The 144179-nt window shown below is 40.6% G+C and overlaps 1 protein-coding gene across 3 annotated transcripts; it reads right to left on the reverse strand.

The window, feature by feature from the left end:
- Nucleotides 1-8448: 8448 nt before the first annotated feature.
- On the reverse strand, nucleotides 8449-120919 carry LOC136881210 (solute carrier family 22 member 6). Of its 3 annotated transcripts, none has more exons than XM_068229294.1 (10): nucleotides 120876-120919; nucleotides 103729-103880; nucleotides 60835-60966; nucleotides 57874-58005; nucleotides 55647-55877; nucleotides 43862-44058; nucleotides 36491-36826; nucleotides 24819-25060; nucleotides 11351-11526; nucleotides 8449-8745 (listed from the first exon to the last, which is right to left on the reverse strand). In XM_068229294.1, the coding sequence occupies exons 2-10, from the start codon at nucleotides 103732-103734 to the stop codon at nucleotides 8575-8577; spliced, it is 1623 nt and encodes a 540-aa protein (XP_068085395.1). In that variant the 5' UTR covers nucleotides 103735-103880; nucleotides 120876-120919; the 3' UTR covers nucleotides 8449-8574. The 3 variants fall into 3 exon arrangements, with proteins under 3 accessions (XP_068085395.1, XP_067010035.2, XP_067010036.2); XM_067153934.2 differs by lacking the exon at nucleotides 120876-120919 and adding an exon at nucleotides 105923-106038; XM_067153935.2 differs by lacking the exons at nucleotides 103729-103880; nucleotides 120876-120919 and adding an exon at nucleotides 94006-94145.
- Between the last annotated feature and the right edge of the window lie 23260 nt (nucleotides 120920-144179).

Genomic DNA, 144179 nt, shown 5'->3' on the forward strand with positions numbered 1-144179 from the left:
AAGGTCAAAGGTTAGCTCATGAGCCCGAGAAACAATATTAGAAAAGCCTACAACAACTAGACAACAATTCATTCATTACACAGATAGTATAAAACTCAATATTTAAATGTTTATTGTTCTTCAATCTTGTTGTCGTGAGATGAAAAACTTGTTTGAACAAAATGGGTACATGTTACAAAGAAAAATAGATTAACAGGAAGTGTTTCCTGCAGCGCAAAAGACCACGCTTCAATCTACATTATTACGGCCTATGTCATGCAGTGTGACATCACCTCATGAGCGTCGAAACCTATCTGGAAACAGTTGACTGCTTAACTCACCCTCAATCGCATCATAAAGCTGCAGCTCCTAAAAGTTCAGTAGAACTTCACCGTAATTTCCGTGATTTGCTTGAAGAATCGTCGCAAACGTTTTCATAAACATTTCAGTAAAAGTAAACTGACAAATACAATGTGGGAATTACAAAGGAGAGGTATGAGGAAGGCTGATGGAGAATGCAAAGTGTAGCACCGGTCCCCTTCAACAGCTAAGCAGATGGGCAGGTGCAGGGAGAAGGGAAATGTGTGGTGGGAACCAGAAGGAGGGGTGAGGGGAAGAGGTGCAAAGGTGTGGCACGAGGCAGGCTTAGCATTGGGCAGCAGGTATTCATCACTGTTCATGCAGAACTTGAAATGTCGCAACTTTTAGGCCCCTTAGTTAACGGCCTAATGAATGTTGGCACCCAAAATTGATGCTGACAACTTTTTTAACTGTACCTCAACGTGTTTTCAAAGTTTGATCGCAATCGGAGACTTAACCATTGGAAGTCGTAGATGTTATAGTAAATATAATATTTCCTAATGGTATGTTGGCCTGGTAATTCACATAATACAGCGACGGGATTTCTAATGAAGGGTGAATTTCCTTCTGTGTGTGGATGTGTTAATGGTACTCTCGTTAACATTGATGTGTGTCATAATTTGAGAGGTTATCTTTAAAGTTGTCAAAAAGGATGTCACATTCCTCATTGACAACTTCCAGCACAGACAGCTTCTTGTAATACTAAGCTTTCTTTCCCATGATAAAAACTTTAACGGTACGACAATTATACCGCCAAGTTTGCCGTGAAAAGTAAAACATTAAAATCATAGAATACTAGGCCTATACAGTTTGGTCATGGAATAAACTCGATCAGATCACTCATTTGCAAAGACTTTTCACTTTGCGAAGAAATTGAAAAGTACAACTTAGATCATGGTGGAACAGAAAGACTTTGTACTTTGCAAAGATTGAAAAGTGAAAAGTGCAAAGTTGAAAAGTTGCAAAGTTTATTCATGGAACAGGCCCCTCAGGTTTCGTCTTCTTCTAGCACTATTCTTTATTGAACTGATCCATTTTGTTCTAGATCTCTCTCGCTCTTTTTCCCTCAAACTTCATCCCATCGTCTGTTTCAGTATTCTTTTTTCCTCCATCCTCTTTACATGTCCAAACCATCTTAGTTTACTCCTATGAATTCTCTCAATTAGGTTTTCCATTCCAACCTCCTTTCTCACATCTTTGTTTCTCAGTCTTGTTTTTCCTTGCCTTTCTCCTCTTGATATCACTGTTTTGCTTCTCTCTACGCTGATTTTCATATCATACTTTTAACTTTTCTCATTCAGAGCATCAAGTTGTTCTTATACTTCTTGTACTCACCAGTGAAATATGAGAGTAATCCCAAAAATTAGGTCTCCTATTTTTTTATAAATACAGAACTCTGTTCGTGTGGCTGTTGGTCACAATATTGTGAAGTGTGTTTCGCACGCTCGTATATAAACATACGCACGCCACACTGAGGCACTCAGTTTGGCTTGGCAGCCATTGAGATGGAGCGCCCCTTGGATGTTGCTGCCAAGTGCAAAGTCTGTGCAGTTATTTGTTTTTTTTAAATGCAAAAGGTACTGAACCGATTGAAATCCATTGCCAATTGATGGAAGTGTATGGTGAGTCATGCATGGATGTCAAAAATGTTCGTAAGTGGTGTAGAGAGTTTGCAGCCGGTCGGACTGAAATTCATGATGAATGAACAAAGGAGCGGGACACCATCAATTTCCGTCGAGACAGTAGTGAAGGTTGAGCAAATCATGCATGAAGATCAACGGATCACCCTGGATGTGATCTCGGCATTTTGGTTCCTGAGATTTCCCAAAGCGCCACTCACAACTTCCTGAAGAGCTTGGTGACGAGTTGGTATGACATGGGCATACAAAAACTGTCACAGCATCCAAAAAAATGCATTGACCGAAATGGTGATTATGTAGAAAAATAGCTAAATGTTCGAGCTGTAAAATGATGTAAACCATTGTAGAAAGAAACTGGTCTATGTATTTATAAAAAAATAGGAGACCTTATTTTTGGGATTACCTTCATAGCATTCAAGTATTGAATAGTAGATATTAACCCTTTGGCACTCAGCCTATATGCAGGTGTTTGTTCGAAGACACTCAGACTAATTTTTGTGATTTTCCAAAGCAAATTACAAAAATTCAATACGTAAAGAGTTTAACACACATTAAAATAAAATTAATCACACTAATACAGGAAACTATGAGCATTTCAGAAATGAATATACCTTGGACATATTGTTATTGGTTAAGCCCAAAACAATTATTAAATTTTGAAAATAAATTTAAAAAAATAAATTATTGTTTTCAATGACAAAAAAATTAGACATTGTTGCATCTCCCTTCTTTACTCTTAGACGTGAATGAAAGAACATTTAATTCTGAATAATTTGATATCAATATGATGTGTGTGATGCAATTCACTCATGAAGCATTGCATAAAGTTCTTCAGTGTACATGTAACGGTCATCGATGTCAGGGCCTCGCGGTCCGATGCACGGTGAGCAGTTACGACCATGTCACTTCCCACATAACGGGAATCACTTTCGGCAAAAGAAAGTCATTATTACTGTCTAAATCATCTGAAAATTCAAGGATATCGGCCTCATTCGGCCTTGAATATGGCCTAGCCATTACTATAAAAAGATGACGCAAGCAGTGCAACAACGTAGTTATGAAAAGGAGTAAAATTGTAGTTTACAAAGTACATCGAACACACGATATACCAAAGAAACGAAATAAACTATAAACAAAACTCATAGAAAGATCAACTTGTTGTATTCATAAGCCAATCAAAACAGATCCACGCAATAACAACTTCAAATAACCACAACATAAACATTCACGGTCAACAGATTTCATTTGTCGAAAATAAAAATATTTTGTAGGGCTGGTGGATATATCTGTTGGGTTAAATGCAAATTCAACGCTTTAATGTACCGCCACGATCAACTGTAATGATTTAACAGCTACGCAAATGACCAAAATCTGTAAATTAGACAGAGCCGATGTATCGGCGCCGTGAGCGTTTTCGCCATAACCTCTCACGCCGATAGATCGGCGCGCTGAGTGCAAAAGGGTTAAGTATTGAATAGGTGGAACCTTCATTATAAATTCTGTTTTAAGAATTAATTTTTGAATATTGTTAATATCAATACAGAACCAACAATGAAATTTATACGTTGCAATCAAAGTTTTATATTATTCTGATATTGTCTACCTCTATGTTGTCCGACTCATTGGCTGAATGGTCAGCATTGAGGTCTTCGGTTCAGAGGGCCTGGGTTCGACTCCCGGCCGGCTCAGGGATTTTAATCGCATGTGATTAATTCTTCTGGCTCAGGGACTGGGTGTTTGTATTTGTCCCAACACTTTCATCTTGATATTCAGACAACATACCACACTACCAACCACCACAGAAACACGTAATAGTGATTACATCCCTCCATGTAGGGTTGGCGTTGGGAAGGGCATCCGGCCGTAAAACAGGGTCAAATGTGCGTGAGTGCGTGCGTGCGTGCGTGCGTGCCTGCGTGCGCGCGCGCGCGCGCGCGTGTGTGTGTGTGTGTGACACAGTTCACACCCACGACCCCACAGATGTGGGAAAAGCGGTAGAATAATAAGAAGAATTGTCTAACTTTATGTTGTAATGGTTAGAACTATTATATGATATGGCCTGGCTTTGATTACCTGACCTGTCAGAGTTTTAAGATCAACAGAAAGTATGTGCAGCTAACCTCCATTGGAAATGCATCTGTGAAAGAGCCATCCCCCACCTCGAGGATTGCAAGAACATCAGTCGGCAGATGCAGAGTGGGTCTCAGCCAATAAGTGAACACGGCTGGTCCATGGTCCAACAGCTCTGCACTCTGACCAGCCAACTGAGCAGAGAAGAGGTGGCCACGGCTCTACGCCTCTGCATTCAGGAGACGGGACAGGGCTATACCTCATGGCTCAGCTGTCCTGAGAATGGTTTTCCATGGTTTTCCATTCTCCTGCACTAAGGCGAATGCTGGGACAGTTCTTAGTATAGGCCACAGCCACCAACCCCCTCGACCTTCTCCGAGCACCTCCTTCACCGTAACAAATCTCCCTGCCTGAGAGACGGCGTCACCATCTAAGAGGCCCGCCTCCGCCTATAGCGGAGGAATGAAAATGTTGTTAGTAGTAGTAGTGCAAGGATATAAATTTATTTTATTCTTATGTTGAACCTCTTTGAAGCTAACAATGAAGAGGAGCCTGTATGGACTTATTTTATTCACAAGTCAAAGACAAGATATGTATGTAGAAAGCATGATCAAGTGTGATTAATGGCAAAAGGATATCTAAGGGTATAATGAGGAAGCCTGGTTTTGTATGACCATATTGAATGAAGCAATAAATTTACTTAGACAGTGAGTTTATGATTATGGGAGTAAACAATATCTAAGAGACAATCATTGAACTTATTATTCAATAACTTTATCAGGAACATAAAAGCAGAAGCAGCTGCAAACAAAGGAACATACAGGCACTTCATTCTTTCACACGCTGAATGCTGAAATCATACCAAACTGTCTCTTCATCAGACCCAATCAATGTGACATGAGTACAGTGTAGAGTAGATTACAGACACTTGATGCACTGGTAAGATCTTGCTCAGAATGTGTCTGAAAGCCATCTTTGTCCCCTTCAACTGTTCAACTCAGTATTCTTGTAGAGTCACTCATTGCATCACACAGTCATCATTCTACAGGATGTATCAGAACTATACCGACAAAAAAATCAGGGATGCACTACGTGTGCTGTTAAGAATGATGGTGCAATCCTTGCTTTGTTACTTTCAGGCGCACAATTCAAATTGATGAACTTGCTGTATTTGCTATGCCAGAGAGCCAGCCCTTGTCTGTTGCTATGCATCAGAGGAGGGTACGGAAGTGAAGGGAGGGGAAGTGTGGAGTGGAAGACAGAGGTAATGCTCGGTGCGAATGCAGAAATTTCTCGCTCGTTTCGCAGAGTCGCTTCCCAGCCCCAGTGGGTAGCGTACAGTTTGTTCTGCACAAATTGACTAGTATAATTAGAATAATAACAATAAGTTAATTTATTAATTTGACCACCTAATCAATACAATAAGTCTTGTCTTTGTTGATTTACGTTGACATGTTAACTAAAATGGTACATGTTTCGCCTTGTATATAGGCATCATCAACCATTGCCTAAACCTTGAAATACAATCAGGCACCTGATTTATATTCAAATAAAATAAAACTAATTTTTAAAAAGCCTTGGAGAGACTTGAACTAAAATTAACACATGGTAAAAGACTAGTACAATGTTGGTTTTAAAGATATTGTAATGAGTGAGGAGTTTACAATTGGTGAAAGTATTTGCAATATTGACATTAGAAGGCTACTATTATAATTAAAATGAACAAAGCAACAGTCTCTTATAAACACGTGGTAAGATTGCTATAAAATTATGTTGACCAACCAGTGGTTACAATTAGACAATAACGAGAATGACGATTAAAATCGTATTTATTAAAAAAAAAATGTTGAATAAAATAATGTCGAAGGATGGTCAAGTGACCTGTAATTATTTGTTTACATGAGATAAAAGTCGAAACTCAATGGCATATGGTGAAGTTGTGGTTCACTTTGATGAAAAAATACGAAGTTGTAGTTGAAGGTTGATGAACGATGTTTAAATTGGACCTCTATAGACAATCTCAATTTGATGTGATGCTAAAACGTTGTTAGGAATATGGGTTCATTGACATTCTAGTCGAAAAGGCAATGTGACAGTTGAATCATTTGACGATGGTGAGAGTAACTCGTTACGTTATGAGCTAAAAGCTCAACTTGTAGGATTCCAGCGAGATACAGTAGATATCCTGGATTCAGGAGGTCAATTGGACTGTACTGCAATTGACCTGACTAAGGCAATAAATTAACTTATTGTTATTATTCCAATCAAATATCATCAATACGGATCAAAAATGATATTTATCACATGTAATTGACTAGTACGTGGAACTTCATAGGAAGAGCAGATTAACTTGTACCAAGAATACAGGCAGCTTTCCAGATTGTTTGCGACAGACCACACATCCTTAACAGAGTCCAAAGGTCACTACTACACTGTCGTGAACTGTGCATCGAAGTAGGAGAGGGGGTGTGCATTTTTAACACCTGCTTTAATCAAACCTTTGGGCGTACTGTTTCTTTCCTTCAGTATTTCATTCCATTTGCAGTGTTGTGAGTGAAGGAATAAACAATCATGAGAGAGGCAGCATTGCATCTTCGAGCATGTTCAATAATAAAGAATGCTACTGCGACTAATAGAACAGAGGAGAAACAATATTGCTTGTAAGCTTTGGGAAAGCATTCTGATTATATCAGACATGTCTGAAAAATTTATAACTGGTTCAATAGAAGGCAGTTTGGGTTTATGAAAGATTATTCCACTGAAGCTCAGCTTGTAGGAGTTCAGCAAGATATAGCAGATATCCTGGATTCAGGAGGTCAATTGGACTGTATCGTGATTGACCCCTCTAAGGCATTTGATAGGGTGGATCATGGGAGACTACTGGCAAAAATGAGTGCTATTGGACTTGACAAAAGAGTGACTGAATGGCTGGCTACGTTTCTAGAAAACAGAACTCAGAGTATTAGAGTAGGTGAAGCTTTATTTGTCCCTGCAATAATTAAGAGGGGAATTCCTCAAGGCAGTATTATTGGACCTTTATGTTTTCTTATATATATATATCAATGATATGTGTAAAGAAGTGGAATCAGAGATAAGGCTTTTTTGCAGATTATGTTATTCTGTACAGAGTAATAAATAAGTTACAAGATTGTGAGCAACTGCAAAATGACCTTGATAATGTTGTGAGATGGACAGTAGGCAATGGTATGATGATAAATGGGGTTAAAAATCAGGTTGTGAGTTTCACAAATAGGAAAAGACTTCTCATTTTTAATTACTGCGATGATGGGGTGTAAGTTCCCTTTGGGGATCATTGTATATACCTAGGTCCTAATATAAGTAAAGATCTTCATTGGGGTAATCACATAAATATGATTGTAAAAAAAAGGGTACAGAGCTCTGCACATGGTTATGAGAGTATTTAGGGGTTGTAGTAAGGATGTAAAGGAGAGGGCATATAAGTCTCTGGTAAGACCCCAACTAGAGTATGGTTCCAGTCAATGGGATTCTCACCAGGATTACTTGATTCAAGAACTGGAAAAAATCCAAAGAAAAGCAGCTCGATTTGTTCTGGGTGAATCCCGACAAAAGAGTAGCGTTACAAAAATGTTTCAAAGTTTGAGCTGAGAAGACTAGGGAGAAAGGAGACGAGCTGCTCGACTAAGTGGTATGTTCGAGCTGTCAGTGGAGAGATGGCATGGAATTATATCAGTAGACGAATAAGTTTGAGTGGTGTCTTTAAAAGTAGGAAAGATCACAATATGAAGATAAAGTTGGAATTCAAGAGGACAAACTGGGGCAAATATTTGTTTATAGGAAGAGGAGTTAGGGATTGGAATAACTTACCAAGGGAGACATTCAATAAATTTCCAATTTCTTTGAAATCATTTAAGAAAAGGCTAGGAAAACAACAGACAGGGAATCTGCCACCTGGGCAACTGCCCTAAATGCAGATCAGGATTGATTGATCGATTGATTGATTGATTGATTGATTGATTGATTGATTGATTGATTGATTGATTGATTGATTGATTGATTGATTGATTGATTGATTGATTGATTGATTGATTGATTGATTGATTGATTGATTGATTGATTGATTGATTGATTCCCCTTCTGGTGCATTCTTTGACTGACAAGTATGTCTTAATTACATTGTGTTCAGTTATGATTGTTTAATAAACAAACTGTGGATGTTACCTTTAAGAGCTGAACGAGGAAACTTGTGCATATGTGCGGAGCATTATCTCTGTCTCCATCATACACCCCAACTCCCCTCCGTCCCTTTCTCTTCCCTGAAGCATGGCAGCGGCTTGTGCTCTGGTAAAGTAAATATGGCAAGTTCATCCATTTGAACCAAAGTATCCTCATTTTCTCAAAAAAGAAAAATGTTTTCTTACTATAACACGAAGAGCATTCCTGATTTTTTTTTTTTCTTTTTTTTCAGTATAGTTGTGATACACCATGTAAACAGCCCAGCCAATGTTGAGTGATATTAGTTACTGATCTCGGTCCTCAACCACCGCTACGATGGCTCTCTCTTCTTGTCGTTCTTGCGAGACAATTTCTGTGCCTCTTCAATAGTGTCTGGAAGAGGAAGTCCCAGGGTCTCTGGAAGACTTAGAGTCGCAAAGCCTGCAGCCAAACATAGCACCCCCATACATGCCATGGGCACAGCAGGATAGGTATACTCACCCTGAAAAACAAAAGCCACTTGTTTGCAAAAGTATTTTTACACAACAGCTTCTTAATACTATCCACTTTCTTTTAAGTATAGTTTTACAACAAAGGGGTTTCCTTTTTTTTTTTTTTAACTCCCTATTGCACCTGTCTCTATATAACCCAGGGCCAAAAGCAGCAATCATGTCACATAAAAGGCAGTTGTTAGCAAGCAGTGATACTTCTAAACAAATAAGTGAAAGTGAGTCAGAAATGTCAGAATGTGAGGAACTGTTTAGTGGTAGTGATAATGGTGACAGCAGCAGATCCAAGTAAAGAGACAGCAAATCAAAAAATAACAAATGAAATATTGCATGCTTAAGTTTAAGAAAAGAACAAAAAATGAACAGTGAAAATTTGAGGGGGAGGAAGAGGTGGCAAATCACAAGAATGTTCATTTTTTGGGACAGGTGGTTTACTTCCAGTATTAAGCAGGCAACACTGTGGTCAATAACAGCTCACTATTAGTCAATATGAAATCAATAACTACCCTGTAGCTTTACACATCCCTGACCTGATGCAGAATTTTCACATCATGAAAATCTACTGAAAAAAGAAAAAAAAAGATTTGTGACTCTTTCATTAAACAAGTAATAAACTTCATTCCGGTTCCGTATTGACTTCAAATGTCTATGATGAAATTCTAAAATAATTCAATTATATTAGGTCCAATTATTCAATACACTTCTGCCATTTATTAAATGGTGTGTTTAAAGGTTACATAGTTGTTGAAAATACCTTGGACATGTTTCAACCTAGCTTAGAGGTCATCATCAGCAAAATAACAAAGAAGAAAGACATACAACAAAAACAGTGATACATGAAAAATCCGAGATAACATATAGTTAACAAATGCAACGGGAGTTTATGTTAATATGTAAATAGCTTCAGTATTACAACTATTTTCAACAAGTAAAATGGAAACTGTTAAAAATGTATGTGGATTCAAACTTGGATAAAATATGTTGTGAGTGTGGGTCCAATTTAGTACAATATTGGTTGGCTGGAGGAAGTACTTAAGGAATAGAGAGGACAGATGTTGTTCTAATCTCTCATGTTTCTGGAAAACGGAGTGAAGTTTTTAAAAAATCCGTTGTATTGCATCACAGAGAACACAAGTATAGCCAGGATTTGAAAGTGGAAATACAAAGCCGAGTATGAGGATGAAAAATGAGGTAGAGGTTAAAGATAGTATGAGGAGTTGCAAAATATTAATCACGTCCTCTTTCCACCAGCCCTATGCTTGTGTGGATCAGGTTGGATCGGTGTTCACCTCCACACTGACTGGCAACCATTCCAATGTTGCGTTGGTTGGGAGAAACGGCGGGTGAGGGGAGGGAGAGTGAGTGGAATTATTGGAGGACGGACCAGTAATGTGTGTTGTAACAGATTTAATTGAGCTTTGCTTAATATCTTTCTTGATTATTGTGTCAACAAGGATGTTCATTTTTTTCTTGAATTTCATTAAGGTTATAGATGAGATTTGATTTTTTATCAAAGTTTATGTAAATGTTTTCCAAAATGTTTAATAAAGCTCCCTTTTTGGTTATATGTATGATCTTTATCCATGGTGGAAAATGAGTGATTGTGATCTTTCATGTGTTCTCATGGCAGAAATCTTTTGTATTTAACAGCATTAACATGTCCTTTGTAGCGGATATGAAAGTTTCTCCCAGTCTGTCTGATATAGCTGGCATTGCACTGGTTACACATCAATTTGTAGAGCGCTGATTTGCAAATTTTTGTCAGATTTGTTAAGTGTGTTTGTGTTATAAAAAAGTTTAGTAGTAGTGTTGTTGGTTCTAAAGGCAACATTGAGGTTCTGTTTTTTTTTTTTTGTTGTTGTTTTTTTTTTTTTTATGTTTGAGATGGTACGCATTATTACTGTTGAAAGTGAAGGTGACAAAATCAGTACCGGTATTCTTTTTTTTTTTTTTAGTGTGGTGGTGGGTTTATTTTTTATTGAGAATTCTGTCAACAAAGTTGCTGTTAAACCCATTAAGGTGTGCTAAAGTGTGGACGGTGTTAATTTTTTCTTATAAGCTTACTTGGACATGGGAATCTTCAAGGCTCTATATACCATGCTATAAAAAGAGGCCTTTTTGTGGGAGCCAGGGCACAGTGAATCTTGTCTGATGTTGTTGACTCTCTGGGTGGGTTTTCTGAAGATTTCAAATTTTAGATCTAAAATGAGGTAGAGGTTAAAGATAGTATGAGTAGTCGCAAAATATTACTCACGTCCTCTTTCCACCAGCCCTATGCTTGTGTAGATCAGGCTGGATTGGTGCTGACCTCCGCAATGACTTGAATTCTTTTAAGGAACTTGTCTTGGCTGCTTGAATTCTGCTTTCATCATGTTACTTGACTGAACAATATATATAAAAGGATAGTTAACCTGCCGTGTGAACAATGTGAATAAATGTGATCAAGATAGCAGAAATAGGATGTGTCCCGTCTAGTGGGCACGACCAGCTGACACAGAAACCCGTCCCTGAAACCACACATCCACTCTCACTTTGCCGGAGTAAAAAGGTTAAGGATATGTCTTTTTTTTTTCATCAGTTACCATGTGTAGTACTTACCACAAGAAGCAGCTGTGGGGAAATGAGGCTTCCCACTCTGCCCCAGAAGCCACAGAGTCCCATTGCTGCTGCTCTCAGCACAGTAGGGAATAGCTCTGAGGTGTACAGGAAGATGGAGCAGAAGGCACTCACCACTGATGCCTTACCCATCAATGTAAAAACAGTCCTCATAGTCTCTGGAATAAGAAAAGCAATGTTATTACCACACAGAAAGAGATAGAACCAGAAAACAAGAGCAATACTGAAGACTGAATATGCCTGGAATGCCAGACCTACTTACAGCACTTGGCAGGTTCCTGTTTAAGACTAGAACCACGGCGATCTGTATACCCCCTAGAACCGCGGCTGGATCACTTATGACCCATCTCTTTTTTGTGTGATTATTAATGTATGGATGAGGATTTGGTAACTAAAGAATATACCGGTACATGCGCTAGATAATTTATTGAAATTTAGAATATTAAGAATGCAAATAAGGAAAATTTAGACAATTGTGTTAAAACTGGCAAAATATCAGTGATGTACAGTATGCTGCAAATAGTCTTTTTGCAGGAATGGCACTTCACAAACAATTTGTTTCCTTTGCAATTGGACTTTACCTAACAATTCATACGCTTCTCCTGTCTCTCAGGAATCTCACCTGGAATAATGGTGCGGGCATTTGCAGTCCTAGTTGCTACATATTTCTCAGTGAGCTCTTCACCCAGCTGCAGAATGAAGTCCTTGCAATTCAGTTTCTTTTCATTTAGTGCATTGTACACCACCCAGGCATTTATTCCTGCCAAATCCACCAAGTTGTAGAACGTATGAACTGGCCAGCGCCTGGATGGTGCCTTGGTTGAGTACTTGCGAGCCATTTGATCAACCGCATCTACTCCATATCTTGTGCCATTATAAAATATGACTGTGTTTGGCTTCTTCCTTTTTCTTACCACGCTCTACTTTCACACCAGGGTGCATAGTGCTGAGAACGAGAACATTTTTGTTGCCCTTTCCCTGATAGATTGTCAACGATGAATCATGATTTTTCAGCAGCACTGTGCTGTGAAGCATTTGATTTCAATGTTTTGGAGAGAGATAAGTTGGTGAAGAAATTGTCACATGTGGCATTTCTTCAAGTCTTCATGTAAGGTTCCACCAAATTCTTTACTACAAGATCACTAAAGCACTTGTTTTTGGCCTATCATCATCTTTTCCAAGATATAGGAAAGTGTTTATAACATATTTGGAGTCTTTGTCTACAGCCATCCAATACTTCTGCCCATATTTGTCTTGTTTTGAGACCATAAACTGCGTAAATTTACAGCAGGATTTAGAAGTGAAGAGCTGCTCGTCAACAGTTATACATGCTCCAGGTATTTGGGTATTTGCAATGAAGGCGTACCACATTTATGATACCAATGCAAATTTTTCTTATTTTAGTCTTTCTGACCTTGTAGATTTAACGTCAAATCTCAAGAAATGCATTAATTCTCTGAATCTATCATGAGCCATTGTTGATTTTACAATAGGATTGCTCCACTTTTCTGACAACAATGAGTCCAGTTCTAAGCCTTTAAGTCCTATGGCATTGCAAATGTACAGTATAGCAAGAAAGGCTTCCATTTCCTCAATCCTTAGACACCAATCATCTGACATCAGTACATGATGTACCTATGTCTCAGTACATGTCACAATATGTTTCAAAGTCTTGTCCGTGGTCATAAGTCGCCAAAGCATTTACGCAAGTCTCATTCACATTACATTTAACATGTGCAGTAGGTCCAGCGCAATCTCTTAACACATTTTGAGCTCCACGTCTACCAGCTGTAACATCACTAATTACCCCAACTTTCCAGGTCGTGCCATCTGGAGATACAATTACTGTACTTGCTGGAAGCTAAATCAGGCTCTCAACACAAAACCACCCTCCCTTCATTGATGGTGCATCCTTTCTGTCATCGTCAAATTGTACAATTCCTTGACTGTTAGTGATGGCCTCCTCTCCCGATGAAGGAACAAAACAGCGTTCCTGGCCACATCCCTTTCGACGACCTCAAGAAGTTCCTGGCATTGCAAGACGTGATTAGATACAAAGATACATTTTGTCTTAGTTTTTCCACCCAAAAACAATATTTACAGCAAGTAAAAATGCACCGGGCTATACAAACCTAATAGCCTGACCATAAATATCACAGTGATGAAGAAACTGTAAAATAAATACTTTTAGGCCTGAAATTTGCAAAGGATCTAAATTATAGTCCATAAATCATGAAATGAAAGTTTAGAAATGCATACCTACTCTATCAGGATTTGCTACAGCTTCAAATGGCATTACATCATCCTCATCTGATGACGAATCTGAAGGTACGAGCTGTGACCCTTCATCAGATGAAAAATCCAAGGGTTCCCCTTCAGATTCCTCATCAGAAATTTAATTTATGGCACCAATAATATCTTCTTCAGTAGTACGTCATTGATGTGCAGGCATTGTCGACTATTCTCAAACTATTTCCACACAGACACTGCAAAACTAACAACCTATTGCACAATAAAGTGTGAGTAGTGTCCTTACTGCACAATTGTTTAGATGTGACCAAGCGGTTTCGTACCTCTCCCTTCCTCCGCATCCAATGTGATGTTGCCAGCTTGGGAACAGTATATATGTTTGGAGAATCCCGGTGACACAAGGACTAAAAGTATAAGAAGCTACGTGGAAGAACAGATCTTAACACACTATTATCAATGATGGGTCAAATCTGAGCCAGCTGCAGTTTTAAGTAAATCCAGATTTTTTAAACAGGGGATTGCCTCCTGAAAACTAAAATCATGTGTGGTTGTTAAAGACCCTTATTTATGAAAAGTCATAAAAATCTAGCACACCAGGTAGAAACACAAAGAAGATAGGGAAGAAAGTGACCTAGCTGCAGTTCTAGTGTGAAGAGGTTATATAAAGTTTTTTTTAAGTTCCTTTAAGTCATACCGACACAGATAGGTCTTATAGTGACAATGGAATAGAAAAGGGCTAGGAGACTCTTTTATCTCTTATCTCAATTACAGCTGTTTAGGTAAATCTTGATGTGATAAATCTAGAGAGCAAGCATAAAATATACTTAGAAATGAGGCGGTCCGTTCCAAAACTCGTCTTATCCATTTTTTTTTTTTTTAATGAGTTAGAGGTAGCATTGCCTTCTTGGTGATGTTTGTGATAGTTCTAACACTAAAATTAAGCACCAAAACTCGCCTTATCCCATAGAAATCTGTCACCAAACTTAAGCTATTGTTCCATAACTCGCCTTATCCATGGCGCTTGTTGTTCCAAAACTCGCCATATACAATCAACCAATAGGAATGGATAATTTCAGCACTTGACTCACGCTACAATTTACCCACATTTTATGCCAGTCTTTCCACTCTTTGAATTGTTCTTGAACTGTGTTAGTCTTTCATGCAGTTTTGTGCTGTGAATAGAGTGTATTAAGATGACTGAAAATATTGCTCTTGTTGTGGAAGGTATATAAAACTTGCTAATACAGAACAGTTTCACATTCAGGTCTGCCAAAAGACATTCTTGAATGTATTGCATGTCAGCAAAGATTGGGTTCAGAGGATTGCCAGAAATCACTTCACGATAGGGAAACTTCCAACAGAAAAGAGGGGAGGAGCTAGGATCAAACCAGAGTACACTGAAAAGAGGCACTCCGTGAAACATTTCATTGAAAGTTTGCAGTGTTGTGAAAGTCACTATTGCCACGGAAAGTCACCGGTCAGACAGTATCTACCCGGAAATTTAAGCATCGCTAAGGTTTACAAAATGTATAACAAGAAATCACCTGAAGAAGTGAGGGTGAAGCGGTGGTTCTTCCGTGAAATTTTTACGCGTTGCTACAACATAGGATTCGGAACACCAGTTACTGACACTTGCTCAAAGTGCATGGAGCTCAAGGAGAAAATTAAACTTGAAAGTTTGAACGTATCACTGAAGAATGATTTAATCTTGGAACTTAGAGTACACAAACTAAGGGCTGCAGCTTTTTTCAAAAAGCTCCAAGAAGAAAGGGACAGCAGGGCAATATTTTCATTTGACTGCCAAAAGAATCTTGTGAATCCAAAAGTTCCAGATCAAATTGCCTATTACAGTCGCCAATTGTACACCTATATTTTTACCATTGTGAGGGGTACCTCACATGCCAAGTTGACAAAGGAGAATGTTTTTACATACACATGGATGGAGCATGAATTCAACAAGGGGTCTAATGAAACGTCATCTGCAGTTTACCATCGATTATCACAAACTGATTTGTCAAACTTCACTACTATACGAATTCACGTGGATGGTTGCGGAGGACAGAACCGCAAATCTATAATGATTGCAATGTCCTAATATTTCTTGACACACACAGCTCCGCCTAATATAGAAAGTGTTGAATTGGTCTTTCCTATGACAGGCCACTCATTTCTGCCCACTGACAGGGTATTTGCTCAAGTCGAGAGAGAGAGAGATATACGGAAATGCCCTATAATCTGTAATCCAGCAGAATATGAAGACATCTTTATCAAACATGCTGAAGTCTTCAAGTTTGGCAGAGACTGCTCAGTGAACAATTGGAAAATGGTTTCTGAAAATATGATGAAAATGCCTGCATCTTGGCACTTTGAATTTTCTTCAGTGAAACGATTTGTTATTAGCAAAGACTCACTGGGAAATGTCATCCTTATGGGGAGAACCTCATTACAACTCAGACATCGGTTTAGGAAAATCCGTAATGAAAAAGGGAAAACGCCTGCGAGATATGCTAATGCCACCTGAATTATTGCCAGGAGTAAACTTTAATTCCGCCAAAGTAAAGGACGTACAAAGTTTGCTTGAAAAGCATTTTGGAATGGATTGGGATAGGAATGAGTTGCTTTCTTTTTATAAGAATCTGTTCACCTCAATTTCTGTAGACGAAAACAATCTTGTTGAAGAAACAGAAGTTCTTTTTGATGGATCTCAAGAGGAGGGAAGAGATTTGAGAGTTTGATTAACGACAAAGTGATTTTTTATTGTTCAAGTTACTTCTATTGTGAGTGCAGTGTAGCCTATAAAGGAAGAATTCTCTCCAAATACTATGGATAGGATGTAAATATGATAAATCACACTGCTGTGTTTAATTTATTTGTGAATATCATTATACTGATAGCAAAAAGGTGCATGAGTGTACTGGTGAGTTTTATAACAACATTATATTCTCAATCCTTTCATTTTGCTTGTTTAAAAATAAGTTGTGTGAGGTAATATATTTTGAATTTTTTGGGTGCTCCAAAACTCGTCTTATCCAAAACACAAATGTAATTTATTGACGTTCTACTAATTATATTTATAATTCTTCAGTAAGACGACCCTATGACATTGGACTTGAACGTGTCATAATACATTTAAACAAGTGAGACTTATATTACAAAAATTACAGGTTTTTCGCTTTTCCTGAAAAATCACTTATGATGGATAAGACGAGTTTTGGAACGGACCGCCTCAAATAAAGGTCTGGCTTTCAATAACTGCATTTATCCAAAGAAAGCTTCCAATCACTATGTATTACCTATGCTAGTTATCAGCTGGTGGGTTGACACGCTTTTTACAGCACGGCTTTATTCAGAAGGGGTGGCTTCTGCTACACGTACACCAAATGGGAATAACAGAGACCATCTCCAGAAACTATTTGCAAATACATTCTCACTGTTTGGACTCTATAGTCGGAAACAAAACTATATTTTAAGTTGCAAAAAGACGGGATCTCAAATACTCGTGATTGCTGTGAAGATGACATCATTTGGAATGACGACACGCCAGTAGCAAGAAGTTAGTGGCACAAGATGACAATAATTCAAATGAAAGCAATGATCAGGTTTACTATGTGGTAGGCCTATTGCTTAACTGACAGACACAAATAACTACCATTACATTCTTTTGTATTAATACTGCATAATACGATACCCTCATCCCTTATATCTATGGGGTCAAGAATGAATTGAGATGAATTTTCGTAGCGAGTTTTTATGACCGCACCCTCTTCCTGACGTCAACCCCATCAGAGGAATTAATGAGATGAAATGAATGACATGATATAAGAGTAACTAAAGCTGACTATATTTACTGTATATGTAAGCCTAAAAGTCATGTGTTCATCATTTATTCTGCCTTCCGACAAAAAAAGCCAGTAAAACTCACAATACCGTACATTCGTAAGCTTGTTAAAAAATAGTGTCGAATGTTAACACGTACAATTTATAGCTCTTTATGGCCAAGAAGTCATGTGTTCACTGCACAAAATTTGAGGTTATTGCATATTGGATCCCTCCCCACCCCCACCCCCCACCCCAACTTACTTTTCTTGGCTGTAAATGTGGTGGGGAAAAGGGGGTCTAATACGCGTGTAAATACGGTATACTCATCAACAAGCATTCTTCCAGTTAGGTTATCTAATGCATACTCTTTGGCAACACTTACCTTCAAAATTAAACACAGTTTGGCTCGGGCAAAAATAAAACTCAAATTCCTCAATAATTCATCTTTTCATGATCATGCAACATGGCTATCTGGAAACTTTCATCTCCCTAGTACGAATACAGTGAAGTATGGAACAAATGGTGTATTATATAGGGCTACAACAGCATTTAATTCCATTCCAGATTTGATGAAAGCTTGTCAGAATTTCAATAAATTCAAAGCAAATATTAAGAAACATTTACGGACAAAATTTAATGCTCTTGATTTAGTCTAAGTGAATTTATTATCAAGTTTCATTTTGAACTATATAGTTCTGTGTATATAAAATTTTAAACACACAATTTTATCCTTGAAAAGTATTGTATTTTAGATTTGAATTATTATACATTTTTATCTGCTCTGTATTTTTTTTTTTTTTTTTTTTTTTTTTTTTTTAACAAGCAAATAGACCACTAAGGATCACACTACAACTTAATTTATTTCTCTTTGTGCAGAGTTTTCTCTGTGTTCAATACTCCTTCATGCATTCGCTGGCCTGCTTTCAGTCCAGGCTCTTCCGGTTTTCTTAGTTCTTCCTTCAGCTTGAATCCCTTCCAAATTCTTCACTGTGTTCCTAAATGAATTCCTTTCTAACAGCTGGACTTCCAAAATGCTTAACCTTTCCATATCCTTCTTCATTTCCTTAATTCATGCTGTAGTGGTCTTTTTTCTCTAGAAGAAATCAAATATCTGTTAGGTAGGTCTGTTTGCGGTCATTCTGTACAGATGTCCGAGAAACGTCAGTCTCCTTTTCTTCACGGTCACTGAGATTTTTTGCACCTTCTGGTAAACTTCATTGTTGCTCCGAAGTTTCCATCTGCTTTCAGTTTGGACAGCTCCCATAATTTTTCTGAGGATTCTTCTTTCCAGAACCTCTAATTTCTCCAGCTTGTAGTTCATGGACAGGCATTCACTGGCATACAGGCATTCTGTTTTGGCCACAGTGTTGTAATGTTTTAATTTGGAATTCTTACTGTAGATATTTTTTGTCAAGCCGTATGTTCTCTCCATTTTTGAGATCCGATCTTCCACTGCACCTTTTTCTAGTCCATTCTCCTGTATCGTCTCACCAAGGTACTTGAACTTCTTGACCCTTCCTATCCATCCTATTTCTGTTTCTATGAATTTTGGTCCATCTTTGATGTTCGTCATGAATTTGCTCTTTGTTGCTGAGATCCTCAGTCATGTTTGGCTGGTGATTCTTTCCAAGAGGTTAATCTGGATGTTGCGACCTCTGGACTTCCTGATAGTATAGCAAAGTTGTGAGCGAAAGCCAAGCAGTTGACTTTAATCCCTCCTGATTTTCTCCCTAGACAGATCGGAACTATCCCTTGATGTTTGAGTTCTGAGTTCCATATTCTCACTATCTTTTCTAGGACACAGTTGAATAGGAGGAGGGATAGTCCATCGCCTTGTCTCATGCCTGGCTGATCTGCTGTGTATTATTAATAATTCAATTTTTCTTTAATATTGTAACTGTACCAGCTCTTTGATTTACTGTTTCACTATGAGCATTAGTTCATGGGATCTTTGAAACAATAAAATAAATAAATAAATATGAATGTACCCAAATCAACTGAAACAGTAAAGCAGAAACATGAAAGTACAACCAAAGCATAACCATGATCTGTTCAGTCACATATACTGATATCAAGGGACTAATGAACTTTAAAGACGGTAGCGCAAGAAAAAAATCGTCAGTTCCCTGTACAAAGAATTACCAGGGAATTTCAAGGTGTTAAGCAAAGTACAGCCAGTCTCTTGGCTGTGCGTTGGGGAATTAAAAGTAATTGGGCTTCATGGTCGAGCAACTGCTCATAAATCACTTACCACCTACACTCATACGAGCAAGTTTCATATAATGTTTGCTTAGAGCCAGGCACAAGCTGCTACTGGTTGAAATTCATCCTTCTAGAATTCACTTTCTGGTCAACGATGGCCACCATTTATTGAAAACTACTGAACAAGTTTTGATAAATTCCCAGTGTACCTACACTGATTCTATAAACGGGTACAACAACAAATTCCATATGCACTAATCCACAAGTAAAGGCTAGTTTTTTAATATATATTGATGTAACCACAATGACGCACACAAAATGCTGTCAACTTGCGTACATGGATTTATTTACACTTATTTACAAATTAAATGCACATAACCTTAATCACTGTATCACAAACAAAACACTTCACTCCGAGAACATCAACAAGCCACGATCTTAACAATTGCCTATCACAATACCTGGAAGATGTAATCTAAAAACACAGTTGAAACAGTTGACTACCAACTGCCTACATTGGCATATCAGCCTAACCACAACACATGTTCACCAGTGAAACTCCTACTAAGCAATAACTCGTCTCTAGCATCAAGACCACTTCTTTATATAGGTGCTTGGCCAGGCTTCTAGGAAGATACGTTACAAATATATCTTCTCGTAAATATTCGGCTGCCTAACAACAAGATTATAATGTACAGAATATTCTACCATCGGGGTGTAAGGGGTAGGTTGTCCTACTCAAATGTCAACCTCACCTGCACGTGGTGCACCCTGCTTTTGACTGACGAGGCTCTGGTGACTGAGTGACTCCCGGGATAAGGAGTCCTTCTCTGTTATGCCAACGGCTCCTTATGAAGGCGGATGAGCTGGTAGAGGCTGGGGCACTCTCTTGCCCTTGAGGTGAAAAACCACCTCTAAAGGCAGAAGAACCATATATGGTCAACAGCATAGAAAGTCCTCAATGGCGGACCAGGCGTAGGGACAACTAAAACTTCCCTGGCGGCTGGGAAGGTGAACGAAGGCTGCAGCAGTCTTGGAGCCTCCAGTCGTCGTAACTCTTATGCCACTGGGGACAGGTTCCAAGTCTGTCAAGATATGTGTGATTGTTGATGTGCAGCAGCATTCCCACACTAAAAGATGTCACGCGCAGGCATCTTCTGAAGAACTCAGCACATACACTACAAGCCCTGCGGCGATCGGGGAGTTGTGACAGGAGCAGGATTGTGTAGTCTGGGAGCTCCTAGTGACGAACCAGCATGTAGGCGACGAATGTGTGATCGCCGTTTTGCTTTAGGAAAGGCTGTAAAGCAACTCGTGTGCTGCATTCATGACTGAGCAGGCCTATTCAGGAACCACTCTGCTCACCCTGAATGGGGAGGGGGCTATAAAAGGTGCCCTAAACATAGTCAGCCTCAACACATCCCGACTGGGAAACCATGCCCAGAGGGTACAGCATAAGCAGTCAAAAGAAAATAAAGATGAATTTTGCAACCTGGAACATCTGTACTCTAATGGATAATGATACAGCTAATCGGCCAGAAAGGAGAGCAGCTATCGTGGCTCGTGAACTAAAAAGATTTAACATCGATGTTGCAGCACTGAGTGAAACCAGAAGGCCCAATGAAGGACAAATTAAAGAACAAGGAGGCGGATACACTTTCTTCCGGAAAGGCAAAAGCATTCATGAGCCCCGCATTCATGGTGTTGGTTTTGCCATTGCAAATGAACTTGTTCCTCACCTTGATGAACTTCCTTCTGGATTGAATGAAGGACTCATGAGCTTACGCCTCAAACTCACCAACAATCAACGAGTTACAGTAATTAGTGCCTATGCTCCGACCCTCACTTGTGAAGAAGATGAAAAAGAAGCATTCTATTGCCAACTTGACACACTTCTAACAAGAATACCCCAAGCTGACAAAATCATTCTCTTGGTAGACTTCAATGCACGAGTTGGTACAGACTCAACACTATGGCCCAAAGTAATTGGAAAAGAGGGAGTAGGGAACTGCAACTCTAATGGAACCCTTCTTCTCATGAAGTGCTCAGAGTACAATCTAGTGATCACCAATACCCTCTTCAGACAAAAGGACAAATTTAAAACATCATGGCAACATCCACGGTCAAAACACTGGCATCTAATTGATTACATAATTGTACACGCCCGAGACCAATGCGATGTTTTAATCACAAAGGCTTTAACAAGTGCTGACGACTGCTGGACGGACCACTGACTTATACGGTCCACGATGACCCTTCACATCCACGAGCAGCGAAGGAAACAGAGGAAACTTACGAGACCTAAAATGAACACAGAACGTCTCAAAGATCATAGCACTAAAGTAAAATTTCAACAACTCCTAGGTGACAAACTGCCAGATGAATATCCTGAAAGCACTGAAGAACACTGGGCAACACTGAAGACCGCAATACTATCAGCTGGTGAAGAATCGGTAGGACACCTTAGGGTCAAACACCAAGACTGGTTTGATGAAAATGACCAAGAAATACAGACTCTAATAGACAAAAAGAGAGCAGCACACCAAGCTTGGCAGATCAATCCTAGTTCACTCTCTAAGAAACGAGAATATCAAGAAGCGAAAGCAGATGTTCAGAGGAAAACCCGTTTTCTGAAAAACAGTGGTGGACGATGAAGTCTCAAGAAATGCAACATCTAGCCGAAACGAACAACACTAGAGCTTTTTTCAGCATGATAAAAACCGTATATGGCCCAACAGCTCAAGGATTAAACCCTCTTAAATCTAGGGTTGGTTCTACTCTTCTAAAAGACAGCAATTCCATTAATGCACAATAGAAAGAACATTTCCATGAACTGCTGAACAAGGATCCAGAGATCAACATAGTAGAAATCCTGAAAATTCCACAAAAACCTACAAAATCTCACCTTGGCGAAGTACCCTCCTTACAAGAAGTTGAAAATGCTATTAAACAGCTCAAAAATAATAAAGCTGCTGGATCAGATGGAATTCCTGCTGAATTTTTCAAGGAAGGTGGACGAATTCTTGCTGAACATACACTAATGCTCATAATCAAAATATGGAACACTGAAACAATACCTCCTAATCTCAGAGATGCTCTGATAGTTACAATCTTCAAAAAAGGAGACAGAACTGACTGTGGTAACTACCATGGAATTACCCTTCTGTCTATTGCTGGGAAAATACTCGCTCAAATTCTATCCAACTGCCTGATACCTCTCACTGAAGACTGCTTACCTGAAACTCAGTGTGGATTTCGACGCAATCACAGCTCAACAGATATGATTTTCTGTGCTAGACAAATGCAGGAGAAATGCAAAGAACAACATCTACCTCTGTACATGGCATTCATAGATCTTGCCAAAGCCTTTGATTCGGTTAAAAGAGATGCCCTGTGGAGGATCCTAGCAAGAATAGGCTGTCCTCAGAAGTACATAAATATTCTTAGATTGCTGCATGATAATATGAAGGGCATGGTTCTTGTCAACAATAACCCTGGAGAAAATTTTGAAATCACTGCAGGCGTGAAGCAAGGTTGTATGATAGCTCCCACTCTGTTCTCAACATTTGCTGGGACTATACTTCATCTTGTTGATGGGAAACTACCAAAAGGCATAGAAATTGAATACAGGACTGATGGAGTTTTATTCAATCTCAGTAGACTACGAGCCAAGACCAAACTTTCCACTACATCCATCACTGAACTTCAGTATGCTGATGACAATGTTGTTCTTGCAAACTCTGAACATGATTTACAAGCAATCTTAAATGCATTTGATGAAGCTTATACAAGTATTGGCCTAAGCCTGAACATCCAAAAGTCTCAGATCCTTTACAAGCCTGCACCCAACTCCATCTCCGTATGTCCTAAAATCACAGTCCAAGGCAAACTTCTGAAGAACATAGAACATTTCTCATACCTTGGCAGCCATCTCTCAGCAAATGCAAATCTTGATGATGAGATTCAACACCGTCTCAAATGTGCTAGTATGGCTTTTGGTCGTCTTCGGGTAAGGGTCTTTGATAATCATAATATCAGCATTCAGACCAAGCTTTATGTGTACAAAGCTACCGTTATACCATCTCTTACATATGGATGTGAAACGTGGACTACCTACAGGAGGCACATACGATGCCTGGAAAAATACCATCAACGTTGCCTGAGAAGGATCCTGAGGGTGAAATGGCAAGATCGACGCACTAACATCAGTGTTCTGGAAGAAGCTAACTCCACTAGCATTGAGCCCATGATTATCAAGCACCAACTTTGCTGGACAGGCCACATCGTTTGCATGCCTGAATTCCGTCTCCCAAAACAAATTATGTACTCTCAGCTAAAGGATGGTCATAGAAAACTTGGAAGACCACAAAGGCGTTACAAAGATGCACTAAAAACCAACATGGAAAAGTGTCAAATTAAAACTAACAACGGGGAAGCTATGGCACATAACCGCACACTCTGGCGTCGCAATGTCTGTGAAGGAACTCAGCGTTTCGAGCAAGAAAGGCGGAGAACAGAAATTGACAAGTGCAATGCAAGAAGACAACGTCAGCTCATGAAGAAAAACCAAACTACACAGCCAGTACCTAACGGAACAAATGTGTGTCAAAAATGTGGAAAAACCTGCGGTTCTAGGATTGGCCTCTACAATCACTTAAGATCTCACAAAAACTAAGTTCTTCAGGAAGACAATCATACTCATTTACGAGGGATCATCATTCTACCATCATCTCGTCTGATCTAGAGCCATTCTGGATGTTACAGTGTGTTTCACAATTCTGTAGCAGATTACACATCATATACAAGTAATAATAAATTATATAATATTAATTTACAGGTATTTACATCAACTGAACTGATATAAATTTCTATATACCGTGCATATTTCAAGACATAACCCCACAAACACTGTGATCATTCGACTACATAAATAATAATAATAATAATAATAATAATAATAATAATAATAATAATAATAATAATAATAATAATAATAATAATAATAATACTAAATGGATGTAAACACTTCATAGCCATATATTACAAGTGATAATAATCATCATAATCATAAAATAATAATTCGAGCTCGATATTTGCATTCTTTACCCATGGGTGAGAGAATATTGTTTGCAAGTTATATCTGTTTATTACACTTGCATCAATATATATATTTGCTTACCACTCCATGTAGTTGTTCCTGGGGGAACCATACTAATGCCTGCAACAGCGATACACACAGCTCCACTGACAAGGAGGTAGAGACACAGGGGAAGACGTCGACCAAATTTCACTAATATACAGAATGCTAAAATGAAGGCTGCCATTTCAAGGATGGATCCCCACAAGAAATTAATGTGTCTGTCTCCACTGAGGGCTGGCAAGTAGAATGTTATCCCATAATAGGACAGAGAAACACTGAACCTGCAAGGAAATAAGTATTTAAATGGCAAAACATAAGAGACGAGCAGGAGAGTCAGTGAATCATCATCTTCCACTTTTACCACAACCTGGTAGTAACAAAAAGCAATATAAATTGCAAAAGGTCCAACTTTTCAATACAAAATAATTATGTGGTTCAGTAGCTGCCTCTGTGGATCCGTGGTAGAGTGTCGGCCTCCGAATCCCAAGATAGCGGGTTCAAATCCGGCAGAGGTAGTCGGATTTCTGAAGGGCGGAAAAAAATCCATTCGACACTCCATGTCGTACGATGTCGGCATGTAAAAGATCTCTGGTGATACATTTGGTATTTACCCGACAAAATTAATTAAATCTCAGCCATAGACGCCCAAGAGAGATCCGGTTTACTTTGTCTGCCATCTAGCGGACCTAGAGTAAAACGGAACGTCGTAATTGATGAGCAGACAGCCAGATGGCATCAAATCGAAATATCTGCAGATGGTAGCTGAGGCCATACGATTATTATTATTATTATTATTATTATTATTATTATTATTATTATTATTATTATTATTATTATTATTATTATTATTATTATTATTATCAATTTAGGAAGGCTCGGCTTGTGCCGGTAAAATAATGGGCTGACTCGGCCTAAGCAAGGAGTCACACTCTTGATTATGAAACTACAGGTACATATATGTACAAATATTTACAACAGAAATAATTACAACATATACATTTATACAATACAAACAACTTCAGACTTCTTATGTCCCCGTTTTGGGAATCTGTTCTTCAGTATTACTGGAATTGCGGCCTGGAACTTCATGCTGTTTGGCGTGAGTCAGAGGAAAAGTCGTTCCTAGGAACTTTCTCACAATGTGGCAAGTGCTCAGGAGGGTGGCTTTCTGTAGTTCTACGTATGTGTGATGATGCAGGTTTAATGCGGCCAGAGAGCTGTGCAAGCATTTTGGCATAACACCGGTACATGATATTACTATTGGAACTGTGGTGACTGATTCTAGTTTCCACATTACAAGTTGTCCATTTCATGACCGTATCGATGTTTAATCAAGAAGTAAGTATAAATAACCACCTAATCGATACTTTATTAATGCCTCAGGCAAATTGAATAAAATTAAAACTTACAGGACATGTTTCGACCACTTAGTGGTCCTCTTCAGCTGTATAAATAAAGAACTGGAAAGAAAAACATTATGACAATCGTTGAGATTCTCTTCACCGCTTTCCAATTTATCAAGAACGATGTGGATGTTTTCTAGGTTGCTCATAAGATTACCTTTATTAATCATACAGATAATTTGAAGGTCCTGTTTTATATTGGTGAATTTGTGGTTGGACTCTTTCATATGGGATCCCATGGCAGAGAATCTTTTGTATCTTTCAGCATTGACGTGTTCTTGATATCTAATTGAGAAGTTCCTTCCAGATTGTCCCACGTAAGTTTTTTTACATTGAGCACAAGTCAGCTTATAAATACCCGATTCCTGGAATTCGTCATCTTTAAGTTTATTAGCTTTATTATGACTAAAGAATCTATGTTTCGTGTTGTTGTTTGTAGAGAAGGCTACCTTGGTATTGTGTTTCTTGAATAAGTTGGTGATTTTGTAAATCTTCGGGTTATTAAAGGTGAATTTTACATATCCTTTTTCTTTTTCTGAATGCTGTTTAAGTTTAATTTGTTGTTGGTATTTGCATTTAGTGATGATTTTATTGATGAATTTCAAACTGAAACCATTATGTAGAGCCTGTTGATGAATGAAAGAAAGTTCCTTTTTTCTGTCTGTTTCTGTTAGCGGAATTTCAAAGGCTCTGTTGACGAAACTATAATAAGCTGATTTCTTTTGCGAGATAGGATGTAAAGAATCACTTTTGATTGTAGTCGGGGTAAAAGTGGGTTTCCTGTATATTTTAAATTGGAAATGGTTGTCTTTACGAATTGTTTGGATATCCAGAAAATTGAGTATGCCTTTCTCTTCTTCTTCAGCTGTAAATTTTATGTTTGGGTCTAAATTATTCAAAGTATTAATGATACTGTGACTATCATTTATTTCCTTGTTAATTATGGCATAGGTATCATCAACATATCGAAACCAGAGATCGAGTCCTTTAATGTGACCTACTATCTGAGTGTGTTCCAAAAAGTCGAGGTAAATGTTAGCTAAAATTCCAGAAGCCGGCGCTCCCATTGGAAGTCCATCTTGCTGATATATTTTATTATTAAAAGAGAAGAAATTGTGGTTCAAAACGAATTCCAAGATAGTAATGAAGTTTTCTATTTCAGGTATACTGATACGTTTGTGAATTAATAAATTCGTTTTTATAATCTCAATGATGTTCTTAACAGGAATGTTCGTGTACATGTCCTTGATGTCGAAGGAACTTGTTACATGAGATGAAGTTAACTTGAAATCTTTAATAGCAGTGCAGAACTCTTTGGAGTTTTTTATCGAAGATTTGGTATAAGATACGTAGTTATGAGTTAAGAACCTATGAATAAATTGGGATATTTTGTATGTGGGGCTTCTCCGAAAATTAATTATAGGTCTCATAGGTGCATCCTTTTTATGTAATTTAGGCATAGCTCTTGCTTTAGGAAGTCCTGGATTCATATTAATGAGTTTTTGAATAACTTGGTCGTTAAAAAGGAAGGAGCTTTGCTTCAGTAAACCTTTCAAATTCTTTTGAATTTTTAGGGTGGGGTCTTTCTCAATTACCTTAAATTTGTTGTTAGTGAAAAAAGTTTCTGTTTTATTGATGTATTCGGTTTCATTTAATATTACTACTGTTCCACCTTTATCAGCTTTCGTTATCACTACATCACTTTGTCTAATTTTACGCTGAAGATCCTTCTCGATTTTAGTGTTTGTGGAATTGGTTAGTAACCCTCTAATTATGGAGGGAATTTTTTTCTTTGCTTCGTACCGTAAGTCATTCTGAATGTCGACTGGAAGGGTTTGTATGGCTGTCTCTGTTTCTGCTAAAGTTTGTATTAATACTTGTCTGTTATCGAAACTATGCCAATTGTGATTAGGCCCTTTGCTTAATAATTGTAATTCTTGTTCTGTAAACGTCGTGTTCGACAAGTTCATGACGGGGAGTGGGAATTCTTCACAATTAAAAGAAGATTTAGGTTGATGCTTATTTAGATTTGTTGGGGGATTGTTTTTTAGGTTTTCTAACTTCTTATTCAAAGTTGTACGTTTCTTGTTTATTAGAATTTCAACTTTATCTCTGCCGTATTTTTGTACAGAATCCCATTCTAGCAGAACTAAGTTACTAGAAGCAGAAAGGTGCGCTAGGTAAAGCTCCCGCTTGAGGAAGGATTTCTTCCTATACATAAATTTAATTTCTCGTTTAAGCCATATGCGGTTAACTGTTCTTTGTGTAGAAATTTGGAAAACTGAGCGTATGTTGTTTCTTTGTGCCCCTTTTAAGAATTTAGGAATTAGATTATTATTTAGACATTCTTTAAGGGAATATATATATCTGTGCTTACTTTTGCAAGTACTTTTCGGAACACACTCAGATAGTAGGTCACATTAAAGGACTCGATCTCTGGCTTCGATATGTTGATGATACCTATGCCATAATTAACAAGGAAATAAATGATAGTCACAGTATCATTAATACTTTGAATAATTTAGACCCAAACATAAAATTTACAGCTGAAGAAGAAGAGAAAGGCATACTCAATTTTCTGGATATCCAAACAATTCATAAAGACAACCATTTCCAATTTAAAATATACAGGAAACCCACTTTTACCCCGACTAAAATCAAAAGTGATTCTTTACATCCCATCTTGCAAAAGAAATCAGCTTATTATAGTTTCGTCAACAGAGCCATAGTACCATATCTGAAGTACTTATTTGATTATTGTTTGGTCGAAGGAGCTATACCAGATGAATGGAGAGTTGCTATAGTAGCCCCTGTGTATAAAGGAAAGGGTGATAGACATAAAGCTGAAAATTACAGGCCAGTAAGTTTGACATGCATTGTATGTAAGCTTTGGGAAGGCATTCTTTCCGATTACATTAGACATGTTTGTGAAATTAATAACTGGTTTGATAGAAGGCAATTCGGTTTTAGGAAAGGTTATTCCACTGAAGCTCAACTTGTAGGATTCCAGCAAGATATAGCAGATATCTTGGATTCTGGAGGTCAAATGGACTGTATCGCGATTGACCTGTCTAAAGCATTTGATAGGGTAGATCATGGGAGACTACTGGCAAAAATGAGTGCAATTGGACTAGACAAAAGAGTGACTGAATGGGTTGCTATATTTCTAGAAAACAGATCTCAGAGAGTTAGAGTAGGTGAAGCTTTGTCTGACCCTGTAATAGTTGAGAGGGGAGTTCCTCAGGGCAGTGTTATCGGACCTTTATGTTTTCTTATATATATAAATGATATGAGTAAAGGAGTGGAATCGGAGGTAAGGCTTTTTGCGGATGATGTTATTCTCTGTAGAGTGATAAATAAGTTACAAGATTGTGAGCAACTGCAACGTGACCTCGAAAATGTTGTGAGATGGACAGCAGGCAATGGTATGTTGATAAACGGGCCTAAAAGTCAGGTTGTGAGTTTCACAAATAGGAAAAGTCCTCTCAGTTTTAATTACTGCGTTGATGGGGTGAAAGTTCCTTTTGGGGATCATTGTAAGTATGTAGGTGTTAATATAAGGAAAGATCTTCACTGGGGTAATCACATAAATGGGATTGTAAATAAAGGGTACCGATCTCTGCACATGGTTATGAGGGTGTTTAGAGGTTGTAGTAAGGATGTAAAGGAGAGTGCATATAAGTCTCTGGTAAGACCCCAATTAGAGTATGGTTCCAGTGTATGGGACCCTCACCAGGATTACCTGATTCAAGAACTGGAAAAAATCCAAAGAAAAGCAGCTCGATTTGTTCTGGGTGATTTCCGACAAAAGAGTAGCGTTACAAAAATGTTGCAATGTTTGGGTTGAGAAGAATTGAGAGAAAGAAGAAGAGCTGCTCGACTAAGTGGTATGTTCAACAATGATAAAGGTGTTTTAATTTATTCCACCTATTCAATACTTATATTTTCACGTATAGTTGTTACATAATTAAATTCTTAGTTACATGGGACATGTTTCACCCTCAATTAAGGGCATCTTCAGCCTAAATACAATAATCAAAAATACAACTAAATTAAAAGTGGAAGTTAAATACAATCATCAAAATACAACTAAAATAAAAAGTGGAAGTTAAAAGTTTAGTCTGTTATTAAAATTAGGAACAATAAAATTGTGAAAAATGATAAAATAAAAAGATGCTAATGGAAAACTGTCTTATGATTAAACTATAATCTTGTCGGAGACTAAAACTTCTATTAAAGTTCTAATTAAAACAGTTCATATAAAATATTGGAAAATCAAAGTGGTAGTAATAAAAAGCCAACGACATGAGGGCGTGTACACAAGCATAAACTTGATTGTCATGAATACAATCTTTTCAAGGCCGCTGATGAAATTCGTAGTAAGTAAGGCAGAAGCGTCTATTGAAACATTGTAAGAGGCCGTTAGCACCGGTAGGTAATAAAATGGCTGAATCCTTGCCAGAAAATGTCAACAGATGCAGAAATAAGTTTTATGTAAGTGGAAGTTGTTATTTGTTAACTACTGTTGAGTTGGTTGCTGCCCGTCTGTTGGCTCTAAGTCTGGTGTTTCATCAGCGGCCTTGAAAAGATTGTATTCATGACAATCAAGTTTATGCTTGTGTACACGCCCTCATGTCGTTGGCTTTTTATTACTACCACTTTGATTTTCCAATATTTTATATGAACTGTTTTAATTAGAACTTTAATAGAAGTTTTAGTCTCCGACAAGATTATAGTTTAATCATAAGACAGTTTTCCATTAGCATCTTTTTATTTTATCATTTTTCACAATTTTATTGTTCCTAATTTTAATAACAGACTAAACTTTTAACTTCCACTTTTTATTTTAGTTGTATTTTGATGATTGTATTTAACTTCCACTTTTAATTTAGTTGTATTTTTGATTACTGTATTTAGGCTGAAGATGCCCTTAATTGAGGGTGAAACATGTCCCATGTAACTAAGAATTTAATTATGTAACAACTATACGTGAAAATATAAGTATTGAATAGGTGGAATAAATTAAAACACCTTTATCATTGTTGAACTGTTAAATTTTCAATACGGACCTAAAATGAGGTTTATAACATGTAAGTGGTATGTTCCGAGCTGTCAGCGGAGAGGTGGCGTGGAATGACATTAGTAGACGAATAAGTTTGAATGGCGTTTATAAAAGTAGGAAAGATCACAATATGAAGATAAAGTTGGAATTCAAGAGGACAAACTGGGGCAAATATTCATTTATAGGAAGGGGAGTTAGGGATTGGCATAACTTACCAAGGGAGATGTTCAATAAATTTCCAATTTCTTTGAAATCATTTCGGAAAAGGCTAGGAAAGCAACAGATAGGGAATCTGCCACCTGGGCAACTGCCCTAAATGCAGATCAGTATTGATTGATTGATTGAGAGCCTTTGAAATTCCGCTAACAGAAACAGACAGAAAAAAGGAACTTTCTTTCATTCGTCAACAGGCTCTACATAATGGTTTCAGTTTGAAATTCATCAATAAAATCATCACTAAATGCAAATACCAACAACAAATTAAACTTAAACAGCATTCAGAAAAAGAAAACGGATATGTAAAATTCACCTTTAATAACCCGAAGATTTACGAAATCACCAACTTATTCAAGAAACACAATACCAAGGTAGCCTTCTCTACAAACAACAACACGAAACATAGATTCTTTAGTCATAATAAAGCTAATAAACTTAAAGATGACGAATTCCAGGAATCGGGTATTTATAAGCTGACTTGTGCTCAATGTAAAAAAACTTACGTGGGACAATCTGGAGGAACTTCTCAATTAGATATCAAGAACACGTCAATGCTGAAAGATACAAAAGATTCTCTGCCATGGGATCCCATATGAAAGAGTCCAACCACAAATTCACCAATACAAAACAGGACCTTCAAATTATCTGTATGATTAATAAAGGTAATCTTATGAACAACCTAGAAAACATCCACATCGTTCTTGATAAATTGGAAAACGGTGAAGAGAATCTCAACGATTGTCATAATGTTTTTCTTTCCAGTTCTTTATTTATACAGCTGAAGAGGACCACTAAGTGGTCGAAACATGTCCTGTAAGTTTTAATTTTATTCAATTTGCCTGAGGCATTAATAAAGTATTGATTAGGTGGTTATTTATACTTACTTCTAGTTTCCACAGGCGTTGTATTTCTATTGCCAGTTCTGTGTATTTTGATATCTTTGTGGCTATTGTTGTTTAGAGATTGGAGGTGTTTGGACAAGCAATTTCTATAAGGAATGCGGATCTTTTTGATTTATCGATTAGAATATTATCTGGCCTATTGTTGCTGAGCGTGACATCGGTTATGACTTTTCGGTCCCATAGTAGTTTATATGAAGAATTTTCGAGAGTGGGTGGAGGTGTATATTTCCAATATGCAGTTGATGACTGAAGAAATCCACATTTTACAGAAAGTTTCAGGTGAATGATTTTTGCTACCTGATCATGTCGGTGCTTATAATCGGTGTTGGCCAAGTGTGAGCAACCAGAGATGACGTGCTGTATGCTTTCTGTAGTTCTGGAACAGCAGCGGCAGTTATTATTATTATTATTATTATTATTATTATTATTATTATTATTATTATTATTATTATTATTATTATTATTATTATTATTATTATTATTATTATTATTATTATTATTATTATTATGTGGTTCAGTTTGAATTACTCAGTACCAGTTTTGACGTTGTTAGACGTCATCATCAGCCGATCTTAGAATAGGGCAAATATACAAGAAATTTTCACAATATAAAACACAATACATAACCCTTTACACTTAAAAGATCAATAACTAGATAAAATACAAGAAATGATTGTGCTTGAAGGTAAAGGCCCTCTATTTATGATAAGATGAGATCTTGATAGCCAATGTAGAACAGTGAAAATGAAAGCACTTAAATGTTGATTTTTCATTAAGTCTCTGTCATGTTTTAGAACTTGAGGTCATGTGCAACATTACTCGTCATGATATCAATTGACCTCTGTATAAAGGTTTTAGTTTAAAGCTTGAATACACGTTTTTTTTGTTTTTTGGGGTTTTTTTTGTTTTGTTTTTAAAGTCCCTCCGTGAAAATATTAGTTAATTGTGGAAAAACACATCCATGAGTAGCAACCTGTTGAATCGAATCTTCTAGATATTTAATGTATCATAACTGACCAGGTGGAGCATGTTACAAGCAGGGTCATTAAAGATATTGTATGATCAGAGTTTCACATGCGGGACCTGAAGCATGAAAAGAGATAAGGAACCCATTAAAAAAGGAGAATATTAAAGGAAGAAAATAAGAACGAGAAAATTGTTGTTAAGTAAGAGACTCACCTCGTGCGGCTTGCTGTAAGGTACGGAGTGTGGAAGAGGAACTGAGGGCCGGGACATACATCAAGGGCAAGGTGTAAGCTTAGGCAGGAGAAGGAGGGAGGGGAGATGGGTCTGAGAGAGGGGAATGAGGAGCAAAAGTGTGAGTGGAGTTGGGAGGGCATTGCAGTTGGGGAGCATACCATGAAAAGGTGTTGCGTACGACAATAAAGACCGAAGTATTACGTGGAAGTTTGATGTTTGTAAAAACTGTAATGAGAACATCAAAAAGAACTTTAGGTTTTTCAGAAATGTCATTCAAATTTAGGTTGGAATTGAAATATTGATCCAGACATATGTAGCAATTTTCAGTGGTGTCGAGTAAAGGGCCTTTACTTAACATTTCCAATATCTCTATGTCTTGATCTATACTAATCAATTTGTGTTTTAAATCGTGTACGTGTTCACCCACTGCAGAAAACCTGTAGTATTTAATTGCATTAACATGCTTTGCAAACCTGATTTTGATGCTCCATCCAATTTGACCGATACATGAACAATTACATTCATTACAACAAAACCTGTAGACTCCTGACTTTAAAAAAGGGTTGATTTTGTTTATTGAAGTGAAATTATGCAAAACCTCCATATTTCTGTTGTTTGTGCAAAAGGAGATGTTGATTCAAACTGAACAACATAATTATTTTGTATTGAAAAGGTGGACCTTTTGCAATTTATATTGCTTTTTGTCATTCTCAGTTCAATACGGACCCAGGATGAAGTGTTTGACTTTAAACAACCTGGTAGGGTTGTGAGTGCAAACTGTTGATAAATTTGACCTGCATTGACTTGTATAAACTCATTAAAATCTATTTAAAATAATAATCTGGTTAAATCCGCCTTGACAGTACACATTCTGTGTTTAACCAGAACACCAATTTCAATATGACAGTTTTTAATGAGTGCAAACTGCGTTGCACATGTGCGCTTGATTCTGTTTTACAGGTGCATGCTCTTCCTGATGTCAGCAGTATGTGGAAAGACAATTTACAACCCCTCATTAACTCTTTTCGGTCTGACTGCGAGCAGAGCTGTGGCCAAAATTACCTTCAGGCCGTGCTGTGACGGTAGGATTGACAATTCACTAAAAGTCGAGAACGAGCTATGCATGCATTTTAGTGGATACATTCTATTTCTTCATGTATTAGTTATGAGAGTATTTCAACAAATGGCAGTATTATCTATCAAGTCAGAGATTTTACGATAACTGTGCATTAGTAGATGTTGTCACACAATGTGCTATAAAACATGACTTCTCGCAACAAACAAGTGCTTGATGAAGGTGATATTTTCAATATGTTAAATAATTGTCATCCCTCATATCTAGAAAAAGGAGAAAACTTTACTAATATACAGATATTCTTACATATTCACGCAAATATGAAACACACGGGATCATGCAGTAGGCTTTGAAACGAATTCCAATCATAATGAAATTTAAGAGATTGTGTCAAATTCATATTCACAATGATTATTTTAACCACGATGGTTCAATTTCAATTTTTTCCGTGCTGACTCACATTCAACTTATAAAAACTCTTTTCTGCCTTTTCAATACTTCACATTTTATTATATTACCTCGCATACATGTTTCATATTCATATTCATATCTCAATAATATTTCCATTTCTGCATAAAATTATAACTACATAACTTCAATATCATCTTCATTCTGAGAATCTTCGGTAACATCGTCTTCCGAGCCACTATCGTCACATAAATAAAATTTCATAAGAGCTCCCATTTTTGTTATTGTTATTACTATTATTGTTGAACAATTATTATTTTTATATTATTTTTCATTATTGTTGTTGTTTTGTAAATGAGCACAATTACTCATTTAATTATACTGAATTGCGTTGTATATTTCTATATATACGTACTTAACTTCCCACAACCGAGGCAAATACTGGATCTTCAGGATATTCTCCATTCTACTTTGGCGTTCGAGACCACAGCGCATGACCTTGAAAGTGCCGCGCTGATCACCGGGAGCTGGCAGTTTGCTTCTATAAATCTATTCATCTGCGACTTCAACATATTTATGGATCTTCATATGTTGTTCGATAATGTTGTGACTTTGTACCTGACAGAGTGTAAAAACTGACCCATTTGACCATTCTCCACTATTCATAAACATTGTGAGACTTTACCTATCATTGTGTGTGCCGTACTGCCATTCATAATATTACGTACTGTTTTTCTTTTAAGTGACTCACAATTTCTACCCCCATCATCAATTTATATTTCATCTTATACCGATCCAGAGTTCACTTAATCTTTTTCTTTTTCATATGCATTGTTTTTCATGATTTTTATGTTTTGAACGGCTGACGATGACCTGGACTAGGGTCGAAACCGGTCCCATTTCTAATTACTATTAAATAAGAATGTAATCACTACATTTCTTTCTCTTATGTATTGAATAGGTTGAACCTCTTTTTCAATTATTTAATTTTTAACGTTAATACTTTCAATACGGAGCAATGAAATTTTTATCTTTTAATGGTATTTCAGAAAACTGCACTTACTTAGTGGACTGTCAGATTTTAGTTAATTTGCAAAACACGGTATAATATATAAACAAATTTAAAATCTCAAGTGCTAGCTGACATGAAACAAACAACACGTTTCATTCCTTTCATTACTAGATGCTCAAACAAACACAAAGAAAATGGAATCATGCAAATATCTCCTATTGTACAGAGATATAATATTTTTTCAAACTCCTAAAAATGCCCAGTCCAGAATGTTTGTTAAGAATATTCAAGCCCAGACCGGAATGGGTTAAAATGTATTAATGGCACACACACAAAAAAAAAAGGAGATTTTCTGAAAGATTTGTAGGTATTTTTTTTTTTTTTTTTTTTTTTTTATGGTTCAGTTAAATATTAAAAAATATGATCCACTTACCATATGTAAGTCATGATGAAGGTGTGTTTACGCACAACTCTCTTCTGCAGCAGTTCTAGAATGTTGCTCTTCTTGGCTTTCACTTTGACATCCAAATCTCTTTGATCACAATTCTTCTCTGCAGCACCCAACACCAAACCATCTGTGCTGATAGCATCATCTTCAGCTTTCCCAGGTACATGTTGCATTTCTATGGGTCCATTCTTGGGACCATTCTCAATATGCTTTTCATCTGCAAGTTGCTGCATGGGCCCAGGAGCAATTTTCATCCAAACTTTCTGAGCTTCCTCATGCCTGCCTTGTGAGGACAGCCACCGGGGGGACTCTGGAATTAAACTGGAAAGGAAAATATACTAGATGAGGTCTTACAAATGATAAACTGAGTAGTGTTTCCTACAAAATAGTAATAATCACCACACACATTTGTTTTAAAGTACTAGTTACAATTTGGTTTATGTCACACTGACACAGAGGCGATGGTAAGGTACATCGCCAGAATTTGCCTGGTGTGAAAATGGGAACTCATGAAAAACCATCTTCAGGGCTGTCGACAATGGAATTCAAACCCACTGTTTCCCAAATGCAACATGATAGCTATGTGACCCAAACCACACAGCCACTTGCTCAGTCAAGGTACTAGTACTTGAGTAACAGCTGACGCAGCATGTTCAGTAATTCCTGATGCAACAAGCACAACTGTCCTCAACATTAAAAAAAAAATAATCATGACAACACACATATGTGAATTTTGGTATATTTTTAAACATTTTAATTTTGACTAGGTCCACTGAAAATGGAACATTGTTTCTGAAAGCCGGTTCTGGATTAAATGGTAATGTTATTGTTTTTATGTCCCACTAACTAATTTTACGGTTTTCAGAGATGGATTATATGACTTTTACAAATTGTGCTGATACAGTCTGTGTTTTAATTAAATAAATTGTATCAAGCCATCAGCACTGTTAAGAAATATCTTCAATTTTTTATGATGATCATGATCCCCTTATGTGTCGACTGTCATAGCAAAATCAGTTAATACAGCTGAATGATTCAATTTTGAGAAGATAATGAATAATTTCCACCACATTTAGCTCCGAGTCTTCAAGCAGTCGAGTTTTAAACTTTATTTTTTGTCTTAGGTATCTTCTAGTTTTCCTTAATAATTTCTAACATCAAAAAGGAATGTGGGCTCAAATCGACAACTGGAAAAAATCCAAAGAAAAGCAACTTGATTTGTTCTGGGTTATTTCTGACAAAGGAGTAGTGTTATGAAAATGTTGCCAAGTTTGGGTTGGGAAAACTTGGGAGTAAGGAGACGAGCTGCTCGACTAAGTGGTATGTTACACATTATGAATCTCATTCTTTGGTCTGCGGTAAATGTTTAGTATATTAAATAAAAAATTATGCCACCTTTCTACCACAACAAATAATCCTTTGATTATTTTATTTCTATATTCTAGTGAATATTGCAGGACAGGTTTCTTTCTATGTGGACATCATCAGCCGCATTCCCTTTGTACAGATTAAAAGTAACACAAAGAATAAGTCATAAAAAAAGTACACAATTAACATACACATAATTAAAATATGTTACCCTTGTTAAAGTTAAAGTATAATAAGTCTTGTAATTTGATATCTTTCTTCAGATGTGCAGCCCATAGCTATTGGTTCTCCCTTAGTCTGTCAGGTTTGATAATGGCTGCCCAACCCTCAGCTAGACAGTCGCAGGTAGTACCATATACTGTCGCATACGGTAGCAGGACGTACCTGACCTGACCTATGAAAAATACTGAGACAAGAATAGAAAGGTTATAGTTGTATTTTTGGATATTGAGAAGGCATATGATCATGTACCATGTAATCACACATGGGAATGTCTCAGATGTAAAGAAGTGCCAGATGAAATTATAACTCAAGTAAAACAACTATATCGAGAGACAAAGAGCTGTGTGCAGATACAAGGAGGCAGGTCAAACTGTTTTGAAACGAAGAGCGGAGTCTAACGAGCAAGTTGTCTACCACCATATCTCTTCATTACTATAATGGATGAGGTTATAAAAGCAGTGAAAATGAAGGATCAGACAACAAATGCACTTGTATTTGCTGATGATGTTATGCTATGGGGTGAGACAGAAGCAGAAGTTCAAGCTAAACTAGATCTTTGGCAAGAAGAATTTGAAAGCTCATACAGCCAAACTAAAACCGTTGGTTTAGTGATGAGTCGAAATCCTGAAGCAGTCCACCTGCAAGTGCAAAATTAAGAAGTAAACAATATCAATAACTTAGGGAGCTTTGTTTCTTCTGACCATACCATAAACCAAGAAATAAGCAATAGAATACAAGCTGTATCAAATTTCTACCACTCCGTTCATCAATTACTTTAGGATAACTCATTTCCCCAAGCTTGTAAGCTCACGCTGTACAAAACATATCTTGTACCAATTCTAACATATGGACTGGAAGCAGCAACATTGACTAGATCTGCACAAAGTTGCCTACAGGCCATTGAAATTAAATTCCTTCAGTCATGTCTCCAAAAGAGAAGGAAAGACAAAATAAGGAATGAAAGCATTCGACAACAACTTGGATTGGACAGGAGCCTGTTGGAAAGCTTAGAATTAAGCAGATTATGATGATATGGACATATGAGAAGGATGGCTCCAATTAGGATCCCAGGAGCATACTATGCAAGGAATATTGTTGGCAAGAGGCCCAGAGAGAGGCCTCATGATAGTTGGGAAAGCAAATTTTCAAAGACCTTGCCGTACATGATGTAAATTGGCAGCAAAAGGTAGAACATCAGCTGTGGATGGACAGGATGAACTGGAAGAGGCTCGTAAACACCTGCACCCGGCTTACTAGGACGGAAAATAGATGATGATGATGATGATGATGATGAGGTGTGTAGCACCCGTTGTTTTTTGAGTAACACGTTGCTAATAAATTTGCATTTATACACATTGCTTTGTATTCTTCATACCAGTCTTGAACCTTAAAATATCTTTTTTTTAAACAACTTGAATTTAGAACTTATGTAAGAACTGTTAAAAATTTGGGAATGTATCAACTGTCTACTTGCTGTGAAGCGAATGGAATTTTTTATATTGTCATTAGACAAAATGAACCATATATTTCTTGAAAGAGGTTAAAAATTCTGTACACTGCTGTAATGTCTGAAATATAGAAGAAGAAGAGGAAGAAGAAGAAAATAACCTTGCAAAATGCTACTAATTAGCCTGGCATTCTAGAGATGTTCTCAGCATGAGAGCATGGAACTGGAGGGTTAATCACTAACCCATTAATCCTGCAACTCACAAAATAACCACTTACATCACTGTCATATACTGATGGCTACCAGCCATGTGATTGTTTATGGCTCGTATTGTAGCTTGATGGCTCGCAGCCGTGGAGTCAAGCATGAGTATATTTAAGTGTGTATTTCAGACGTTTATCAAGTGATGTCACTAACATGTTGTATACCGAGGAAGAGTCACCCTTTCTCACAGTCATAATTGCATTTGATTATCTCGAACAGTTAGCACTATAATCGATCTTGAAAAGTTACTTCCCATTGTGTCTGTCCCTACCCAAGGTGAGTAGAAGAGTAGCATGGCGAGTAGAAGGCGGTTACCAGCTAGCGGTGATATATCAAATATTCTGAACAGAAGTGATAATGAAATGAAATGGCGTATGGCTTTTTTAGTGCCGGGAGTGTCCGAGGACAAGTTCGGCTCGCCAGATGCAGGTCTTCTGATTTGACACCCGTAGGTGACCTGCGCGTCGTGATGAGGATGAAATGATGATGAAGACGACACATACACCCAGCCCCCGTAATTATGGTTAAAATTCCCGACCCTGCCGGGAATCGAACCCGGGACCCCTGTGGCCAAAGGCCAGCACGCTAACCATTTAGCCATGGAGCCGGACAGTGATAATGAAATTGATTTAGAAACTTCCGATTCTGAAGAATTTTTAGTGTGAGTGGTGATAGTAACACTAGCAGATCTGAGAAAAGTGACAATGAATCAGAACATTCTGATGGTGATATTAATGTTTCTGATGTTGAAGTGCTGAGTGCTAGAAGCGCTAAAGAGATTAAAAATGAAAACTACTGAAATGTCAAAATATCCAGATATAAGATTTATGATTTTTTTAAATTTTGTAAATTTAAGTTTGCGTGTCTCCATGTCTCAAGCAGTAGCCACCGGCCTCTCACCGCTGGGTTCCGTGGTTCAAATCCCGATCACTCCATGTGAGATTTGGGCTGGACAGGTTTTTCTCTGGGTTCTCTGGTTTTTCCTGTCCTCTTTAATTCTAGCAACACTCTCCAGTATCATTTCATCTGTAGTCATTAATCATTGCCCCAGAGGAGTGCGATAGGCTTCAGTAGCCGGCACAATTCCTATCCTCACCGCTAGATGGGGATTCATTTGTTCCATTCCTGACTCAGTTGATTGACTGGAAACAGGGTGTGAATTCTCTCATTTTACCAAATTAAAGTTTGCATAAGAAAACTGTATTAACTAATATTTTCTCATGAACTGTGATTTACATAAATTAAATACTAATTGTGGGCATATGAAGGGCTAGAAAAACAATATGCTAATGAGTTAATATCACATAAAATGCAGCTATCATACACAGAAGGTTACCGAATCTCCGAATCTCAATACTGTATATAAGTAATGAAAAAAAAAAAAAAAACAAGTACAATCAAGTCATACATGAAAAGACAAGAACATTGAAAGGAGCATATAATAGGACAAATATCTTTATCTCTTCCCCTTTCCTATGCTTATCCAGCCTTCTTCTCATCCTGTACTTCCCATATTAAGACTGTCCTCCTGATGAATTTACAAAGCAGACTTGAGTTTATCAGGGGCTGACAAGAAAATGATGTAGAAATACTGGGATTGATAAGGAGAGAGCCAATCTACATTGAGTGGCCAAGACACTGAACGTGATGTTAATAACGAGTTATTCCTGCGCGAGCCCTCAAAACGGCAGCAATACGGCAAGGCATTGACTCTACAAGGTGTTGGAATTATTCCGGAGGGATTTGGACCCATGCATCTTGCACTGCTACCCACAATTGGTCTTGTGTAGTTGGTTCATGGTTCATGGAGCATATACCACCATCGACAGCATCCCATAAATGCTCCGTTGGAATAAGATCACCAGATCTGGAGGGCCAATCCATGCTCGTAACTTCACTGGAGTGCTCCTCCAACCACCTGTGGGACACCACAGAGAGGTGACATGGCACATTGTCCTGTTGAAAGATGGCATCTCCATCGGGGTACTCTACGACCAGAAAGGGATGCAGATGGTCTGAAAGAATATCCACATAAAGTGCACCTGTCAGTGCTCCCTACAGCCGGACAATGGGGCCATGTGACCATGAGAATGCTGCCCAGACCAGAAATGAGCCTCCTCCCACCTGGACACAACCTTGCTGACACGCAGGATCCATAGCTTCATAGGGCATATGCCACACTCTTACACACCCATCAACTGGATACAACTGGAACAGGAAGTCCTCGGACCATACCACATGCCGCCACTGTTCCATGGTCCATTGTCAATGTTCACGGGTCCATGCATAGTGTTGACCTCTGTGTCGAGGTGTCAGCAAAGGGACACGAGTTGGTCTTCAGCTGGTGAAGCCTATGCAGTGCAGTTGTCTTACAGTCCTGGCAGAAATGGGTTCCTGACTCCAAACATTCAACTGGGCAGTGATCTGACTCACAGTAGCCCGTCGAGAGCCCAGTATGGTTCTGGTGGAGGCGAAGCAGTCCATTTATTAAACACCTATGCTCTTCCCACACGGCGGTTTATGCAGGTGGTAACATTCTCTCTGCGATACTGAAGATCCACCCTCGGCGCTGTTGATCTCAGAAACCCAAATTCATGTCTAATCTCCGCAATGCTATGACCCATGCACCATCTGGTGTCTGTGACAGACTGCTCATCTATGCTGCAGCTAGCCATAACTCTGCGGGGTCACACAAAGCACATTTTCTAATGGGCACCCCTTCCGGTGACTTAAAGCCACTCAGTGTATATTCTTTCTAGTAGTAGTACAACTTGATGCACTGAACAAGGAAATGGAAAAGTATGGTATGAAAATCATTGCAGAAAAAAGCAAGTCCTTGGTGGAATTGTGAAAATTGGTGGTCAAAGACTTGAAATTGTGGACAGCTTCAAGAGGAGTGAATTAATGCAGAATAGAAGGAAGAATTTGGAGATTAGCAAGAGGGTGCAATAGAGCAATGCATTCTACCAAAGTGTAGGAAATCTTGTCTGGAGCAAGGAACTACGAAGGAAGAGTAAAGAGAAAATGTACAAAATGTATTACACGCCCATACTGACCTGGACAAAAACAGGTAGGGAGAAGAGTAGAATTCAAACTATGAAAATGAAATACCTAGGAAGTATGATAGAAAAGACAAGGAATGACAAGGAAAAAGAGAGTGAGAAACGAAGATGTTAGAAAGTAAGTCAGAAAAGGAAACCTAAAGGAGAAAATTGATAACAGTAAACTAAGATTGTTTGGACATGTAAAGAGGATGGAAGGGGAAAAAAATACCAATCCAGATGATGGAGATGAAAGTTCAAGGGAAAGAGAGTGAGAGGGAGATGTAGAGCAAGGTGGACCGATTCAATAAAGAGGAGTGTGAGAAGAAGAAACATGGACTGGAACAAAATGATGGATAAGGAATGGTGGAAGGAGAGAGGAAGGTGGAGAAGTGCCATAAATGCCCGAACATGGCAGGAGCTGGATAAGGGGAAGCAGAGCAAAGCCATCTCCGTATAGGCCATGAAGGCCCTTGGAAGGGTGAAAGGCAAAGGCTTCCACTATCCATAACCTAGGCACTTCATGGGGTAGAGTGGTTAGCTCTATACCCAGCTGCCTTTGCCTCCAGGAATTAATCTGGCACTCATTTTTGGTGTAGGCTGAGTGAACCTCAGGGCCATGGCACCTCCGGAAGTGGAAATCTTGTTTCTTAAATTCTTCGACTTTCCTGACGGCGAAGCAAACCCACAACCTTCCGGGTGAACCAAGCACGCCTTTACCACCTCGACCAGGCAGCCTGGATAAGGGGGGAGGAATAATAATAATAATAATAATAATAATAATAATAATAATAATAATAATAATAATAATAATAATAATAATAATAATAATAATAATAAAGTTAATGGTATTCTAAAGGAATAAGTTCAGAATGGGTGTTTCAGAAAATGATCATTTTGACAGACTCAACATACCTTCAAAGAGACTAACAATAAAATCTTATTCCTATGCTATTCGTCAGTCATGTAAAATCCAAACATGACACACCAAACAGATGACATGGAAGTACTCACCAAACATAGAACAGTGTGAGTAGTGTAGGAGCCGCTATAGTGAGCTGCAAGTATCTCCAGTCTGGTACAATGTAGTCAAATCCTGCTAATGCAGCAAGACCTAAAGCCCAGTAGATCTCCAGGATGACTCCAACAGCTGTTCGTATGCGCGGAGGAAACAATTCCACAAGTAGAGTATAGGTGGCACCTTGCATACCCTGAAAGTACAACAAATAAGAAGTTCTTAGGAACTTAAATGTATTTCTGTAAAATATTTGTAATTTCATTTGACTGGAATTTCTGTGAGGTACTTAACAAAGCAGATTAATTACTACTAGCAGTAAACACATGTAGAACACAACTGTTCAGCTCAATGCCAGTCTGGAGCAGGTGTTCCCAAAGCCCATCACTCCACCTGGAGGTCTTTTTCATTGAGGATTGAAATCCATCATTATAACATGAACATGAAAACATGGTAGTTAGGAGCAAGGATGAATACTTACGTACCACCAAAACACTGGAACAATAGGTGACAAGAGTGGGCGAGTTGACCATGCGGTTAGAGGCGCAGGGCTGTGAGCTTGCATCCGGGAGATAGTGGGTTCAAATCCCACTGTCGACAGCCCTGAAGATGGTTTTCCGTGGTTTTCCATTTTTGCACCAGGCTCAATTAAGTAATACCAATATAAATGGTCCGTTATTGGACATTATAAATTATAATTATACATTATACATTATAATTATAATGTCCAATAACGGACCATTTATATTGGTGTTATAAATTTACTCATTCGGAACAAATATTTCAGATTCCCTATGGGAATCAACATCTAATCATCAGGCTCAATTAAGGCCATGGCCACTTCCTTCCAACTCCTAGGCCTTTCCTATCCCATTGTCGCCATAAGACCTATCTGTGTCGGTGCGACATAAAGCCACTAACAAAAAAATATAGGTGACAGCACGAACAACAAAGCAAACTGAGGCCCATGAGATACAAACAATAATGCAGAGGGAGTAAAATCTTTATGCAGGATGCAACACAGTGCCTTTTCTGGCATTTTCTGTTGTTTTTCTATCACTTTTGCCATTTCTTGGTGGGGCTGTAACTATGTTCTATGTTTCACATAAGGCCCTCGCCTGGTTTATGGTTGAATGCCTTTTCTGATGCCAAAACTTTGCTTATTATTATTAGGGTATGGAACAGTACACAAAATAACATACATAAACAGTAAACACTAACATACATAGACAGTAAACACTAATGTACATAAACAGTAAGCACTAATATACATAAACAGTAAGCACTAACATACATAAACAGTAAACACTAACACACATAAACAGTAAACACTAATATACATAACAGTAAACACTAACATACATAACTTAAACAGTAAACACTAATATACATAAACAGCAAACACTAACATACATAAACAGTAAGCACTAACATACATAAACAGTATAAAGACTAATATACATAAACAGTAAACACTAATGTACATAAACAGTAAACACTAGCATACATAAACAGTAAACATCAACATACATAAACAATAAACACTAACATACATAAACACTAACATACATACACAGTAAACACTAGTATACATATATACATTATAAGTACAAAATATACACATTATAACAGCTAAAACAATCATGCAAGCAAAAGGGTATTCTAAGATTTAGATCTAAGTTTTCTAGCCTCAGTAGAAGCCATCACAAAGTCCTGTGTTGATGCAACAAATGCCCTGCCAACACATTCGGTAACAATTTGGTTTGATAGTCTGCTTAAATGCACCACAGTCACAGGCTGGGTAAGATCTCATACACCACTTAAACATCATTGACCCCCATCTTCCATCTTTAGTACGGACTCTGTTGAGGGTTACCCATGACTTGAGGGGCAAATGAAAAGCCAGATGGAAGTTTGTTAAAGTTGAACAATGTCTACCATTGAGTCAGAGCTACACTGTTCCACTCTTGTTATCAATCAGTTTTTGGATATTAACCCTCTTGGAGCCAAGAGCCGATCTGATCGGCCGCTCCCCATCAGCTGGAAGAGGCCAGAGCTGCGCCTCCACTCTACTACTGTAAAGTGCCAGGCCGTTTTCAGTGGAAATACATGTATTTTAAAATTCGCGTATATCTACCGGTGTATAGCAAATACCAGCATGAAATTTTCTACGTATCGACTACGTAGAATAAGAAACTGGTTTGGAGTGATATAAAGAGTCAAAGACGTTTTATTGTTGATTTATAGTTGTCGATAACATTTATTTTTAGGAAGAGAGAAATATTTTCGCACTTTCTCTCTCAATATCTACTTTGAAAAAATAATTTACGATACAAAAGAATATACATAATGATTTATAATGTATTTCTAAATACAATTCTATAGAATAACTAATTTGAACGAGAAAAATAAAAACGTAAAAAATAGAAAATCAAACGTGTCACTAATAAAAACAAGACAATTTTACTCACCGATAAAATTCGCGTGTATGTATCGATGTTTGGCAAATACTGACAAATTTTCTACATGTGGACAACACAGTATTAAAATAATTCTGAATTATTAAATAAGTAAAAAATAGTAGTTGATATTATAGTTTTTTGTTTTCAGAAAAAGTAGTTTCTCGTTTTCAGTTGTAGTATATATTAGAAAAATAATTTTACAATACAACAGAATTTATGAAATTAAGAACTGTATGGCACTAAAGCCGTGATTTGCTTTGACCTACTAAGCGACCGCTGCTCAGTTCGGTACCTGCAGTTTACGAGGTGAATCATGGTCAGTGAGACGGATCCTCTCAGTAATTATTCTTGGTCTTCCAAACCGGGGTCGCCCTCTCACCCTCAGATATCTCCTCAATTGCAATCACTTAGGGTCACTTAGATTGAGTGAACCTCGAACCAACCCTCAGGACCAGGCGAAAATTCTTGACCTGGGCGGGAATCGAACCCATGACCTCCGGGTGAGAGGTAGGCATGCTACACTTGACCCATGGAGACCGGCATTTAGGTAATGATAGAGGACTATATGTGACTATAAGGTTTAGCAGAGAGTAAGTGAAAAGTAATTTGAAGTGTGATACGGGCGGAGAATCAGACGGTAGGGCATGTTTAGGTCCAAGAACTTCCTTGAAGGAGACAGGAAGTTGAGCAATGTTGTCGGGTTCAGTGGGACAAATTTCCACAAAATGTTCTCCAGAGACATCCTCATCATATTCGTTATCACTAGTTTCATCTGTCACCATATTCAGAGTAGCTTTAGTGCTGTTTGACACAATTCTTCTTTAGCTGCAGTGATTCCGCGGACCTGTCTGGTATAATTTCGTCGCTACTCTCTGAACTAAATTCCATATCGCTGTCCGATAAATCATCCGCGTTAAATTCGCACTGTTCTAAATACTGCATTAATTTGTTGTCATCAATACCTGCTGAAAAATTATCACGTGGACAACATGGCATTTTCCTGTCACAAATCCACTCACTGCAAGGAGCAATCTCTTACTGACTGGTTAGCGGTATTTGTAAACACAGGAAACGACTCTTGTGAAAGGTATAACACCCTCTTAGAACTGCCAAAGCAAGGCCAGGCACACAATAACGTGTAGCCCCTTTACTACAGGTTGTAACAAAAGTATGCACGTCACTATAGGTTGCCTCAAAATTATGTATATCACAGAATTTTAAGCCGGCCGATGTAATCGGCTCTGGCAACTTCCGACTGGATTGTTAATGGCCGACCAGATCGGCTCTGGCAATTTAAAGGGCGCATGCTCGCACTACCGCCTGGCACCAAGAGAGTTAATTCTTCCTAAGAAGTTTCTGTGCTGTTTGAATAGGAGGAGATCTTGATTTGAGGTGCCTGATGTTAACATCTTCATGGATGGGGAGATCAGGATTGGCCAATATCTTGTTGTTTATTTTTATTTTGTGAAATCCTTCCTCTCATACAGAGGCTGCATTGCAACAAAGTATACTTTTACATTAATTTTTACAAGAAAAATAGATACACTTGAGAAATATTGACAGTAACCTAATTGTTACATTGATTTCTTAAAATTATCAATGAATCCCTTAAGGCTATGATGACAATCTCCCCTAATGTTGTAACTGGCAGACATCTGTTCCCAAAAATTCACAACAAAAACGGGAATTGTTCCCATCACTCCAATCATCAGACCCACAATGTTGATTTCCTCCAGCTGGTATTTCTCCCTGTAGTAAGGAATTATTGATAAGTATATTCCTCTTCTCGAGATTGGCAACTGAGGGCTTTCAAGGGGAACAGTCGGGTCAATTATGTAACCTCTCTTCTTATTCTTGAAGGCAATGATATTGATCCTTCTGTGGCTTATGTTGTTCACTAAGCCATGAACCTCTTCAAATACAGGAGAAGATTTTACTGTGCCACTAATAAAATGTATTGTTTTATTCAGTCCCGTGTCCATCTTTTGTAATATGAGAGCTGTTTACCCAAACTAAAGAACAGTACTCATCTGTGGAAAACACAAAGTAGTTGCACAAGTTCCCCATGTGGAGCCAACAAGTTTGTGGATGATATTTTTGCATATCCTTAATTTGGCTGCTAGGTTGGTGAGATGTTTCCTGTGTGATAGCATTCGGTTGAGAGTAACTCCAAAGGTATTTAGGGTTGGTATTCTGAGACTATGATGATAGTGATTCTGAAAGCATAACTGCGGCGGCTTCACGTTATACCATAATAAAGTATGCATTGGAAAGAATGGTATAAGTATAGAAGAGGAACTAACAGGTGTCAAATAAAGTGTGAGAGATAGAGAGGAATAAGAAAGCAACACAAACACAATGACAGGCCAGTGTGGCCAGAGGGAGGACAAACATGGAAAGACAAAAGGACAAGGACAATTTCCACATCTTCATACACTGCTGTCTTCAAATAGACGGGCTCTCTCATCGTCAATCTCAGTTCTTGTACACCCGTCTCTTCTCAGCCCCTGACAAGCTCGTTTCTGCTTCCCCAGCTTCATCAAGAGGGTGGACATCAATACTCACTAAATTTTTATTTTTGCTCTTCCAATATTATGCTTCAGTATGCCAACGATTAATGACCAGAAAAATCATTGAAGAAATTGAGAAGAAGGAAAGGGAGATTTTAAGAAAAAAACTTGAATAAAAAAATGTGCTGACATATACCGATTATGGAGTAACAAAGACATAAATAAAACATGCAGCAGGAATTCAGATACCATGCACAAACGAAGCATTGAATTCTTTGGACATATTTTTAAAATGCCCGATGACAGACTTGCAAAGAAATTTTTTAACCATTTCAACAAGCCCAGTAAGAAAGGCAACTCTTATGACAAATGGTTTGTTAATACCAAGAAGGATCTGCAAGAAATGAACATCATGGGTCATCCACAACATCCACAACAGAGCCACTTTCAGGAACAATATACACTCATTTGAGAGGTTCCTAGAGCCAGACACAGCAACAAAGAAGAAACAACATTGGACAGCCGAAAAGAAATAAGCTGTAAGCAAGATAATGAAGGAATAGTGGCGTCAAAGAAAACTGAAGTTATGGTCCATAGCTGGCCAAAATAATAGGCACTTTTTGTGCTCTGTAAGTTCCCTTTGTTAAGCTCTTCTGATATTACAAATATTTAAAAAAGTCCCTTTTAGTTGATATTTATACTTAGGGTGAGTGTATTAATGAAATAATGTCCATTGCTATTTCTGAAGGGTAGAGGTTTTCCCGTTCAGCAAAGCTCAATTGCAGGCACAGTTAACACAGGTGCAGTTACCACAGATGGGCCGCTTACAGGTTTTGCACAATTCTTTTGTCTTCCTGTTTAATTTAGATGGGCAGATGTAGTAACGTTTCCTCTTCCCTGATGTCATGGATTCAGTATTGCCTCTTGCTGAAAGCTCACTACCAATAATGCGACACACTGTTTGACGAAGTTCAAGAGGAAGTCTGTCATTGTAGATACGTCTCATTATGTTTTTTGCTATTGGCTTTATGTCGCACCGACACAGATAGGTCTTATGGCGACGATGGGTTAGGAAAGGGCTAGGACTGGGAAGGAAGCGGCCGTGGCCTTAATTAAGGTACAGCCCCAGCATTTGACTGGTGTGAAAATGGGAAACCACGGAAAACCATCTTCAGGGCTGCCGACAGTGGGGCTCGAACCCACGATCTCCCGAATACTGGATACTGGCCGCACTTAAGCGACTGCAGCTATCAAGCTCGGTGCATTATGTTTTGAGCTACAAGTTGCCTCCCCAGGTTCCTGAGAAATAGCAGTCTTTTATTTACTTTCCCTGGTTGTTTGGAAAAGTATAAAATGTAGCTATTTACTCCAACTATATTAAGAACTTCGTAGAAAAGTGCTATAGGTCAGCGTCTTGTACATCTTCCAACATCATAATTGGCACATTTCTGGTCCAAGCTGTCGACCCCCCTTTTATATTGTTGTAAAACTGAATAATTTCCTCTTTACCTGTATCTGAATCAGATCCAGAGCCGTGATGCATGCTTGACAATAAGAGAACACATTTATTCTTTTTTTTAATATGTGGGGGCAGCAATGTCATGTCCTTCATGTAACCATACGATGATGAGATCACATTGCGATCCTTTCCTGCTTGAAATTGTAATGGTACTTCCCTCTTGTTTTCCTTGACTGTTCCCACATAAGTAAGTCCCTTGTCTTTCAAAACTTGGACTAGCTCAATCGAGGTAAACCAACTGTCAGCTGTAATGTTGCTGTTTGTATGATAAATAGGATATGCAAGTCTGAGCATGGCTTGAGTTGGTTTGGAGAACTGTTGCTGCTCATTACTAAGTCCTATACCATCTGAATCTTTTCCTAGATACACATAGCCATTGTAAAATTATCCATTTTTTGCATCGGCTAAAATCATTATCGTCAATCCATAGCGGTTCAGTTTACTGGGCATAAACATTTTGAATCGAAAACGTCCTCTGAACTCCACTAACATTTTGTTAATACACGCATAGGACCCATGAGTATAGGATGATTGACAGTTCTTTACAAGATGATTAAAAATCGAAGAAAAAGCTGCCGAAGTATCTACTTTCTTTCGATCTTCTCTGTCATCTGCACTGTCAAATCTCATTACACTAAATAAGAAAAAAAATCTCTGAACTGACATTGTTGCATGAAAAATGTCACGGCCAAATCCATCCTTTGAAAACAGGGAACGAAGATCTTCATTGTCAGATTTACATGCCCCACTCAAATACAACAATCCTAAACATGCTTTTAGTTCTGTCATGTCCGTTTTCTTGGCAATGTATTTATGGTTTTCTGACCATTGGCTTTGAACTGTTTTTATTTTATCATTAGTGTGCAAGAGTAACTCATCTAACATTTTTTCACTGAAAATAGCTGACCAGAACTGTTGTTCTTCAGCACACGGGTCAAGATTACGCACTTCACCAATAACACCTGGAATCTTTCTCACTAGATTGTGTGCCGGATATCTAACACTTTGAATTGAAATAATAACATTAAGTTATTTATTAGACCACCTAATCAATACAAAATCGTCTTGGATGATTTACATAAATTTGTTAGCTAATAGTGGTAATGTAATATCTAACACTTTGTCGTTGAGGGGGATTAGCCGCCCACTTGAATGGGTGTGAGCCCTTGCCATAATAACACTGAACAGGGCTGTTGTTTCCTTCGCCCTCGTCCATGTCTTCTTCTGCCAACTGTTCACTTACGGAGTCATGTTCACTGAGATTTTCACCATCTTCCACTTCAGATATATCACTATAGTCAGTATAGTCTTCTAGATCTAGATCCTCAGATTCTAGGAAACGTGCTATGTCTTCAGATTGTAATAAAACATTCTGGCTTGAATTTTCAGCCATTTCTCTAATCACTCACTCGCCTGTAAGTTAAAACAAACAAAATAATGTATACAAACACTCTGGAAAGAAACAATTTGATAAAATTAAAAATTGTAATATCTAGAGCGATAAAATGGAATCATGCAGTGCCAAACATAAGTTACGTGCTTACTGTGGTGTGGGTCAGATTGACCAACCGTGACTGTAATTTCACAGCAGCACAGAAGAGCGATAAGGTAACTACTGGCACTGACAGAGCTTGATAACAGATGCAGCCGCTGTGAAGAAATGCATTCTGGCGGGAAAATCCAGAAAGCTACAGCGGAAAATATGTACATGGCAGCGAATCGACCCATACCACACTAGTTGAGGGTTAATTGTAATGATACTTTTTTTCTTAATCTCAATTTTAAACATTAAAATTAATTTAAGTGTTTTTGAGGTGTGCAATTATTTGTGATGCTATCAAAATACTTCTCTTTAATTTTAGAGCATCCTGCAAAAAGGTTTCCCCTCACTCTTCATTATCATTTGTATCTCATGGTCCTCTGTTTGCTTTGCTGTACATGCTTCCACCTATTGTTCCAGTGTTTTGCTGGTAGATAACTATTCATCCTTGCTCTTATCTGCCATGTTTTCATTCTAGTATTATAATGATGGATTTCAATCGTTGGTGAAAAAGACCTCCAGATAGGCCATGGAAGAGGTGAAGCAATGGGCTATGGGAGGATCTCTCCAAATTGGCATTTACTGTAGCTGAATGACTAACAACGTCAAGCAGGAAGCAGAGACGATTGGAGGAGAAGTTTTGTAGTGGTATGTGGTCGCCTGGGCCTGATCGCATAGAGATAAAAGTATGGTACTGTACCAGGAACCGCCAGCGGTCTGGAACATAATTTAATTCAGTGAGGAGAATTGCCATGTCACGGTCAGGACTTGCATTCAGCAAGCGAGGTGACAACGTCACGAGCTCTACGCAAAGGAGCTGACCTGCTATGATGCATCGATCACGTGTACAGTGCATAATAGCCTGGAAATGACTAGAACATATTTTACTATCTTTTGATCCAGATAAGATATTGAATAATGAAATATGTCATATTGTAGCCCATCATTTGAAGGCCAATATATTCAAATTTCAAATAAATCAGCCTAAGGATTTGCAAGTAATTTGACCTTAAAGGAAATCAATTCTGCCATGAAGAGGTTCAGTCAGACCTGGCAGAATTGTATAAAAGGACAAGGGTTTGCCAAGTAAAGACAGTGCACAACTCACAGCAAAAGGGAGAACATGCTGTCATACGTGAGTGTCTCCGCCGCGGCTCAAACTTTGTCAGATCAAAAATTAGATGTTGGCTTTTCAGGCGTTTGCTCTATTAACCAGCATTTCGTCTTAGGTCTGACACTAGACTCGTCAGAGTGGGATGTGTCAGACCCTACCCACTGATGCTGGGGTGTATGCAGGTGAACTTATCAGAAGCCTCTTATGTGGCACAGTCTGATAACTGCATACGGGAGATAAAACTCCACAATGGAATTAATGCCCGCCTAACAATTCCAAATGGTAATTCTAAATTCCCATGGAGGGAATTAGATACTTTTCCACCAATAGAGCATATCAAAAATTAGATCAAAAATTAGATGTTGGCTTTTCAGGCGTTTGCTCTAATAACCAGCATTTCGTCTTAGGTCTGACACTAGACTCGTCAGAGTAGGACAAGTAGCAAGACTTATGTTTGGTGAGGAATTTTTTCAGTATGTAGCTGAGCAGACAAACTTATACTATGAGCAGAATTCACATTCTCATAACGTATCCCCTAAAACACTAAAGTGGACTAGTCACTAGCAGGGGAATTTAAAAAATATTGCTCTGTGTTTACTGACAGGGCAGGTGAAGAAATCATGTCTGAAAAATTTGCAAAAACTATTAGCTGAAATAGATTTCAACAAATACTTACCTACCTGCATTTCAACAGCTATTCAGGAAGGCCACCAGAAAAAGAATACAGTAGTCTTTCAAAAGGTAGTGACGTTCTGACAGAATATTTGAATGCATGCATTCCAGCTTGGAGGTAGTTAGAAAGTGGCCAGGAACAGGGCTGTACATGGGGTGAAGGGCACCCGGTCTGCAATGTGTTAACTTGGAACATTCATGAAGCGTGTGCACATTAGCTCAGTTTTCTAGTGAACTACATAAATATTCAGTCTATTAAAACAAATAACTGCTTGAAGACATGTATTCAATTTAAAGTTTATTTAGCTTTAATAAGATTAAAACACTCACCACGAGTGAATAAGACAGTGTCGCATTAGACGTTCCATAACATTCTAAGCATTGGAACATATAAACATTCACAGTTTAGAACACTTTTCTACAGTGAATAAATCTTTTTCTTTGTGTATAATACCTGTACTTATGTTAGAACTGTTTTTTCCATATTAATAATGGTTCCAATTAAATGAGCTTTCATAATTTTGCTGCCAGTATTAAGAACAGTGAATAAATGCTTTTAATGAAATACCGTGCCCATCTTATGATATGCAAATATGAATTCTGAATAGGATACTACTAAGCAATTCTTGTCAGTTGAACTTTTGCGTGTTCGCTATACCACACATTGACGCGTGAAATCATGATGAGTGCCTACTTTTTTAAATCATCATATCTACCTGCTGGTATCTTGAGATGAAGTGAGACGTGTCTACGAGGAATATGGAATGTCGTTTCAATGTGGGAAGTGGAACATGGTGCCATGGGAACGACTTCACGACATCAGCTGCCTATGGTATCCACTTGCTGTTCGCTGACCAGCATCTATCTACATTCCGGTCCTGAGTTCCAGTGAATACAAGTGATATGATGAGCATTTAAGACCATTTTTCAGAACAAGTGCAGAAAATTCCACCAGACTAACTTTCTTTTAAGTGTAATGATAAAGTCAATAATTATGTTGGCAGTTATACAGACAGTTAATATAATGCTCATAGGAAAGAACTTCATAAACCAGATTGATTTTGCATTATTTTCAAAGTGTTAAATTTCAATACTTAGAAATACTGTAGGAAAAATCTTCATAAACTTTGGAAGTGAAGAAATATTTATTATGAAGTGAAAATCATATTTATGTTAAAATTATTCAGAAAGACTGTAGGAAATAACTCTGATATTTTGAGTTTTCAATTTTAAATGAAGGACATTCATTTCAATTAATTTATGATGATTTTCAAACATTGAGACGAAAGACAATCATCTCATGAAATATTTTACTTTAGTAATTTATCTACAATACAATTATTTTGAACAGGAATAATAGGAAACATTACACATTAATTCATAGGAAATGAATAAATTGAATTTTAAGCACAACTATTATTTCGCTCTGCATATGCCTCCCTGTACCTACTCCACAAGAACCGTCCACCCTTAAGTGTAGATTCTCATGCCCCGATCCCTGATCATTTCCCGATACAGTACATATACACCAAATATGTCACCACAGTTCACTTAAATGTTGACATCATATGATATGGAATACTGAATGGACATCTTTCCACCCTTCAAAAATGTGACTGCTCATTCCAGGAGTCAACCCACGATCTTGATATCTGGAGGCTCACATACCACTAATTCATAGAGGAGGCTATGTCCCAATCAAGCAATCATAACAACTGACCATTGAGGGTTTGTCCTGTAATTTGCTCTCCTCACCAGAAGCAAGTACTGTACCTGTACTGATTGGGGAAAATATTCATTTATAGGATGAGGAGTAAGGAATTGGAATAAACTATAAAGGGAAATGTTCAATCAATTTCCAAGTTCAAGAAAAAGCTATGTAAACAATTATAAATGTAAAAATGAGGTAAACAATTTATAGGTAATCTGCCACCTGGGCGACAGCCCTACATGCAGATCATTGATACCTGTACGAAGAATCCTTGAATCACCCTGAGCACCATGAAGACCAACAGTGACCCAGAGAAGTAGATGGCGACAGCAAGGAGAGCTTGGCCCAGCAGACACAGCAACATCACGAGGCGTCGTCCAAGCCAGTCGGCTAACATTCCACATACCACCGCTCCGACAGTCACGCCGCAGAAGTAGAGGGTGGCCGCTAAAGGGAGCAGCACTCGCCGCTCACATACCAGCTGCCACTGTAAAACAACAAGAAAGTAATGAGAATATACAAACTGTAACTTTCCAGATCACGACTGCTCTACGGAAAGCAGTGTGAAAGTGTATGAAGATGTCCACTGTATCGTGCAAGATGGTTCAAATAAGCATGCGGGTAGTGTTGCTATCAAGCACAAGGAGACGGAATATCTTCTGTTGAATAAAATACATTATACTGTACGAGTGCCTGAATATGTCATACAAACATACATTCCTTCAAAGCAGTACAGTAAAGTTCATTTTCCTTTAAACATCAGCATAGGAAAACGAACACAATAAAAATTGTTCTGATGGATGGCATATTCGCATGTGGCTAGGAGGATGAGACCTGTCTTAAGGGAAATAATGGATAGAAATTGCATTGCTCTCGCAGTGATGATATTGCAACAGAATTTGAACAAGAATACGGTCAAGTGCCTAACTGGTGAGACAGGGGGTAGCTGTCACCCAACCACCTTGATTGTTGTCAACCTATCTCTCTGTTGTACTCTCTGTAATTTGGCTGAAGTGCTTACACAATATTGTGCAGCTCATGTTTGCGAGTTCATGCAATGCAGTCAAGGAAAACGCCTAATATCCATTCTCAGTTGGTACACCCAGCTTGGCTAATCTATTTCTCTGGAAATTCTGCTTTCTTTTTTTTTTCTTTATTAGAATTTTTTTTCTATTACATTGCACTGACACAGATAGGTCTTATGGTGATGATGCGATACGAAAGGACTAGGAGTGGGAAGTAAGCAGCTGTGGCCTTAATAAATGTACAGCATTTGCCTGGTGTCCCACGGTAAACCATCTTCAGGACTGCCGACACAGCTCACAGCTGCGCGCCCCTAACCTCACGGCCAACTCACCCGTGTTAGAGATTTAACATTGCACAAACACATTTAACATTTTCGGCAATGCAAGGATGGGAAAGGGCAGAAAATCTTCCATACCCAGCGGGCAAAATTTAAGTTAGAGATCCAACACAGTGTGGCTCGGACAACATCACGTAACGCTCGGCAGGCTTGCCAATGTCTGGATTGTTATGTCCGAGGAGTGACAAAATCATTGGTCTGGATTGGTTAGGTCTGGCTAATGACAAGACCACTGGGCTAGGAGCAAACAAAGGGGGTCTGAGGGCATTAGCCCCCCAGGTTAGAGCCGTGAAGCTGCCTACAGATGTCCCGTGTGACAACACCATTGGTCTGGATTGGTTAGATTGGTTATTAGTTCAAACATCATTGTGATCCATATTGACAGTCGTCACTTATAAATGTTGATGACAATTTCCAAATTGACACTTCTCTTACTTTTATCAGATATGGCAGCCCTGTACCCAGACATGATGCAAGCTCTACTGGAGACAGTATGAAACTTGGCCAGAGAATAGGAACACAGCATGAAATTTAATTAGCCAACTGGAACACAGCAAATGATGGCAATCAGCTGATTTACATCATCCCCATTTTAATTCTTCAAAGTAAGAATTTTTCTAGAGGAGGATGGTAGGTCCATGGAAAGCACAAAGGAAGGATTTCTCCTTTCTACTACTTAACATATCACTACATATCATTTTTATATGATTTTTCCCTTTTCTAATTTTGCCTGCTGGATACAGAAGTACCACCAAAAAGACTAGGATTGGGAAGAAGTGGCTGTGGCCTTAATTAAGGTACAGCCCCAGCATTTGCCTGATGTGAAAATGGGAAACCACAGAAAACCATTTTCAGACCTGCTGACGGTTGGATTTGAACCCACCATCTCCCAAATTAAGCTCACACCTATGGAACCCTAACCGCAGAGCCAACTTGCTCGGTTGGAAATTCTGTGCACTACTACAACTTAAAGTGTAGTATCGTTATGAGTAGCACTTCCTAGCAGAACTGTCTCATGTAAAAAGGCTCAGATATGTTCCATTTCTTTAAAAAATGTAGAATACATACTCAGTACAAAGACCCTTAACTACGGTGGAAACATAAGTGAAATATTTCTTACCTCTGCTACTAATTTCCTCTCTCCTGAAAGAGCTTCAAATGTATATCCTCCTGGACAGCTACTGACATCGACATCGAGAGATGAGGTGTTGGCAGCGACACATGACTGGGAGGTTGTAGACATGTTGTTACCCTGCAAACATCAACAGACATATGTTGTTTCACAAATACTAATTACAACTACACAGTAGAGTATTTTGAAAAGAAGCAGTGGAGACCAGAACTTCCTAAAATCATCATGAGGTAGCTGAGAGGGAAGGGGAATCAGACATCTCTTATTTCTAATATACAAGGGGCAGTCAAATGAAAACCGAACACCCACCATAACACACATTCCACACAAAAAGTGGCAACACTGTTGTTACATACTGATACTGCCATCACTATAGTAGGAGAACTGCATAGTGACAACTCACAGGTGCCTGCAGTTGTTGGGATATGTCTTTGTTGGTGCACTGACAGGTCTAGTGCGTTCGTCCAGCTGTAGAAATGGAGGAATGCAAAGAAGCGCAGAGAAGTGTGGTTCATTTTCTGGTGACGCAGTGCTATGAAGACACTTTGCAGAAAATGCGATGTACCATAAAGTCAAAACACACTGGAATACTGTCGGACAAAGTCATCCTGTTGCATGATAATGATACTTCCAATTTGGCAAAGGCTATGCTTCAGTGATTTGGTTGGGAAACACTTCAACATCCTCTGTATAGCCTGGATTTTCCAACTTGTGATTTTCACCGTTTTTGGCGACTTGAAGAAAGACATCGTAGATGTCAGTTTCATTCAGACGAGGAAGTGCAAGAGTGGGTGCAGTTATGGATCCGTCAGCGACCTACCTCTTTCTATAAAACTGGAATTGATTGTCTCATCTTCCATTGAGATAAATGTATTAACGCGTTTGGTAATTACTTTTGAATAAAACCGTTCCATGGTCAGGTTGTAGCGGGTGTTTGTTTTTCATTTGACTACCCTTATACATTAAAAGGGTGCTAAGAAAGGGAATGAGAAGAAAGGTGGAAGGGCAATAACAAGAAGAGCAATATGGCTTTTGAAGTGGAAGATCAACACTAGACTCCATGTTCACCACTTAGCCATGGACCCGGACTTTTTCTTGTATAATCACACCATACTTCTATATAATTGTAATAAATGTGTAATTGTTCCTTTGGTGAAAGTTTTATACAGTATTGAATCAAAATCTCAAAACACTATTGTGATGGCATTCAATCTGGCATATTCCAAGGTATTTGTGATTATCTATAAACTTTTATCATCTTCGTGTCTCACCATTGTCTAACATTTTTACTTGAGAGTGTCATATTTGTCTATTTTAATCTTAATGCTATGGTAAAATTGTATTGTTTTAGGACCTTTCGACAGAACTGTACAATTTATGTTCATGGCTGATGATGAACACAGGGTCAAAACTGGTACCAAATAAATATCAAACTGTAATGTAAAACTGCATTGCAAAAGTATGTGGATTCGTAAATTTTATAAATATATATGCAATGAGATTTGCTTGCTGGTTACATTTGTCAGTCACATTCAGTTAATGTGACTGTGTAGTTCTATTTAGAATCTGTTACTTTGTTAGTGTGTATTCCAATATTAAGTGGCTTTTTATTGTATTGTATTTTATTGTATAATGAAATGCCATGTGGCCTCTGGAGAGGCCTAGTGCAGATCTTTTGATTTGACGTCCGTAGGTGACCTGCACATTGAGATAAGGATGAAGACAGCACATACACCCAGTCCCCATGCCAGGGGAGTTAACCAATTATGGTTAAAATTCCCGACCCTGCCAGGAATTGAACCTGGGACTCCTGTGACCAAAGGCCAGAACGCTAACCACTTAGCCATGGACCCGGACTTTTTCTTGTATAATCACACCATACTTCTATATAATTGTAATAAATGTGTAATTGTTCCTTTGGTGAAAGTTTATTATATAGTGAAATGAATGAAAACCTACAACCTGTTTTCCAGTCATTAACTGGGTCAGGGATGGAATGAATGAAGCAGATATAGGCTATTAGTACGATGGGGTCACCACTCCCAAAGTGATTTATTAATGACTGATAGATGCTATGAAATGAGAATGGAGAGTGTTGCTGGAATGAAAGATGACAGGAAAAACCGGAGTACCCGGAGAAAAACCTGTCTCGCCTCCGCTTTATCCAGTACAAATCTCACATGGAACGATTTGAACCACGGCATCCAGTGGTGAGAGGCCGACGCACTGCCGTCTGAGCCATGGAGGCTCTTATATTATATAGTATTGAATCAAAATCTCAAAACACTATTGTTACCACAGTTAAGTCGGTAAATTGTCAACCTTTACTTCTCTGTCGAAATTCACTCAGAGAGCATTAAAAAAAGTACCATATTGTAGCTATTTTTTTCAATTCTGTTGTCTACAAAGACAAAGACAAAGTCATCTCCGTACAGGCCATGAAGGCCCTTGGAGGAGTGGAAGGTAAAGGCTTCCACCATTGTTAACCACGGCACGTGATGGGGTAGAGTGGTTAGCTCTACACCCGGCCGCCTTTGCCCCCAGGAATTAACCTGGTACTCATTTTTGGTGTAGGCTGAGTGAACCTCAGGGCCATATGCACCTCCGGAAGTGGAAATCTTGTTTCTTATTTTTTACGACTTCCTGATGGGGATTCAAACTCACGTCCTTCTGGGTGAACCGAGCATGCCTTTACCGCCTTGGCCAGGCAGCCCCTAATTCTGTTGTCAACCCCAAACTAAATCCCGAAGAACTCCAGTACATTTTGTTGTCTATAATTATTTCCCCCACCCACCCACCCTAACTTTTGATTCCCAATCACTTCTACTGCACTCCTCTGTGCCCATCTACCCCATTCAGAAACATTTTAAAACTTTGTTCATTCCACTATTGCATTGTAAAAGTATCTTCTAATTAAAAGCTTAATTGACAGTGTAATACTGGAAATACCTGACAATGGAAGAGTGGAGTATAGCCATGGAAAGTAGGTAACGCATGGTTCATAGCCACCAGACTGTAATTGACGGACATCAGCAATAACAGGCAGACCTGCAGAATGCTTGTCTTCTCAGGAGTCATCGTCTGCAACAAAAATATAGAGTTCTTTACTACATACCCATTCACAGACAAAAGAAACAAATATATATTAACAAATTAACAATTTGACAAAACATCCATTCTTTCTGAGGCTAAATTGTTGGTGTGAATTCCAAATAGTAACAACAGCAAGTAATGCCATTCCTTCCGTGGCCAATCCCTGCACGCATGTTGCTCATAGGGTCAACTGGTGAGCTTGGCAGACTGATATGTAATAGCACAATCTGGCTTGATGAGGAAAGTAACAGGAAACTACCTGTTAAGACACTGGCTCAGTCCAGTTGTATTTGAAAGTGCCCAAATATAATTCTGTAAATTTCATCGTCAATGACTGGCGACTCGAATGTTAAGCAGTATCAGCCCAGATTTATGACTGTCTACACTCGCTTCTGTTATGACCAATAGCAGATGGCTCTTGCTTTGTCAGTGACTGTCCACATGAAGTACTTCAAAAGTGTGCCAGTCATGAAGTCAGGTCTCCAGTGTTGCACAGCTGCATGCAGTTCTGTCCAGTTTCACTGCTCGCTCTCAGAGGCTAAGTAGTATAAACAGAGAGTTGACAATGCTGTGTCTCAAGTTGGGGAAATCCTGGCACCCAATGAACAAGGAATGTAAACATAGATGGCTAGCTAGGCTTCAAAAGCATGTCAGTCATTAACGAGGATATTGTAAAACTATACCAGTGGCAGTTTCTGGTATAGAACAATGGAGAAATGAACCTCCAACCTCCAGTTTATATCAAGTTGTAGTTAACTAATTGATTTTTACAGCTCCCTTATCCGTCTCAAAACTTTTGCTAAGCCCATCTCTCTGTAATAAACTTGTATTGACTTTCAAGTCATGCGGGCTGCACAAAGTCCATACCTGGATATTCATCTAAAATGCACCTCCTTACAAGGACGTAGATTCGAATCCCCGTCAGGAAGTCGTAAAATTTAAGAAATGAGATTTTCACTTCCGGAGGTGCACATGGCCCTGAGGTTCACTCAGCCTACACCAAAAATGAGTACCAGGTTAATTCCTGGGGCAAAGCCGGCCGGGTGTAGAGCTAACCACTGTACCCCATCACGTGCCGAGGTTAACGAATAGTGGAAGCCTTTACCTTCCACCCCTCCAAAGGCCTTCATGGCCTGTACGGAGATGAATTTGCTTTGCTTTTGCAATGTGAGCTATCCGTCCGTACAATGGCAAAGGGAGTGGTGAGGTATGGCAGGACGTCGGCCACTACGAAGACAAGGCCAGGATGTTACAGAAACGGATATCTGTGCTACACGCACGCACAATATGCTACTCTCACTCGTCTTCATACTTGCAAGTCATGTTGTAAGGGTTAGAAAGCTAGTATGTACCTGTCATCTGTTTCCCTTATAGGAATTTAACTAGTTAAATAGTTTCCAAATGAAGAGGTAACTAGAAATGAAAATGAAATATTACAGGAGTTCAGTAGATATTTCAATCACTTACTGAACTGTAATATAACTGATAACACACAAGATGACCCTCTAAATCCTATAAATTATCATGTGGAAAGTTTGACCTGGCAATATGTAAAATGAAAAACAATAAGTCTGCAGGATTGGATGAGTTCAGTGTGGACATGATCAAAGCACTTGGAGAACCTGGAAAACAATGGTTATACAGAGTACTAAATAAAATGTGGGAAAAAAATGAAATCCCCAGTGACTGGAGGCAAGGAGTGATTATTCCACTATTTAAGAAATGTGACTGAAAGAAATGTAACAGCTATAGAGGCGTAACCATTCTATCTCATGGGTTAAAAATATATGAGACCATCCTGGAGAGAAAAATCAGAAAATTTGTTGAATCTAAACTTGAGGAAGAACAACATGGATTTAGAGCAAACAGATTAACGCTAGACCTCATTTTTTTCAACAAGAATGCTCTTTGAAAAATGCTGGGATAAGAGTAGAAAAGTTGGAGTTGTATTTTTGGATATTGAGAAGGCATATGATCACGTACCACGTAAGCACACATGGAATTTCTGAGACGTATAGAAGTGCCAGATGAGTTTATAGCTCGAGTAAAACAACTATATCGAGAGACAAAGAGCTGTGAGCAAATTCAAGGAGGCAGGTCAAACTGTTTTGAAACCAAAAGCGTAGTCCAACAAGAAAGTTGTCTATCACCACTTCTCTTCATTACTATAATGGATGAGGTTATAAAACAGTGAAAATGAAGGATCAGGCAACAAATGCACTTGCATTTGCTGATGATATTGTACTATGGGGTAAGACAGAAGGAGAAGTTCAAGCTAAAGAAGAATTTGAAAGAATGAGAATCATCATCAGCCAAACTAAAACCGTCGGTTTAGTGATGATTCAAAATCCTGAAGCAGTCCACCTGCGAGTGTAAAATCAAGAAGTAGACATTATCAATAACTTCAAATACTTAGGGAGCTTCGTTTCTTCTGACAATACCATAAACCAAGAAATAGGCGATGTAATACAAGCTGCAACAAAATTCTACCACTCCACCAATTACTTTGAGACGACTCATTTCGTCAAGCTTGCAAGCTCACGCTGTACAAAACATATCTTGTACCAATTCTAACATATGGACTGGAAGCAGCAACATTGACTAGATCTGCACAAAATCACCTACAAGCCACTGAAATGAAGTTCCTTCGGTCATGTCTCCAAAAGATAAGGAGAGACAAAATAAGGAATTAAAGTATTCGGTAAAAACTTGGATTGGACAGGAGCCTGTTGGAAACCTTAGAATTAAGCAGATTACGATGGTATGGACATATGAGAACAATGGCTCCAATTAGGACCCCAAGAGCATACTATGAAAGGAATGTTGTTAGTGACAGGTCCAGAGGGAGGCCTTGTGATAGCTGGGAAAAGCAAATTTTCAAGGACCTTTCCAGACATTATGAAAATTGGCTGCAAAAGTTAGAACATCAGCTGTGGATGGACAGGACGAACTGGAAGAGGCTCATAAACACCCGCACCTGGCTTGCTGGAGCCGAAAATCAATGATGATGATGAAACCGAATACATGTCTGCCCATAATTAGTACTTTGTTTTACACATAGCGGTAAATCCAAGAATAATAATAATAATAATAATAATAATAATAATAATAATAATAATAATAATAATAATAATAATAATAATTTAATTCTGACTGCATGGCTGTATAGTCAGCATAAATGCCTTCAGTTCAGAGGGTGCTGCGTTCGAGTTCCGGCCAGGTCGGTGTTTTTAATCGCGTCTGATTAATTTTTCTGATTCGGGGACTGTGTATTTGTGTTTGTCCCAACATTTTCCTCTTCAAATTCAGTCAACACACTATACTACTAACCACCACAGAATCATGCTATGGTTGACATCAGGAAGGGCATCTGGCCGTAAAACAGGGTCAAATACACATGTACGACACGTCTCACCTGTGACTCCACAAAGATATGGTAAAGCAGTAGAAGAAGAATAAAATATTATTATTATTATATATATATATATATTGCGAATGAGCCCATTAGGACTACGCAAAGTACTTAGAGACAGGCATTTGCCTTTCTTTGTGCCCACACTTCCTTCATTCGTTTGCTGTGTGCTTCTTTTCTCTCTTGAGACCATGTTGTTCCGGTCTTCTTCTTTGGTTTTTCCTCTTGGTCAACTTGCCACTTATGAACTTTGGTTCTGAAGATAACCCGGCTTTGGATGTCTTCAGGTGAAATTCCTGCCAGTTTGAGATCTGTTTTAATTTCGCCAATCCATTTTATTGTGTCCGTTTTAGCTTTACTTCGGTTTTCATAAAATTCAACTATTTGCTTGGTAAGTCTATCTGGGTTCATCCTTTTTATATGTCCAAAGAATCTTAATCTGCGTTTTCTGATGTCGCTGTGAATGTTAGAAAATTGTTTGATTTCCTGTTTCCCTCTAAGGCGGTACTGTTCATCTACGAGTTTTGGGCCTAAAATTTTTCTAATGATCTTGCGTTCCTTTTTCTGAATATTTTCTAGATCAGTTTTCCTGTTCAAAATTAGTGTCTCTGATCCATAGAGGCATTCTGGTTTAATAACTGTATTATAGTGTCTTAGTTTAGCATGCTTGGAGAGACACTTTTTGTTATAGATATTTTGGGTGAGTCTATACGCAGTTTCCATTTTTTGGCATCTAACTTCATTGGCTTTTGTTTCCATTCCATTCTCCTGAATTATTTCACCGAGATATTTGAATTGCTGGACCCGTTTTATTTTGCCATATTTTGTCTCCATGAATTTAGGGGCTTCTTTGCTGCAGGTCATGTATTCAGTTTTTTCAAACGATATTTGGAGGCCGACTTTTTCCGCTGTTTCTTTCAGGAGTTCGATCTGGTTTATGGCTGTTGAAACGTCACGAGTTAAGATTGCCAGATCGTCCGCAAATGCCAGGCAGTCTACTGCTAATTTGCCCCTACCAAGAGTGATTGGTTGGTCAATCTTGAGGGCAGACTTCTGTTTGCGCCATTCCTGTATTACCTTTTCAAGGACGCAGTTGAAGAGTAGTGGAGAGAGCCCATCTCCCTGTCTTACTCCTGTTTTGATCGGAAAAGGGTCTGAGATTTCCCCCATGAATTTAACCTTAGATTATTATTATTATTATTATTATTATTATTATTATTATTATTATTATTATTATTATTATTATTATTATTATTATTATTATTATTATTATTATTATTGCTTCCGAATTTTGGCCAACTGTGGACCGCGTGAAACTTAATGCTTTCTGGCCAGTCTTCTTCTTTTCTCTTCCCAGAACTTCTTCATTCGTTCACTCCTTATTTTTCTCTGCTCCTCAGATATTACAAATCTGGGCCTGTTCTTCCACTGCTCTTCATGGGATTTGTGGTCATCTACTCGAGTTCTGAACTTCTTTCTGTTGAGGATCAATTCTGGTGTTATTTTAATTTATTCTGCGTCCTTCTTAACCTCCTCCACCCATAAACGTTGTAGTGTTTAATTTTGGCTTTGTAGGATATTGCTATTTATTGTACCTGTTCTGTGTCAGTCTGTAGGCCAGTTCCAATTTTCTAGCTCTTTCCTTGTTTGCCTCCTTGTCTAGTCCAATGGATTGGATCAGTTCTCCCAAATACTTAAACTTTTCTACTCTTTTAATCTCACCGCACTTCACTTCCATGCTTTTCTCTCCCTGATGTCGGTACTCCAATAATAATAATATTATTATTATTATTATTATTATTATTATTATTATTATTATTATTATTATTATTATTATTATTCTTGTTTTCGAATGGGTCTACTATGGACCACGTTAAGCATCATTCATTTACGGTTCTTCCTCTTTCGATCGGCCCAGTACTTCTTCATCCTTTCGGAGTGGGCTTCTTTACGTTCTCGTGACCAGTTGTTGCCGGTCCGTTTTTTGCTACTTTGATCTTGGAATCCCTTAATTTTGTTGATGATTTTTCTGTATTCCTGTCTGTTGTATACTACCTGCTGTGATATATTATTTTCCTCCATGTCCTCCTTGACCCCTTTAAGCCAGCTAGTTTGTGTCTTCCTGTCCTCCATGTATTCCAGAATTCGCTTGGCTGTTCTCTCTGGTGGCATTCTTTTAATGTGTCCGTAGAAGCAGAGTCTTCTCTTCTTGAAGGATGCTGTAATTTTTTCGGTCCTTTTGTATGGTTCCTCATTTGGTCGCAGTCTAAATTCTTGACCCATGGCCCTAGTATCTTCCTCAAGATCTTCCTTTCTGTCTTTTCAATGTTTTCTAGTAAGCCCTTCCTGTTCAGTGGAATACATTCGATCGCATATAGACTTTCTGGTTTGATGACAGTGTTGTAATGTCTGATTTTTGCAGTGAATGAAACTGATTTTTTATTGTAGACATTTCGACATAACTGGTATGCTGCTTCCATCTTTCTTGCCCTTTCCTGTAATGCTATTCCTGGTAGTCCTGTTGGGGTTATCCATTCCCCCAGATATTTAAACTTCTGTACTCTTTTAATTGTTCCATATTTGGTGACAATATTTTGTGTCGGATCCTTTTTGTCCTGAATCATTAGTTCCGTTCTTTCGAAGGATATCTGAAGTCCCGTCTTTACAGCAGTCTCTTGAAGTGTTTCAATTTGTACCTTGGCTGTTTCAGTGTCTTCTGCCAGTATTGCCATATATATTCCATTTTCCACCCCTAATTCCGTCAGTCTCTTCCTCCACTCTCTGACCACTTTTTCAAGTATAACATTAAACAGGAGTGGTGACATCCCGTCCCCTTGTCGGACACCTGTTTCGATCTTGAATGGTTTTGACAACATACCCATAAACTTAACCTGTGATGTAGTGTCAGTGATGGTTTCTTTGATTAAGTTTCTAGTTGTTTTATCTATCCCAAACTCTTCTAACGTGCTTATCAAGGTTGCTCTGTCGACAGAATCATAGGCTTTCTTAAAATCCACAAATACAATCACTAGATTTTTGGCTGTGAGTGCACGTAGTTGTATTATTATTATTATTATTATTATTATTATTATTATTATTATTATTATTATTATTATTATTATTATTATTATTATTATTATTTGTAAAGAGTTCCTCACATCTTTCCTATCCAAACTCAATGGGAAAACTCTTGTTTTCTCCAGTCTTGATGATATTAGGCTTGCAAGGCCTAAGGAGTCTGAGAATATTAATCACAACTCTCTGACAGTATAAACAATTGGGTATTGTGTTTGGTTATCAGCGTAATCTCCATTAAAACAGCTGACCGTGTAGCCATTATGGTACGGCACCGATGCATTGCTCCACTACCGCCGCTCTGGAGATGACGACAGCACGTACAATTGTGTTAAATACAGAATTACTAAGCATACCTGTATGTAATGCAAATGACGTACAAACTAAATGTTAAAACAAACAAAAAACCACTACGAAGGCAAGATTTGATCCATAAATCTGTCGGGTGCTATTCTTGTACAGCGATGGAAAAAGTACAAGGAAGTCATTGGTCTGACTTAGTTACCTGAGAAATATTTTACTCAATTACAAATTTCTTTCTCAACAAGTAATAAGTAAAATTAACCGCCTCTGTGGTATAGTGGGTAGAGTGATTAGCTAACATCCCCGAAGGCCCGGCTTCGATTCCCGGCTCGGCTACGAATATTATAAAAAGTGGTACGAGGGCTGGAACGGTATCCCCTCAGCCTCGGGAAATCAAGTGAATAGAGAGGAGGGGGATGGAGTTCGATTTCCACCTCAGCCACCCTCGAAGTAGTTTTCCGTGGACAGTGGAGTTCGAACCCATTATCTCCCGGATGAAAGCTCACAGTTGTGCTCCCCTAACCGCAAGGTCAACTCGCCTGGTGAACGTTATTCTGATGGACTGCATATCCGTATGTGGCTGGGAGGCGTGACCAGTCTTCAGGAACATAATGGATAGGAAGAGCATTGGGACATACGAGGTTTTGCTACCTTACAACGTTTGTATTATCTTTTCCTATAATTTTTATCTGCCTGCTGTCATTTCTTGATGGATGCAGTACTTTTGCATCCATCTCTTGGCACAGGCCAGAGCAAAATGTAGCTTCCACTGAAGTCCCAGTCTCACCCATGGCTGTGACAATATGGAAGCTGCTGAGTAATGGCATCCAGAGCACAACCAGTGCGTCTGAGTTTTATGAAAGGTGTTCCTCATAGGGTCAGTCGTGCTACAATAGCACTGCCTCTCCCAGTGAGGAAAGCAACGCAAATTACCTCACTCCTCGTCTTGCCTAGTACGCCTCATTTAGGTACGCCATTGGTTTTTGTGGTGTTCCTATAACTGCATAGCCTTTGGTGGTGCTATTTGAGGATCCAACCAGCCTCTGGGCAGATGACCTAACAGACATAATTTTTATTGTAATGAGTGACTTTTAGCGTTTCAAATAATTTGGTATTTTTCTTTCCTTCTTTATTTATTTATTTATTTATTTATTTATTTATTTATTTATTTATTTATTTATTTATTTGTTTATTTATTTATTTATTTATTAATCCATTTAGCCTCAAAAGTTCGTTTTTCCTCGGACTCAGCGAGGGACCCCACCTCTAACGCCTCAAGGGCAGTGTCCTGAAGCACGAGGCTTTCGGTCGGAGATACAACTGGTAAGGAGAACCAGTACCTCAATATGCTATATACTTCACCAAATATTTGGTTCTTAAAATTCTCATCGCTAAACTTTCACCTCTTTGGGGGAAGTACATCTTTGCATTTACTGAAATGACGCCGTACAGGAGCACTTGAAGTAGTCCCTGTGTTTGACTTGAGGAATATCCCCAGCAGTGAGATATAGTGCAGGATAACTTTGATGTCTTTGGACCACTGGTGAAACTACTCGTTCTGCTTTAATAGAAATGAAAAAGTTATATTCTTGATTGCTAATTATTTGCCCGTTTCTCCTTCCATGCGATATACGTATATCGATTTCTGGAACGTAACGATTACATTTTTTTTTTCAAGAAGTAAATCTTTGTTTCTCTGTTTACCATCAAGGGTTGGTTTCTCCCTACCTGCCGACAGTGGGATTCGAACCCACTATCTCCCGGATGCAAGCTCACAGCCGCGTGCCTCTGACCGCACGGCCAACTCGCCCGGTGATACTCATTTCTACAGAAGGCTGAGTGACCTCTCCTGAAGAGGGCGAGGGTGTGGAATGCATTAATGCTATCTCTTACCTGTCATAAAAATCAGACTTAAAGGAGAACGTTCACGGGCTCTCAACTTGGGACGCCCTGAGGATGGAAGCAGTAGAATACATCCACCGTATCCTCTGCGTTTCGCAAGAGGCAATTAAAAGGGGGAACCAGAGGTTCTCAATTTGGGCGACCATGGTTCCCCTAGGTGAGACTGGCATTGCTTCCACTTACTTGTGCCACCTGATCTCGCTTGCTGACCTCTTATTCTTTTCCGACCTCGCCGGTGTTGGGTTTGTGAGACCTAGGAAATATTTCATTTTCACGCCCTTCGTGGCCCTTCACTTCCTCTTACCGATACCTACATTCTTCGAAATTCGGACGTCTTCCATTTTCCTTCTGATTAGTGTTTATTAAAGTCCAGCAGTAACAGGCAGTTACAGGTTAGAATGCAAACTAACTTACCTGGTAGGAGCTGTCGTCTACCTGCTCTTCCGTAGTGTAGCGAGAGTACCATAAGTTGTAGGGGTTCTAATAGGCCGAGGCTCTATTGTTTATGTAAATCTCATAACAGAACTGTTGTCCGGGTAGAGTATACTTCAACATACCTCGTATTACAGCCTAAAAATCCGGACTCAAGTGTTAATACAGGTTGGTTGCCTAGTTGTAGTTCCTTTTAAAACAGTAATCACCACCACCACCACTCTCAGCTCAGAATAATGGATTGGTAACCACGGAGCCTCGTGGGCAGCATTTCTTCTTACCTAGACGGTATTCGGTTTACAAGGCCTACGATGCCTTTCATATTCACGCCATCCGGCTCCATGGCTAACTGGTTAGCAAGGTGGCCTTTGGTCTAAGAGGTCCCAGGTTTGATTTATTGGTTGATTCCTCAGTGTAGGAGACTGCGAGTATATGCCATCTTCGAAATAACATTTCACCCTAGATAGTGCCTCATCCTCACAGTCAGCCTCCTTCGCTAAATGGTCAGCGTTAAGGTCTTCGGTTCAGAGGGTCCCACGTTCGACTTTCGACCGGGAATTAATTCTTCTGGCTCGGGGAATGGGTGTTTGTTGTCGTCCCAACACTGCCCTCTTAATATTCAGACAAAACACCACACTACAGTATTAACCACCACAGAAAAACGCAATAATTATTACATCCCTCCACCTGCCGTTGGCGTCACGAAGGGCATCCAGCCGTAAAACAGGGCCAAACCCACATGTTCGACACAGTTCGCACCCGCGAACCCACAAATGTGGGAAAAGCGGTAGAAGAAGAGGGCCTCATCGTCGCAGATGTACAGGTCGCCCATGGGAGTCAACTGAAAAGACCTGCACTAAGCCTCTCCAGAGGACATACGCCATTATTATTATTATTATTATTATTATTATTATTATTATTATTATTATTATTATTATTATCACGTCCTTCGTGATCCTTTCCTTTCATTAACGATGCTCTCATTCTTCCACTGGTCGACTTCTTCCAGTTTTCTCTTTCTTAATAGAGGATGGTTGTCTACTTGTACTCCTCTAGAAACAATAATCACCACCACCCACCACCACTACCACCAATACTGGGTTACTGTTCTGAAATAAGACCGTGTCCATACTAATAAAGCTACCGATATCGGTCTCTGGTATTTGTGCACATGGCTGTGAACTTACATCCGGGAGATAGTGGGTTCGAATCCCACTGTCGACAGCCCTGAAGATGGTTTTCCATTTTCACACCAGGCAAATGCTGGGGCTGTACCTAAATTAAGGCCACGGCCGCTTCCTTCCAACTCCTAGGCCTTTCCTATCCCATAGTCGCCATAAGACCTATCTGTGTCGGTGCGACGTAAAGCAACTAGCAATATATATAGTAGGGCCTTGCGGCCTCCTAGTATTGTAATGTGTTCCGATCTTCGTGCCCTTTCTGGTGTTGAAAATATTCATGTGAACGTTATGAATGTGAAGCGAATGTTGGTGTCCTGGATTTGTTTGTTTAATTTTATCTTAACTGTGCTGTCTTCTGGTGTAAAGCCAATTTCCTTCAGGTAAGGTAAGGGTTGTTCTGCCCGAAGGCAGGTCCGAACCTCCGCAGAGGTGTTCCTGAGCCGGAGTTTACGTGCGGTAGGGTGGCCAGTTCCTTTCCGCTCCTCCATTCCCTTACCCCCCACCAACAGCGCGTGGCAACCCATCCACCTCCTGACCACGCCCAATGTTGCTTAACTTCGGAGATCTCACGGGGTCCGGTGTTTCAACACGGCTACGGCCGTTGGCAATTTCCTTCAAATCGTGACTTATTTCTCTGATCCATCTTCTGTCTGTTGTAGTAGTTTTTTAATAGAAGTGATACTGAACCAGTTGTTTCAGAAGTTCAAATACTGCATTCCAAAGAATCCCACTCTCCTCTTATGCATGGTATTAGTAATGGGCTTCAACTCTTTTTACCCGACTTTGCTGGGCACTATCCGTCTGGTATTTTTTGTTGATGCAGGTTTTTCCTATTCTTCTATCGATTTCTGTCGGTCTTTGATTGTTTGTACAGGAGAAAGAGTGTTTCTGCTGCAAAATTTGCTTCCGGTTTTATAACTGTGTTGTAGTGTTTTAAGTTTTATGTTTATGGATAGCCTTCTTTTTATTTTTATTTTTATTTTTATTTTTATTTTTATTTTTCTTTTTGTTTAGTTGTTCCAGGTTATTTTTTTTTGTGTTTAGGTAGCTTGATGGGTTTTATTTTGATCGAAGCTTTTTTAGTTTGTTTGTAATTACTTCTCCGAGGTCTTTGAATTGGATGATAATTTTAATTTTTTTACCGTTTATACTTGCCTCCGTGGCTCAGGCGGCAGCGCGCCGGCCTCTCGCCGCTGGGTTCTGAGGTTCAAATCCCAGTCTCTGCATGTGAGATTTTTGTTGGACAAAGCGGAGGCGGTACAGGTTTTTCTCCGGGTACACCTGTTTTTCCTGTCATATTTCATTCCGGCAACACACTCCAATATCATTTCATTTCATCTGTCATTCATGAATCATTGCCCCAGAGGAGTGCAACAGGCTTCGGCAGCCGGACCGTTTATACTTATTTCTTGTAATGTTGGTTATTATTCCTTTATAGAACAGAAATACGTCATTATTACATTGTGAGAATATTTGCGCCTCCCTAAATTCGCGCTCTGCATCCAGGTTCCCTGCCTGCCTGTCGTGAGAGGTGAATAAAAGGGGGCACCAGAGGCTCTTAACTTGGGTGCGTGGGTTGGCGACCACGGGGCCCTTACCTGAGTCCTGACATTGTTTCAAATTACCTGTTGCAGGCTGCTCACTTTCATCTATCCTATCCGACATCCCTTTTTTAACTCTTGTTCTTTTCCGACCCCAGAGGACTCGACGCCTAGGGAATCTTTCATTTTCACGCCCTTCGTGGCCCTTTTCTTTCTTTGGCCGATACCTTCATTTTTCGAAGTGTCGGATCCCTTCCATTTTTTCCTTCTGATTATTGTAATATAGAGGGCGGTTACCCAGTTGTACTTCCTCGTTAAAACAATATAATCACCACCATCTAGACCCAGGCACAACGGGTCCGTTTATAAATCCGAGACTAGTGTCCTGCATGATAATACATTAACACAACTTCCCACCACATACAAAGAGCATATCGTGATGGAACAGGTAACCAGGCCAAACATCTGGGTTATTGATTGACCTCAGTATCAGGTGGTTCGTGGTACCGGCATTTAGTGAATGAGCGACCACAAGCAAGAATAGGCTAATATATTTGCTTAAGAACAGTGGTATCTCTCAAACAAGCCCGTTTTAGCATCGACAAGTTTCTAATCCTTATATAGCAGTGGTTGCCTTTGTTTGGATCATCTGTTCACGGACAGGTTTGATGTAGCACTGGACACCCTTTCATCTCTTCATCTACCGTAATCTGTTTGTCACATTCATGTCTTAGGGTCCTTCTATTATGTTACCTTCTATATTTCCCTCAGAAACCAATTTAACAATTCCTAGATATTCAAGGAATGTGCTCTATCTTCCTTCTCTTGTCATATTCAGGATGTTAGCCTTATACCAGGCGCGAAAGGCATTTAATAAGCCTTCTGCATCCTGGCATGCGGTTTAAAGCTTCATTCCTCAGGTTTATGAAAATACCGCTTTTTAAATAACTCTAATACTAATCAGTCTTTTAAAATCAAATTTCAAAGTAGCCTATTAATATTACTTCATATATTAAACTTTGCTTCATACCTCATCAGTAGTTTTTTGGCTGGTTGTGCTTTATTATTCGAAAAATGAAGAAACTTCAATATTTGTTAAAATCGCCGTAAATACAATTTTCTCCGTTCTTTCTTTCTTTCTTTCTGTCTTTCTTTCTTTCTTTCTTTCTTTCTTCCTTTTTTAAATCCGTTTACCCTCCAGGATTGGCTTTTCCATCAGACTCAGCGAGGGATCCCACCTCTACCGCCTCAAGAGGAGAGTCCTGGAACGTGAGACTTTGGGTCGGAGATACAACTGGGAAGGAGGACCAGTGCCGTCCATCCTTATCACTACAGCACCGCCAGCAACATCTAGTTGCTCGTTATGAGGGTATTTAGGGGTTGTGGTAAGGATGTAAAGGAGAGGGCATATAAGTCTCTGGTAAGACCCCAACTAGAGTATGGTTTCCACTCTATGGGACCTTCACCAGGATTACTTGTTTCGAGAACTGGAAAAAATCCAAAGAAAAGCGGCTCGATTTTTTTCTGGGTGATTTCCTACAAAAGAGTAGCGTTACGAGAATGTTGCAAAGTTTGGGCTGGGAAGACTTGGGAGAAAGGAGACGAGCTCCTCGACTAAGTGGTATGTTGCGAGCTGTCAGTGGAGAGATGGCGTGGAATGACATTAGAGGACGAAGTGGTGACTTTAAAAGTAGGAAAGATCACAATATGAAGATAAAGTTGGAATTCAAGAGGACAAATTGGGGCAAATATTCGTTTATAGGAAGGGGAGTTAGGGACTGTTATTATTTACCAAGGGAGATGTTAAAAAAATCCAAATTCTTTGCAATTATTTAAGAAGAGGCTAGGTAAACAACAGACAGGGAATCTGCCACCTGGGCGACTGTCCTAGATGCAGATCAGTAGTGACTGATTTTAAAAAGTAATCTTCTGTTTCTTGGCTACCGCTTTTCTCACATCTGTGGGGTCGTGGTTGCGACTGTGTCGAACATGTTGATTTGGCCCTGTTTTACGGTCGGATGCCCTTCCTGACGCCAACCTTATACGGAGGGATGTAATCACTATTATGTGTTTCTATGGTAGTTGGTAGTGTAGTATGTTGTCTGAATATGAAAAGGAAAGTGTTGGGACAAACACAAACATCCAGTCCCCGGGCCAGAAGAATTAATTAGAGGCGATTACAATCCCCGACCCGGTCGGGAATCGAACCCGGGACCCTCTGAACCGAAGGCCTCAACGACGACTTAAAAAGTAATCTTATCATAACAAAAATTAGGCGCTACCTTTGAAATGCAGGAATTTTCTGGACACTATGAAATAAAGTTATTTTACCTCACACTTCATGGCCTACTGTATTACATCACTGCCTCCACAAGGGAGCTACATCACGAAGTTAGTGATTATTTCCTGTTCGAATACAAAGAAAATATGTGACATTATAATGTGACAAATTTTTGTTACTACAAACATAAAGGTACATGTTTCACCTACTTTGTTATATTTTGTATATAACGTAATCCAGGTTATTTTGGAGAGTCCGATAGTTATTTTAAAGAGTACGGTATTTTATGCTGGAGAAAATGAACACTTCGATATAATACATCATATTACGTTTCTGATCTCCTATGCATTTCAACGCCCTCTGTTCGTCATAGCCTTATTCACGTACTTCAAAAGACACGCTATTACGATACATACCGTAATACCAAAGAGTAGGGCCTACTATAAATAATAAATAGAGTTATTATCAATTTAGCGAAATTCAAATAGTTAAAATTCAAATTATTGATAAATGTCTATTAACATACGTAAAATTGGAGCTGCCTAAAATATCGTTTTAGAATCTATTTTTTCACATTTTAGAGCCTATTTTAAGCACCTGAAATACAATTTTTAGCATCTAAAAATCCGACGTCTAGTCATAGTCTTCGTCAGTCATATTCACTGCTTGCATGCTGCGGAAATAGGTCTAATAATAATAATAATAATAATAATAATAATAATAATAATAATAATAATAATAATAATAATAATAATGGATTTGTCCTGCTCCCTGGATGGTCAGCGTAGTAGCCTTCGGTTAAGAGGGCTCCGGGTTCATTTCCCGAATAGGAGTAAAACCTGACGTTTTTAACGTTTGAAACAACTTTAAATATCTCATACAATTTAATAATAATGTTATTTGTTTTACGTCCCACTAACTACTCTTTTACGGTTTTCGGAGACGCCGAGGTGCCGGAATTTAGTCCCGCAGGAGTTCTTTTACGTGCCAGTAAATCTACCGACACGAGGCTGACGTATGGGAGCACCTTCAAATACCACCGAACTGAGCCAGGATCGAACCTGCCAAGTTGGGGTCAGAAGGCCAGCGCCTTAACCGTCTGAGCCACTCAGCCCGGCTCATACAATTTAGAAAGCTTTAACTTTAAAATATTGTATTACCTACCATTTACGCAAAGAACTTTCTTGGACTCAGGGTGGATTCATCCACTTAGCCTAAGCTTTCTTTTCGTACTTGATTATATTCTGAGTCCGACATTACCGTATATAATAATTATTTTCAACGCAATGCAATAGATATACATATTTACGAGCAGAAAGTCGAGATTTTCTATTCAAACAATTTGCGACGCAGGACATTATATAGGGTTAAATGAGATGCCAATCATATAAGGGCCGATGGAGCGGTTGGAATAGCTTCTCACGCCACTGGTGAACACACACAGTATCATCTACTTCGCAGGTCGGGCAGATGGTAGAATTTCCTGGAACTCGCCAGGCACGCCTATTCCATTGACCCAACTCCCAAGATATAGCATTATATCCACTTCCGACCATTGAGCTTACGTGGGCAATTGCGTGCTGCGTCATCGACTAGCTTCCGTTCGTTATTGGGATACAAACACTGCGCCTCGCAGCAGACGCTGCAGAAATAAGAGGGACTTGGAAATCGCTGTCATTACCCCATGTATCTGCGGTTTCCACGTGTCTACTTGTATTATTGTGGTGTCCTATCTTCGGTAATGGTTTGGGAAGGAAGCGGTCATAGTTAGATCTCGGATTTTAGGCAAAAACCTATTTTGTTCCTTAAGAAATAACTTAAACTTAAGTTGTATTTACACTTTTCATGTATTTATAAGGTTATTTTTTGCTAGTTGCTTTACGTCGCACCGACACAGATATGTCTTATGGCGACGATGGGACAAGGAAGGGCTAGGAATGGGAAGGAAGCGGCCGTGGCCTTAATGAAGGTACAGCCCCAGCATTTGCCTGGTGTGAAAATGAAAAAACACGGAAAACCATTTTCAGGGCTGCCGACAGTGGGGTTCGAACCTACTATCTCCCGAATACTGGATACTGGCCGCACTTAAGCGACTACAGCTATCGAGCTCGGTTTTTATAAGGTTAAAAACGGTGGTTCTGTGCCTAAAAATGCCTAGATTTGACGTTAGAACTTATACTTTTGCCTATATTCCTATAATTTCTATTTTTAACCCTAAATCAATTTAAAATGCTTTTAATTTATTCCAGGAAACTAGAATATTTGCCGATTTGTTTTAAGTATCTTGAACAGTATATAAGTTATATAGCCTAATACTTTTCAAACAAAATCTTAAAATCAGGAAGGTGTAAACCACACTTCCCGGAAGTCCTTAAGGACCTCCCTCAGTACTAGACGCCATTAGTCTGTGTAACGAGTGTCAATCGACCTGCTGAAAACCTGATAGTATCAGCTTCCAAATTGTGTTTAAATAAAAGGTTACAGGAGTCACATCGGATGATAAAATTAATATTCTGTGATATTTGTAAGCAAAGAAGTGAGTGAATTTTGTTTTATATTTCCCCCTAAAGAGTTATTATTAATTTAGCGAAATTCAAATAGTTCAAATTCAAATTATTGATAAATGCCTATTAACATACGTAAAATTGGAGCTGCCTAAAATATCATTTTAGAATCTATTTTTTCACATTTTAGAGCCTATTTTAGACACCTGAAATTCAATTTTTAGCATCTAAAAATCCGACGTCTAGTCATAGTCTTCGTCAGTCATATTCACTGCTTACATGCTGCGGAAATAATAATAATAATAATAATAATAATAATAATAATAATAATAATAATAATAATAATAATAATAATAATAATAATAATGGATTTGTCCTGCTCCCTGGATGGTCAGCGTAGTAGCCTTCGGTTAAGAGAGCTCCGGGTTCATTTCCCGACCGTGTCGGGGATTTTAACTGCGTATGGTTAATTCCTATAGAACGAGGATTAGATATTTGTATTTGTCTTATTATTAGGGCCCGGATTTATATACACTAAAAAGTTAGAATATATGTACGGAAAATAAGGAAATATGCTCTTAAAACATGAAATTTTATTCACTTACCTACTTTCAGGTACCATTTATTGCAAAAAGAAGCATCACAATAGGTAACTAGTAGTCTTTCAATGTTTTCTGGAGGTAAACTATGTGTATTGTCCGTCAAAATGAGTTTATAGGCTTAGAATGATCGTTCTACATCAACTGACGTGATTGGACAGTACTTATGCATGGGCACCAACGTTTCGGAGCATACATCTGGCAAGGTTACCCTAGTTCCACTCAAGTATTGACTAATTAACTTAATCTTCTTCAGACCTCCGTTCGAATGCAACACCTTTTCTAACTTGCATTTAATCTTCTCTCCAATTTCGCCTGGAGCTTTCTCAACGAGATCAAGTGATTCATGGAGAGGAGTACCAGAAGATTCTAAGCTCTCAATGGCTTTTGGAAGTTTAGAAAAATGTGCATGAATTAAATTGACATCTTGATAAACAGTAGCGGTTTCAAACACAACTTTTGCATCACGGACACACGCAATATACTCATCTTCAAGTTTTGTAACCACTTATTTCCCTTCATTAAAATGTTCTTGATAAAATGATACTGCAGATAGCCATGTCCCCCACCTAGTCAGGACAGGTTCAGGTGGCAAAGGAACTTCAGGTAGACAATCTTTGTAGAGCTGGACACGAGCTGGTGCTTTCAGAAACAGTTTCTTTCCACATCCAAATAAATCGTTAACAGCTGGAAACTGTGCGCGAATTTCTTCTGCAATGCGGTGTAATCCGTGCGCTAAACAGGTTACGTGTATGAGTTTTGGATAAAATACTTGGAGGGCCTTTGCTGCTTTCAACATATACGAAGCTGCATCTGTGAGCAGTACAAGCAATTTACAACAATTATTCTCAATATCAGATGGCCACAATAGTCGCAGAGAATCATTTACAAATCTTGCTATTGTGCTGTGGTTGGTTTCCTCTAGTACTTTGAAAGCAACAAGATGCGGCTTACCGGATTCGTCTGGATGTAATTTACCAACCACGAAAATTGCTGTGTAACGGCCACATCAATCCGTTGTCTCATCCACCGATATCCACAGTTCCTTCCGATATCAGAACGGATCAATTCCAGAGTAGATTCATATAGCGGAGGTAGGCAATTTTTCCTAAGAGTTGATTCATCCGGTATTTTTTGATTTACACAATATTTCTCGAGAAATGATCGCAGAACTGAATTGTTTAATTTATTCCATGGAATGTTGCTGCATACGAAAGCCCTACAAAGATCATTTGAAAATGTATTAAAAATACAGAACTTGGACTTTACCTGCGTAAGAAGTAGTTGTGGTATGTTGTTCTTCACCTCCTTTACTTTAATATGTGCAGTTGTTTTTGAATGCTGTTCAAGCTGAAATTTCTTTTCACATTTCACTTCCTATGGGTAAACTTGACAGTACACGATGACACCATCTGTTCAATAGCCCCTATTAACCAACATCCACTGATGTAGTAAATCTCTTCTGCTGCTCTTTTCCTTAGGCATTTTTAGAAACTAACACTTTTAAAAATGAGATGCAGGGCATTAAAATGGAACGAAACTAGTGGGGGGAAAAAAAGATACTTCTGTCCTGACCAAGTGCCCAACCTCCTGAGATTATTATCTGCTGTGGTAGAGAAAGGAATTCAAGGAAGTCCAGCCTGTCTACCTCACACCTAAGCTATCTGTTGCCATTGTCAGTCGTGAAACTAAAGTTCCGTTACACAGAGAGTCGAAAATACCAACTAGTGAAGTATGCACATAAAATAGGCAACTGGCTAAGGATGTACAAAACAGTTTTATTTTAGTAGTTCATGTAATTGTCCTAAAATTCAGACATTATGTAATGGAATATGCTGTTACGTCTAGAATATGCACTAACCCTCAAAATATGTCAAAATATGCAATTGCATATGCGCATATGCATTTTTTTTTAATCCGGGCCCTACTTACCGGTAGTACATACGAGTATCTCAACATCTACATACCACATTACTATTTACTAGAAAAACACGCCGGGGTGATTACTTTCTTCCACAGGAAGGACATTCGACTGTAAAACTGGGCCAAATTCACATATGGGTTTTCGAAAACACCAAGGTGCCGGAATTTTGACTGCAGTAGGGTTCCTTTTTCAAATTGATTTACGTCGCACCGACACAGATATATCTTACGACAAAGATGGGATAGGAAAGGGCTATGAGTGGGTAGGAACGACAGCTACAGCTACAGCTCCAGCATATCCATCTTCAGGATTATCGACAGTGGGGTTCGAACCCACTATCTGCCGAATGCAAGCTGATATCTAGTAGGAGTTCTTATATTTGCCAGTAAATCTACCGACATTAGGCTGGCATGTCACAACACGTTCAAATACCACCAGACTGAGCCGGAATCGAACCGGTCAACTTGGGCTCGGAAAGCCAGCGCTTCTACTGTCTGGACCACTCAGCCCGGTGCTGCTGATATAGGAAACCATCTCAAGAACGGCCGATCATTGAATCTGAAATTAAGTGTCTCCCGAATTCCTAGGTGGAAAATTAACTTAGCATGCAACTTTACATTAGAAGTGAAAGTAAAGATTTGAAGGGAACCTTCCGTGATACTTAAACCACCTCGTGTGTGTACGAGGATGTAGCGCAGGGCCTCTCAAACGTTCAAAATCTCACGCGTGAAAATTGAGGCGCAGAATTCCTGTGCCCAGTGCATCGGTCCCATTCGGCTCGGCTCGGACCAACACTTTGTCTCTGGGCTACTCAGCTAAGCTCTGCTCAACTCGGCTCCGATTTGGAGCGCTAAAGAGCAAGTGAGGAAGAGGGATACAGGCGGAACAAGCGAGACAGGGGTGGGGAAAGAGCGAGACAGCGCTATTGCTCCAAATCGAGGAGTGGGGGTCTGCACTCTGGTCAACCAAGCGAAGTCGTCTTTTGCACTCTGAGAGGACCTGATGTAGCGTATAGACCTCGTGAGTTCTTTCGTGTCCTCGTCCCGAGGTGGTGCAGCTTTTTTCAGACACGCCCCCCAGTGGAGATGAGCTGCATATACCTATCCAGCTACATACCAGTCCTCCTGCCAAAGTCACATTTCTGGCAATACTACACAGTTCAAAACAATTAGGGGAACATGTTTTCGTAACGTCTGGTATGTGAACGTTAATTCCGTAGACGGGGTTCCAATGGTTGTACAAAATACCTTGACACCTTAGCTACTCAGGGTATGCCAAATCGAAGTTATACTCCAACTGTAGGCGTAGCCATGCATTAAACTGTCAAGTAGCCCCTCAAAACAAAGTGAATAGCGGTCCATCCGTGTGTCGTACTAAGGTACACAGACTACTGCGGCCATTTGAGCACGTTGTACGTAAACCAGCACATCCCATGAGACATATTAACGAGGTTCAAGTCGCAAGGGCCGTCACTTTGATCCAGGAAGGATGGGCTTTTCGTCGTGTTGCTGTGGATCTCAATGTCTCTCCGTCAGTTATTCAATGCTTGTGGAATCGCTACAATGAGACAGACCAGTTCACAAGGAGGGTTGGACAAGGTCGTGGACCACTGAAAACCCCACAGGATGACCGATGTCTGACCATATGTGCGTTGCGGCGTCGTTCAGCCACTGTCAGAGAATTGCAACAAGACCTCAGGAGGGTCACTGGAGTCACAGTATCTGACCATACAGTAAGGAACATGTTGTAACCAGGGTTGAAGTTTACAGAACACAACTTTATTTGCTTCACTTTATAATATTTACACAAATAACTGAAATTTATTTTGAAGCAAAAAGGAATATTGAATCTTGAGAAAAGTCTGTCTTTATACAATATGTACAGGTTTGCAGTCTTTATATACACTTCTATCTTGAAAAGATAGTCTTTGTGAATTGACACTTTGATAGTCGAGAACTATCTGGCACACTAACATAAATGTTCATGAGAGTCCTTGTTTGTTGAAGTGCCTGAATTCCTAAAAAGCAAGTTCAATTGATTGAAGAAATTCCACCTAGCGAAACTAAGGGAGCTTGCATAAGTTAGGGAATGAAAATGGCTTGTAAAAGAATTACGGAACATAGGCAGCGGAAACAGGTAAGGGAGCGGTGACCAGAGGTGAAACCTCGTACTGCCAGAAATTCAGTCCACCTGGTCGAAGCACATTTTCAAGAGGAGTAGCCTCCGTGCTCGACGTAAGGTGTATTCTGGAGCTGGACACCGGGGCAAGTGGGCAAGTGAGCAGGCCGGGAGCTCCTATTTATAGTACACTCGATGGTCAGGCACGCGCACTGAGGGCTGCGCGTCGAAGCTAGCAGAATGATACACAGGCGCGCGTGCAGCTGGCTGGCGGAGCGAGAAGGGAGCGCCGGACATACAACACCCTCCCCTCCTAAATACGCCGGTACGGCGTGAAACGGCGGCGGCGCTGGCGGCGACTGCGATGCTGGGGCGGAGCTGCTGATATCTCTGTTGTATTGTCCGGAGCTGGAACTGGGCGGAGTGGCGCTGTCTCGTCCTGAAAGGAACCCATTGTTATTAAATGATCTAAAGCTCTTGCAGCAATAGATTTATCTGGTTTAGCAATAGCATCTATAGCTGGACAGGGGCGGTAGCGCAGACGTATCTGATCTTGATGGCGGCAGATACGTTTCTCCGTAGTCTGTATCTCGTAGAGACGATGACCCAAAGATCTGCAGATGACTCCAGGTATCCAGAGTGGGTTGGATTTGAATGTCCTGGTGTAGACTTTGTCGTTGAGGGAGAACTTCGTTGGTGAGGTCTTATGCTGGGCCGGAAGAGGCTGTAACAGAGAAAGTAAAGTTCTGTGAGGTCGTCCATGGAGCTTCTGTGCAGGAGTGATATTATCAGCGCCGGGTAGAGTTCTGTAGTTGTTTAAGAGTTGGAGCAAGGCTTGGTCTTTAGTTAAGCCTGAAGAGACAGCTTTCTTCATACTTCTTTTAAATGTTTGTACGAAGCGTTCAGCTTCACCATTAGATTGAGGGTGAAAAGGTGGTGCTAGGATATGACGAATGCCATTATGTGTACAAAAGTTCTGAAAAGCAGTAGCTGTAAATTGAGGTCCGTTGTCCGAAATGAGTACTTGCGGTAAACCTTCTGTAGTAAAGATTTTCTGGAGAGCACGAATGGTAGCTTCGGTGGTAGTAGTCGAATGCATATCCACGACATATGGAAAGTTTGACAGTGAATCGATGACTATTAACCACATGGAATTGAGGAAAGGACCTGCGAAATCGATGTGAACTCGTTCCCATGGAGTAGTAGCAGGAGGCCATGAAGCAAGATCAGAAGACGGGGCGTTCTGATTCGTTTGACATTGCTCACAATGACGTATTAGCTTTTCGATGGCGGCATCAATACCGGGCCAGTAACAATGTTGACGGGCGAGTTGCTTTGTTCTGGAGATACCCCAATGGCTTTGGTGTAATAATTCGAGAACTTGTTTCTGTAGGCTAAGTGGGATAACCACTCGGAAGATGGTGCCTGCTTCTAGTAGTACAACTCCGGCACGAGTCGTGAGACGATGCTGCATACGATGATAAGGTGCCAGGTGGGCAGGAAGTGTGCTCTGAAGAGGCCAACCGTTGCGGATGTAAGTACGTACAGTAGCAAGTGTACTGTCCTTATCCGTAGCTTTAGCTATGCAGGTAGCATCAATAGGAAAACTGGATACAGTATCTTCAAGTTCTATGTCCAACTGAAGACATTCAGATTCTTGAGAATCGAAGGCAGTATCAGGACCAACGGGTAAGCGGGAGAGGGCATCAGCATTACAATGCTGGGATGTGGCTCGATATACAATCTGATAGGAATAATCAGAAAGGAACATGGACCATCTTTGAAGCTTTCTGAGGGAATTCTCTGGGATCTTATTACCAGGATGGAATAAGTGTACGAGAGGCTTATGATCGGTAATGATCAGGAAATGGTTGCCATAAAGATATTCATTGAAACGGCGAATACCAAAGATGATGGCTAAAGCTTCTTTCTCTATCTGTGAGTATCGACGTTGATGGTCATTAAGTGTTTTCGAAGCGAAGGCGATGGGGCGTTCTTGTCCATGACGATCCTTCTGGGAGAGAACGGCACCGACACCATAGTCTGAAGCGTCAGTAGCTAGCGTGATGATCTTGTCGGGCTGAAAATGAGTGAGTTGTATAGCTTGAATTAAGGCGTTGTTGATTGTTTTCCATGCCTGTTGGCATTGCGGAGTCCACTGAAACTTAACACCTTTTTTACGTAGAGCGTTTAATGGAGCTGCCACTGTAGCGAAGCGTGGAATGAACTTATTATAATAGTTCGCTTTGCCGATGAAGGACTGAAGCTGCTTGAGGTTCTGAGGTGCTGGCATGTTTACTATCGCGGAGACATTCTGCATACTAGGACAAATTCCATTCTTATCAAGTATATGTCCGAGGTAGTGAACTTGAGGCTGAAAGAAGGTACATTTAGCGAGATTCGCTCGTAGGCCATTGTCTTTCAATTTCTGGAGAAGAAGGCGGAGATTGGTGAGATGTTCCTGATGATCTTTTCCAGTAACAATAATATCATCCAGGTAGTTAGCACAACCGGGAATTGAGGCGGTGAGTTGAGCCAAATAGCGCTGAAAAATAGCCGCTGAGGATGAAACACCGAATGGGAGCCGCTGGAGCTGGAGCAGTCCGAGAGGAGTGTTGAGTGTGAGAAATTTCTTAGATTCTTCGTCTAAAAGTAGCTGGAGATATGCTTCTTTAAGATCAACTCGAGAGAAGAATTGTCCACCAGAGAGACGACGGAATAAGTCTTCTGGACGTGGAATAGGAAAGATATCGGTTTCGAGTTGTGCGTTGACTGTAGATCGAAAATCGCCACAAAGTCGAACATTACCATCAGGTTTCTTGATTACCACGAGTGGAGTAGCCCATTGACTAGAAGTAACTGGTACTACAATTCCAGTTTGTATCCATCTTTCTAATTCTTTCGTGACCTGGTCTTGAAGTGCTAGGGGTACTGGACGTGCTTTGAGGAAGCGAGGCTTAGCTCCGGATTTCAGCTGTATGTGAGCTGTATAGTCTTTTGCTGTTCCGAGCTGAGAGTCGAAGACTTCAGGAAACTGCGCTAGGAGAGCGGTAACGTCAGAAGTAGGATGCAATGTAGATACGACGTTAATGTTGTCATGTATCTGGAAACCAAATAAGTTAAATAGATCCATGCCCATAATGTTTGATGCAGTGTAGTTGTTAACTACGAGAAGAGGAATGGCCTTCTGAATTCCTTTATAACCAGCCTGAAGTTTAATTTGACCTCTGATGTCAATTTTCTTCTTGTTAAATGTCACGAGCTGGATGTCAGCTGGAGAGCATGAAGGTGAACCTAAGTCGTGGTAGGTAGTCAGGTTAATAATAGAGACAGGTGATCCAGTGTCTAATTGAAAATCGACAGATCGATCAGAGAATGAGAGAGGAATGATGATTTTGTGAGAATCCTTTGTGGGAAGAATAAGATTGATCTGATCAACTTCCATGTCTTGGCGGGGCTGTATATGCTTCCGGCGCGCTGCAGTAGTCTTAGCAGGGCGGAGCGAACTTTGACAGACAGTCTGAATGTGTCCAAGTTTATTACATCGTTCACAAGTAGCTTTGAAAAAACGACAGTCACGACGTTCATGATGCTTGAAACAACCTCGGCAGGAAGGCAGGAGTTTCGAGGTGCTTTTAGAATTGGGCTTCCGTGTAGCATTACGAGAGGGAACCTGGCGAGAATGCTTGGTGGAGAGCGCCTTATCCGTACGGTTCACTGTAGCAGAGGACTTGCGGGCCTGAGGCGAGACTTGTGCAACTTCGTGTGGAGAAGCTATGGCTGCGGCAGTCTTGGTAGTAAGCTCATAAATCGTAGCAATACGCTGGACGTCTTCTAAAGAAGGGTTACTCTGCTTGACAGCGTCAAAACGTATTTTGTCTTCAGGAGTATGTAAAATTATCATGTCCCGAATGAGAGAATCAGTGTAGGATGAACCACAACCGTCCTTGGAGCAGATGAACTGGCAGGGTTTAGCTAGACCACGCAATTCAGTTATCCATTCAGTATGTGTCTGATGGGGTTGCTTTCTGCTCTGAAAAAATTTATAGCGAGCAGCCACTATGTGAGGAGCTTTGGCATAGTGTTCCGTGAGACGGGCTAAGAGCTGTGTGAAGGGTACCTCAGATAAGTGTTCTTCTGGACTTAATTTGCGTAGTAATTCACACGTAGCATTGCCAACCGAACTAAGAAATAGTGCGCGGCGGCGTTGATCGTCTGTGACAGAATGGCAGATGAAATGCTGTTGCAAGCGGGCTAAATAAACTGACCATTCTTCCTTAGCCGGATCAAAAGCAGAGAACGGAGGAATAGCTGATGGCTGTGTAGAGACAGAAATAGCTTGAATAGCCTGAATTAATGCTGCCTGTTGTTGTTGCATAAACTGTTGTTGTTGCTGCTGTAAGGCTTGGAAGACCGTAGCAAGTTGTTCCGCAGTAGCCATTGCGAGATGCGTGCAAGCAAGAGGAAGGTAAGCCGTGTGTCAGAACTGGTTGGAGTGTCGTGGCTGTTTAGCACGTCGCCGTAGAGTTGACAACTGGGCCCGTGGAAGTGTTGGTTTCGTGTGTACCTCGTCACTATAGAGTTGGCAACTGGGGCCGAAGAATTGTAGTTGGTTGCTTGTTACCTCGTCGCCATAGAGTTGGCAACTGGGGTCGAAGAATTGTAGTGGGTGCTTTTTACCTCGTCGCCATAGAGTTGTGTTGTAACCAGGGTTGAAGTTTACAGAACACAACTTTATTTGCTTCACTTTATAATATTTACACAAATAACTGAAATTTATTTTGAAGCAAAAAGGAATATTGAATCTTGAGAAAAGTCTGTCTTTATACAATATGTACAGGTTTGCAGTCTTTATATACACTTCTATCTTGAAAAGATAGTCTTTGTGAATTGACACTTTGATAGTCGAGAACTATCTGGCACACTAACATAAATGTTCATGAGAGTCCTTGTTTGTTGAAGTGCCTGAATTCCTAAAAAGCAAGTTCAATTGATTGAAGAAATTCCACCTAGCGAAACTAAGGGAGCTTGCATAAGTTAGGGAATGAAAATGGCTTGTAAAAGAATTACGGAACATAGGCAGCGGAAACAGGTAAGGGAGCGGTGACCAGAGGTGAAACCTCGTACTGCCAGAAATTCAGTCCACCTGGTCGAAGCACATTTTCAAGAGGAGTAGCCTCCGTGCTCGACGTAAGGTGTATTCTGGAGCTGGACACCGGGGCAAGTGGGCAAGTGAGCAGGCCGGGAGCTCCTATTTATAGTACACTCGATGGTCAGGCACGCGCACTGAGGGCTGCGCGTCGAAGCTAGCAGAATGATACACAGGCGCGCGTGCAGCTGGCTGGCGGAGCGAGAAGGGAGCGCCGGACATACAACAGAACACGTTAAGAGAAGTGTCCTTACGACCCAGACGTCCTGTTCGAGTGCCCCGTTTAATGCAGCAACATCGCGAAATTCGCCTTCTGTTTGCCCGTACCCACGTCAACAGGCAACTTCGCCAATGAAGACCTGTGTTGTTCACAGACGAGTCCAGATTTTCCCTGTCACAGCGTGATAGACGTCAATGTGTATGGAGGCGCCGTGGTGAGCAGTACATGCCAAATGTTGTCCAGGAAGGCGACCGATTCGGACAAGGTTCTGTGATGGTGTGGGGTGGCATCAGTATTGATGGCCGTACGGATCTTGTCGTCGTCCGTAGTAATCTTACCGCGGCGGGGTACATCGAGCATATACTGTTACAGCATGTGTTGGTTGCTGTATACGGTGTTGGCCCTGAGTTCGTACTCTTGCACGACAATGCCAGGGCTCATGTAGCGCGCATCACCAGAGCTGTCTTGCGAGAACTGGACATTCAAGAAATGGAATGGCCAACAGTGAGTTCAGACCTTAATCGCATCGAGCATGTGTGGGATAGGCTTGACAGAAGTGTTCATGAGCGTCCTGTTCCACCACAGTCTCTCCAAGACCTCGAACAGGCTCTCATTGAAGAATGGGAGCTGATACCGCAACGTGACCTCCGTCGACTTATAGGGAGCATGCCATGTAGGTGCCAAGCTGTGATAAATGCTCGTGGAGGACATACACCATACTGAAGCTCTCCAACTGTGATAAAAGTCCACCCTGGAGGACTGTTATCACTTTGTTTTCGCACTTATTTGGACATTTCCGTTTGTGTTCTGAAAATGAACGCGAATCCATCCATATTCTTTTGTATACTTCAACGGTTAAGAATAAAGGTTTAGTTGGCAATATACCTGGGTGTGAGGTATTGTTTTGTGGAGCATGGCATACGTTCAAAATTATGTTCCCCTAATTTTTTTAAACTGTGTATAATACTACAGCGTGATAACGGTGGGCCTCTTCTTCCTGTTACAAAAGGGGGGATGGAGTTTGAGGCTTTTAAAATAGGTGAAAAGTGTAACAAAAGAAAAATGTCCAATGGATCTTACTACATCTTCTGAAGTGCTGCGTACTCCTGCAAAACGAAGACCAAGACATTGTCCCAAGATATCACTACATGCATTTCAAAAGGACGCGAAAAGGCGACATATTTATGGTTATAACATGAGAAGGGAAATTCCAACGGGTGATGAACTACTTTCCTCTTTGGAAGAATCGGGTGGAGGAAAGACCGGTTTAAGTAAAATACTGAGAGAAATAAATGTGACTACATAATTGTTTCATTTTATTGCAATTATTTTATTGCATTATTTCGGCACTACTGTCCTATGAGCATGTTGAAGTTTTATTGTAAGAGCGACATTTTTTAATACCACGGTGATACTATTCTCAGGATTTTTATTTTGACTTATTTTAATTACGGAGATACTACTGTATTTACGGAGTTCGCGTTTTAATGTTGTTACTTGTTATTACTTTTATAGACTACGGTAATTTTATTCTCTGAGTGTGTTTAATTTTGACTGGAATGATTATTTATTATATTTACGCTGTTCTTGGAGTAAGGTTAATTTTAATGGGAATGTTTTATTATTATGATTACACTATTCTCGGTTTTCAATATACTAGAGGTAAAGTAAACTCGTGTCCTCATCCTGAGGTGGTGCAGCTCTTTTCAGGCACACCCCCATTGGAGGTGAGCTGCATGTACCATTTCAACCATATACCAGCCCTCCTGCCATTCTTAAATGCCTGGCAGTACCGGGAATCGAACCCGGGCCCCCGAGGACGGCAGCCAATAACACTAACCGTTACGCTACGGAGGCGGACATACTAGAGGTGATTTTCGAGTATTTGTGTGTGCATTTCAATCGCACTAACACAGAATCTAGTCTACGTAAGTTATGCGTGAAATATCTTAGAAATTTGCGTTTGTTTATATCCCACGGGGGTTCAAAATCGGCAACACTGTCTGAGAAACGTCAGCGCCGGACAGCCGGCGGTTTGACTATAATAATCGAACCCAAGCCCCCACGGCTAGGCTAGGTGGTGGGTGAGATTCATGTGGTCTGATTTCGTACTCTTAAACTCTATTATTAAAACCTTGCGGACATGGGCGCCCGCAAGGGGGGGCAAGGGTGGGGCAGGTGCCCCCCCCCCCTGGAATTCTAAAGATGTTGATGTTCAATTGTTTAATATCATACCAGATTATTTCATAAACTGAAATTACTGACAGTCATCTAGCATATGTTATAACTGGAAGTTTCTGTAAACAATTTAATGTTGCTGACGTTATATTGGTTTTTATATTCAAGAAAATTGTTAATGTGCCCTCCCCCCCCTGGAAAAGATCCTGCGGGCGCCCATGCTTGCGGATACTTTTTTCTCCCAATTATTGATACTCTTCGAGAAACACATAAACTATCGCGGTCTGCTATGCTTAAACCTACTGACTGTTATTGAGTTCTTTGTCACTTTAAAATTCCAGGAGAAGGAAATTAGTGGAAAGTAAATTTCTCTAAGTTAATCGGAACACAATTACAACTAGGTTTCGGAAGTTTATGACATAAAGAAGTACAACATAGGCCTATGCTCTAAAAGCTAAATATGACCTATGAAAGGTAAAATATGACAAACATTTCATGGATACAGTAGGTAGCACTAACACTAAACGTGTCAACAAGTCATAAGCGATAATAAAGCAAAGCAAAGTCACCTCCGTACAGGCCATGAAGGCCCTTGGAGGAGTGGAAGGTAAAGGCTTCCACCATTGTTATCCTCGGCACGTGATGGGGTAGAGTGGTTAGCTCTACGCCCAGTCACCTTTGCCCCCAGGAGTTAACCTGGTACTCATTTTTGGTGTAGGCTGAGTGAACCTCAGGGCCATATGCACCTCCGGAAGTGGAAATCTCGTTTCTTAAATTCTACGACTTCCTGACGGAGATTCGAACCCACGTTCTTCCGGGTGAACCGTACACGACTTTACCGCCTCGACCAGGCAGCCCCTGATAATAGAGCAGACACATTTAATCACACAAATTGGCAGAGCTACACTAGTTAAATTATTAAAACTTTATACTTAATGCAGTACCATAACCCCGAGGTGCAGTTCTCACTCTGTTTTCCTGAAAAGTAACCAAAAATTAAGTATTAACATCCTTTTTAGTATCTGCCGGCGTACGTTCCTACAGCATCTCTTTCTCGGAATCATGGTTTGTAAACCTGCTACCTATCATTTTCGAAAAGATAAAGAAAAATACATCTACAGTATTTTGAAATCGTTTGAAAATCGGTGCAGATAACATGCACCTTGTTAAAAACAGCGCTTCAGTTCTACAAACATGCGTTTGTTATATCCCACGACGGTTCAAAATCGGCAATCTCTGAAATGAGTAAAATATGACAAAAATGACCGAAATATGCATTTACTGTATATGCAACATAAAATTGCTTTAAACGGAGTCAGGAATAGGACTACAACATTCACGGTTATTTTTCAGATTTTTGCTAAAATGACCTCGGGAATGAAATAGGATCTTTGACTTTTCCTTAGCATTTGAACTTTAGTTATAACTAAGCTGTAACTATATCAGAGTATATAACATCATTTTAATTGTAATTATAGTGTGTGTCCCTGAAAAAGTTTCCAGTGTTTACAGAAGAGGCAGTACAAGGAGTTCCAGAATTTAGTTCCGCAGGGGTTCTTTTACGTGCCAATAAATCCATCGACAAGAGGCTTCAAATACCACCGGACTGAGACAGGATCGAACCTGCCAAGTTGGGGTCGGAAGGCCAGCGCTTCAAACGTCTGAGCCACTCAGCCTGGCTGTAATTAAATCTATAGATCTGTCATTGCTTGAACGGAAGATGATGGCAAGAAGACGGGTTGTCTCGAATATAAAGGATATATACACTATTGAAATGATTGCACAAATAGCCAAAATCCCCCTGTGGGTGGGGGCGGTAGAATAACACCCACGGTATCCCCTGCCTGTCGTAAGAGGCGACTAAAAGGGGCTCCAGGGGCTCTGAACTTTGCAGCGTGGGTTGGCGACTACGGGGCCCTTAGCTGAGCCATTGCAATGCTTCCGCTTGTGTCGGGCTCCTCACTTTCATCTATCCTATCCGACCTCCCTTGGACAACTCTTGCTTTTTCCGACCCCGACGGTATTAGAGCACTCGATGCCTAGGGAGTATTTCATTTTCACGCCCTTCGTGGCCCTTGTCATCCCTTGGCCGATACCTTCATTTTTCGAAGTGTCGGATCCCTTCCATCCCTCCCCCCCCCCCCACCTCTGATTAGTGTTATATAGAGGATGGTTGCCTAGTTGTACTTCCTCTTAAAACAATAATCACCACCACCAGATAGCTTAAAGTGTAGTAAACAGAAATGTGTACTTTATTGTAAAATCTTCCCACAACAGCTGCAGGTTACTCGAGGACAAAGAATACGACCTGAAGAACAATAGATACAGGCCTACATTAGATACCATGAAATTACGTAAGAATAACTAAAAGTGTAGATAACTACAATGAAGTAGGTACGTCAAATATACCGAGCGAGTAGGCGGTGAGGTTTGGTTCGCGTAGCTGTGAGCATCCGTACAGGTACAGCCGCAGCATTTGCCTGGTGTGAAAATGGCACACCACGGAAAACCATCTTCAGAGCTGCAGACAGTGGGGTTCGAATCCACTATCTCCCGAATGCAAGCTAACGGGTGCGCGCCTCTAACCGCACGGCCAACTCACTCGGTGGAATGCAATAACATGCAGTGTTCTATACTCGGCAGATACTACCTATACGCATCAGACGGTACGCTTTACAAAGACTGCGCCAGTCTATTAATAAAGCAAAGCAAAGCCATCTCCGTACGGGCCGTGAAGGCCCCTGGAGGGGTGGAAGGTAAAGGCTTCCACTATCCGTGACCCCGACACTTGATGGGGTGGAGTGGTTAGCTCTACGGCCGGCCGCCTTTGCCTCCAGGAATTAACCTGGTACTCATTTTTGGTGTAGGCTGAGTGAACCTCAGGGCCATGTGCACCTCCGGAAGTGAGAATCTCGTTTCTTAAATTTTACGACTTCCTGATGGGGATTCGAATCCACATCCTTCCGGGCGAACCGAGCTCGCCTTTACCGCCTCGGCCAGATAGCCCCTAGTCTATTAACAGCCTTATGAAATTATTATTATTATTATTATTATTATTATTATTATTATTATTATTATTATTATTATTATTATTATTATTATTATTATTATTATTCATCTGTTTACCCTCCAGGTTCGGTTTTTCCCTCGGACTCAGCGAGGGATACCACCTCTACCGCCTCAAGGGCAGTGTCCTGGAGCTTCAGACTCTTGGTCGGGGGATACAACTGGGGAGAATGACCAGTGCCTCGCCCAGGCGGCCTCACCTGCTATGCTGAACAGGGGCCTTGCGGGGGATGGGGAAGATTGGAAGGGATAGACAAGGAAGAGGGAAGGAAGCGGCCGTGGCCTTAAGTTAGGTACCATCCCGGCATTTGCCTGGAGGAGAAGTGGGAAACCACGGAAAACCACTTCCAGGATGGCTGAGGTGGGAATCGAACCCACCTCTACTCAGTTGACCTCCCGAGGCTGAGTAGACCCCGTTCCAGCCCTCGTACCACTTTTCAAATTTCGTGGCAGAGCCGGGAATCGAACCCGGACCTCCGGGGGTGGCAGCTAATCACGCTAACCACTACACCACAGAGGCGGACATTATTATTATTATTATTATTATTATTATTATTATTATTATTATTATTATTATTATTATTGTATCTGCAAACAGAAGAGTGTAGAAAACACCTACCGAGCTCGATAGCTGCAGTCGCGTTAAGTGCGGCCAGTATCCAGTATTCGGGAGATAGTAGGTTCGAACTCTACTGTCGGCAGCCCTGAAGATGGTTTTCCGTGGTTTCCCATTTTCACACCAGGCAAACGCTGAGGCTGTACCTTAATTAAGGCCACGGCCGCTTCCTTCCCACTCCCAGCCCTTCCCTGTCCCATCGTCACCATAAGACCTATCTGTATCGGTGCGACGTAAAGCAACTAGCAAAAAAAAAAAAAAAAAAAAAAAAAAAAGAAACACCTACTAGTAATTCACGTGAGGTTGCTTTACTCTCACCGCACGCGGAATTTCAACGCAGAGCACAATTGCCTTTAATGCCATTAGCGTAGTATTATCAAAGAATACCATGATACGGTACCGGTACCTATTTTATCACCGAAGATATCAGGAGAATATGAAACGCCCGTAGAGAACTGTTGTGTACTGTACGATAAGAGCTCAGGAAGGTTTTAATAATGTTTATAATCAATAGCAGCAGACTTACCATCTTGTGACTTCCGCCGGCAGACAAAGAAGATCAGTCGGTGGCTAGCAGACACAACATCTCACAAGTGCACACGGAGAAGCACTGGCTTGAGGGAGCGGGGAAGCCCGAGGCTCTACAATGCTGCCACTACATGCACCGTCAACCACACGCCTCGAGTGCGCCTGCTTCTATCAAATACAGTAGAGACAATACACGACACTGAGCGAGATATCGAGGGACAGCTATTGGAGCTCACTCTAGCGGATAGACCTGAACGGTACTGATTCTGTCATAAGAGCACGTGTATTTTTGTGTGAAGTTTTTGGTGTTATTTATGCGTTTTCAGTGAGTTGACATAATTAAATAGTAGCGTGTGTCATTCCTTGATATCTCCTCTCAACATAAGGGCAAAGGTATGTGCTGTGTTTGGCTGCAGTAATTACGAAGTAGAGAAAAATGCGCGCTCGTTCTTCAGGTTCCCTCGTGACAAGAACATGTAAGTAATATTATGTTTGCATATCTATTCTTCCAGTGACAGAGATTTTTATAGTACTTCATAATCTTCTGACCTGCTCGACCCATGTTTTAACGGGCTTAAAATATAATACGCGTATTTTATTGTATAGTACAGCAGTTAACCTTCAATACCGATGTGTTGTTGTAGGTGTGATCTGTGGGTTTTGAAATGTCACAGTAGCGATTTGGATAAAGTGTACAAGAAAGAAGGGACGTTACGCTTGTATAAGAATTATAAGATCTGTTCAGATCATTTCCAGGCCAGCGACTTTAAAAATCCTCGACTATACAGCCAAGGGTATGTTACATTTTTACTCTAATTGTACGTAAATATTCCTCAAAGCATCACTATCGACAACATTTTCGAACTTTTCTTTCTTTTATCCCTCTTCTCAGATTAAAGCCGGGATTTTATAGATTTTCTTTCTGTTAGTAGGCTTTATGTTAAGGGAAAATTGTCCAGCTATTAAATGTTAATTCATTGCATCATATGTGTAAGGAATGTGCCGATATTTTTATTGACAAATGTCTTAATGTGATGATACATTGTTTTTAAATGAGGAAAAAAGACAAATCCAACCGTAAGATTTCAGGCAGGTATGCTAAAGCTAAAAAAGTAATACATAAATGAAAGATCAAGCCATTTCACAGCAGTCCATTTCACACCTTGTTTATATGTCTAATTTCAGTCTTTGAATAATAACCTTTTAAATAATTCTTCATTCACTTATCCAGAATTGCTTTAGCAACTTCGAAGTTAAAATCTCAATACCACTGTCTTTCTAGACGTAATTTATTTGTTCATTTCCGTATATACATTTCCATTGATATTTGAATTTAGCGCGATTTGTTCAGGTCAAATCACTAGGAGCGCCACCGTCGAATTGTCTCCCATTTTAGCAAGGGGAAATCCGTAAGTGTCGTGTATTGTCTCTACTGTATTTGCTTCTATAGAGGGATGTGTTACTCCAAATATTTCCGCTAGGTAGCGCGTATGTATTAGGTGCATGCGTTCCCAGCCTCTCATTCATTTTTCACGTCTTTGTAATGTAAGTTTCCGGAATTTATGAATGAGTTTTCTGAAGTTGCAAAGCATGTAAGGAATAACATTTAATACTAGCAGGCGTGCGAATTTTACTGTGATGCTGTAAAATTTGCTCTCGTAGAAAAACTTGAATAAGAAAGTGTTAATATTTTATAAATTGTCTGCCCAAATACATGTATAAATATATTATTATGTATGTATCTGATTACGCGCACGCTGTGTATATTATCCGCGAAACTTTTAGTGACACTTCGGCTCCCTGGTGCTGAATCGGTAGATCTCGGTTATCTTCGAGATACGGATTGATAACCTCTGACACCAAAAACGAATTGATTTTGCTGAAATTTTGAAACATATTGTAATGATTGAGGAAAATTCAAGTACAGTACATCATAGGGACACCTTAGAACTCCTACTCGGAAAGGAACATCACGGCCTGTGAGGGCAGAAGAAACAGTTTGCTATGACATCGAAAACATAAACTGTTGCTCTTCATTGTCAGCAAATCGATGGAACGAGCTGCCGCAAATACAGGAAAATCTGTTTCCACGATTAAGAGCATTAAAACATTTTCTGCCTCTCACCCTAGCGAATCTTCAGGCACCCCTGGTAAAACGAGGAAGGCCAGTCAGACTATTTTATTATTTCTTATTATGGATGTTTGTTCAACCCTTGTCTACGGGGTCGGGTGTGAGGTGAGATGCTTCTGTCGTGGCAGGTTTTTATGACCGGATGCCCTTCCTGACGTCAACCTTGTCAGAGGAGTTAATGAGATGAATGGCAATATATATGATAGTAGGGAGAGGGTGAAACCCGGTGCCGGCACATAGCCTACTCCTGTCGAATAACACCAAGCTTAACGTCTCCATTCGACGGACGAATCACCATCAAGAGCGTCATTATGTCCTCACTCCATATGAGCACTGCGGAGAGGTTTGGAACTTAATCCAGTCTTCATCATCATCATCTGTTTACCCTCCAGGTTCGGCTTTTCCCTCGGACTGAGCGAGGGATCCCACTTCTACCGCCTAATCCAGTCTTTTGGCTCGCAATCTAGTGATTAGAAATGTACCACCTCCCTTACCCTGTCGGCCAACATTCTGATGGTGAGGTTTTTTTTCGATCAACGGGACTCGAACCGGCTAACCTCACAGTTGTGGGTTTTAGATAATAAGGTTTGAAAAGTTCATGTCGATCATACTATCGATTCAATTCATATTTCAGTTCCGTTCCGTTGGCAGTACGATCAGCACCGTTGAAGCTCCCTCCTTCCTTGCCCCTGAACCCCGTAAAACCAACATCGGATTCAGCTCGGGGGGCGTGGTCGTCACGCCAAGTTTCACAATAAAATATTAGGAACGATTTGACTGTAAATAAAACTGGGAGACTGCAAATCTATATACATAAAATAAGAGTTGTGTCTGTACATTGCCAACAGCCGTAGCCGTGTTGAAACACCGGATCCTGTGAGATATTCGAAGTTAAGCAACATTGGGCGTGGTCAGGAGTTGGATGGGTTGCCACGCGCTGTTGGTGGGGGTTAAGGGAATGGAGGAGCGGAAAGGAACTGGCCACCCTACCGCACGTAAACTCCGGCTCAGGAACACCTCTGCGGAGGTTCGGACCCGCCTTCGGGCAGAATAACCCTTACCTTACCTCTGTACATTGCTCAGAATTTAAGGTAGGTAGGTAAGGGTTATTCTGCCCGAAGGCAGGTCCGAACCTCCGCAGAGGTGTTCCTGAGCCGGAGTTTACGTGCGGTAGGGTGGCCAGTTCCTTTCCGCTCCTCCATTCCCTTAACCCCCACCAACAGCGCGTGGCAACCCATCCAACTCCTGACCACGCCCAATGTTGCTTAACTTCGGAGATCTCACGGGATCCGGTGTTTCAACACGGCTACGGCCGTTGGCTTCAGAATTTAAAAAGGGTGGTATTTCTCTATCGGTCGTGTCCACAGTAACAAGGAAATGCTATTTTTAATTTCCCGTAATTTCTGTCTGTCTGTATGTATGTATGTATGTACACGCATCACTAGAAAACGGCTAAAGAGAATTTAATGAAAATCGGTATGCAAAGTCGGGGAATAAGTCACTACAATCTAGGCCGTAAATAATTTTATTCACGCTGATAGAAATGGTAGATCAGGGGAAGGCCTACAATTTTATTCTTAAATATTTATGTTATTAGTGGTCCTGTCGATAAATACTACATAACTAAAGTTATATAGTATTAAATTTCCGATCATTTATGTCTTATACATTTTACCGTACCGGCTATGACAACAGAGATATTCATGACTTTGGATTTTTGTTGCTTAAGTCCATATCAGCGCCGAGTCAAGAGAAAATGGCTGAACAGAATTTAATGAAAATCGGTATGTAAAGTTGGGGAATAAGGAACTACAATCTATGCTATAAATAATTTTATAAAACGCCCTAATATCACAGAGTCGAAAGAAAACTAAATGTGAAGGCCTACAATATAGAAAGCTCATAAAATTGATCAACAATAACATTACATTGACCATTGTGTGTTGTGATATGCTTTGTGCCTTCTGTTGCCATTCATTTCCGATAGATGGGATTACTGTTGCGTACCGAGTATTTTTTTTAAATTTGCTTTACGTCGCACCGACACAGATAGGTCTTAATGGCGACGATGGGAGAGGAATTGGCTGGGAGTGGAAAAGAAGCGGCCGTGGCTTTGATTAAGGTTTAGCCCCTGCATTTGCCTGGTGTGAAAATGGGAAACCACGGAAAACCATCTTGAGGACTACCAACTATTTCCTCGATGCAAGCTCACAGCTGCGCGCCCCTAACCGCACGGCCTACTCGCCCGGTCATACCGAGTATAACAGCCTGCCTGAATATTGGCGGGAAGTAGCTGGGGAGTTAGATAACTTTCTTCTTTAGCATGGCATTCCTGTTGTTCATAAATTTGCTGATACTACTGGTACGTAACACACTGGTTCATCATATCATTCGAGCTATTCAATCCCTACTCTGAGGCACTGATTGGAATGAACAGTGAGCTCACATACATAAACAAGGCAGAGGAATGTTCACGGCTGTCTGCGGCCTGGTCATTCCAGCATTGGGACTTTGAACTGTTATACCGGCACCGTAGTACTGTTCGTTAAAAGTGAGAAAAAGTGCGGTTTTTCATTTGATCGAGTATTTTTATGGTAGCACTGCTTTTAATCGCTACATTCCTACTGACGTTTAATGTAATGGCTTATGTTCACTTAGAAAACCACAAAGACAGTCTTTCTGAGAATCCCGTGGCGAAGCGCGGGTACATCAGCTAGTAGTGTATAATAAGAAAGGTAACTGAATAAGGCATGTTAAGTTTAAGACTACCGGGCGAGTTGGCCGTGCGTGTAGAGGCGTGCGGCTGTGAGCTTGCATCCGGGAGATAGTAGGTTCGAATCCCACTATCGGCAGCCCTGAAGATGGTTTTCCGTGGTTTCCCATTTTCACACCAGGCAAATGCTGGGGCTGTACCTTAATTAAGGCCACGGCCGATTCCTTCCAACTCCTAGGCCTTTCCTATCCCCATCGTCGCCATAAGACCTATCTGTGTCGGTGCGACGTAAAGCCCCTAGCAAAAAAAAAAGTTTAAGACTACGCAAAATGAAATGTGAAGTATATACCTACTAAACATGAATATTAAACATATTAACAAGATAGAAACACCAAAAAACCAAACCCCATGGCACTACAGCCCTTGAAGGGCCTTGGCCTACCATGCGACCGCTTCTCAGCCCGAAGGCCTGCAGATTACGAGGTGTCGTGTGGTCAGCACGACGAATCCTCTCCGTCGTTATTCTTGGCTTTCTAGACCGGGGCCGCTATCTTACCGTCAGATAGCTCCTCAATTCTAATCACGTAGGCTGAGTGGACCTCGAATCAGCCCTCAGGTCCAGGTAAAAATCCCTGACCTGGTCGGGAATCGAACCCGGGGCCTCCGGGTAAGCGGCAGGCACGCTATCCCTACACCACGGGGCCGGCAAGATAGAAACACGGAATGTATAAATATAATACAATGACGACGATCATGAAAATGGCGGATTAAATAAACAACAGCCGACAACAGTTTTCAAAGATATGGATAAACACGCTTAGCACTCTCAACAGTACAGCTGTAGCCACGTCCGGCTCCATGGTTAGCGGGCTGGCCTTTGGTCACTGGGACCCTGGGTTCAATTCCCGGCAGGGTCGGGGATTTTAACTTCGTCTGGTTATTTTCTCCGTCTCGAGGACTGGGTATTTGTGTTCGTCTTAAAATGAAAATCCGCAGCCTGTTTCCAGTCATTCGACCGGGTCAGGAATGGAATGAATGAAGCTCCCATCTTGCGGCGAGGATAGGAAATGTGGCGGCTGCCGAAGCCTGTCGCACTCCTCTGGGACACTACTACGAATACTTATAATACGTTCTCATTCCTCCCCTGAAGGGGGAGGCAGGCTTCTTAGACGGTGACGCAGTCTCTCAGGCCGGGGGATTTGTGACCCTGAAGGAGATGCTCGGAGAAGGTGAGGGGGTTGGCGGCCGTGGCCTATAATAAGGACTGTCCCGTCATTCGCCTTAATGCAGGAGAGTGGAAAACCACGGAAAACCATTCTCTGGACAGCCGACGGTTGGAGCCAGCCGTGAGGTCCAGCCCTGTCCCGTCTCCCGAATACAGAGGCGTAGAGACACGGCAGAGCCGTGGCCACCCCTCCTCTGCTTGGTTGGCCGGTCAAAGTGCAGAGCTGTTAGACCACGGACCAGCCATGGCCACTTAAGGGGCAAGACTCACTCTGCATCTACCGACCGAACACTCACAGCACACGTACAAAAATATGAATTGTCGGCGCAAATTACTTATAAGAAATAAAAACCAAATCACCACATTCATCAAGTACATATGCACCTCACCTCCATTGGGGGTGTGCCTAAAAAGTGCTACACCACCTCGGGATGAGAACACGAGTTGGTTGAATGGTCAGCGTACTGGCCTTCGGTTCAAAGGGCCCCGGGTTCGATTCCTGGCCGAGGTGGGGGTTTTAACCTTCATTGGTTAATTCCATTGCCTCGGGGGCTGGGTGTTTGTGCAGTCCCCAACATATCTGCAACTCGCACATAACAGTATCCTCCATCACAATAACACGCTGTTACCTACACATGGCAGATGCCGCCCACCCTCATGGCTAGAAATAGCCAGAGGAAATTATTATTATTATCAAGAATATACAACCACACTGAATCTCTTTTCTGGGAGGAGAGGCGGAGAACAAACAAAAGACTTGCAACAATTCTTTTATCTGCGCTTCTCAACACTTTGGGAGTCCATAATGATGAGAGCGGAATAGAATCGCTTGTTTTGACAGAAACGAAGTGCAGCACATATAGTTGAAATTTCCGCTGTATAAATAGAGGTTTCGGGCGAAAGTTTGAAGATACCTCATTCTCCCGTTTGTTGGCAGTAATATGCATATCCCACAGAATCATCGAATTTGGAAGCATCTGTGATAAGTGCTATTGGGCCACATGGAGCGAATCAGAGCCGGAATGCTTCAGTGGCCCCATACAAATATATTTCAGTCGATAGCAACTTCGAAGGAAGTACAGACTCAAACCTACGTCTAATTGCAAAGTAACAAGGAAAGCCTCAAGCACACCCCTTATGTTATTCGACAGGAGTAGACTTTTCCAACACTCCTCAACTCATTATTATTATTATTATTATTATTATTATTATTATTATTATTATTATTATTATTATTATTATTATTATTATTATTATTATTATTACCTACCTGCTGTCATTTCTTGATGGATACAGTACTTTTGCATCCATCTCATGGCACAGGCCAGAGTAAAGTGTAGCTTCCACCGAAGTCCCAGTCAACATCCATGGCTGTGACAATATGGAAGTTGCTGGGGTATGGGTAGTGCTGAGTAATGGCATTCAGAGCATGAGTAGTGCATTTGAGTGTTATGAAAGGTGCTGCTCATAGGGTCAGTCGTGCTGCAATAGTACTTTCTGACGCAGTGAGGAAAGCAATCGCAAACTACCTCACTCCTCATCTTGCATAGCACGCCTCATTTTGGTGCTGCCATTGGTTTTTGGGGTTTCCTTATAACCGCTTAACTTTGGTGGGGCTATTTGAGGATCCAACCAGCCTCTGGGCTGATGATCTAACAGACATTCTTATTATTATTATTATTATTATTATTATTATTATTATTATTATTATTATTATTATTATTCTACACCCAGGCCCGCAGGTCGCCCATATAAAGACCTGTCTCAGGCGAGCCAACATGCACTCGGACACTCCCGGCACTAAGAGTCATGCACTAAATGAAATAAATCTTGGAAGGAAACGTCATTGAAGGTGTGTCACATTTCAAGTACAGTAAAACCCCTCGAAGGTGGACACATACGGTTCCTTAGAAATGTGTCCAATGTAGTGGGGTGTCCAATCTACAGGGTGGCAATGCTTCCACTTGTGCCGGGCTCCTCACTTCCATCTATCCTATCCGACCTCCCTTGGTCAACTCTTGTTCTTTTCCGACCCCAACGGTTTCGAGGCCTAGGGAGTAGTTCGTTTTCACGCCCTTCGTGTCCCTTATCTCTCTTTGGCCGATACCTTCATTTTTCGAAGTGTCGGGCCTTTTCAATCTTTTTTCTGTCTGATTAGTCTTATATAGAGGATGGTTGCCCAGTTGTGCTTCCTCTTAAAACAATAGTCACCACCACCAGCCGCAATGCAGGGCCAAATCCATACATAATGCCGACTCCAAATAATTGGAAAAAGGACAAGAAGAAGATGAATGGCCTATCATTTGAACACTTTTAAATGAATTTACTTACGAAACGAATGTATTGTCCGCCTCTGTGGTGTAGTGGTTAGTGTGATTAGCTACCACCCCCGGAGGCCTGGGTTCGATTCCCGGCTCTGCCACGAAACTTGAAAAGTGGTACGAGGGCTGGAACGGGGTCCACTCAGTCTCGGGAGGTCAACTGAGTAGAGGTGGGTTCGATTGCCACTTCAGCCATCCTGGGTTTTCCGTGGTTTTCCACTTCTCCTCCAGGCAAATGCCGGGATGGTACCTAACTTAAAGCCACGGCCGCTTTCTTCCATCTTCCTTGTCTATCCCTTCCCATCTTCCCATCAACCACCAAGGCCCCTGTTCACATTAGCAGGTGAGGCCGCCTGGGCGAGTTACTGGTCTTTCTCCCCAGTTGTATCCCCCGACCCAGAGTCTGAAGCTCCAGGACACTGCCCTTGAGGCGGGAGAGGTGGGATCCCTCGCTGAGTTCGAGGGAAAAACCGACACTAAAGGGTAAGCACATTAAGAAAGAAAGAAACAACAAATGTGTTATTACTAAGCATAGCCGTAAGCTTGCATTCGGGAGATAGTGGGTTCGAACCCAACTATCGGCAGGCCTGAAGATGGTTTTCCATGGTTTCCTATTTTTACACCAGTTTAGTGAGTATACCTTGGTTAAGACCACGGTCGCTTCCTTCCCAGTCTAGCCCGGATCTGTCCCATCGTTGCCTACTCGGTGGGGCGTAAAGCAAATAGAAATAAAAAAGGAAATGTCATTAATTATTCCATGTCGTTTAGGCAAATCGACTTTGTCAGATTAGATACCGAAGAGTGAATATTAATAGATTAGCAGACGACGAACCCCCATCCCGCTGTGGGTGCGGGCAGTAGAATAACACCCACGGTATCCCCAGCCTGTCGTAAGAGGCGACTAAAAGAAGGACCAGGGACTCTGAACTAGGGCCATGCGTTGGCGACCACGGGGCCCTTAGCTGAGTCCTTGCATTGCTTCCACTTACTTGTACCTGGCTCCTCACTTTCATCTATCCTATCCGACCTCCCTTGGTCAACTCTTGTTCTTTTCCGACCCCGACAGTATTAGAGCAGTCGAGGCCTAGGGAGTCTTTCATTTTCACGCCCTCCGTAGCCCTTGTCTTACTTTGGCGGATACCTTCACTTTTTCGAAGTGTCGGATCCCTTCCATTTTTTCTCTCTGATTAGTGTTATATAGAGGATGGTTGCCTAGTTGTACGTCCTCTTAAAACAATAATCACCACCACCATGAAGTCCCATTGTCTCCGAATGTAAAGCAAACAGCACTGACGTTGTAAGATGAATAAACTGAAGCTTCTTACACTTACCTGCATTTTCACTTGTGGTAGGATTTACGTATGTTGATGCAGACTAGTTCGCCAACCACTGTCTCAACTCGGCCGCACATTCAAGGCTGTTCGGAGGTCACTGTGCTTCATGCCGAATGACCCATTTGTGTGCGCTGCAAGGCAATACTAGACTGAAACAGAAAGTGTTGTGACATAACACATCTGGTCTTGTAGTATTGATTGACATTCATTAACCTCCATAACATTACAAGCAATTACCACCCTGAGTCCGTCAAGTTTGATTCGGCGGAGTAATTCAACCACTGGAACAGCAGCGAGCTTTGAAACTTCATCCAGAGCTTTCTTATTTCTCAGCGGCCGTCGGGTTGTTCAGTTTAAATAACAATAACCTCTTTATGGTATAATACAATCTATACAAATAAGTATAATTGAAGTGTCTGTTTGTAGTGTCAAAATAACAGCATTTTATTAAGTTTATATTAAAGTATATACGGTGCTTATAACTAGAGTCCGGATTTTTAGGTGCTGATAGGTTAAAATGCAAATTTAATTAAGCAAACAACAAGTATATACTACCCCTACAGCGGTTATGCTATGAGATTTGCATAGATATTAGGGATATGGCGTATATAACTCCTCGAATTTATGTTACTCTTGCTACATTATGGTACAACGGGTTGCATGACACTTTCAAATTACTTTGCATTCTAACCTATTGCCACCTAAAAATCCGAGGTCTACTTATAACTAACAACCAATTTTTACAATTTTTGTCTGTCTGTCTGTTTGTTCAGGCTAATCTCTGAAACGGTTGGACCGATTTTCACGGGACTTTCACTGGCAGATAGCTGGTAGTGTAAGGAGTAACTTAGGCTACTTTTAAATTTTAAAACAATTAGAGGGGGGAGGCGACGGGGAGAGATATAACATTAATGGGCGAAATATCGAATTTGTCGTACAGGGACGATGCAAAGATTATATTAAGCCCCTTGACGCAAAGAACAAAACTCGGTAAGCCCAACGGGACCGAAAACTATGTTTTAAGGCCCTAAAATCAACCGTTATGGAGATATTGGCACCACACTACCCTTGCTCTAGGAATTCGATAAAGAAAGGACCAGCCGTAACCATGGCAACGTCAGCTCAAGGATTCTACAGCAGCGAGATTTGCCACCTAAAATTGGTACACATGTGTAATAGTTACGAAATATCGGATCAAAGAAGTACATTCAATAATATTTATATTTGTGGTACTATCTACCGGCAGTATACTTACGCTATAATTTTAAACATGACAAATCATTTCTAGGTACTTAAGTAAGTACACCAGTGACATAAATATCTAATGAAGTCAGTCACACCGATAGTATGAGTAACTAAAACCGTTTACCCTCAGACTCAGCGAGGGATCCCACAACTACCGCCTCAAGGGCAGTGTCCTGGAGCGTGGTTCGGAGGATACTACTGGGGAGGATGACCAGTACCCTTCCCAGGCGGTCTCACCTGGTATGTTAATTAGGGACCTTGTGGGAGGATGGGGAGGTTGGAAGGGATAGACAAGGAAGAGGGCAGAAAGCGGCCGTGGCCTTAATTAAGGTACCATCCCGGAATTTGCCTGGAGGAAAAGTAGGAAACCACGAAAAACCACTTCCAGGATGACTGAGGTGTGAATTGGACTCACCTCTACTCATTTGACCTCCCGAGGGTGAGTGGATCCCGTTCCAGCCCTCGTACCACTTTTCAAATTTTGTGGCAGAGCCGGGAATCGAACCCGGGCCTCACGGGGTGGTAGATAACCACGCTAACCACTACACCACAGAGGCGGACATGCATTAAGATACGTTGAAAACCATGTTCATATTTATTACGGCACGAAATTATAATTTTACCGTGAATGTTTTTACAATTGTTTATAATATACTTTCTTAATCTGTTTACATTCCAGATTTGTTTTTTTCCCCTCGGACTCAACTCAGTGTCCTGGAGCACCAGTACCTCGCCAAGGCGGCCTCACCTGCTATGCTCAACAGGGGCCTTGTGTAGGGATGGGAAGATTGGAAGGGAAAGACACTGCCCTTGCTAAGTCCTAGGGACAAACTAACCCTGGACGGTAACCGGATTAGGAAAAGAAAAAAAATAATAACTAAATAGTAATAACGATACGTGGTTCTTTCATTTCGTTAAGTTAGACAACACCATTTTATCGACCTACCTGTATGTCTGGAAGTTGAAAGGAACTAGCTGTCACTGAGCGACTTGTACACAGTAGAGCACTGCTAAGCTGTGAGTCAACAGAGTGTTCACTGTGAACTTCAACCTGTGGACTCCTGTAGTTTACTGTGCAGGATTCAGGGACGATTGAGAGAGAGAGAAAGAGCAGAAAAATTTATTGCAGGCAATGTTTCAGGAAATGCATTTTAATGCAAGTGTAATAAATTTGAGAAAGATTATATTCTTTAGAACCTGAGTAACACTGTATTTTTCTCCCATCAGAAATACAAAAGTCAGATCTAGATTCACTTGCATTTTAGTCTGTTTGTCAGTTGCAGCAACACTTACAGAATATATTGAGATTGTTACGGCCTTGACTTGCCAAGACTACAGCTATCCAGCAAGAGGGACTACAGATACTGGAGTGTCACACGGTCAGCGTAATGACCTGCCCTACCTATTTTCTGATTCTCTTGACCGGAATGGCTGCCGCTCGTATCAGCCAGATTTTCACTCAGTCTCATGAGGCTGTCAGCCCTCTTCCAGTCTTCAGTCCAAAATTAAAATACCTCGACTATCCGAGAATCGAACCCGATAATTTCAGATAAGAATCAGGAGCACTACCGCTCCAAAATGAGGCTTACTAATCGTTATTTAACTAACGTAGTGGTGGCGGTGGTGGTGATTATTGTTTTAAGAGGAAGTACAACTGGGCAACCATCCTCTATTAACACTAATCAGAAGGGATATACAGTATATCCACATAAATTAGCAGTTACCCGCGGCTTCGCTCGCGTGGATTTCGTAATTTGATAAAAGTAATCGTTCCTCGGTACTGTATTAAGACATTATCTGAAAATACCTAAAGTATAAAACCTCATCGAAAAATTGTGTTTCATTTACCCCCAGAAACTCTTTGTAAACCACGTTTGTGGTATTGCCTTTTGGGGCTAAGACGACCATGCGTCATAGAACTGTACACGTGAGTTATCTCTCAAGTCGAAATAAAACAATATTTCTTTATTTTTAAAGGAGAATCCAAATGTCTATTTCCGCTATAACATCTTCAGTTGTTGCGATATCAGTATCCTAATAAAAAAGAATTCTAGCCCCGTTTCCTTCCTTTATACACCCCGTAGGTGGCTTTTCCGAAAACAAAAAGTACACGTTCCCTTATTTTTAAAATATTAAAAATATCAATTTTCACGTCTGTAACATGTTAAGTTTTGGAGATATACTGAAGATATGCTCATTTTAAAATTCACACCCTTTTTCAGTTCCCCTCAAGTGGATTTTCCGAAAAGAAATTATCTGTTTTTCTTCACTTTTAAAGGAGTTAACAAATACCAGTCTACACGTCTGTAACACGTTATGTTTCTGAGATATATATTGTAGATATAGTCTTTTTTAATCACCCCCCCCCCCCCTTTGTCACTCCCGTTCAGCCCCCATTAATTGGATTTTCCATAAACAAGAAAATACGTGGTTCTTTATTTTTAAAGGGGATTCCAAATACCGATTTTCATGTCTGTAACATCTTCAGATTTTGAGGTATAGGTGTCCTCATAAAAGGTATTCAAACCCTTTCTCACCTTTTTTCACGCTCCTTAATGGTATTTTCCGAAAACAAAAGCATACTTTTTAAAGAAGATTCCAAATACTAGTTTTTACCTCTGTAAACTAAGTTTTTGAGATATAGATATACTCAGTTAAAAAATTCACCCCCAATTTTCACCCCCCCCCCTTTGCGAGGGAATATCCAAAAATCCTCCATAAGTGAGCACCTACCCTATAATATAAATGCATCCCCAAAATTTTGTTTCTTTACGTCCAGTAGTTTTGGTTCGGTAATGATGAATCAGTCAGTCAGTCAGTCAGTCAGTCAGTCAGTCAGTCAGTCAGTCAGTCAGTCAGTCAGTATTTCCCCGCTATACGGAAAAAAATAGAGTCAAGGATATGTTTTGTGGACTTAGAAGACGAGAGTACAGATTCTTTGGTTATTCCCCTTTTAGTAGCCTCTTACAACCTGTAGGGGTACAGATAATGCATCATTTCACTCCGCTTACAGGGGAGATAACGAGTTTTGATAAATCGAAATAAATTTGTAGCATCATAATGTAACTCCTTCAATATGGCAGTTGATCCACCACACAACATTCCGATGCCATATCACAAAGTAGCCCCTTCTATCAGGATCTCCGCCCAACAAAACAATAAAATAGTCGCTCAATTAACACACAATCTTATGGTCATAAATATTCGCAAACCATAGTGGAGCCAGGATCAACCGATGGGGTGGGGAGGGAGGGGGTGGGTGGGTGGGTGTGGGTGGGTGTGGGTGGGTGTGGGTGGGTGTGGGTGGGTGTGGGTGGGTGTGGGGTTGTAGTTACAAGGTGATGATGGAACACAATGAAGTTGCTTGTACTGTACGTGTGAGGTGCGCGCATACAAGACTTGTCATTATAAGACAAGTGAATATGTTGATATTCAGATTGCAGTACTCTACAAAATCTTGTATTAAAATACAGATAAAAACAACATGTATTTATTTATTTATTTATTTATTTAATTTATTTATTTATTTATTTATTTATTTATTTATTTATTTATTTATTTATTTATTTATTTATTTATTTATTTATTTATTTATTTTTTTATTTCAGCAGTGGCGAAGTTAGGGCTCGTGACCTTCTCTTCCACTTAACCACATCATTTACAGGTAATATGTATATAAAAGGAAGGTACTATTCTATTATAAAATCAAACGTTAAACATTACAGATTTGGACAACATTCAATGAAGAAAGAAAGCCAAGTTCAACAAATAAGATAGAATGAAATAAAAGAAATTCGGAGCGTAAACATAAAAAGAAAGAGAAAAAGTCATAATGCAAAAGTACTCGTAAGATACAAAATGAAAAATATAAGCAATCCATGAAGAGAACACAATACGTAATAAAGTAAATGGAAATAAAACTATGGCCATAAAAAGTGATGTGTGTACGTGGGTAAGGAGCTAAATATAATGTACATTTACACAACAACAACAACAACAATAATAATAATAATAATAATAATAATAATAATAATAATAATAATCCTAGTGTTAAATTTTTATATTGATCAAGGTCAACAGTTTTACAGCCAATGGTATGTTAAGTTTACAATCTAAAATCCAACTTTCGAGGCTTCTTAGAAAACAGATTCAATGATCTTTTAGTTTTACAATTACGTCTCTGAAAGTTTATTTAGTTTATTTAGTTTATTGTAAGTTTCTGTTTATTTTTTTTGTAACATTTTCACGGTGGGAGGGGAGGGATTCCAACTCCCAATCACCCCCCCCCCCTTCCCTTGGCTACGCCCCTGTTCGTAAGATACGTACAGTGGAACCTCGATATCTGGAATTAGCTCGGGAGCTAAATGTTATTTCGAGTTATCGGAATTTCAAGATATAGAGAATACTGTTTTTGAGCATATATCGCGCATATTTGAATCATATATATACGGACTTATAATAAACACAGTATTTTTACAGTATTTAACAATATATTAACAAACTCGTATTTACGGCATCGCTTTAATTATGACCCTTATTAAAGTAACCTTTTTAGACGATAGAATACACTATATACAGTAGTGAAACAAGAAACATACCTCCGTTAACACCCTTGGGAAATATTCGTTAGTCTCTTCTGTTTTCTAGTGTTAACCTTCTTTCCTTCCACATACTTTTCAACAACATTTATTCCTGTGAGAAACACTGTCATTTATATTCGACTGACTCTGTATGTAGGTTCGAAACACGCAGCCAAGATTCGTGAATGCAGCTTGTCATCCACGACTTCCGGGGTTGGTAACAACGAGGCTTCGCCAATTTTCCGATCACTAGAAGTTTGTTTTTCGGTCCCCGTCATATTAGCTTCCAGGATCGCAGTAACCCTCTCTTTACTTGTTAACTGCTCCTCACAAACAACAAATGCCATATTGCACAGTTAATGTTGTACAAAATTCGAGTTACAGAGTATTTTTTGCTTCAAGGGAGGAAACCTTTGCTTTGAGAATTTCAAGTAATAGACAAATAAATACGCGTGAAGAATAGGACAAATTGAAGTTACTTCGAGATACTGACAATTCGAGTAATGGAGGTTCGATATATCGAGGTTCGACTGTATTTTGGGAAAAATTCTGCTGTCTTCGTTGACGTTACCGTGTAAAAGGGGATGTTGCCAAATTGGTCCGATGGTTAGGGCCTATAGGAATTTGGAGATCAGCCAATTAGTGGGGTCGAACTGGTCCGACGGTTAGCACAGGGAATGGGTCAGATGCTAAAATATGAAAACCAAGGATCGAAGAAGCCTTATCGTTCGCACATATAGCCTATTATTACCAAATGTCGCAATAAAATGATACAGGACAAAATAGCAAATATACTTTTCGGCCTCGTCTAATAACTTATAATTCCTTCCTTGGATTGATAAAGCCTTATCATTCTCCCATACGCAGCCTCCGTGGCTCAGGCGGCAGCGCGCCGGCCTCTCACCGCTGGGTTTCGTAGTTCAAATCCAGGTCACTCCATCTGAGATTTGTGCTAGACAAAGGGGAGGCGGGACAGGTTTTTATCCGGGCACTCCCGTTTTCCCTGTCATATTTCATTCCAGCAACACTCTCCAGTATCATTTCATCTGCCGTTCATTAATCATTGCCCCAGAGGAGTGCGACAGGCTACGGCAGCCGGCACAATTACTATCCTCGTCGCTAGATGGGAGCTTCATTCATTCCATGCCTGACCCGGTCATTGAATGGAAAACAGGTTGTAGGTTTTTATTTTCCTGACCGAATATGAAGATCGCCCGGCTATGTAGGCAAACCACACAACGCCTCTGTGAAGCAGTAATGTACACTGTTAGAGTATGAAATATCCAGTCGACTATGTGAAACCGTATCCCTTCTGGTTCCCTTTGTTTCTATAGACCACCACCGCCAAAAACAACAACTTAGTCATTTGGCATGGTGTTTCTTATCCTTTGCCATTATGATTGAGAAAAAAATATTATAACATTATTGTTCAGAAAGTCTAATTTTGGGCGCTTCCTGCCGTTACACTGGTTTAAACGCAAGACACGACCTTGATGCTTTGATATTTGAAAACTTGTGATGAAGCTTACAATGAGAAATCATACAAGTGCAGGTTACCATTGTAAATCTCCCGTGTGGACTATGTTCCAGTAACTATTTATTGAGCAACCCCTTAAAAACAATGTGCAAAAAAAGAATCCATGGGAGGTATCGGAACGGCGTTCCGGCCGAAATTAAGCTCTGGTCCTTTACAATACCATCACTGAATTTCATTTACAGGCAACAATACTAAACGGATGAAGAAATTTTAGCGGAACTTAGTGAAGAGGAGGAAACTATAGCAGCGCTTGGTATAGCATTGGCATTGGAGAATACAAGGGAGTGGGTATATCCTACAAATGCTGGAGAGGAATGAATATGGCGAATTAAATACCTTATGGCCGGAACTCCTTAGAAATGAAGAGTGGGATTCGAACCCACTATCTCCCGGATGCGAGCTCACAGCCTCTAACCGCACGGCCACCTTACAGATGAAGAGTGTTTCAAAATGTATACAAAAATATCGAGGGGAGAGTTTTCTACGATTCTGAACATGGTGAAACTAAATATAGAAACATGTAACACTCAGATAAGGGACAGTATATCGTTTCAGGAAAGACCTGTTTGCCTAAGGTAAGCAAAAAATATATATTAATGAAAATATTTTATTGATTTTATTGATCAACATTTCTCAGAATAATTGTAAAAAAGAAATTTAACGAAGATACACTGACCGGCAAATTTATGGATTACTTGAATTTTCAAAGGGAAAAACATGTTACATCGTGAAACGTTTGTTTTATTTATTTATTTATTTATTTATTTATTTATTTATTTATTTATTTATTTCTTCTTTCTTACAGTGCGGTTAGGGGCGCGCGGCTGTGAGCTTGCAACCGGGAGATAATGGGTTCGAACCCCGCTGTCGGCAGCCCTGAAGATAGTTTTTCGTTTTTTCTCATTTTCACACCAGGCAATTAATTAAGGCCACGGACTTTCCTTCCCACTCCTAAGCCTTTCCTATCCCATCGTCACCATAAGACCTGTCAGTACCGGTGTGACATAAAACGAATTGTAAAAAAGAAAACATCTTCTTTCTTAATCCGTTTACCATCCAGGGTTGATTTTTCCCTCACACTTAGCAATGGATCCCCCCTCTACCGCCTCAAGGGCAGTGTCCTGGAGTGTGAGACATTCGGTCGGGGATACAACTGAAGATGAGGACCAGTACCTCCCCCAGGCTGCCTCACCTGCTATGCCGAACAGGGGCCTTGTGAGGGGATGGACAGATTGGAAGGGATAGACAAGGAAGAGGCCGTGGTCTTATGTTAGGCACCATCCCGGCATTTGCCTGGAGGATGAGTGGGAAACCACGGAAAATCACTTCGAGAATGACTGAGGAGTGAATCAAAACCCCTCTACTCAGTTGACCTCCCAAGGCTGAGTGAACCCCGTTGCAGCCCTCGTATCACTTTTCAAATTTGGTGGCATAGCCGGGAATTGAACTCGGACCTCCGGGGGTGGCAGCTAATCACACAGAGGCGGACGGTTTTATTATTCACATTCATTATTTTCATGAAAATAGTATCTACTGCAAGTAACTAAGGGTAGCAATTACAGACAGATAACACTACTTAAATATTTTTTTCAAGAAAATAATCATTGTAAATAATATAACAAATATTTCACAAATTAACGTACCATTCCCTTTGAAAATTCAAGTGATCTATTAATTTTTCCGGTCAGAATGTTTTATTGATAACTATTTTTTGACAAACAAACGTACGATTCTTATATCACTAGTAACACCTTCACATGCTTCAACACGTCTGACGAAAATATCGGTCCAGATCTTGGGCTGACGCGTATCAAGACTCGTTCACCTGTATTGTGTCCGGCTGCATGGCTAAATGGTTAGCGTGCTGGCCTTTGGTCACAAGGGTCCCGGGTTCGATTCCCATCATTGGTTAATTTCTCTGACACGGGGGCTGGGTCTATGTGTCGTAATCATTTCATCCTCATCAGGACGCGCAGTCGCCTACGGATGTCAAATCAAAAGACCTGCACCTGGCGAGACGAACTTGTCCTCGGACACTCCTGGATCTAAAAGCCATACGCTATTTCGATTTTTACCCATATTGTGACGTCAGATGATTCATAACATATCACAACACGACACATTAGAGTGATCTGCTTTTAGGGATGTTGCTCAGGTGCCAGGATCCCTTTCAATTGTCTATCTACCCTGTTCTTAAATGTTTTCAAAGAACTTAAAAATCTGTCGAGTATTTGCTCTCGAATTCCAACTTTTCCACTTTTAAAAGCTTCTTCACTCCATATTATTCGTCTCCTAATGGCATTCCATTCGATTAACTATTTTATTAACACGTCATAGCACATGTTAAAGCGCAGTGGCGAGCACTGAACCCCAGCGCTGCTGGGGTAAAGAACTTTAACATTAATATTTTCTGATTATTCCTTATAACGCATTTTATATCGTTTAACAAACTAAGCCAAGCCAAGTACAACTGTCTTAACAATCCGCTCGCACTATCGCAGTTCAGCTTTTTCAGAGAGCTGTGTTTCGTTGCCAGCGCGAAAGAGAGCTAGCTACCCTAGCGAAATGTAAGTCACTTGGTTGACGCATGCCCTTGAAGCTTCCTTGTTCTGGCAGCAGAGCGGGGCTGTGGGCCCTCCCCCGACAGCAATTTACGGTGACAGGCCAGCTAGCTAAGGTGGGGCCTGTTAGTTTTAATACTTGGCACTCGAAGTGTTCAGCGCCACACACTAGAGACTACAATAAAAATATCAACATGTTAACAGTATAGCCACTTGCACATCGTCTTGCTAATAAAAATAGAGGTCAGTATTCAAATAATCGGGAGATAGTGGGTTCGAGCCCCACTGTCGGCAGCCCTGAAGATGGTTTTCCGTGGTTTCCCATTTTCACACCAGGCATACGCCGGGGCTGTACCTTAATTAAGGCCACGGCCGCTTCCTTCCAATTCCTAGGCCTTTCCTATCCCATCGTCGCCATAAGACCTATCTGTGTCGATGCGACATAAAGCAAATAGCAAAAAAAAAAAAAAAAAATACAGGCAGTTTATGATATCAATTGTAATATAGAATAATGCATTTTATTTTTGGATTTCGCCATGTGTAAAGTTTTTTCGGGCAATTCATTGATGGCACGTGTAGAGTATGTTTTCCGATAGCCCAGCATGAATACAGAGCTAAGCGCGAAGTAAAATAATTTTATATTTGGTTGTCTGTGATGGTGGTATATAGTGAATTTTTGTAGTGTTCCTCTTGGATTATAGGTGAAAGTATCGCGAGTTCGCGAGTTTCATGAATCTAACGTGCGTTATACGTCGTGACGAATATTTTCCCTCGTTTGTTGTCGATGCACGTACACTCAGTAAGCGATTGAAACTATAATACTTCGGCGACGGTAAAATACCAATTAAATGTTGCTGTTTAAGTTTAGGTTAGGCTTTTTAAGTTAAAAACATATAGTTAGTCCCAATGAATATTTGTGATAACCATGACTGTAGTATCACGAAGCGTCACCGGATGAAACCGTAAGTACATTGTTTAAAATCTCCTATAGATTAAGTTATGATGGTGTCGTCACTACCGTGAATATCAATTTAGAAATATGTGCGAGCGTGTGGTTGAAAATATTCTTGAAAGGCCTTTCTCAGGTTGACCTTTCCACGAAAAGTGCAGCCTTATAAAATGGTAATGTTGACTTTAGAGCGTGTAGTGGAACTACGATTGCTTATATTTTTTAAAAAAATTGCAGCTGGGGTAACGAATATGTTCACCGCACGCCACTGTTAAAGCGTGTTAACATGAAACTTCAGCGGAGTGTGTAGTCGCCTTTAGTCCCACAGTGAAATGTAAAATGAGACGTGTTATCAAATGGTAGCGGTCGTAACAGAGCGCTGAACATCGACCTTGGTAACAAGCTGCTCACCCTGCATCTGCTCAGCCTAGCGCCTGTTTCTCCTGAGAACTTGGAAACACTCTTGCTCAAGTGTTTTATAACGACCTTCTTCTTCTTCCTCCTGTCGTTTTTTTGGCCCTATTTTATTGGGCTCGGCACTTGACGTGGCCAGTTTTATGGCCGGACGCCCTTCTTTACGCCAACTCTATATGGAAGGACGTATTCACTACTGCTTGTTTCTGTGGTGTTGATAGTAAGATATGTAGCGAGTAGGAAAAGAGAAGTGTCTTTAGACGAACACAAATACTCAGTCTCCGAGCCAGAGGAATTAACCATACGTAGATAATGTTATGTCCGCCTCTATGGTGTAGTGTTTAGTGTGATTAGCTGGCACCCCCGGAGGGCCACGTTCGATTCCCGGCTCTGCCACGCAATTTGAAAAGTGGTACGAGGGCTATAAGGGGGCTCACTCAGTCTCGGGAGGTCAGCTGATTTAAGGGGGAGGGGGTTTGATTCCCCCCTCAGCCATTCTCGAAGTAGTTTTCGGTGGTTTCCCACTTCTGCTCCAGGCAAATGCCGGGATGGTACCTAACGTAAGGTCACGGCCGCTTCCTTCCCTCGTCCTTGTCTATCCCTTCCGATCTTCCCATCCCTCCACAAGGCCCCTGTTCCGCATAGCAGGTGAGATAGGCTGTGCGAGGTACTGTTCTTTCTCCCCAGTTGTATCCCCGACCCAAAGTCTCACGCTCCAGGACACTGCCCGTGAGGCGGTAGAGGTGAATGCCTGGCTGAGTCTGAGGGCAAAAAACTCCTGGAGGGTAAACAGATTAAGAATGAAGGAATAAATAAATAAATAAATAAATAAATAAATAAATAAATAAATAAATAAATAAATAAATAAATAAATAAATACATCATCATTATAGACTTTTATGCCTTTCAGCGTTCAGTCTGAAAGTCTCTGTGAATTTATTGATCGCCACCGAAATCCTCTATTTGTAACTAGTTCTGTGGCCTCATTTAGTTCTATACCTCTTATCTTTAAATCGTTAGAAACGGAATCTAACCATCGTCGTCTTGGTCTCCCTCTGTTTCTCTTACCGGTACCCTCCACAACAAGTCCATTATTCTCTCAGGTAACCTATCCTCCTCCAATCGCCTCACACGACCCAACCACCGAAGCCGGTTTATGCCTACAGCTTCATTCATTGAGTTCATTCCTAACTTACCCTTTATCTCCTCATTCCGAGTACCCTCCTGTCATTGTTCCCATCTGCTTGTACTAGCAATCATTCTCGCTACATTCATGCCTGTTACTTGTAGGTTATGAATAAATAAATAAATACATAAATAAATAAATAAATACTTCATTATAGACTGTTATGCCTTTCAGCGTTCAGTCTGCAAACGTCTGTGAATGAACTGAAGGCCTCCACAATCCTCTATTTGTAACTAGCTCTGTACCTTCTTTCTCATACCTCTTATCTTTAAATAATTAGAAATTGAGTCTAACCATCGTCTCCCTCTGCTTTTCTTACTCTCAATGACCGAATGCATTGTCCCCCCTGGGGGTGGGCGATAGTATAACATCTGCGGTATCCCCTGTCTGACGTAAGAGGCGACTAAGTAGGGGACTAGAGGCTCTCAACTTGGGAGCGTGGATTGGCAACCACGGTTCCTCTAGCTGAGTCGGACATTGCTTCTACTTGTGCCAAGCTGTCCGCTTTTATCTTCCGTATCCGACACCGCTTGGATAACTCTTGTTCTTTTCCTTTAGTAGAGCATGTTGGCCAATTGAATTGAACTTTCTCCTAGAACAATAATTACCGCTACCACCACCGCCACACCACCATTACCGCGACCACCGAGGCCATTATTCTCCTAGGTAACTTGTCGTCTAAAGCTGTGCAAAACTGTGCAAGACTCTCTCAAACTCCCGCTCAGTCTAGACTAGGGTAACCATGAAAATAAAAATCTACAACCTGTTTCCAGTCATTCGACCGGTTAAGGAATGGAATGAATGGAGCCCCCATCTAGAAGCGAGGATAGGAATTGTGCCGGCTGCCGAAGCCTGTCGCACTCCTCTGGGGCAATGATTAATGACTGAGAGATGAAATGAAATTATATTGGAGAGTGTTACTAGAATGAAAGATGACAGGGAAAACGTGAGTACCTGGAGAAGAACCTGTACCTCTTCCGTTTTGTCCAGCACAAATCTCACATCGAGTGACCGGGATTTGAACCAGGGAACCCAGCGATGAGAGGCCGGCGCGCTGCCACCAGAGCCACGGAGGCTGTAAGAGTTACCATATTACCCGTTGTTAGCGGGGACCATTCGTCTTTGAGACCCTTCCCTCGACCCCCGTTCAGTTTGTTACATCCCCCGGTTTTTCAATCTACCATCAAATGATTTAATACATTTATTGATGCCTTTGCTGGCGAGTTGTGGTGTTTACAGTGCACTATGTCTTTTGATATGGGCTATATCATATTCATTACTTTCATTGACCTGTCTCAGTCTCATTCTTGGCTTTGACAACATGAAAATGACTGAGGTATGAGTGATGCTAGTAATACCATTCCTTATGCAGCCAGTCCTTGTTATAAATGGTGTGAAAATACCACTCATAGGGCCAGTTGGCGGTGGCATTTCAGTGGGCTTGGCAGACTGATATGTAATAGCAGCGGCTTGCTCGTTGAGAAAAGCAACGGGAAACTACCTCACTCCTCATTCCCCCAGTACGCCTCTTCAGTGACGGCTAGACTATTTATGACAGCTGTTGGCGGAGATGTGGAGGATCAAACCAGCCTTCGGGCTGAATACCCAGCATACACACATCATTTTAATTTATTTTAATCTCTGGCAGTCATTGCATGGGAATACATACCTACGATCATCTAGCCTTCTACCTAATTCTGCGCCTTATTTTTAAATTTCGTCTTTTAAAAAATAATATAGATCTGAGTATATTTGTTATCATTTCTGCCCTCTAGTGATCTTCGCCGAACTCACTTGTGAGTCGACCCGGCTTTCACTCTCATACAGCAAAGTCGGTCTGAAAATAGACCGGTGTACAGATAGTTCCATATGGGAGCTGACTTCTGTCTTACAGCTTTGCTGAACCTTGATTCAGTCTCACTTCCTAGGCCTATACTACCTTACTGTCTGTTAGGTCATCAGCCCAGAGGCTGGTTGAATCTTCGAATAGCACCACCAAAGGTTATGCGGTTATAAGGAAACCCCCAAAACCAATGGCAGCACCAAAATGAGGTGTACTAGGCAAGATGAGGAGTGAGTAGTTTGCCATTGCTTTCCTCACTGGGTCAGAAAGTACTATTGCAGCACGACTGGCCCTATGAGCAGCACCTTTCATAACACTCAGATAAACTAGTCGTGCTCTGAATGTCATTACTCAGCACTACCCATACCCCCAGCAACTTCCATATTGTCACAGCCATGGATGTTGACTGGGACTTCGGTGGAAGCTACACTTTACTCTGGCCTGTGCCAAGAGATGGATGCAAAAGTACTGCATCCATCAAGAAATGACAGCAGGCAGACTACCTTACTATCATCTTCAAAGCGGAAACTTGTCCACTACGGAGTATTGTACTCTTGTTGTTGTAGTTGGTGTTGTTGGGTAGTAATGTTAAGCTAGTAGTAAGCTCATTTTATAGTATTGTAAACCATAGCGTTAAACACTGGATATACTTAAGTTGTATGTGAAATTGTATATGATGATACTGGATTTAGTATGTTAAACTAGTAGTACAGGTAGACCTCGTTATACGCGATAGTTACGTTCCACAGAATTGGCGCGCATACCGAATTCGCGTAAATCAAGAGTCATTTTATATGTAAAATATAGGATTAGGTTTCCGTTTACTCACATAAAGCAGAGATTCTTAGTATTTTTTTAAAAAATAACCCTTATCATGTTTCTGAAACACTGAAACACACAATAATAAACTAAACTCTGCATACAAGCTCTTGGCTTTAGCTTGAATAACAGCTCCAGAAAGAGGCATGTGTTGTTGGTTGTGATGCTCGATCCTATTAATTCTTTCCATCGCTTCCGAGCAAGATTTGGTCACTCCAGTCACACTTAAATTAGTAGAAGGTTAAGCAGTTTTTTTTATTTGATTCCGCATTGTCATCAATAGTTAGGATTCACAAAGTCCCAAAGCAAGCTGAATGTCAACACTACGCTCACGTTTCTCAAAGCTGTTCAAAACGGCTAACGTTGTTTCTAACGAATATGACTTTGCTACACGCTTCTTTCCTTCGACAGTCACACTTCCTGTCCTTTTACCCGGCATTTTAAACACGAAACCTGTCAAGTGCAACTTTACAGCTCTACTGACCGGAACTGACGATTCACGTCTCGACAAACACGGCAGAAGATGCACGTAGATATGCGCTTGCAGCGTTTAACTTTGGCGCGCGACGTAGTGTACGTTAGAGAGTTCGGCAAGCATGTCTATACCCGCCTTAAGGCATTACAGCTTCCACGTACTGTTACCAGATGGCTGCAATAGACTTAAAACCAAAATCGCGTATATGCGAATTCGCGGATAACGAATCCGCGTATAATGGGGTTTACCTGTATTTCTTGTAATATTTTCGTTCTATGGAATTGTCTGTTGTACTCTTGTTCTAGTACTTGTTGTTTCTGTTGGGTAACCATGTTTTAACTTTACTGTTGCACTACTCTGCCGTCCTAAGCCAAAACGGCGTATCTTAAGAACTTCAAATGCTTGGCAAATTACCAATTTTGTAAATTAGAAAATGCATCTCCTCTTAAATTAAAACTTACTGTTTTCATGTTATGTATTGAAAGTAATTGCATTTCCGTAGCTATATCTGAGAGTTAAGACTACAATGTTAAGGAAAATATTACACTGTTCATTTTCATAAGATTTCAATACACTTTTGAGATACGGCATCATTTATTAGTGTTTTCCATCATTTTCTAAATACAATACGGCTGCTTTTACTGAGGAAATAGGTAGAGTGACCGTTCAACATTACTATAGTGAAAAGAAACAGGAAGCCATAAGACCTATCTGTGTCAGTGAGACGTAAAGCCACTAGCAAAAAAATAAAAAAATAAAGAAATAGAAAATTGAAATAAAATGAGATACGCCCTTTGCCGGCCCCGTGGTGTAGGGGTAGCGTGCCTGCCTCTTACCCGGAGGCCCCGGGTTCGATTCCCGGCCAGGTCAGGGATTTTTACCTGGATCTGAGGGCTGGTTCGAGGTCCACTCAGCCTACGTGATTAGAATTGAGGAGCTATCTGACGGTGAGATAGCGGCCCCGGTCTCGAAAGCCAAGAATAACGGCCGAGAGGATTCGTCGTGCTGACCACACGACACCTCGCAATCTGCAGGCCTTCGGGCTGAGCAGCGGTCGCCCTTCAAGGGCTGTAGTGTCATGGGGTTTGTTTGATACGCCCTTTAGGCTTAGGGCGGCAGTATTGCAAGTCATCATTGCCACCGGGATATTTCCCAATTGCGATGCCTTTGTTGTTGTTAATAATAATAATAATAATAATAATAATAATAATAATAATAATAATAATAATAATAATAATAATGAGGTGAACGTCTTAACCGCAACTCAACGGAGACAACACATGTGGACTTGCGTCAGTGCTTCATTGTGGTCACATTGGTACCTATGATGCTTAGGTCGATCGTAACTGCTGTCAGTGTTAAGAATGGTGTAAGGCGGGACATTTCGTTGTGAAGGAGGCCAGCACAAGAATATAAGCAGAATTCATTAGCATTGAAAGTAGTCGAACATGTGTCACGACTTCGGACAGCACATTCCATCAACTTTCTTACATTATCGGCAGGACGCGTGTCGATGACCTGACGTTTAAGCTTACCTGGGCTTAACTGCGGCTGACTTACGCGCCCTACAGCTACGGGCCGACTGAGACATGGCCTTCCCCTCCACCGCGTGAGGCGGCAGCGCAAGTCACGTTATATATAGCAGGTGTTAGGTAACAGGGCGTCTAGTACTGGTGAGATGAATGATCGCATGCAGCGTCTGGCGGACAATGCAGCCATAGATTACGAAAGATCAGTATCGCTTCTAAGGAGCAGTGTATGGGCCTAGATCAGCCCGCTCTGTGGAACCATGGTGTAACAGGATCTCAAATTCACTGGTTCAAACCTTCAGATGTAGGCGGAAGAAAAGTCTAATCGCACGATGTCATCAAGTAAAATATTTATCTTTGGTGGTGGTGGTGGTTATTGTTTTAAGATGAAGTACAACTAAGCAACCATCTTCTATTAACAATACAGGTGGTGGTGGTGATTATTGTTTTAAGAGGAAGTACAACTAGGCAACCAGCTTCTATTAACTAGAGGTGGTGGTGGTGATTATTGTTTTAAGAGGAAGTACAACTAGTCAACCAGCTTCTATTAACTAGAGGTGATTATTGTTTTAAGAGGAAGTACAACTAGGCAACCATCTTGTATTAACAACAATTACAGGTGGTGGTGGTGGTTATTGTTTTAAGAGGAAGTACAACTAGGCAACCATCTTGTATTAACAACAATTACAGGTGGTGGTGGTGGTTATTGTTTTAAGAGGAAGTACAACTAGGCAACCAGCAAAACATTAGTTAGAGGTGGTGGTGGTGGTAATTATTGTTTTAAGAGGAAGTACAACTAGGCAACCATCCTCTATATAAAACTAAACAGAGAGAAAAAATAGAAGCGATCCAACACTTCGAAAAATGAAGGTGTCGGCCAGAGGAAGACAAGGGCCACGAAGGGCGTGAAAATGAAAGACTCCCTAGGTCTCGATTCCTCTAACACCGTCGGGGTCAGAAAAGAACAAGAGTTGACTAAGTGAGGTCGGATAGGATAAATGAAAGTGAGGAGCCTGACACAAGTAAGTGGAAGCAGTGCCAGGACTCAACTAAGGGCCCTGTGGTCGCCAACCCATGCTCCCAAGTTGAGAGCCCCTGGGGTCCCTTTTAGTCGATTCTTACAACGAATCTCACCCACAGGATATTTTGCAAATGATATCTTAAGTTTAGCGCAATGATATATTATTGCATTACTAAATATAAAAGGGTATCATTCTTAAATGGATACTCCTTAAACTAAAATGGAACCTGTTATTTGTGTTCATGCTATGAGGAGATCTAGACAGATCGATGTACTTGAATGCAGCCGAATTGCCTCTCCTTCAAGTCCTCAACACCTTTCTTTCACGATCCTCTTGAATCGTGCGTAGCAGAATGTTTATTTTTATGGTGCCGCTCTACCCACCCTACGCGGTTTGGGTCACGTAGGTATCAGCTTGCATTCGGGAGATAGTGGGTTCGAACCCCACTCTCGGCAGCTCTGAAGATGGTTTACCGTGGTTTCCCATTTTTATACCAGCTTATACCTTAATTAAGGCCACGGTCGCTTCTTTTCCACTCCTAAACCTTTCCTATCCCACCATCGCCATAAGTACAGCCCTGGACGGATATCCGCGATTTTAGTGTCTTGGCGGATACAAACTGTACAGCAGTGCGGATAATTTTGCTGATAATAATATCTAAATAATAACGTTATTTTCACTCAGTTACATTCTTATTTTTCCTGGTGATTAGGCGATTGGGGGAATGGTGATATATAAAGAGCCTTGAGACCATAAAGCCGTAAATCTGGCCTGACCCTACCTGGCTCCTGCCCGCAATTAATGGAAGGAAGGAAAGAAGGAAGGAAGGAGGAAAGGAAGGAAGGAAGGAAGGAAGGAAGGAAGAAAGAAAGGAAGGAAAGAAGGAAGGAAGGCAGGTCATTACGTCGGTTAGGTTCGCAAGAGAAAAACCTGTGACACTAGGGGTTCTGGTGCCAGGTGTCAGGCCTATTGTATTATGTTAACAGATTTATCAGTTTCAATATTTTGGGTGTAATAGACTGTAGTAAAATATTTACAATATCCGCGGATAACCATTCGCGGATGCGCAGGCACTAGCCATAAGACTTACCCGTGTCGGTGCGACGTAAATTCAATTGTACAAACAAAAATAAGCACGTTATATTCCTCTTTGGCAATGGCAGTACTACATATCAAATATCTCGTTCTTTCATTCATTTATCGAGATAAATACTTTTCTTCCCAGTCTATCTCCGGAGTTAAAATCCCTGAGGGCCTCCGTTTGCTCCTGTCGGCTGCGTCCGTATCCACATTGCAAGGATAGTGGTACTTTACTCCATCACTTACTTCAGATCAACCTATCTATCGCTACAAAACACTACTGTATTGCACAGTCGCAGAAGTATGCTCTCTGCTCTACTCTCGCTCTATAAACAACCCGTCAGTGCAAGTTGCGCTTTATCAGCACTACTGACACAGATGTTTTTACAATTTGTTTTACTTCGCACCGACACAGATAAGTCTTATGGGATAGGAAAGGCGTAGGCTTGGGAAGGAAGCGGCCGTGGCCTTAATTAGCATTTGCACGGTGTGAAAATGGCAAACCACGGAAAGCCATCTTAAGGGCTGCCGACAGTGGGGGGGGGGGGTCGAACCCACTACCTCCCAGATTCCAGCTCACAGCTGCGTGCCCCTAACCGCGCGGCCAACTCGCCCGGTATAGAAGATTCTAAACTATGTTTTGTACAACTTCTATTGTGTAGGGCCTAGAGCTTTGTTTTTTTATACAGCTAATATTAGCGGAAACATGCTGACATTTTCTCTTCTGGCTTCCCCCTTCATATTGCAACATCACTGTGTAGTAATTGTGCCGACACCTATGGCAGGGTCCGAATGAATTCACATCTTTATCCAAAGATAAGTACGCTTTTAGATATTACTCCCAACCTCACCCGGATTTGAACCGTGAATGTTCAACAGGCTAGTCTTATTATTATTATTATTGGCAAATAAGGGCAACGAAAATTTCCACAATAATATAGGGACAGGTGGTGCTTTTAAATGGGCTATTCTGCGGCTGAAATATATGTAAAATTTGAAACCAATTGTCCGGAGATAGACTAATAAAATCCTGGGAGGGAGGGGGGGGGGGAATTAGAAGTATGTCTTATAGTATTCGAGCCGATAAAATTTTTGCTGAGCCACATAGTAATAAAATTAACAATATTTAATACTATACTAAGGCTTTCATGATTCCTGTACATGGATATTAATTTCCTCAGCGCCTACCGCAGAGCGAGAGCGGTTGATTATGATAGAACACCAGCCGTAACATGCGACAACGCTGTGTCCTATCGAAACATCCGAGTCTCAAAATATCCTGAGTCTCAAACATCCGAGTCTCAAAATATCCTGAGTCTCAAAACATCTTAGTCTCAAAACATCCGAAGTCTCAATGGCATGTATACAGTATTATCATAATAAACATATAAAGTAATACAACAAGGTGCGTAAAGGTTAACACCAGCTGGGGCTGCGTGACCTCTTCTAAGAATGGTACCTTAATCTTGAGGTATGCCTGCTGCATAACAAACATCCGAAAGGGGTCAGTAGACCCACGGACGCCAAGAACCCGCACAAAGTTAGGCCTACTAGTAGTCCCATTTTTAAATGCAGCTATCACTTTGTCAGATATGAACAACCTTGATCATTTACAAATTTTACTATGAAAATATTTACAATATTTTCGTCGGGACGTTGCCGCAGGTTTCAGGCCATTTTGATGACGTAAGAGATTATTCTGAAACAAATCTGTCTGCAATTTCCTCGCATTTGGCTGTAGTCCATTTGATTCTTTCATTTAGGGTGTAACAAAATTGTACAGCACAAATTGCAAGACACATTCCATACATATAGACAAAGAAATTGCATTATAGACAAAGAAATTACATTATATGAACATGGGACCGAAAACGCTTTGTTTCCATGTTGCACCTCATTGTCTCCAACTTATTAATCATGGGAAACAGACAAGAACAGAACGTACCAGCGAACCACACGCAACTCTTTCTCACAGGAGATGTTCAATATGCTCTCCGTGAGCTTTGATACATACTTGACAACGTCGTACTGATCACTGGAACAGTTGATGTTACCTGTAAACATGCAGTGAAGTAAGTCGCATGGCGACAGGGACTTGTAGAACAAAACAAAACACTGGCGGTACACCTGTGATAATGACACCGTAACTAGACGTAATCAAGAGTGCATGTTCCCTATGATTCTAACGTTCTGTTTTCGCGTGTTTCCCATGATTATTGAGTTGGAGACAACTAGCGTTACCGGACCCATGTTCATATAATATAATTTCTTCGTCTATGTCTAAGGAATGTGTCCTGCAATTTGTGCTGTACAATTTTGTTACACCCTGTGTAAAGTGCAACATTTCTTTCTTCTCTTCGAACCTTCTTGGCTGAATGGTTAGCGTACAGGCCTTCGGTTCAAAGGGTCCCGGGTTCGATTCCCGACCGGGTCGGTGATTTCATAATTGGTTAATTGCAATGGTTCGGGGCCTGGGTGTGCGTGGCGTATTCAGAATTAGAAATCATCTTAGGTAGGGCCCTCATCTTCACAGACATGTAGGTCACCTAATAGGCCGTCGGCGAGAAAAAGACCCGCACCAGGCCTCTCCGGAGCCCATACGTCATTCGTCTCATCATTATTATTATTAATATAGTAAGTGAGATTGAATCAAGGTGTAGTAAAGCTAATGCAGTGAGCTCGCAGTTGCGATCAGCAGTATTCTGTAAGAAGGAAGTCAGCTCCCAGACGAAACTATCTTTACATCGGTCTGTTTTCAGAATAACTTTGCTTTACGGGAGCGAAAGCTGGGTGGACTCGGGATATCTTATTCATAAGTTAGAAGTAACAGGCATGAAAGTAGCAAGAATGATTGTTGGTACAAACAGGTGGGAACAATGGCAGGAGGGTACTCGGAATGAGGATATAAAGGCTAATTTAGGAATGAACTCGATGGATGAAGCTGTACGCATAAACCGGCTTCGGTGGTGGGGTCATGTGAGGCGAATGGAGGAGGATAGGTTACCTAGGAGAATAATGGACTCTGTTATGGAGGGTAAGAGAAGTAGAGGGAGACCAAGACGACGATGGTTAGACTCGGTTTCTAACGATTTAAAGATAAGAGGTATAGAACTAAATGAAGCCACAACACTAGTTGCAAATCAAGGATTGTGGCGACGTTTAGTAAATTCTCAGAGGGTTGCAGACTGAACGCTGAAAGGCATAACAGTCTATAATGGTAATGTATGTATGTATGTTATTATTATTATTATTATTATTATTATTATTATTATTATTATTATTATTATTATTATTATTATTATTATTATTATGCCTTTGCTGGCACGACCTAGTGTTTACAGTGCACTATGTCTTCTGGTATGGGCTACAGCAATTTTGTTACTTTCATTGATCTGTCTCAGTCTTATCCTTGGCTTTGACAACATGAACGCGACTGAGGTATGAGCGATGCTAGTAATGCCATTCCTTCTGCAGCCAGTCGCTGCTATGAATGGTGTCAAAATGTTGCTCATAGGGTCGGTCGTGGCATGCTTTTGAGTGGGCTTGGCAGACTGATATGTAATAGCAACTTCTGGCTCGGTGAGGAAAGCAACGGGAAACTACCTCACTCCTCATTTCCCTAGTACTCCTCTTCAGTGATGCCTAGGCCATCTATGACAGCTGATGGCAGAGCTGTTGAGGATCCAACCAGCCTTAGGGCTGCAGACTGAACATACACATACATTATCATTATTATTATTTTACATCGTTATACCCTACTCAGGAACACGGTTGAACTTGCGTAGCTGATGTGTTGGCCTTCTTTTCCTCCCAAAATCTCTTCATCCTCTCGCTGAGCTTCTTCCTTCGTTCTTCATACCTTCGAGATTCACATCCATCCTAACTATTTGAAAAGTATATGTTTCAGATTGCTTCTTTCAAACAACATACCAACTCCTTGAAGCGGAGATGAGGTCTTTTTTTTTATCAGACGTTTGAACTGGGAATACCATCCTTCAACGGTTTGTTCGGTGTCGTTTGCCATGACAATTCCACACCTCAAGTGGTATTTGTATATTGTCCAGCTACTGGTTGCCGAAGAAGTAAACAATATCTTTCAAATAAAATTGAAAATAATAACAAATTTACCCTCAATGCAGCGAAGTACGGACACCTAGCTAGTAGATTTAAGAATTGCTTGTTTTTTAAAGTTCCTGTGACCTATGCAGCTACCTACACTTCTCGGATATGTATTTTACCTATACATTTCTTGCGGATATTTTGAGACTGTTTTCTATCAATTTCATATTCGGATAGAGTGGAACCTAGATATCTTGAATCACCTCGGGAGCTAAACTGTATTTCGGAATATAGAAATTTCGAGATACAGAGAATACCGTTTTTGAGCATGTTAGCACATAATTGAATCATATGTATCTAGAGACTTATACTGAGTACATTCTTCTTCTTCTTTCGAATGGGCCACCAGAGGACCACGTGCCAATTTCAATTCCTTCTTCTTTGTTCTTTCCTTTTCTTCCAGTACGCTTTCATCTGTTCACTATGTTTCTTCTTTCTGTCTTCATACCACTTTGAACCAGTCTTTTTTATTTTCCTACCTTGGAATCCTTCTATTTTCAATACTTTTTCCCGAAAGCCTTCTCTATTATTTATTTCTTCTGTTGTTATATTGTTTTTTTCTAAATCCTTTCTTACTTCATTGACCCAACTTGTCGTTGATTTCTTACCCCACAAATATCTGAAAATCTTACTGGTTAATCTACTATCTTGCATTGGATATAAATGTCCAAAAAACATAAGTGTCCTTTTCCTCATTACATCTGATATACTTTCTAGTTTTTTATATATTTCAGCATTACTTCGTAATTTCCAACCTTCTGCTGTGTTTTGTGGGCCTAATATTTTCCTCATGATTCGCCTTTCTAGTATTTCTAGTTTATCTAAATTATAGTTTAATGCCAGACATTCGCTTGCATATAGGTATTCTGGCTTCACTACTGTGTTGTAATGCCTTATTATTGCATTTTTGGATAGGCATCTTTTATTGTAAATATTTTTGGTGACACCATAAGCTCTCTCCATTTTATGTAGCCTCTCCTCTACTGCAGATTTTTCTAAACCATTTTCTTGGATTATTTCTCCTAGATATTTGAATATTTTTTTGGCTAGGGGCTTTACGTCGCACCGACACAGATAGGTCTTATGGCGATGATGAGATAGGAAAGGCCTAGGAGTTGGAAGGAAGCGGCCGTGGCCTTAATTAAGGTACAGCCCCAGCATTTGCCTGGTGTAAAAATGGGAAACCACGGAAAACCATCTTCAGGGCTGCCGATAGTGGGATTCGAACCTACTATCTCCCGGATGCAAGCTCACAGCCGCGTGCCTCTCTATTTGGCCAATATCTGTTTTCAGAAATTTTGGTGCATCCCAAATATTTGTTAAAAATTTTGTTTTTTCTGCAGAAATTCTTAAGCCTTATTAGAGTAACTTTTTAGAAGACACGATACAGTACATACCGCAGTGAAACAAGAAACATACCTCCTTTAACATCTTTGGAAAAAATCCGTTAGTCTCTTCTGTTTGTTACTGTTATCCTTTCCTCCCTCCACGTTGAAACTTCTCGTTAATACCAAGCACAGAGATTCGTAAATGGAGCTTGTCATCCGTGACGTCGGGGGTTGCTTTCGTACGTGACCGGTAATTAAGTCACACCTGTATCAACAAAATTGTTACAATTATGTGATAGTACATATATCACACACCCAAGAAACAGCGAGGCTTTGCCGATTTTCCGATCACTAGAAGTTTTACTTTTTCGGTTCCCATCATATTAGCTCCCAGCATCACTGTAACTCTTTCTTCACTTGTCAATGATTCCTCACAAACCACAAATGCCGTATTGCACAAAATTCGAGTTACAGGGTATATTTTGCTTCAAGGGAGGAAATGTTTGCTTCGAGAAATCGAAAAATTCGTGTAACCGAATTTCGAGTAATGGAGAAACAAATACGCGTGGAGAACGGGATAAACGGCCGGGAAATTTAAGTTATTTGTGGATACTGAAAATTCGAGTAATGGAGGTTCGTAATACCTAGGTTCGGCTGTATTTTGAGACTGCACCAGACAACACAGCACTCCAACACCTTCGCCCGGCGCCACGTGCTGACAGCTGTCAGAATCCGCACGTTATTTTAATAGAACTGTAGTGCATAAGACGACTTCTTTATTTTCTTCTACCAGGCCTTTTCCCCAGTATATTGGGCTCAGTTCTTGATATGGATTTGGCTTTGTTTTATATCTGGGTGGATGTCTTTCCTGACACGAACTCTATTGCGTGTTTCTGTAGTGGTGGTTGGTTTTTGTGTTGTACGTACCGCATGTAGATGAAGAGAACTGTGGGTATGATGCGCAAAGGTATCACCCAAATATCACTATAAAATTTGTCACAAATGGAACATAATAATTGTTTTTACACATATCAAGTGAAAAATCCCTGGCAAATTAAGAAATACCGTCGTTATTTGAGAAATATGAAAACATACTTAAGGCTTGTAGACAGGACTGGTTTATGTCGTACTACGCTGCTGGTGCCGTCTTTTGTTACTTTGTTCAGGTCCAGGGCTAGCACCGTGGAATGGGAGTGCTATGTCTGTAGATTCTCATTATCTTTGGCCAGTACGAACAGCAAAATGGAGGTCAAAAGAAAAATAGCATGATTCCTGGACCAATAAATATTTTTATTTCTGTTCGAACGAAAGTAACTCGATCCCTGGACCAATATCACTAGTCCACTGAATTTTTCTTATGTACATTGGCCATACCATTTTGTCGTCTATTAAATATTGCATATCGCGATACAATTCATGAAATGATGTGATTGACAAGTGAAGAATGAAACGAAGGCAAAGAACTTCAGTGAACACAGATATCACACACGAAATTGTTCAAAGTGTAAGACAAAAGACATACGTGTGTCACTGTGAGCACAACACCAAATGTACTTGTAAAGTGGTAAAGTACTTATTAATATTCTCCAAAAAACATATATTTCTTAATTTGCCAGGGATTTTTCACTTGATATGTGTAAAAGTAATTATTATGTTCCATTTGTGACAAATTTTATAGTGATATTTAGGTGATACCAATGCGCACTATACCCGAGAACTGTATTAACGGGTGGTGGTAGTGGTCATTCTTGTTTGCCGCTACCCACAGTGGATAGGAGGAGGTGGGATTCGAATCTACTTGTTATAGTAGAGGATCTTAAAGCACGTGTTAGTGATTCTCGCAAGTACCAAATTTTAAACTATGGCAGCCAACACCTATTGTGTGCAAAATATATCATCTCCATACTCAGACGAATCAGGCTTATCACAGTCAAGTTCTATATTGCTAGCTACAAATTCACGTGCTCCATTGTCTGTCAATACAACAGCAGATGAAGATACGTCATGTAAACATGCAGAGTGACAGTCCTTGATGGTAAAGCTCCCGGCACAATGTATTTTATGACATCCAGTGTGTTTCGTGACTGATAAAGGGATAACTAAGACTATAAAGAATACATCTCTCGTTCTAGGCGCGTGTTAAAAATGCGATGGTATGACAAAAATTCCAGTGTCCTTTCAATAATTTTAAAACAACAAACGCCAGCAAAAATATAGTAACTGAATTTTGGGAGAAAGGTCCAAGGGGTCTGCTCAAATATCTTTCAAGGTTCTTTGGATATTTCTCCAATTTTCGAATCAAGTAATCAAGTGTGAGCGGTGTTCAAATGAAGTTATACGAAACAATAATGGGATAATCGAATACTTTTAATAACCGAATAACCTCCATCAGAATATTTAAATAATCGAATAGAATAATCGAATGAGTTTAAAATTTAATTCAGTTGTAGTGATCGAATAATCGAATACTTTTAATAATCGACTAATCGCCATCCGATTATTTAAATAATCGAATTAATCGATTAAAATAATCGAATGAGTTTCAAATATAATTCAGTTTTAGTGATGGAATAAAACATTCCTTCTAAATATTTATTTATGAATTAAGTTCTAGTTTTCTGTTTCTTCTTCTTTATCTGTTTACCTCCAGGTTTGGTTTTCCCTCGGACTCAGCCGGGGTTCCCACCTCTATCGCCTCAAGGGCAGTGTCCTGGAGCGTGAGACTTTGGGTAGGGGGATACAATTAGGGAGAATGACCAGTATCTCCCCCAGGTGGCCTCACCTGTTATGCTTTCGGGGGATGGGAAGATTGGAAGGGATAGACAAGGAAGAGGGAAGGAAGCGGCCATGGCCTTAAGTTAGGTACCATCCCGGCATTTGCCTGGAGGAGAAGTGCGAAACCATGGAAAACCACTTCAGGATGACTGAGGTAGGAATCGAACCCCTCTCTATTCATTTGACCTCCCGAGGCTCAATGGACCCCGTCCCAGCACTCGTACCACTTTTCAAATTTCGTGGCAGAGCCGGGAATCAAACCCGGACCTTCGGGGGTGGCAGCTAATCACTCTAACCACTACACCACAGAAGCGGAGTTTTCTGTTTATTTGTGAATATTACTGAAAACTCCGTACATAAGACTCGTTCAAATACGTTTTTTTTCCTCTTTGTTTGGAAATATCGTTATTATCTAGGAATGTTTGCATTAATAGTTGTTCCTCATTCCCCCACTATCACCACCAATAATTAACCGAATTCGGGGCGCCTGGGATACACAAAATAACTTTAACTACACATTTAAGATACCGTACTAAAGACAGGTACCACGTTGAGAAGATTGTGTTTTAGTGTCATCTACAAGGTTTCTAAAATCAGGTGTATGCTGTGATGGCTTCGCATGAAGTAGTTCCCTCTGAGGGGTGATAAGTTAAGGGAAAAAATTGTATGAATTCACCCCCGTGAGAAACTTGTTTATCTGCATGAGGATACTTGAACTCGCTCCCGTCCGAAGTTGCGAACCTGCTTGAGGCACACCACAGCAGGCTACAGTTTACATTTTAGCAAATACAGTAGAGATAACACGCGACACTGAGCGAGATATCGAGGGTCAGCTATTGGAGCTCACTTTTTTTTTTTTTTTTTGCTAGGGGCTTTACGTCGCACCGACACAGATAGGTCTTATGGCGACGATGGGATAGGAAAAGCCTAGGAGTTGGAAGGAAGCGGCCGTGGCCTTAATTAAGGTACAGCCCCAGCATTTGCCTGGTGTGAAAATGGGAAACCACGGAAAACCATCTTCAGGGCTGCCGATAGTGGGATTCGAACCTACTATCTCCCGGATGCAAGCTCACAGCCGCGCGCCTCTACGCGCACGGCCAACTCGCCCGGTGGAGCTCACTCTAGCGGATAGACCTGAACAGTACTGATTCTCTCATAAGAGCACGTGTATTTTTGTGTGAAGTTTTTGGTGTTATTTGTGCATTTTCAGTGAGTTGACGTAATTAAATAGTAGCGTGTGTCATTCCTTGATATCTCCTCTCGACATGAGGGGAAAGGTATGTGCTGTGTTTGGCTGCAGTAATTACGAAGTAGAGAAAAATGCGCGGTCGTTCTTCAGGTTCCCTCGGGACAAGAACATGTAAGAAATGTTGTGTTTGCATATATATTCTTCCGGTGACAGAGATTTTTATAGTACTTCATAATCTTCTGACCTGCTCGACCCATAGTTTAACAGGTTAAAATGTAATATGCATATTTTATTGTATAGTGCAGCAGTTAACCTTCAATACCGATGTGTTGTTGTAGGTGTGATCTGTGGGTTTTGAAATGTCACAGAATTTATTTGGATAAGGTGTACAAGAAAGAAGGGGCGTTACGCTTATATAAGAATTATAAGATCTGTTCAGATCATTTCCAGGCCAGAGACTTTAGAAATCCTCGACAATAGAGCCAAGGGTATATTGCATTTTTACTCTAATTGTACGTAAATATTCCTCAAAGCATCACTATCGACAACATTTTCATACTTTTCTTTCTTTTATCCCTCTTCTCAGATTAAAGCCGGGATTTTATAGATTTTCTTTCTGTTAGTAGGCTTCATGTTAAGAGGAAAATTGTCCAGATTTTAATTGTTAATTCATTGCATCATGTGTGTAAGGAATGTGCCAATATTTTTGTTGACAAGTGGTTTAATAAGATGATAAAATGCTTTTAAATGAGAAAAAAGAAAAATCTAGCCGTGAACGTTCAGGCAGGAATGCTAAAGCTAAAAAAGTAACGCATAAATGAAAGATCAAGCCATTCCACAGCAGCCCATTTCATATCTTGTTTATGTGTGTAATTTCAGTCTTTGAATAATAACCTTTTAAATAATTCTTCATTCATTTATCCAGAATTGCTTTAGCAACTTCGAAGTTAATATCTCAATGACACTTTCTTTCTAGACGTAATTTATTTATCCATTTCCGTATATACATTTCCATTGATATTTGAATTTAGCGCGATTTGTTCAGGTCAAGTCACTAGGAGCGCCACTGTCGAATTGTCTCCCATTTTAGCTAGGTGAAATCCGTAAGTGTCGCGTATTGTCTCTACTGTATTTGATTTTAGGCACCTACTCAGAGTGGATGAGCAAGTAGTATCAACAAAAGAAAGCTGCAAACTTGCCAGGATAATGCTAGTGGACGTGGTAAACATTTTACGTTATAATATCGGGCTTCAAATTCAGGTTCCTGGTGTCTCTGGGCATTAGCGGCGATTGGGAATTAGAAGTAGGGGGGCAAAAAATGTAAAGACAACAAAGTACCCGAGTTTGTGGGATATAGCGGGGGGTGGTGGTTGTGGTGTATATACGTTATACATTAAAACTGGAAAAGAAAGCTACTAAATAGAATTTCGACAGGGAGGTAAAGATTCTCAGCCTAACAACTTAACTGTGTTGATAATACACTGACTGACAGAGCAAATGCAACACCAAGAAGGAGTGGTCAGAACTTTATGCCAATTGCAGGGTAGACTGACGTCACTGAGGTATGCTCATGATGTGAAATGCGCCGCTGTGCTGCGCACGTAGCGAACGATAAATGGGACACGGCGTTGGCGAATGGCCCACTTCGTACCGTGATTTCTCAGCCGACAGTCATTGTAGAACGTGTTGTCGTGTGCCACAGGACACGTGTATAGCTAAGAATGCCAGGCCGCCGTCAACGGAGGCATTTCCAGCAGACAGACGACTTTACGAGGGGTATGGTGATCGGGCTGAGAAGGGCAGGTTGGTCGCTTCGTCAAATCGCAGCCGATACCCATAGGGATGTGTCCACGGTGCAGCGCCTGTGGCGAAGATGGTTGGCGCAGGGACATGTGGCACGTGCGACGGGTCCAGGCGCAGCCCGAGTGACGTCAGCACGCGAGGATCGGCGCATCCGCCGCCAAGCGGTAGCAGCCCCGCACGCCACGTCAACCACCATTCTTCAGCATGTGCAAGACACCCTGGCTGTTCCAATATCGACCAGAACAATTTCTCGTCGATTGGTTGAAGGAGGCCTGCACTCCCGGCGTCCGCTCAGAAGACTACCATTGACTCCACAGCATAGACGTGCACGCCTGGCATGGTGCCGGGCTAGAGCGACTTGGTTGAGGGAATGGTGGAACGTCGTGTTCTCCGATGAGTCACGCTTCTGTTCTGTCAGTGATAGTCACCGCAGACGAGTGTGGCGTCGGCGTGGAGAAAGGTCAAATCCGGCAGTAACTGTGGAGCGCCCTACCGCTAGACAACGCGGCATCATGGTTTGGGGCGCTATTGCGTATGATTCCACGTCACCTCTAGTGCGTATTCAAGGCACGTTAAATGCCCACCGCTACGTGCAGCATGTGCTGCGGCCGGTGGCACTCCCGTACCTTCAGGGGCTGCCCAATGCTCTGTTTCAGCAGGGTAACGCCCGCCCACACACTGCTCGCATCTCCCAACAGGCTCTACGAGGTGTACAGATGCTTCCGTGGCCAGCGTACTCTCCGGATCTCTCACCAATCGAACACGTGTGGGATCTCATTGGACGCCGTTTGCAAACTCTGCCCCAGCCTCGTACGGACGACCAACTGTGGCAAATGGTTGACAGAGAATGGAAAACCATCCCTCAGGACACCATCCGCATTCTTATTGACTCTGTACCTCGACGTGTTTCTGCGTGCATCGCCGCTCGCGGTGGTCCTACATCCAACTGAGTCGATGCCGTGCGCATTGTGTAACCTGCATATCGGTTTGAAATAAACATCAATTATCCGTCCGTGCCGTTTCTGTTTTTTCCCCAACTTTCATCCCTTTCGAACCACTCCTTCTTGGTGTTGCATTTGCTCTGTCAGTCAGTGTATTTATTTGAGATTTTGATTCAATACTATACAATAATACTTTCACGAGAGGAACAATATTACACATATATATTACAATTAAATAGACGTACGGTGTGATTATATAATTAAAAATAATTTAGTATTTGACTAAAAACTAAAAAAACTAACAGACACTAAAGAGACTGCCAGACTAACGAATGCGCGCGTACCCTTCCTCACAGCACATAAAAAGTCTCCACTGGCGCTATACAAATCGGTTAACCGCGTGAACGACTTTGTTGCGTATTTCCGCGAATAATTTCGTTATTAATTAATTAAAGTAAATAATTAGCTGATAAAACAACAGGGCTTGTACAAATTGCTTGTTTTAATCATTCCTATAATTCGTTGTTTCATCCAGCTAAAATGGAATACAAATGCAAAGTTTTCTCCACAAAGTAGGGCGACTGCCCCACCTCGCCCCCCCCCCCTCTCCCCTAATCGCCGCTACTGTCTCTGTGTAAGGAGTAGGCTCGCAACCCCTATACTAGTTTGGTACATATTCCCTAAAACATTATTATTTTTATATTCCTTTCAGTAACATATTTTGTGCATACCCTTTTATATATGTAGGCTATTATTATAAATATACTGCACCCATCATTTTGAGCGTATTCCTTCTGATGACCATCAGAGCACTGGATACGTCATGGTACGAAACCATTTTAACCATACCAGAGACATCAGTGCTGACACTTCTAAGACTCTATGAAGTGGGAAGCAAAATGTTTCATTAGGGGCGAATTCATATGTTAAAATGTGAATGCAATGGAAATCCCGGGGAGCGAATGCAGGTATGATACGGGCTGAATTCATGAAACCCCACTGTGACAGGGTCAGTCTCAAGGAATTTCCCAAATGCAGATTACTTAAACTGGACCGACGTTGTTTCTTTAATTAATTTCAACTATGAACATGCAGATTCACACAAACATGTTGATCCGAAGCAGAATGTAGCATTTCACTCCATTTCCTAGTACTCGGAAAAACTGAATTCCAAAATTCTTCTGATGACCGGACCTTTTAAGAACAGATCACACCATAGACTAAACCAGGGCCTCTCAGGGTGCATGCGCGTGGTGCATGCACTGTGCACGGTGCAAAAGACGACTTGGCTTGGTTGACCAGAGTGCAGACCCCCACTCCTCGATTTGGAGCAATAGCGCTTACTCTCTCTTTCCTCACGCCTGTCTCGCTCGCTCCGCCTGTCTCCCTCTGCCCCACTTGCGCCGTAGCGCTCCAAATCCGGGCTGAGTTTAGCCAAGTATAGCCGAGTAGAGCCGAGCTTAGCCGAGTAGCCCAGAGACGAAGCGTTGATCCGAGCCATGCCGAGCGGCACCGAGCGACACCGATGCACAGCGCACGGAGCTCTTGCGCCTCGCTCTGCACGCGTGAGATTTTGGGCGTTTGAGAGGCCCTGGACTAAACCATACTCCACGACCTCTAGTTGAGTTCCGAGCGGGATTCGTTGCGTCGGGACTGGCACTTACAAGTTCGCTTTACCACGGCCGACTGAATCCCTCGCTGCGCTCCTTAGCCAGCTAGAGCGATGCATCAAGTCGGACGTGGCTTTACTCACCAGGTGGGCGGCTCCGGCGAATGGAGGGGTGGAGAACAGGTTTTTTTTTCATTTCTGATGTCATCGAGTATGGCCGAAACAGCTTCCTATTTGAATAATACTCTAAAGTCGCGGCCACCAAGTTAGGCGGGTCAGAGAAATTACGCTGATGCCAAAGTTGTTATTTAACACATCATTTCGGAACGCGAGACAATTTGTTCTCCCCCAAGCTCCAGATGTTACCTCCTATAATGTTGCAGAACAAATTATGCTACAAGCTTCAGGAAATACGGCTGATCTTAGCGGTAGAACTACGAGGGCAAGTCAATAAGTATCTGCAATTTTGCTCTAATTGGCTTTAGGTTATCTCAGTTGCGTTGTGTGCTCACCACCCGCTAGATGGCACCGCTATCTACGTCTGTGGTAGGTTTCAACGTTATCAGATCAGTACAACTTGCGCTGTTGCGACGTAAAAATGACCGCGCCACTCTCTGTTTGCATCAAGTAAGAACAGCGTTCTGTAATCCATTTTTTTGTGGTCTGAGGATGCACCAGGAGCGGATATTCATAGAAAACTTTCAGCACAATACGGGGTCAATGTTTCGCCACAGCGAAGTGTTTATTAGTGGATTGAACAGTTCAAAAGTGGTCGCACGAGCGTGAAGGATGAAGAGATCCGTTTTAGAAACGTTTCACCTTCGTTAGCGTGACAGTAGTATAATAGGACAGTTCGGCCGCCACCACCACCACCGGCTCCCAGAGGCCTCCTCCACCACCACCACAGCCAGAGGCCTCCCAGAGGTCTCCTCAACCACCACCACAGCCACAGGCCTTCCTAGAGGTCTCCTCCACCACCCGCGGGAAATTTGAATTTGTAAACAAACCCACGTGCTTTTTGACAGCTATCATCGACAACAACGCATCGCTAACCTCAGTACTGCCATCTTGACGGGCCTAAACCTCAGTGGTACCAACTTAACCTAACTAGCGCGAGATAAACAAATCCACGTGTTTTTTGACAGCCACGTGCTTTTTGACAGACAACAACGCATCGCAAACCTCAGTACTGCCATCTTGACGGGCCTAAACCTCAGTAGTACCAACTTAACCTCACTAGCGCGAGATAAACAAAGCCACGTGTTTTTTTGACAGCTGTCATCCGCAATCTTTAAACCACAGAGCACCGTGCTGCCCTCTTTATGGCAGTAGCTGCAAATTCGTCACCTGTCATCGGCAGTGCTGCTATCTTGGCAGGCCTAAACCTCAGTGCTACCAACTTAACCTCACTAGCGTGAGATAAACAAATCCACGTGCTTTTTTGACAGCTGTCATCCGCCATCTTTATTCCATAGAGCACAGTGCTGCCCTCTTTAGCTACTTACCTTTGAAATGTGGTACGTCACAGCTGTCATCCGCCATCTTGCATCGCAAACCTCAGTGCTGCACTCTTTAGCTAGATACCTTTGAAATGTAGTGGCGGCAGTTTGAGAAATTCTTTATGCTCTTGTTTGGAAACAAAGCCACGTGCTTTTTTGACAGCCGTCATCCTCCATCTTTAATCCAGAGAGCACCGTGCTGCCCTCTTTAGCTACTTACCTTTGAAATGTAGTACGTCACAGCTGTCATCCGCCATCTTGCATCGCAAACCTCAGTGCTGCACTCTTTAGCTAGATACCTTTGAATTGTAGTGGCGGCAATTTGAAAAATTCTTTATGCTCTTGTTTGGAAACAAAGCCACGTGCTTTTTTGACAGCTGTCATCTGCCATCTTTAATCCAGAGAGCACCGTGCTGCCCTCTTTAGCTACTTACCTTTGAAATGTGGTACGTCACAGCTGTCATCCACCATCTTGCATCGCAAACCTGAGTGCTGCACTCTTTAGCTAGATACCCTTGAAATGTAGTGGCGGCAATTTGAAAAATTCTTTATGATCTTGTTTGGAAACAAACCTATGCGCTTTTTTTCAGCTAGCATCCGCCATCTTTAATCCAGAGAGCACCGTGCTGCCCTCTATGTGGTGGTGGTAAATTCTACGCGCTCTTGTTTGGAAACAAACCCATGTGCTTTTCTGACAGCTGTCAACCGCCAGAGAGCACCGTGCTGCCCTCTTTGTACCGGTGGCAAATTCCACGTGCTTTACAAACTCACGTGCTTTTTGACAGCTGTCATGCACCATCTTGCATCACAAACCTCAGTGCTGTACTCTTTAGCTAGATACCTTTGAAATGTGGTGGCGGCAAATTCCACGTGCCCTTATTTGGAAACAAAGCCACGTGCTTCTTTGATAGCTGTCATCCACCATCTTTAATCAATAGAGCACTGTGCTGCTATCATGCGGGTAATTTCGTCAGCTGTCATCCGCCATCTTTAATCCACAGAGCACCGTGCTGCTCTCTGTAGTAGCGGGTAATTTGAAAAGTTCTGTTAGCTGTCATCCGCCATCTTTAATCAAGAGAGCACCGTGCTGCCATCTTTAGCTAGATACCTCTGAAATGTGGTGGCGGCAAATTCCACGTGCTCTTGTTTAGTAAACAAAGCCACGTGCTTTTTTGACAGCTATCATCCGCCATCTTTAATCAATAGAGCACTGTGCTGCTATCATGCGGGTAATTTCTTCAGCTGTCATCTGCCATCTTTAATCTACAGAGCGCCGTGCTGCTCTCTGTAGTAGCGGGCAATTTGAAACGTTCTGTAACTTGTCATCCGTCATCTTTAATCAACAAAGCATCGTACTGCTATCTTTAGCTACATACATTTAACATGTGGTGGTGGATAATTTGAAAAAAACTTCCGTTAGCTATCATCCACAATCTTTATTCAACAGAGCATCGTGCTGCTATCTCTAGCTACATACATTTAACATGTGGTGGCGGCAATTTGAAATTCTATCTAGATCCCATCTTTAATCAGCAGAGCACCGTGCTGCTACCCATTTGAATTGTGGTGACGGATAATTTGAAATTCCGTTAGCTATCATCATTAAACATTAGTGCATTCGCTAACCTAACCTCTCATCTACTATCTTGAAGGAGACGATACGACACCTCCTCTACCTCCTGCTCTTCCTCCACCTCCTCCTCCCCTACTACCTCCGCCTCCTCCTCCTCCTCCTCTGTCAAGGCATAGCTTTATCGAACACGCACCGCGAAGGCAAGAGTGTGCAGCGATATGCATGTTTAGACTCGCGGATTACGAAAGAAACATAACAAGACTAGAATGGAACACCGCACTCGATGTCGTTAACTTCAACATGTGATTAAAACATTGTCTGGTGTGTTCAGAACACTACATAAGTAGAATCGAACGCTGTACTTAATACAACATGTTAGGGGATACCTTTGTTCTAAGAAGATCAGATTGAAACATAACAAGGCTAGAATTGAACACAACACTCGATGTCGTTAACCTTAACATATGATCAGAACATTGATTGACGTGTTCAGATCACTAAACAAGTAGAACCGAACACTGTACAACATGTCAGGGGATACCTTTGTTCTAAGAAAATTAGATTGAAACATAAAAAGACTAGAATCGAACACTGCAATCGATGTCGTTAACCTTAACATGTGATCAGAACATTCATTGATGTGTTCAGATCACTAAACAAGTAGAATCGAACACTGTACAACATGTCAGGAGATACCTTCGTTCAAAGAAAATTAGATTGAAACATAACAAGACTAGAATCGAACACTGTACTCGATACAACATGTTAGGGGATACCTTTGTTCTAAGAAAATTAGATTGAAACAAAACAAGACTAGAATCGAACACTGCACTCGATGTCGTTAACCTTAACATGTGATCAGAACATTGATTGATGTGTTCAGATCACTAAACAAGTAGAACCGAACACTGTACAACATGTCAGGGGATACCTTTGTTCTAAGAAAATTAGATTGAAACATAACAAGACTAGAACCGAACACTGTACTCGATACAACATGTTAGGGGATACCTTTGATCTAAGAAAATTAGATTGAAACATAACAAGACTAGAATCGAACACTGCACTCGATGTCGATAACCTTAACATGCGATCAGAACATTGATTGATGTGCTCAGATCACTAAACAAGTAGAACCGAACACTGTACAACATGTCAGGGGATACCATTGTTCTAAGAAAATTAGACTGAAACATAACAAGACTAGAATCGAACACTGTACTCGATATAACATGTTAGGGGATACCTTTGTTCTGAGAACATTAGATTGAAACATAGCAAGACTAGAATCGAACACTGCACTCGATGTCGTTAACCTTAACATGTGATCAGAACATTGATTGATGTGTTCAGATCACTAAACAAGTAGAACCGAACACTGTACAACATGTCAGGGGATACCTTTGTTCTAAGAAAATTAGATTGAAACATAAAAAGACTAGAATCGAACACTCGATGTCGTTAACCTTAACATGTGATCCGATACAACATGTTAGGGGATACCTTTGTTCTGAGAACATTAGATTGAAACATAGAAAGACTAGAATCGAACACTGTACTCGATACAGCATGTGATTAGAACATTGTTTGATGTGTTCAGAGCAAAAGTACAACTTCAATGATTTACCTAGCGTAAAAATCAAAAACACACACTGTGCACATATCGCATAGCTATCTCGCCTATCCCTTGCCTAGTACGAAAATAAAAAACACACTGTGCACATATCGCATAGCTAACTCGGCAACACTTCAAATGATTTGCATAGTGCGAAAATAAAAAAATCTATACCGCGTAGCTAACTCGTTCACCGCACTGCTAAGACGCTTAGTAATTGCAAATACACTGATATATGTCATGCGAAAATCAAGAAAGCACACTGCGTAGCCAACTCGCTCGGTCACTCGCTTAGTAATTGCAACACGACTAGAACACTGATACACGTTACTCTTTTTTTCTCGAAACACACACACGGATAAGAATGTTGTGAGATACTACATACTTACATGTTTTAAAAAAAATAGGGGGGTGAAAGATCATAAATTATATGTACACATGTTGTCTCCTCCAAGTTGTAAGACGAAATAGACGCAGTACTGCGAGTTTCCGCTATAGCTGGCGAACGGAAGTAGCATGATATCTCAGCAAAAAAAATACGCGTGAGCTTGCATACACGCAAGTCAGACACAATGATGGATACCGCGATTCAAATCCTGGCAACTTATGCCGTCAGGAAGGGCATCCGGCTAGATCATGTAATTACACGTTATGACGATCGTGCAGGTCCCTCTCCTAGCATTTGCTATTCTTTACGGCTTCCGACAGTGTGAGTATAAGATGTTGAGGGTGATTCATTTGTCGGATGGGGGCGATATGCCTCGTGCAGGCTTCTTCGGTAGGAGTAGGCTATGTGCCGGCACCGGGTTTTACCCTCTCCCTACGGTAGTATATTACATTGTTAGGTAGTTTCGAGGGCGTGCAAAAAAGCCAGCATTAAGTAAGGGCTGTTGATGGGGGGTGTTAAACCTTGTACAGGCTCCTTCAACAGGAGTAGCCTATATGCCGGCACCGTGCAGGCTCTTCCGATAGGGGTAGGCTATGTTCTGACACTGTGTTTTAACCTCTCCGTGCAATCATAATATTTTATGTTAGGAAATTACACGAGCTAAATGCTACACAGCTAAGAAGACGTTCCGCGAGTTACAAGTGGCTTATCAGCACGCAGTGTCCTCGTTCAAGGTTAGTACAGTCGGAAGACGAGTGTACAATTTCAGCCAACGCATGCATTCTACACTCCGCTCTAACTGACTGCGCCGTACTGTACCCGATACAACATGTTAGGGGATACCTTTGTTCTAAGAAAATTAGATTGAAACATAACAAGACTAGAATCGAACACTGCACTCGATGTCGTTAACCTTTGCATGTGATCAGAACATTGATTGATGTGTTCAGATCACTAAACAAGTAGAACCGAACACTGTACAACATGTCAGGGGATACCTTCGTTCTAAGAAAATTAGATTGAAACATAACAAGACTAGAACCGAACACTCTACTCGATACAACATGTTAGGGGATACCTTTGTTCTAAGAAAATTAGATTGAAACATAACAAAACTAGAATCGAACACTGCACTCGATGTCGTTAACCTTAACATGTGATCAGAACATTGATTGATGTGTTCAGATCACTAAACAAGTAGAACCGAACACTGTACAACATGTCAGGGGATACCTTTGTTCTAAGAAAATTAGATTGAAACATAACAAGACTAGAACCGAACACTGTACTCGATACAACATGTTAGGGGATACCTTTGTTCTAAGAAAATTAGATTGAAACATAACAAGACTAGAATCGAACACTGCACTCAATGTCGTTAACCTTAACATGTGATCAGAACATTGATTGATGTGTTCAGATCACTAAACAAGTAGAACCGAACACTGTACAACATGTCAGGGGATACCTTTGTTCTAAGAAAATTAGATTGAAACATAAGGCTAGAATCGAACACTGTAATCGATACAACATGTTAGGGGATACCTTTGTTCTGAGAACATTAGATTGAAACATAGCAAGACTAGAATCGAACACTGCACTCGATGTCGTTAACCTTAACATGTGATCAGAACATTGATTGATGTGTTCAGGTCACTAAACAAGTAGAACCGAACACTGTACAACATGTCAGGGGATACCTTTGTTCTAAGAAAATTAGATTGAAACATAACAAGACTAGAATCGAACACTCGATGTCGTTAACCTTAACATGTGATCCGATACAACATGTTAGGGGATACCTTTGTTCTGAGAACATTAGATTGAAACATAGCAAGACTAGATTCGAACACTGTACTCGATACAACATGTGATTAGAACATTGTTTGATGTGTTCAGAGCAAAAGTACAACTTCAATGATTTACCTAGCGTAAAAATCAGAAACACACACTGTGCACATATCGCATAGCTATCTCGCCTATCACTTGCCTAGTACGAAAATCGAAAACACACTGTGCACATATCGCATAGCTAACTCGGCAACACTTCAAATGATTTGCTTAGTGCGAAAATAAGAAATCTATACCGCGTAGCTAACTCGTTCACCGCACTGCTAAGACGCTTAGTAATTGCAAATACACTGATATATGTCATGCGAAAATCAAGAAAGCACACTGCGTAGCCAACTCGCTCGGTCACTCGCTTAGTAATTGCAACACGACTAGAACACTGATACACGTTACTCTTTTTTTTCTCGAAACACACACACACACGGATAAGAATGTTGTGAGATACTACATACTTACATGTTTTAAAAAAATAGGGGGGTGAAAGATCATAAATTATATGTACACATGTTGTCTCCTCC

The sequence above is a fragment of the Anabrus simplex genome, chromosome 9 (genome assembly GCF_040414725.1).
Source record: "Anabrus simplex isolate iqAnaSimp1 chromosome 9, ASM4041472v1, whole genome shotgun sequence".
NCBI lineage: Eukaryota > Metazoa > Arthropoda > Insecta > Orthoptera > Tettigoniidae > Anabrus > Anabrus simplex.

What these genes read in the sequence shown, in the direction of transcription:
- LOC136881210 (XM_068229294.1), bottom strand. An exon ending in AGAGGAAATTAGTAGCAGAG is followed by an intron (nt 55,878 to 57,873) that starts GTAAGAAATATT and finishes GTTGTTTTACAG; the next exon opens with TGGCAGCTGGTATGTGAGCG. An exon ending in AGGAACAACTACATGGAGTG is followed by an intron (nt 11,527 to 24,818) that starts GTAAGCAAATAT and finishes TTCTTATTCCAG; the next exon opens with AGACTATGAGGACTGTTTTT.